Here is a 117,162-nt window from a genome sequence, read left to right on the forward strand (position 1 = left end):
CGGACAGATGTGGCGTGCTTCATGTGATCGGTGCGACTTTAATTCATAGCTTAGGCATCATGCGGTGGCTAACCATCCTGACTGATGCCAGTCTGGAAGAGGCTCCAAAAGGCCAAATCTCCCTGTTTCATGTGTATGAAAATTACATTCCGGGACACCCCTTGCTGAGCAAACTGGAGATCTAAAAAAATAAAATTATTGTGTTTGTCCATACGGCTCTTGTCTAATCCTAAAAGTGCTCCTTTCATTCACTCTTCAACCACTTTCATGCTATCACACGTTTGATGAGTGTCACACGATTGAGTGTGCATGCTTTCCACCCTGAGCGATATTTACTTATGTAATGATCGTGCTGATTCATGTACAGGGTGTGAGTGTGTGTGTGTGTGTGGGGGGGGGGGGGGGGGGGGGTGGAGTGAGGGGTGAGCTGGGCTGCTGAGGTCATCCTATAATTAGCACCTCCTGACAGGTCAAAGTGGAGGAAGACGGAAGTGTGCAGCCTTATAATCAGCCTGACGCTGGTCAGTAGGTGGATTGGACATATGGAAATGGAAGCTTAGTTACCATGTTAGTTACACATGTAACTAGCAACCTTCCCATTTGTTGCATTAAAGACAGAAAATGTTCATCTACACAGAACTGTGTTCAACTTATTCATTACATATTCAGCATGTATATGACATAGTAACCATATAATAACTTCTTTATGATGCAATCCTGATTTTCCTCTTATTTATTTGAACATTATATTGTCATATAAGAAAAAGCATGCATGTTTTTTATTAACAAATGCATGATTTGTTTAGAATGATTTCTGCCATTTGTGGAGCTCTGTCTATACTTTTTCTAACACTCTCTGTGAAACACCAGCACCCACTTCTCCCTGTTCAGTAGAGATGTTATCAGCGCATGTGCAGCTAAAGTGTGTGTGCTGTGACCGCGATTGCTCTCACTCTGTGTGCATGTCTTCGCCCCGGAGGTGCGTGGCAGGCGTTAAATCTACCATTGCATGATATAAATCAGGAGGATGTGTATACAAGGCTAATAGGATTACAAATATAAACTATACTCACATGCAGCTTTATGACCACATATTCAGCAGAAACGACTGTTCTGCATGTAGACAGAGAAGCACAGAGAGCAACATGTGTCAATATTGTGAAGATCAAATAAAGGTCACATGTCTGTTTTTCTACCCGACGTGAAACTTGGAAAACTATATTTCAGCCTTGAGGCACCAAAGTTAACCCATGACAATGTGTCCAGTTTGTGTCCCAAAATAAAGTTTCATTTAATGCAGCAAATCCAAATGATAGGATAATAAAATGTTTTTGTTTGTTTGTTTGTTTTCATTGAAAAGCTGTAAACACAGGATGGAGTCCCTCACCAACATCAATAGAGGTGAAACTGTGGCAGAATTTATTTTTAAAGCATCTGTAAGCATCTGGTCGTTTTATAGCCATACTCTCGCTCTGAACACACACACACACATGCACACGCATACACAAGCCTCAATACACACATACACTCACACTTATATGTGCATGCTCACACTTAATACTTCAAATTAAGTGGTAGGAAGTTATATTTTCTCCTATCAGGATGGCTGTATGACTAAGTGCTAACTTACACAAGTGGGACACACACACCCACACACACAAACACACAGAGTGAGAATGCTGACACATCCTCTCTCCCACTGTACCAGCTACTGACCGACACAGAAGCCATTTCCTCAACCCTCCCTACACACACCTGCAGAATGACTCCCATTTTCACACACACGCACACACACACACACACACACACACACACACACACACACACACACAAATATTCGCACACACGCCATTCTCAGCCAGCCAGCCCCACCTCTTCATCAGCAGAGCGACCTTTACCCTCGGGTGCTTGGATACAGACAGACAGAGCCATGTCTGGATGTCTGGATGCTGTGTGATTCACTTGTGAGGCAACAGAAGGAGGAAACAGTGAGCTGATTGTCCTCAGACTTCAGCCGTAGTTTGCTTGTGCAGGCTTTGGGCTGAGGGGGATTATAAAGCTGCAGGTGAATGAATTACAGACTTAAGACCAAGAGCACTTTCTGTGAAGTAGCTGATTGTTTGGGCTGAAGAACAGCAAATGTAGACTGGATGGCACACTGCATATATGTGAAATAAGAATATCTTGTTTTTGTCATTTTTGGGGGCTGAATATTTTAATTTGGGAAACTAAAAGAATTTAATCCACTAAATATTTACTCTTGTGCTTCATTTTAAAGTGATACTTTACATGTGCTGTCATGTTTGGGACACACTTACAAAACACACACACCCAACAAGTCTGACAGTCATCCTTTATTTTATTAACAGTTACAGATGCTTGACATTTTAATTTGAATGACTTAACAAATTAATGGACAAATGTCTTTTGCTAGTGCAGGATATTAACACAACACCTAAAATGAACAATGAGCTGTGGACACATTAGCATCAAATATAACCAAATGGCCAGACTATTTACATATCTAAGCATGTCAAAGGCTGCATTCAGCCCCCGTGCTGCACCGAAACATGTTCCGGCAGGCTGCTTCCCAGAGATGAGACAACCCTGCGTATTTGGCATCTGCAGAGGAGGAGGATTTTATATTCCCAGAAATCGGGGAGTAGTAAAAGTGTGCCGCACAAAGTGTATTAACTCTTTCATCTGGGAGGGAAGGAACAGAAGGGATTTGAGACACATACACCCCGAGTTATAACATATACTAATCTCAGTATAATGCACCATAATCTGGGATTTGATGATTTCTAAAGCCGTGGGAGAAAAGCAAACGCGAATCCACAAAACTCAAAGAAACACTTAAGACCGCGATCCTTGCAGAGATATGCAAAAATAATAGGATGGAATGGAACCTGTCATTTACAGGAGGCAAATAAAATCCTGACTCATTTTCCAAGAAAGTTTCTCCTTGGTATAAGAAACCAGCAGCTCCTTGGTTTCATTATCCTTCCAGCACTTTTCAAATGGTTCCTTTTCCAGAACAAGTGGTGCAGTCTACTGTGTGTCTATATACCTGCAGCATCAACACATCACAGGTTGAAGGCTGTGACTATTTTCCTGTGTTGTAGGCTGAACAATCTTTGCCCTACAGATTAGTACTACAGCCACTCTGATACCACCTGGTTCACATATGACTCCATTAAACTCTGCTAACTCTGATACCGGCCATGTGGAACACTAATCTTATTGTGTTTGAAGACAAGCAGTTATTTTGGGGGCATGTCAGATTTGTCTATTTTTCTTTCATGACCTCTGAACTTTTCTGAGAGGAGTGAGTCTAAGCTGTCCTGGCGATAAGGCTGGGCAGGACCGCAGCAGAGGGGGAGTGGCAATATAATCTTCTTGGGCTGAAATATCTGGGGATTTTATGGTAAAATATTTGCCTCAGTCTTTATCATTTTCATTTATTTTTTTTTTCAATAGGTGGGGGAGACCTTAGGGGACAGGAAGGAATGGTTAGGCACACACGGGAGTCTGCAGGAGCTACTGGTTTACTGAAAGCTACTCATTAGCCCAGTCTTAATCACTTGGCTGGGTTTTCTTGAGAATAAGGCCTTTATGTGTGTATGAATCGGCAAGCTATGGAACAGACTTATGGCTCGATGTCTACCCACCCGTGGTCACCTAAGTGCTGCTATTTAGGGGTCTCCTGTCTGCTTGGGGAGGTTATTACTGTTGGGTTGTGTTCAGAGCTCGGGGGTGCATTGCCGGATAATTGAGGTTCTTGTTGGGCTGGTCACGTTTTACTATGTAGGCTCTAAATTGCAGACCATGATATGTATTTTTTAAATCCAGGACAGGAGATTGTGATTGCATTTATTTGATAGTCCTGTAATTAAGCTGAATTACAGTCCTTAACGGAGTTATAAACCTCTGATCCAGCTGTGCTGGAGCACAGTGCCTCACTTGTTTCCACTGTTTTCTGGGGTCACGACATTATTAATGATCCCTGTCAGTCTCAAAGTGACAGAATTGTTTGATGGATTTACACCTTTTACTAGAAAAAACAGCTCTACTGTGCGTAGAAGCTGCATTTCAAATCTGTCACACATTAATTGTGCCACATTTTAAGTGAAGGGTGCAGTCAGAAGTGGCACCCCCTAAGTTATTGTTGCAGGACATAACAGCCCGAAATGAAAACGTTAACACAGGCTGCAACATTGGATTATTCCATCCAAGTTACTACTACCAGTACTCACTAAATAAACACTTTGGATCACACAAAAACTAGTACAGATAAGGCTTTATTCATTGATTTGACTTTTTTTCCAGTAAATTGCCTGAAATATATATTTATTAAGTCATATTTAATGAAGTATAAGCCTCATTGGCTGTTCTTTAAATATGGAGACTCTCATTTGGATAAATAAGGATCTGAATGCACCATTGAGGCCATGTTAAAAAGGCTCGGACGGTGGTTATTCCGGGCCTTCATGTGTTTATCGAGTGTCAATATGTGTTTGTGTATTCAATGTGTATCTCTGTACACATAGACTGCTTTGGCTCCTGTGTGTGTGTGTCTATTCATGCATCATCACAGAAAGCTTGTGCACTTTACTGGCTTTCTCAAAATAGTTCTGGCCCAGGTGTGATTGTGTGTTTATGCGTGACAGACACTTCTAGAAACAGAGAGAAAACTGGCCTGGCGGCACCGGCTGTCTCAGAGCCAAACCTCCCGCTCAGTGTGTGGTTAGCATCTATTCTTAGTGCATTGGCTTACCGTGTGTGCGTGTGCGTGCGCGGTCGGCTGATGTGTGAAGGGGGTTCTGCTTGTTGATACAAGGGGATGTCTGTCCACCCCAACGTATTAGTCCACTAGTTAAAGTGGGGGCTATAGCAGTGAAAGCTAACCACAGCTAAACTGAGATGTTTACAAATCCAGGCCTAGGGCACATTAGTAAAATATATTTATGGAAAACTGTAGTCATTGTTCAAAACTATGAACGCAACTTACAGAAAGTCTGTGTGTTTGCAGTGTGTGTATCCTCAACTCAAGCAGAAGAAGAGGAAGACAGTGAAGGAAAGCAGACAGCAACTCAGGGCAAATGGCACCAACCGTCACCGCCGCCTTCGTCAAGACGCTGCAATGGTTATGCTCGTCTGTGCTCTTTCTTTTTGCGCCAGTTTTGTCTCAAAATGGGCTTAAGTGGAGTGTTGAGATGCTGCTGTCTTGTAGCAGAGGAAAGAAAATGCACCACTGAAGGAATAAAAAGTCGCTCAAAGTCTCCATGACTATTTTGCAAATGTTGTGAAGTCCAACATTGATGCTTCGGCTCTATGTCAGGTACCGCACCGCACAAATTAGACAAATTAATCAGTTCAAGCTGGGCTCATGCGCCCTTTATGTACGTAAATAGAAGCATGTCTGATTGAGGTTGTTCTGGATGTTTGAGAAAGTGTTACAGGCCGCTCGACCCACCATTTCTCCTTTTATGGACCATGTTTGAACTAGAAATTGCACAAGTCTGTGTGTATTCATGTGGGAATAATGGCTGTTGCCTGCAGGGCTTCCCTCCGGTACAAAATGTTCTGGGTCAGGAGAGCTGACACGGCACCATGTCTCTGGACTGTAGTAACCTCAGAACCGCTCCTCTGTGACTCTTTCAGTTTAACTCACACTAGCAGAGGCCTAACCCCTGCAGAGTTAAATAAACACACACACACTCACACTCTCACACATGTAGCAAACTTTCAGCTTTGCCAGCAATTCTGTTATCTTCCTACAACTTTTGCTTACAGACTTTCTTTCCTGTGCAGTCTCTCGGGATATGGAGATACTCTGACCTTTCACCACATTATTATAGCTCCCTATAATGCCTCTGATGGAGGAAGGGAAACACAGTGCTAAGTCTCACTTATTGTACGCTTTGTTTTTAAGAAAAACAGCAGCGTCAATCTCCTTTATCATTATTATACAAAGGCTAAAAGGTTTTGTCGGGGTTGAGCTAAGGTCACCTTTTTGTCCTGAATTTCTTGATTTTTTTCAAATGTAATTTATAGGTTTTAAAATATTTGAAAATGAAATATTTATGAGTCCTATCTTAGCACCAACATTACCCTTTTGTGGTTTCAGGTTTCAGCACACATTATTTTTGTAGTCTATCCTGTCTCCAACTGGGCAAAGAGACAAATCCACCCTGATGAAGAAACTTTAGCTCCACTTTTATAGAATTTTAATGGCTAAACAGCCATGACGCAAACCCCTCCCAATGGCAGGCCATGCACACCTACAAAAAACTGTTGTCATCAAATCTTAATACTATACCAGAAGTTTTCATTTAGCAGAAACAGCGGATGCCTCGTGGGGCTGCAGGGGGGTACAGTAATGACATTATGACAGTAGGAGCTGTTGGAATGTTGAAGGTTGCTCTCATTTCACACATAAAATAATAACAGACTGATGCCAAAGGCCCCTGGGCCGAGCAATAACCTCGCCTCTTCCTCCACTGCCATTTCATTTCAGAATTAATAGCAACTCCTGCGCATTCTTTGGGCTGAGCAACTTTTGTCTAAAGGAAATCAGAAAGCCTCGTGTTCCTTCTTATTGTCTAAACCAGCAGGAAAGCGCTCACTTTCACCACTGGTATGTTTTCAATTCATCTGCAGCTTTCGCACTGGGTGAGAGTGAATGCTGCGTGTAGATGACTTGATAATCATCTGCATTTTTGTAGGGTTGTATGAGAAGGAAAAGAAAAGGGGTTGATTGTTGCGAGAGAGCTGCTGTAAACTTTAAAACTTTGACATATTCCAGACATTTCACATGTGACTTGTCAGCACATGTTGAATTTTGCTGTTTTCAAGACTCTAGAATGCTTCAAAGAGTAAATCCAATCTACTGAAACAATACATTTACATGATTTTTTTTGTTGTTGTTGTTAATCGGCATCACATATGCAGGTGCAGCTAACAGTCACATGCTTGTTCCATTTGAGTATCATTGGAACAATAGGAACTTAAGTCCCACAGGAATGTTAACATTTAATCAATTCTGTCACTCCTCAGTCAGAACCAAACAGGCTTTATAGCTTCGGGCAGGAGTGCATTGACCTGGCAGTTAATAAAGCAATACAAGCAAATCTGTTAAAGGATACATCATGGTAAATATAACATCCACACATTTATTTATGCTGTGTGAACCTTCCTTCACCACTTCAAATGCCCCCAGTTACCTGCCTAGCTGGCCTGTTTATCGACTTTGTAAAGTAATCCATCATCCGGAAAAAGTTCAATAACAGCAAGCCAGAAGGGGTATTGTGACACCTGCCTCAGCCAATAAATCAATACCCCTCATTTGCTCAAATGGAAAAGTGGTAATCTAGTCAAATAACCTGGTGGAGCTAATCAATAGTTGGGATGAACGGTCTGTGTTAATGTGCGGATTAGGATCTCTCTGTTTTTCGATGGAAAAAGAAACATTTTTTTTCCATAACACTAATTTCTGGGTCATGCTCTCAACATTGACGTTAGCAAACTGCAGCATCATCAGGCGGGGCGCAGGCGTGTACACGTGGTGCTGCCTCGGCCTGCTGTGCAACACCAAACTGCAGTGGAATTTTCATTATTTTTTAAAGACACTGCTCCTTCTTGGGTGGTCCGTGCCATGTGTTGGCCCACAGTATGCGTAAATATGTGTCTTTCTGAGCGAGCATGTGTTAGGGAGGCCGTGCCTTGTTGCTTGTGCGTTTTGTGAATACGCTTTGCCCATGTGGCAGGGCAGGAGCGGCTTTTCGCCCAAAACTGCACAAGTCATGGATTCCCTTTCCACGTAATTAACCATGACTGCAATTTACAAGGGTGATAATCTAAACTGGGCTACAGCCAAGTGGTTAGAGCAGAGCTAAATACAGCTGCTGTGCTGGATGAACAACAGTTGCATGGTCGCAGATATGGAGATTTTCAAGACATTGTCTCAAACATTCAGTTCATCCAGTTAGACTTACAATCATTCAGATTTATTAAGCCTCTTCAATACCTAAATGTGGAGGCTTGGGATTCTTTTGTTAAAAAATGAAAGAATCTGAACAGCAATCTGGCACTCACATGTATATTTTATGATCCATGGTGTGAAATAGCTGAGTGGAATTTCATGAATCCTGCATGTCAGGATATGGCAGGTGGTCAGTGGCTGCGGCACATCTGACAACATCAGGTGATGTTGATAGTTGAAGTGCCTGAAACAGTTCAAAGAAAAAAGTCAAACACAGAATTTACATTATGGAGCTTTATTCATTATATTTTAACAGCTTTGCAAGTTTCCGAAGATATAACCCTTGCAGTATTCTCCAGTTGTAATAGTCTTCTTACAAGGTCTGGTAACTGAATGACTGGAGCTATTGGATGTAAAAGATTCCTGTCCAATTGTTAATTATTATGGTATTAAAATACACCAGCTGACATAATACTGACATAAAGACAGGGCTGGTACTGCACCAGGCAAGAAATGTGAGTAAAGGGGTTAATTCTATAAAATTAAAATGTCTTCTTTCTAGGATTTTCTTTAATTGTACATGCACAACACATATATCAGCCTCGGGACTTTTCTTTTGCTTGAATGTGCCTTTTTTTCGGTCCCCCGCTGACATGGACAATAGACTGTACTGAACTCCTGAGCAGCAGCAAAAGCTGGAAACAATGCTCGAGGCGTCGCGTGCCTCAGAAGGAGATTCATGTCTGGACCCTTGCCGAGTGGGAGGTGTCTGGAGTTGCCAATGGAACCAGGTGAAATGCCGGGCATGCCACAGCCTCATCTGGCTTCCTGCAATTGAAAGCCAGCAGGACAATTCCACTTCAAACATCCCAGAATTGTAGAACATATTACAAAGTCAGAAGACAGAATGTACAATAAGATACAAACACATGGTCAATGCAATAAAATGAATAAAATGGGAAAAGGGGGAATCTGGGGGTTGGCATTCTCTGGCCAGTGAGGTGGAATGTTAGACTGGACAGAGAAAAGCCTGCAGTGCCGATTGGAACTGGGCCAGCAGCAGCAGCAGCAGGAGGTGGAGGCACAGACGGTCAAAGTCAAACTGTGTAGGACCTCCAAACAGCAGCAAACTGTGTCGACATCGACAAATAAATTATTCCAAACTGATCTTTTCCCTTGTGTTGCCACATACAATAAAGGGAAAATCAGTCTAACTGGTGTTCTAGTAATGATAATAACAACTCAAAAATGAGCCTCTCTCATTTAATTATTTCTTGTTAATGCAGCGATTATGTTGCCAAACAGATGCAGATGTGGACAGCTGCAGGTGTTGACACCACACATGCACAGTAAATTCCAGTCCCAGAAATTGGAGGTCTGTGTCTGTCTATGTCCAAATATGCTCTGATATCACAGGTGCTGCCTTGCTCACAGAAAGACCTGGAAAAATGGGCCCTGCAGCGAGTTTCTGACGCTCACATTTAATTGTAGTAATAAGGAGGCAATTGAAGACAAGTTGTAATTGTGTTTTAAGCGGTATACACATGTGCATGCACGTGCACACACACACAAATGTAATTTGGTATAACAAACCATTCTTCGTGTAAAATCAAGTGCTTGGTTTGTTTTACTCAGATGGATATTTGTTTATTTTCCAATCTGTTTATTGACTGAATCTAAACCCACGGGGAAGGCCAGTGGGGTCAGAGGTCAGCTAGCAGCTCTCAAGCTGATATCTGCAGAAAGGTGAAAAGAAAGAGAGAGAGACAGTATGAGAGAAAAAAAACAAGGCCATAGGAGAGGAGACGCAGTTAAAACTTTGTTATCTTTATTGGGATGAGGTGAAAACTGACCCAAAGGTTGTAAAACAGATGTGAGTTAGATAGATGTCCACAAGCACACCCATTAGCTTCAATGCTAAAGAAACTAAAATACAGAAGAAAAATAACACATACAGTAGCTAGAGCCCAGACATCAGCGTGTGTTGACTCCACTCCACCTGCCTAATGGTCTTATGTTTATTCTATTATGTAAATTACTAAAGAAAAAGAAAACAGAAGCCCCACATTTTTCTGACTCGTGGCAAAAACAAATCAATGCTGTCATTAAAACAGTCCAACTCATTTGCACGATGTCCCGAGTTTCATTTCCAGCCAGTGTCAACTTGAGCTCTGCCCACATCATAATAGGTGCTTTGGGACATGTTCAAACCTTCTGTCTCTGCGTCCAGGCGTCCTGTCCTTTGTGTCAAATCTCATTTAATCACTGCTATTGATTGTTCTTAATCACCGCTTTTCTGGTTTCATCTCAATCAGTGAACACTTTTGCAGTTAAAGTGATACGCCCGGCGCCATCTGTTCGCAGTATTAGGCAGATCTAGTTATCAGCCATGTGGCGTCTATTCCCTCAAGATGTGCCGGTACAATGCTGAGATAACGCTGCTTATCCAGTATGAAGATCCTCATCTGCTGCTCTCCTAATGACTTTCTTTCTGAACACTTTAATTACTTGTGTGCATCAGCCTTGCAAATTGGATTTTAAATCTAAATTAGAATTTGCAGATTTTTTTTAAAGAAATAATTTGAGATTTCTCTGCCATAGATAAAAATGCGTTTTGGTTTGGGTTTTTTTGTTTGTTTTGTTTTATTCCATTGAACTAGATTAGCCATTTGTGGCGTTTCGTAAGAATTGTTATTTAGATTTTGTTCTTTCGTAGTTGGTGCGTAGTGATAAAACACAAGCATAAGGCACTGGTCAGGAGAGGATCCAAACTTATCCCCCAGCATTTAACAACCAGGACAAAACAAACAAACAAATACAGGCTGTTCTGAATCGTCGTCGAGGTTTGGCGCTTAAAGCAAGGACACAGTGCTGATAATGGACGGCCTGTGTCGGACTCAGTGTCCCACCGTTTTACAGCCTTTTACTGTCTGGTAACTCAGTGCCAACAGATGTGTTTACACAACCTTTATTGCTTGTCATTAACGAGCTGTCAGCATGTGTGTGGAAACAATTGAAGGCTTAAGTTGAAGACATGTGCAGGGCTTTGGACCAAATTGTGTTCGTAATCTGATGATTGGACATGGAAAAAGAAAGAGATTGAAAGAATAACGTCAAGTTAAAAGTCTTAGTTTACTTTGAAAATGATGGCATTTGGAGCAATGGTATGAGTTATGGGACATGAGGGAACTTTTACCTGGATTTTATTGCAAACTAATTTTGATATGTAAAATTATATATGTAACAACTCCAAAACATAGTTTTCTGAGTATGTCATCTGAGGCTGTTGTTTTGTTCTTTTTAAAACTCAGACTTTCCCACTATCTCCTGTGTGTTGACCTTCAGGTCAATGACACCAAGGAGCTGTAAAGGTCCCCTCAGCAGTGATGGATATTAAAACTAACTGTATAATCAATTAAGGAAGGTGAAGAAAACACAAGAGATGGAAATAAAGAGTAGTGGAATAGGGCTGACCACACTCAGTTCTCCCTTGAGCTGAGAGTTTTATGGAGTTCCATTTTTCCTGAAAGCTTTTGACACAAAAAAAAGGAGAACTTGAGAAAAGTGGGTGGTGTAACATAAACTGACCATACAAAGTCACAAGGAACTAAATGTTGACTTAGAAGAAACAGAACCCCAAATGAAGGAAGTGAAAGTTCTTAAAGAAGGGACTTTATGGTGTTGCTGCGATGGCCATCATCTGCTCTTTGTGCATACGATGATTCATTGTGACTAAATCATTCCATCTCCTATAAGGAAGGGTTCCCATCTGACTAACGCTTTCTGTTGCATGACAACTTCATGGCACGCTGAGATGACTCAAGACACGAAAGAGACTCCAAATCTCTGTTTATTTTGTTTTCCCTGCCCAGAGTTTGTTGCTATTTCTGGTTGAGCACAGCCAAAGCTTTACAAAGCTCCACAGCTGCAGGCTGTATTGTGGCGCTGCATTATATTAGAGCATGTCAGTGTGTGTGTGTGTGTGCGTGTGTGTGTGTGTGTGTGTGTGTGTGTGTGTGTGTGTGTGTGTGTGTGTGTGCGCGTGTGTGTGTGTGTGTGTGTGTGTGTGTGTGTGTGTGTGGGTTATGGACAGCTGCCAGTGGATGGACAGAGAGGTGTAGTTGGATATGAATGTTTGCATTGGATCTGTTCCAAAAGTCTCCTTGTTTTTTTTTTCTCAAATGGTGATTAAAATGGAGCAATGTGAGGTAAAGAGAAATAAGTTCAATAAAATAGGCATAGTGTGTTGACGGAGCAAGGAGAATTACAATTACACAATACAAAGGTGGAGTGATATAAGGTGGTTAAGGGTGGTTTGTAGGTGCCTGCCTGCTTGTAAAGGCACAAAAACAGGGATGGTGTTAAAGTAAGCAAGGTGAAGGGGAGAGAGGACAATAGAGACAAAGTGTGGGACATGAAAGATGAAGAAACAGGAAGAGGGAAAGAAAGGAACAATGAAAGGAAGGAAAGAGAGGATGAGAAGGAGAAGAAAGAGGGCCCCCGCAGATAATCCTGGAAATCCATTCAAGTGTAAAGGGAAAAAAAAAACAATGTAAAATGTAAAGTCACCTGACTCTTGACTCCAAAGGGGACAGCGCTGAAGGTTGGCACACAAGTCAGGATGTGTGTGGTACACTGAGTCCATTCAGAACCCACTTGAACTGTTGTACACTTGGAATCAAATCAGCTAACGCATTTACGTCTTTATGTAAGTATTCAGATGTACATGTCTCGCCCCTGTAGCAAGGTGAGAATTCAGACAATGTTTCTTCACACACTCACAACACCTGGCTGACGTATGAACGACCTCCTACTCGGTTTACATCCCTCTGTCTCTAAGAACTCCAAAAATGCTGTTGAGTTTGTTGTCTCACTTTTTTTTTCTCACATTTCTTTTTTCGAAAATGCCCCTCCTCCAAAACCTTCAAATGAACTACAACTTACTGTCACCACAAGAACCTTCCTGTTATGATCGCAGGGGTTTCTTAATGACAGCGGTGAGAAGGAAGGACGTCTTCTGTCAAGTCAAATTAAAAGACAATCAGCATCCCAGCGAATTAAACAGATCAGAACCCCCTTGGGGGAGGGGTTTACAGTAATGAGAGACAGTTGATGTGGTCGTCTCCCTGAACGAGGAGAAAACTTTCAGTAGGGTCGATTGAATAATCTGTTGTAGGTCTTATAAAGGTTCTGAATTGGGTCTAAGTGTATAACAGTGATACATTTTTCCAGGGATAGATTTTAGTGTGTGTATCTGCTATAGGCTGTCAGATCTGTAAAAGAACAATTTTACACCCCTGGTAGGGGTGTAAAGTTGCATATAGCAGGCAGGGTAAATTGAATCAAAATGAATGTGCTTCCATGCTCCATGAAATCTTTTTGAATGTTTGCTGTTCTTTTTCCCAAGTCCTTTTTTTTGTTATAAATAAGCTAATTTAATCTTTCATCTGGAAATACAAGACCTCTCAGATAAGGAGAGAGTTTTTACAAAGGCATAGGTTTGTAGGTGGATTATCACTTCCTAGCTTTAGTCTCTACTATTGGACAGCTAACATATAAAAACGGACTCTGTGGAACTAAGAACCTGAACTGAACCGCCGTGTACTGGAATGTACACCCTGGTCTACTTCACTTATAGAACTGCTTACATCAAAATTGCCCTTCTTGACCATTCCATTTTATAAACACTTTCAAAAATCAATAGCTGACCCGAGTATCTTTCATTGGTGGTTCTTCATATTCTGCTTCATGTCAGCCCACCCTCAGTGCCAGCGGGCCGACTGTGGTTAAAAGACATCCCTTGTGGCGTCAGAGAGTGGCACATTAACTCCGCATTCACCCATCAAGCTGCACAACGCTGCAATCATAAAGAATTACGATGACAGATGCCGCACATAACCTTGTCTCATACACAAATACACACATGTAGTACCAGACCTGTCACCCCCACTGGAAGCTTTGATGGTGGTGACCACAAAGCAGTGTTTATAGTGTGTAGTTGTCGCCTCTGTGCAAGCAGCTTTAGAGCGGATGGGGTGGGTGTGGCGCCCAGCAACATGACTTCAAACTTTATAAAAGCCAGCCAAGAGCAATTAGTACTGTTTTTTTGCACACGGGCCCTGGTACCCAGCAGTTCCAGGCCTCTTCATGCAGGGTTCTCCTTCTGTCTCTGCTGAAAATGTGGGAAACAAAAAAAGTGTGGGAGGCAGGGAAGCAGCCTTGCTGGCTAATTGGAAGCCACATCTGACTGATGTCGTGCCGTCTGATGTCATCTCCATCCAGATGTTATGTTGTGGGCGGATGAAAGAACCTAATAGACATGATATTTTTTTCCCTCATTTTCAGACACAAGGAGTTTAATTTATGACAGATGGCTTGATGCGGCAACAGAGATATGACTCAGGGCATATCAGTGTCGATTCACAATCTCGGCTCCCTAAACTGTTTATTGTTGTTATTTTTGAAGTTTTCTGTCGGAGATAAACATATCCTCTCATCATGAGCCCCCTATTATTGAACCACTCTGAAGTTCAGGCAGCTCATTTAGCCCATCTGATAAAAAAAAATGGACAAACAAAACTCTGATTTGCTTCAGTCCCTTGCAGTGGCCTTGTTTGCTTACTTTGCCTCCCCCCACCCCACTGTCCCGCATTGCAAGTGTCTCTTGAGGGTGACAGGATCTCGTTTTGAAGGCCGTCCAATCTTAACACTACCCTTCTTTGTCAGAATCAAGGAGGTGAAAATCCTCTCGGGTGCATTAAGAGCAGGGATTTGACCAGTAACTGGGAGTGTCAAAAAAGCCATTCAGCCACCTAAGAGTCCCTCCACAGGACAGCATGTTATCCATTAGTTTACAGGGGCGAATACACAACTCAGCACTACATGTATAACAATGTAGCTGGGTGTGTGTATGTGTGTGTGAGAGAGTGAGTGTGTGTTGAATGGAATCTGAAATACAGACAGATGGATAGAGTTAAACTTTAAATCAAGCAAACAATTGTAATTGTGCATCATTGCACACTAAAGAAGAAGGTATGCCCTCCACGGAGGTTTTTTTTTTCTATGTGGTCGCACAAATACTCACAAATTGGTGGAAAACATCGAATCCATATGTCAAAAACAGCAAATGCAGATGTTTCCATTGGTGCCACTTGTGAGTAGCGTGACTCAGCGGGTCAGACCTTCACACAGCTCAGTGACCGTCTGTCCGCCATCCGGCCTCCATCCTCGAAACACCACAAGAGAGCAGATCTTCAGGGAGAACGCCGTTTGCCAGCGTGTCAGAGACCCTCTGGATCATGGGCTTTGCCCTTTAATTTGTCGCGCAGCTGAGTCTGACTGCGCAAAGATATTTTTGGAAGCGATGGACACAAAAAGGAAATTACAAAGAAGATGCGGTCCCAGAATTCTGTCATCCCCCGTCTCGACCTACTTCTCGCAGCGGTCACATGGGGGCATACTTGAACTGACAGACTGCTGTTTTGGGCTGCTGTGTTCAACGTGTCCGTCTGCTCTCTCTCACAGGCACATGCACACACACTCGCCTTTGAACGCTCAAAATTCATTCACTCTACAAAATCCACACAGCGCACACACACCGCGTCCTGTCTGTTTGGGTACACTTCATCACCACACACACTCACTCCTGCCCATGCACTCACTCAGACGCACACTTCAGAGAGGGCCCCCTTCGCCTTATTGCCCCTCCTTTTGGCTGGTGCCATTTGTTCCACACATTTTGTTAGGGTTAGGGTTAGGGTTAGGGCTGATGGAAAGCTGCTCCAGGCTGGGGGGTGCTGAGGAGGCTTGTCCTGACTTGCTGAAGACTTATAACATAACTTGAGACTCGACGTTTTAACTTTCGTTTCGAGGGATGCTCCTCCAACAAATGACACATTGATGATTCTTCTGTTAGCGGAGGGACATTAAACATATAAAAGTGCTGGCATTAGGACTGTGGGGAATTATGGGCTTAACTAACAGCAGCACAGGACTCAAATTAATGTTGACAACAGTTTTAAAATGTTTGAGTTCACTGTCCTTTTTAAGGCATGGGCATAGAAAACAGGAAAAGGAAGGTTCTTTTTTTATTGTTTGTGAATGCGTACGTGTCTGTCATCTCAACTATAACTCAAACCCAGGGTCCACAGGCTTTCTATTTGTCTTGAGGGATCCTTAGAATTTAAAGACTACATTGCAGAATTAGTGGGAGCGGAGGATTTTTGTTTTTGAAGTAAAATGAAAAAATAATTTGTATCAAACTCTTTGTGACAAACAAGACCATGCTTAGAAATTGTGGTCTTTGCAACCTCCTCACATGCCCTTAATAAACTGGGTCAATGTGCTTTTATTAATTACTTCCTTAAACTTAAACTCCCACCAAGTACTGTTTGCCTAAGAGGAAACTGTCAATGTTCTGAGAAGTGAGAAAAGCTCTGTGGCTTCTACTGAACTGAAGAAAACAACGAAACTAACGACAAAGGTTTCAGCCTTCCCTTGTCATCTTTCGTGCTTGTCGCTTAAATTAAAGTTTTGTAATTGTGCACGTGGAGGCGCACTCACGACCAAAAAAGCCAACTGATTATACTCACAGTCTGGGTGGACCACACACTATCATGAGCAGATTTGATCTCTTAAAGCTGCATTATAGCTGTCACCTTGCTTGTTTCACCACCCTCTCTGACGTGTTTTTAGATTTATTTGACACGTTAAGGTAATGTAGCTTATATTTATTTCCATGCTGAGGCTCTCTACTCCTGGAACGGCTGACAGTCACCTCAATAACAACTGTCAAACAGCGCTACAGAAGTAGCCAAAAACATACCTAACTTATTATTTATTTCTTCGTCCTATTAAGCGGGGATGAATGTAGCTTGAGAAAGAATATAGAAAGAAAATATTTTTTTTTAAAACTTTGTCTTTGTAAAGAATGAATTCTGTAATTTTAATTGTCAAAATGGCTTTTTTTTGCTTTCTAATATTTCAGAACAGAGCAACAAACTTTACATTATTTAATGCTGAGAAGAGTCACAAACAGAAAAGTCCCAATAGCTCAATTCCCAAACATTAACCAAATAATTTAAGACGTACTTCTTGCTCATCCTCAGTGACTTGGAGTGGGAATGACACAGCGACCATGAGAATGGCTAAAAAAATGGGGTGGGGGGGTTGAATTTGAGGACGGACAGGAAAGGGGATTGCCCCTGGTGCCTGGAGCAGATGGTGTGCCTCTGTCTCTGTGCATTTTGGTGACATCCACTGGGAATTGGAGAAGTCTTTGAGCATTCCTTTAGAGGTCCGAGACAGATAAGTGAGCTCCGCAGTTTGTCACCATCTGGGCCTGGCCTGCAGCTGACAAGTGTGTGCATGTATGTGTATACTATACAAATTGTCGTTGGGAGGAGCATGCGTGTGTTTCCGTAGCAATAGTTTCTAATTGTGGAGAGAGGTCTTCCCTCGTCCTGACGCTCAGGCCCAGGTGTTCATTCCTCATTGTGGCTTCAGATGCTGGTTTTGGGATTGTTTTTTTGTTTATTTTATTCTTTTTGTGCTACATTCACAACTATCATTGTCAACTAATTTGGGCCTTGCAGCTGATTGAACTTAATGATAAATAGCATTTATTGAGAAGGGTATGATGGTATGATGCAAGTTTTTATCTGCACTTGTGGCTGCTCCTTCTGACACGGCTGTGTTTCTTTTGTATGTATTTCATATGTCACTTGTTTTATTTCTTTGTCTTTATTTTTGATACAAGGTCTTTATTTTTGATACAACACATAATCAACAATTCCTTTTCTAAATTTAAACGCTTTTGAATATGCATCCTGTGATGAATATGGGCAGGAAATGTTTTACATTTGTTATTGTGATGCACAAAGGGAGTGTGGCCATTTCCCCCTGATCATAAGCTGCCGCCCGGCCACTCGATACACTGATTTCCATATGCACAATGTAGGATGAATGCCCACTGTGTAAGTACAAAACACCAAAACACACAGTGAGACACTTTCCCTTTTCCTTTAGTCCCTTTTACAAAGCCTAGCACCTCATCACCTGCTTCTCTCTCCAGCCCCAATGTACCATTCATGTTTTCATCTATCCATTAACGTCAACGTGTGTATGAGCTGTGTGTACACACACGTGTGTGTCTGTGCAGGACTTCCCTGCTGAGGAGGTTGCACACTGCATATCAGCCCATTGGTTTTGCCCTGTGTGAAGGCTAAAAGATGTTGCTAATCTGCCAACAGAATGCAGCAGGTCAAGCAGCCAGCAGCAGTTGAATTCAACCCCAGGATGACAGCCACAAATTAGAGAGGGCTGACAAGGCCCCACGGCATTTTGGGTATTGTTGTGTGCTGCCAGCAAGACCCCGTCTGAAGGGGCAGCCAAGTAAAGGTGAAGATTAATAGTGGCTCCGTGACCTGGGAGCACAGCTATGTATTTAGATCTGCAGCAGATGCAAAGTGCATTTCTGTCAGCTAAACATATACAAGCACATGCACACACACACACATAAACACACACAGACACTCATTCATGTGTCACCAGCATGTGAGTGTTTAACTTTAGGACAACCAGAGTTTTGGAAAAAGATGTGTTGTATTCTGATATTTCCCTTCTTCTCATCTTTGTTTAAATATCCAAGGATTTAAAAAATAAAAATAAAGCCAGTGTGTTAACGTGGCGCTAGTAAACAAGCACCTGAAAGCACCAAGGATGAGTCTCAAACTTTGACACTCCTCAGTGCTCTTGCTGTCTGATGAATGACGGCCCATTGTTGCATGTTCCATAAAAGATGCCATGGCCGTCCCTTTTCATAGGGCCTGGTGAGCAAATGTGGGGTGTGAATAGCATTAGTCCGAGTCAGTGCCCCCATAGCGGTGTAGCCAGCCCTGAAAACTCAGCCTGCTCGCCCTCCTCCCGAAGTTTTATGGGCCAAGATGATGGAAGGAGAAGAAAACGGCCCTGCCAGTGGAAATGATGGAAAGGAAGCTGTTGGTGTTAGAGATGGATGGATGGATGGATGGTCAGATAAAACACAGACAACAGCCGCTGAACAGAGGGCTCACATCCCCAGCAAGAAGGGACGTGATGGAGAACAGGCTTGGTTCAGAGGGGCTGAAAAGCGTTTAAACAATGGGGGACAGCAGAAGAATGGAGGTGGAGGACTCTGGCTGTCAGGACTGCTGCTGGGATGGAGTTAGATCTCATTTCTCAAGTGTCATCACGCTATCTCTCTCTCCTCCTCTCTCCTCTCTGTCCAATTACTGTCACAATGAGGCAGACCCGATCCTGCGGAGCTACATATGGCCGTCTGGTTGTAAAGTCATTCACTGACCAGTGAAGCTATGCAGTTATTGATAGATACAGCGCGTGAAAAACTCAACGGGCTCCAGAACCAGTCTGTTTTGGATGGAGCTTCTCTCAACATGATTTCCTGCAAATGCTGGCAGGACACCAACCCGATTCCCTCCTCATGCAAACAATTGATTTATCTACTGTCAGAGGATGGGTGTCGCTTTTATTTCACAGGTAATTTAGATGAATCCAAATAAAGATGCTGCACTCGGTCCAGCATCAGCACCAAGTGACTCGCGATGCGTTTTAGGGTCTGCTGAGCATGGTTGCACTAATTTTGAGGACAGCCAGTGCATCTGTGACTGGCTGTACACAATGAATCAACTGTGGGAATGCAACACATGTATGAGCTTACCAGTGGAGACGTATTGATCATGTACGCTTGGGACCAGCTGCAAGATCAATCAAACTGGAATCATGCAGGAACTGGCAGCTTTGACACTCTACGTGATTGATCAGGTGGATTGTTTGGTGCTGTTTAGCCCAAATGTCACCTGCTGTGTTCTGAAGTGCACTCACATGCAGAAGCTGTTGGCCTTTACTTTGAATGCAATAAACGTGAAAACTGTAAACATTTTAATTTGGAATAAGATATTATAATGATATACCTGTAATGTAGCATTTTTAAAGAAAACGTTTTATTTGATTTTCCTAATTTGGACCTTTCTGTGATGGAATCAGTTAGTTCAAGGGCAGGATCGTGCAAATCTATTGTATTCCTTTGCACTAAAAAGTCAACTTTGCAACATTTAATTGTAAAATGCTCTTCGTTTTGGCTACCTTCCATTTCCTGTGAAGTAAGTCCGTGTTTTCGGGGAGCAGAAGCAGCCGAGGCAGGCCATTAAGCCACTCGCTCCATCACGTTATGAAACATTGTAAAGGATCCGCTTTTCTTCGGGGCAGCGTTAAATCCGATCCCCTTGATGCGTGGGGAGAGGAAAGTGAATTAGAAATCGAGGGTGGGAGGCTGATTAACCCCCCCTCCTCTCTGTTTCAACCGAGACCAAAGTCGAGATGTAAAGAAAAGGAGGAGACAGAGAAAGAAGATATTTGAAAAGCTGCCACGAGTTCGCTGCCACACCGCCTCCTGCGTGGATTGAGCCGCGCTCTTTGTTATCCGCGGGCATGAATACTGAGTGGGTGTAAAAGGGAGGAAAAAACCCAGGGAAGAAAAAAGAAAATAGTGGCACATGTCTGCATCTAACAGAAATAAATAAACTGGACCTACAAACTGTCTATATGTAATGAACTTTAGGACAGTTTTGGGGGGAGGGGGTGTGTCAGAGCTATGATTTTTTTTTTTTTATAGCTGATTCTGTGTTTGAGCTCTATATGGTTTTTTTTCTTTAATATTTGGTAAATATTTGTTGTATCACTGACAGGCACAATGGCACAAATAAAACTACATAACATGGAGTGACAAACAAGACGCCCCCTCCCCCACTACAAGCGCCTTTCAAACACGCACGCCTCTGCCTGCGCAGTTGGAGTGTTGGGGGTGCGGTCGGGTGGCACAGGTGTCCAACCATCAACACACCCACACACACTGCAAACCCCTCTTTCAATGCGCACTCGGTTTCAATTATGACCACACTGAGGAGGCAAAGACGCACGGACACACGAAGAGAGTTTAAACAAAAAACAACCCAAAAAACAATCGAACTCCGTTTGGTATCATGTCAAATTTGCATGCATGCCTTATTATGTGGAAATCTGATTAAAAGTAACCGTAGAATCATTATTTCGTTGATTGATGACAGAATTGTAAATTTAAAAACGCTATCTTTCAATGATATCAATCATTTTGTTTGGAGCTCCTCTTGTCATACACAGACCTGAATTCGGGCCTTCTTTCGTCACACTATAGGTAAAAAGAAGTCTCCTTTAGGGAGGGGGTAAAGGGGGTCAGGGAACTTTAACTCGGTGACAAAGCTTCATTTGCAGGTCAATGCGATGGCACACTCGCCTCTCCTCTCCATCCAGCTCGCCTTTGTTCCCTGTCGCCTGCGCCGGTGCCAGATGGTCATGGAAAATGCTAATTCTTCTTGGCCGATTTTCCTCTTTTCTATATTTAATTGCAGTCTTGGAGAGGCGTCCCGTTAATTGTGTGTGTTGTGAGATGAAAATGTGATTTACGTTTTTTTTTCAACGCCAACATTTTATCTCAGTTGCTATTTGCCTGAAGTCTCAAAGCCAGACGCGTCAGACGGCTGCAGCCAAACTATTTGCCAGATCAGGCCCGGAAAGGAACAGCATTTAGAAGGATTAGTGACGCATTTTATCGAGGACAGACAGCATTTTATAGTTGATTCAAGAATTAAGAGACAGTAAAGCTACGCGCAGATGCCATCGTTTTAAGATGGATTTTAGATAGTCCTTTAAATCGATTAAACACTATTTTATTCGGTATGTGACACCTTAAACATTTTGGTTGTTTTTTTTAACGAATAGTCAGAAGATTTAGAAATATAAACGTTGTTTTGTTAAATGAAATTTCATTATCTGCCATTTTAAGAACTGAGTGATGTGTCTGAGTGGTCTGACAACAGCAAAAACAGATTACATGTTTCTGACTATACTGAGACAAATTAAACAGGAGTTAAAGGTCACATGGTGCACCAAAGGGCTCATGTGGCTGTTTCTGTCCATCCTCAGCAGCTGCATGCTTGGTTATATTCCTGGCCTGTTAATGAGGTCTGCATGTTAGCTGTCATCTCTTTCCTTTAAGTCCATCACACATGCAGCATGGCTAAATTAAGCAGTAACTGCAGGGATTTTAACCGCAAGGTCTTTGGACGGTGTGTTTAGCCGAAGATTTAATATTTCAAACAGCAGTGCACCAGTTAAATTTAAGGCCTCATCTATGAGCTTTCCAGCAATGGCTCACAGCCAAAACCATTTTGAGTGAACGAATGTAATTTGAAGTTCTATTTATTGGAACAAATTTTATATAGTTGCACAGCTGTGGAGACAAATAAAGGAAGATGACCCCTTTAACTCGAAAGGAAGACTTGAGCCCTTGAATGTGTCCAGTCTCCATCAGAGAAAGGACTTCATTAAAGTAACACATGAACAGCTGTTGTCTTTAACATGTAAACTATTGTGAATTTAAAACTACACTGAATGGCTCCACAGCTCCCCGTGGGCATATGGGCCTTAATTAGCTGGATATAGCCATAGATTAATTATAATATTTTTTTCGCCCATGCGTATCAATAGAGAAGCCAGACAAAGTGTCTTTTGTTCCACGATGCAGGGCATTCTGTGGCTGACTGAATGGGTCTTGGCTATGTCTACATGGATTTGCCATATGGCAACAAAAAGGAAAGAATAGAGCCGGAGAGCGCTTTGTGTTGGAAATCAGAACAAGCCCGTCAGAGATTATAGCTGTATAGAGCTGACAAAGTCACTCTGGCCATCAAAAGTCTCCATTTTCATCAAAACAGTAATGTCAGACAGTCAGAGGAGCTCGGAAGGGTTGGAAAAAAAGCCTGATAGAGACATTACGAAATGCGCATTTGTTTTTTGCGCACTGACGCACAGAGCAGCCGCTTTGACGCAGGCCGCTGCTGCATGTGGCTTCTTTCAATTAAGGGTAAACTTACAACTATGACCTCCTCAATGGTTTGTTTCAATGGACGACAATTACAAAGAGTAGTAGTTTTCTTTTTCCAGGTCTGGCAGGTGGCCTCCACGCCCGGTGTATCCACGGTGGAGTAAACAGTGTGTGAGTGGGTCTTTAGAGGGCTTGTTGAGTGCGTGTGAATGTGGGGGTGTCTTCGTGGCTCACAAAGCGGGGATCCAAAGGCAGCTGCTGCTTCTTTAGAGGAGCGAAAGGGCCTTTAAATCCAAGCCTATATCCCGCAGCTGCCATGCTATCCATAGCTGCGGCTGCGCGTCTACATGCGTCTTTCCCTCCCACCAGGTAAATAAACTGACAAAAAGCTTCAGGAAAATTGCCCTAATGGACATTACCTTCGTCTCCTGTTGAGAGCTTGTAAATACCAGTGGTTAACAAAGCACTTCTGTTAAATTTAATCTTGTCTTGTCGTATAAAAATAACGTCCATCTTTCGATTCCGCTGACCTCAGAATGCACAAAAGGCAAACACACACCAACAGACGAGTTTCACGTCTCAGTTTCAAGTTCAGTTTCAGTATCAACGGGGAAAAACGACATAAGGAAAACAAGCACAAAGGCAATTTGAAGGTAATAATTTTATTCCCATCTTTCGCAAGACATAATTATAGGGCACTTGTATAACACACAAAACGGCTCAGAAACACAAAGAAACCTATTTTATTTACGTGTGGGCTACTATGGGGAAGCTACATGATTGCAAAAATATCACAAAACAAAACGGAAACAATAAAATAAAATAAAAAAATATGCCGTCTGGCTAAATTAACAAATACGAAGCAACATAAATAAATTATAAGTTAAAATAGTCTTAAAAATATACATTAAGAGAAAAACAGAACAGAAATAAACATTTATAAGCTATTGTCTCTATAAAGCTGTACACTTTTGGCCAGTGTAGAATTTTCTTTTATAAAGTAATTTAGGATTGCACAGATGTTAAAACATTTAACACTGTCGAGTGGCTGGATGCAAAAGCAACAATGAATGCTACATTTGTACTGGTTAGAAGTCATTCGCCGATATTTTTTTCGTTTCTTTCACTCCCCCACCCCCAAACCGTTCAGTCCTGAGAGTCTGCTCCGGTGTTCAGGCTGCGCTCCGCCAAGGCGCACCGAGCCGGCCGGTCGGTCGGGAACCTTCCTCTCCTTTTTACCTCCTCTCCGACATTCAAATATCGGGAGAAACGTCCGCCACGTTGATCTTTAAAACAATGCGCGGGGAAATAGTGCAAATCCACCTAAGAGAGCGAAAAAAAAGAGCAGGGTGAGTCATCTGAGGCAGGTCCGAAGAAAGACGCGAGTCGGCGTTCTGAGGAAACAGGAGACGGAGCTCCAGCAGCAGGCGTCACCCTTGGCCAGCGCCTTTTCCCGCCACATCGTGACGCACATCCCCCTCCCCCAAACCACTGGAGTTACTACAGCTCGTACTATCACTACGACTACGATTTCACCACCACCATCTCTCCCCACCCCCTCCCAGATAAGGCTGTCTGCGCTCTTTGACTCAGCCTTAATCCTCACAACCGATGTCGTGAAAATAAAAACAGGCACACAAATGGCTATGAATAAACCCTCCTGGCCAAAGCAAAACGTGTAAGGTCTAAGAAGTCGCGATTTATACGAGCCATCAGTCATTAATCAAAGCGTTTTACGCGTTCAAAAATACATTTCAATACCTTCAACGAATCCTCTTCCGCGGTGTTTGTTCCACGGGGATTGAAGACTTGGTGTGATGGCAGGGGCTCATGTCACCGAATTTTCTATCAACGACCTTCTTTCGTTTCACGAAGAAGTCTGTGAAGGGGAAAAATAGTCAGGATACAGACATTCTGGTAAAGGAAGATTACGCACGGATGAGCGTGAGCGCAGGGGCCAGCCTCAGGGCCCCAAACGTCGACAGATTACGCTAAATATTGGACACATTGAAATGAGATTTTATTTACCGGTGATGTGCGCGTTGTCAGTAGATGCTGCCCGTTTGCGTCTGACACACGGAACCAGTTTGTGAGTCGATTTCCCTGAGTTGAGTTTGTCCGAGCGGTTCTCCTGATTGACCTGGGTCGGGGAGACAGGGTTGCTGCTCTCGGGCATTGCCAGCCGCTCCTGTACATCCATAAGAGGTGTCTCTGGAGTCTCAGAGTCCGGAGATGGCATTTGTTTGACTGGAGTCGCCGGCACTCTGGTCCTGTCGACCTGTACGGAGTCCATATAAAACACCGGGGTGTTATCCACGGGGACTTCTTCCCACTTGTAATCCCCATCCAGTGGTCTGTTGCTCTCGAAATCAAAGTTCCATCTCTGCTGGTCCCGCTCGGAAATCTCCCGCAGCTTTGACTTCACCTCCCGGCTCAGCTCGTCATGATCAACCGGTCCGAAGAGGTTGCGACAAACACTTGTGCGTTTATGGAGGGGAAAGGTCCTCCGGGCCACCAGCCTCTCCAGCGCGCTGTTGGATAACTGTACGTTGGACATCTCCAGATTCTTTCCAGTAACCCTCTGCAATGGCCAAATAAGATACTTTGTGGCTCCCTGATGAGCGACCTGATTGCCTTGTTGTTGTTTTGTTGCTGCCTCCGAAGTGTTGCTTCTCTTTCCCTCCTCTCGTCCGTCTCTCTCCTCCCCACTGCTCCGTTTAAATGTACCTTCGCATTGAGTTTTGGAGCATATAACCCACTAACGACTCATCAGTCAGAGAAGCCACTTCGGTCGTCCTTCTCATTGGTTGATCTAAGCCCGACCCTCTACAAAAACACGCACAACCCCCACCCTGATATCCCGCCGGCCCCTTGCGCCCATTTGGCTGTGCGCCGAGCAAAGCGCAGCGTTTTGATTTTTCTCCTGGTGTCAGCCCCTCTGGCAACACCGAACGGGTTTTCCTCACGTCAGAGTCAAACTATCGGATCGCTGTTTACGTTCATGAGCCGCTGGAGGCTCTGCAGCTTTGTTTTACCGGGTTCATAAGCGCCCTTTACGCAGTGTTGTGAGTTCTTCTTTCCGGGACTGTTTGCGTTCTGTTGCACTCACTGTGAGCAATTAAATCACCAAATCGAAACAGATTTTTTTCCAATTATGAAATTAAGATGGGTGATGTTGATTTAATCCAATCCTCTTGCTGGACCACCTTCCCTCTAAATACAGATCAGCAGCTCATATCTTGTTTTTCTCCTGGGTTTTACGCTCGCGGAGCACCTTGGATTTACGCACAACGTGTGATCAAACTAAGCATCGGTAAATTATCATTATCATTCGCCCATGAAAAAGGATATACAGTAACGCAATTTCTCTGAGGATAAGAGCAAAGCACTGTTTTGTCAAAAGATGATCCTGCTGTAATCCAGATTAGCCAATCACAACCTTTACTTTTCATACAAAGACTGCCGTGGAGGGGTTTATCTTCAATTCAGACCTCTAAAAAACAAAGTATCAGTGTTTCACTCCATTTACGAAGTGTTTGGTTTCAAGAGTACTAGGGTGATAAATCACAGCAACCATGACACAGATTTGCTCGTGGGGGTTGGAGGGACATCAAACGTGACTGGTGGTTCTGCGTGATCAGACACGCATGTTTATGTGTACATTTCTAAATTTGTGTCGTGAAAGAATAGTATATTTAATTTAAAAAAAAAAGATTGATATATTTAATTTAAGTGTGTCTGTAGTCTGTTGCGCTTCTATCAAAACGTATCTATTTTGGAATTATGCATACACAACGACACCCAGTGTTTAAATATTGATACTACAGCAATAACTTTTAAACGACCAGCCGTTGATACTTCATATACGATACTTTTAATAATTCCTATATATCTGTGTATATATTCTTGCTGCTTTTATAAATAGAATTTAGATCATTGCGAATTAAACAGTGAAGCAGTGGGTGGGTCTGGACCACAAGACGTCTCTATCAGCCAGATGCGGGCCAAGGTAGATGCTCTTGCCTTTACACGTTCATTTCACCCCCCGGTCATTTCAGTGTCAAATGTTATATCATATCGTACCATGCGTTTAATACTAAAATCCAATATAGCTGAGGCCAGCTGTCAACTTAATAGTTTTCTAATTTTAAAGTTAGTTGCTGTTAATTTTGACAAGTAAATACGCTGGCAAAATTAATGTGTGTCCAACGTAATGGTAATTGTATTTTTTTTACAATAAGCGTGTTGTACTGTGGTGGCCCCCTCTAGTGGACAACGATTATACAGTTTATTTTGAATATTAAATGTTAAATCAAAATAAGACAACAGAATTAATTACGTTTATTTAAGGTCACAATGACATTCACTTTAACATCATTACTTTCATTTGTAATCGATGAACATTACATTGGTGAATGGATTAGATTAGGATTAAATGATTCTGAACAGACAAATGTTCAGGGATAAAATGAAGCATTCAAATACCTCGAGGGCAAAATGCATGTTTAAAAAGGGGCTAAGCATAAACAGATCTGATGTTTGACATCTCCTTAGTATGCTAGGGTCAAAGATGTCATAACATATATAAATATATGGATAGATAGATCATTTAGCATGAAGCCTGATTTTTCCCATGTGTTTGGAGGGGGACACTCATCCAAACATGGCCACTCACCTGGAAAACAACAATAGAAGCTTTATGATGTTATAGACCTGCTGCAGGCATCACCACATGGTGCCTTAAAAAGCAGAATAATGGTGTCATTTGATGAAACACACAGGTTGTGACACCTATAAAACGGTTTTGCTTCCTTTGAGATTGAAGGTCTGTCTTTTGACACACCCAGAGCGATTTCCTACATCTGTTATTTGTCAATTCTTCGTCTTTTCCCAGGATTGTTCTTGTTTATCTGCAGGATCACCACACCTTTTGTAATGTTTTTTTTCTTTTTCAATGAGCTCAACAATCCAATTACATTTGCTTTTATTGGAAAACAATTATTTGCAGATAAACCTGAACTGAAAATTACATTTTTTTTCTTCATCTCTGATCTCACAATTGCCGTATGCTGTTGATTTTTAGGACAACCTCATATAAAACTCAGGAATCAAAAGAGTGATCTTTTTTTAACTGAAGTTTTATGCAGCAAAGCACTGTGTCAGAAACTTTTGCCATGGTTATAATCCTTCCCTTCATAAACAATTTGAGAACAAAGTAAACATGTAGTACATGAAGTGTGCCTATCAGGTTTGTAAAGGAAAGAGATCATGTGAATGCCATGTCAGATTTATGACATTAACGTTTACTTTGAGGGAATAACTTCTGAAAGATCAGTCCTTTAAGGGTTAATAGAGTTATATTGTGAGATATTGGATGCCATTTTTAAAAGATTAAAAGGAAGATATACGTTTCTCTGTTTCTTTAAAAAATATATTAGTTTGTACTGAACGGAAGTGACGACATATCAGCGCGTGTTGTTTTGTTTAATAGAAGAATGGGCAAGCTTTTGAAACTTTTAAATATAACGTTAAAGCATAAAGTGCATTTATGTTGTATGTGCGAGAATTTTAAATTTTGATCAGTTTATCACCTATGAAGGCACAAACAGGAGGTATTCACCAAAACTAGACGTTGCTGTACAAGATGGCCGCTGTATTACTTCCGATAAAAGATTCTTGTTTCAAAATAAAGGTTTCTAGTAGGAAAACCTTGTAAAAAAGAGTTTTATTATGAAAGGGTTTAGTAGGATACAGTGATGTTGCTACTGTCAAATGACACTGAACACATTCCGCCTCTACTATGTCTGACGCATGATTGTTCGCTCTGGAGCTGAAACAGAATTACATTATCAATGGCGTGGACTGTTTTTGTGTTGTAACTGTGTTTGTGTCAACCTGCTGATGTTATGTGACCCATGTTGGCGCTAAATTGATTATTGCTAGGACAAGCCTGCTTTTCAGTGGTTGCACTAGTGATGTAGCGTTAGCATGTGCTTGCCTCATCCTTCAGGCTTTAATCCCATCAAATTACCTGGTAAGTGTCGTTTTAAATGTAAGGAAACTTTCTCCTGTGCGCGTAAGGACTATTTCAAAGAGATTCCTCAGTGCGGAAAAAACGCTGCCTTGTGTCACGGAGCGATGGTTTGGATAAATGGGAACGTTTTATGTTAAATGTTAATGTTAAGACAAGGTCAAATTGTCAGAAGTAGCCTGCTGCAATTAGCTAACGCATTTAGTCAAAATGTTCGCTCCTCTTATAGATGAGCTAGCGTTAGCATCGCTTTAATTCCTTATTCCATAACCTCACAGTGGAATGGAAACAGTAAAAACACCCCTGTGACCACGCGTGTTGAGCAACAACCACGCTGTGTCGTTTTAGAAACCAGGTTTATACTCTTCTACATGTTTTTTTAATCGGACTCCACCAACATCAACAGTCCGTGTTTGTCGGGGTTTGTCTCCTTTCTATCGGGGCCACGTTAACGTAAGTTTCCTTCGACCACCGCAGGATGCTGACGGTCACTTGGGTGGGGCTGACGCGGATGACGGTAGACGGGAGCCGAGACAGATAAATCCAGCCGCACAGCACCGACTGACAGCACTCAGGGGTGGATGGCTGGGAAAGCCATGACCAAGCCCGAGTCGAAAAGAAGCAGCGTGGCCGCGATTAACGTCACCGGTAAATGCGCCACCGCCTTTTCCGCCGCCGAGCACGTCATCGACGGCCCAGTCGAGTCCGCGAGTAGCAACATGAGAGCCGGGGTGCTGAAGCAGAGCTCCAGGGAGAACCTGCACAGGAAAAACACGGAGTGCGAGGTCTACGACGACGGAACCAACACTTTCTTCTGGTGAGTGCCTCCCACTTGTGCAGGTACTGATATGTGAGGTGAGATCTACAGCTTTTATCAGAGTATAAAAAATCTAGTCTGTGTTTTGGATGAGAGACTGGTAATAGATTGCATAATGGGTTTCAAGGACGTCTGAACACAAGCTGATGTGATCTACAAATACTGTAAAATTGTTTGAAATATCCGATTAATTCTACTACATTGTGTAAGATGAATCAAAGTCTTTCTCAACAAAATGCCATTGAGACTAAACACGTGCTTTTCATTGCATAGTCTATTCATGTGCAGAGTTTGTGCAATGGCATGTTCAATGTAAAGATATCTAAACAGTGCAGGTGACCTTTGTATACCGGTGTGATAACATGCACATGTTGTAATGCAAGGGCATGAGGTCAGGCTTGAAAAGTGGCATTCTTCTGTGTGATCTGGCTCTGCCGTGACTCTTCAGGCCATTGCTCCAGGAATTGTGGCAGACCTGGCATCAATGGACACCTAAATATACTTGTTTCATTGTACCTCCCAAGTTTCCTGCAGTTTTTTGGGAGTTTCTACGGAACGTCTGCAACTAGTGTTAAAATTCCTTTAAGGTCAGATAAGAGACCAGTTTGTGCTGTGTCTCAAAAAGGGTTAATGGGTAGAAATGTAACTAGGTTGTTGACTGGTAGGGTGATGTGTTGCTAGTATAGCCTTTTGTTTCTGTGAGGATAGAAGAGGATCCACGTTATTAAATGTCATTGTCAAATGACTTGACAATGTTACTGTCGGGATTGTTTTTTTCCTAAATTGTCCTGGTCTGAGCTGCTTTAGCCTCACTGTCAACAGGTCAACAGTCTATTTCTGTTTGATCTAATTGTTCCTTGGATTGCCTTTAAGTGGGATCTGCCTTACCAGGCCGCTCAGCCCATCTGAGACTCAATGGCGTTCTAAGCTTTCCCTCAGGTGCGCCAGGCTGATATTTCCGGTGTGTCATTTCATTCCCACTGGTGTCTTGTTGTTGTCAAGACAGGGAGTTGTGAAACCCTCCTCTAGATCTCCTGCCAAACAGGTTAGAGGAGCTGGAACTGGAAATTCTGTGACTGAGCCGTCAGGTTGGTTCCCGGGCAAGCTGATGCTGATTCAGCTGAGAATGCAATTAGCATACAATGGAGATGACACCAATTATTCCCTAACTTTAATGTTTGAAATTTCCCTACCAGATCCTTAAAAGGCTGTTGTTTTAGCAAATGGAGTAGTGTCACATCTAAAACTTCATTAGAAAAGCTTTGATTTAATGTTGCTATCCCAGTCTCTCACACTAGTGGTGGATCTTCTGGGTCAGGTTTGCCTGTTTTCCTCATTACTTAAAAATGAGTTGTGTGTGTACTGATCCTGCTCTGTTGGGGGGAAGGTTTCAAATTAAATTCAGTAGCTGAATTAGTTATGTTGAAGTAATTCCTTGTGTTTTATATTCAATTCCAGGGACTTTAGAAGACACTCGGTATTATATGCTTGTGAAATTGAAGATTTTTACCACATCTTTGCCTTTTGAAGCAAGATAAAATTCTCTGATATGATCAAGGTTCGCTACAAACTTAGAGCGTGGGCATATCAAAAAGAAGATAACCAAACAGAATCTTTGAGTAATTGATTTTATCCTGCATTTCTGTTTTTGTAATAAAAGCCGCCTTTCAAATGTCTTCCTTCTGTGCGATTTTGTTCATGTGGGATGTCGTACCAACCCATCCTTGGATTAAATCATGGTGTGTTATTGCACTTTCAGATGTTCAAAACTCCAGTGGCTTTTACTACATTTTGGGGTTTTATTAGGTGAATGCTGCGATCTTTATGTTGTTCATTCTCTGCAGGCGGGCACACACGTTGACGGTGTTGTTCATTCTGACCTGTGCTCTGGTCTACGTCACGCTGTTGGAAGAGACCCCGCAGGACACAACATATAACACCAAAAGGTCAGTAAGCACTCGTAGGCTGCAGAACTGCAATTGCAAATTTGTTGAATCTCTTCAGGCTCCTAGCTCCATTTTCATTGATCTTATTACACGCAGAACACCAGCATGCCTTTATTTTTTTGAAATACCTGGGTTGTTCTTACTACTACTTATTACTTCACTTGTCTAGTAAAATGTTGTATAAATGAGGCCAGGGAGTGCTGTGTGCTCATGTTGGTGTTTGTGAGGTACAGTTGGGCAGGTCTTAGCAGGATTTGCTGAAGCTGGCAAAGTCCGACTCAGTCTTCGTCCTGGTGCCAAGTAGAAAGCTTTTAACCTAGCCAGAGGCTTTCTCCACATTACATAGTATCACTATCTGCATCCACAGTGTCTTTACATCACTTACACTGCTGTTCTGAACACTTTTGAATTAGGTCGGGGGGGGGGGGGTCTTACTAATTCCTAGTGTCTGAAAATATAGAAATGAAAGTAACGTAAATGTTATTGTCGCTGATGTGTTTCCATTGTTTTGATCCATGTTTACTTGCACAGAGATGACAGAAAACACATGGATTTGGACTTTTTTGATGGGTCAACTGAGCTAAAATGACTTCTGTTGGTATTTGTGGTTGTGTAGGGGGATTGTGGCAAGCATCCTAGTGTTCCTCTGTTTTGGAGTAACCCAGGCCAAAGATGGACCCTTCACAAGACCACATCCAGGTAAGATCATCAGATTAGGATTTTTAGGTTTCCAAAAGAAAACTTAAGAGTGCATTACAATACTAATCCTTTAATATGAATTGAAAAGGAAACCTGACAGCATTAATTCTTGTTGAATCGCAACATCAGTTAAACGTGACACGGATAGGAAGTGATTCAAACCTGCTATTGAGGTCACACTGAATGCTGTGGCTCTGTCAGGTGGGGAGGCAAGAATTTGGGCAGTTGTTGCTTTTTCTTCCGACAATTGTGGCTGGGAAACAAGGGGCATTTGTTAGCGTTTGTGTACTGAGTGTGTGTCAACCTCCCTGACCTGCTCAACCAGACAGGTCGGTTGAGTTGCCAGGCACCTTGATGCAGTTCTGTTGGACTGTTTTTTTTGTTTGAGCTGAAGACCCTGGACGGTGATTCAGCAGTATCATCCACGTATCACTTCACGATTGCGTTAACAAGAAGAAGTAAATATAGTTGTGAGCCACTGCGCTAAATAAATGCATGTGACTGAAGTTACACTCTGTTCTGAGCGCCAACACAGCCGTTACTGTGGCACAAGAAAGCGTTCATTTTCTTTGCTGATTGTAGAAATAAATGCTTAACGTGTTTATTTTAAGACATTTTATTTTGACAGTGTCACTAATGCTGACTTTTCTCTCTCGGTAGCTTACTGGAGGTTTTGGCTTTGTGTCAGCGTCGTGTACGAGCTGTTCCTCATCTTTATCCTGTTCCAGGTTAGTGTGCTGATAAAGTCCTTCAATGGCCTGAAGTGCACGATCATGCACGATCATGCACGATTCATAAAGACATTGTTTATGTTCTGTCAAAGTCTCAGTATGTGTGAAGAAGTAAACAAGTGTTGTACACTCTGATCCAATCCAGACGGTGCACGATGGACGACAGTTCATGAAATACATTGACCCCAAGCTCGGGGTCGCCCTCCCAGAGCGTGACTATGGAGGAAACTGCCTCATATACGACCCAGGAAATGCCACCGACCCCTTCCACAATATCTGGGTGGGACAGTTGATCTTTTCCTTTCAGCTGGTTTGATGCTTCTAAGTCAACATATCTGAACTTGCCTTTTTGTCCATTCTTCCCTCTTTCACCCTTCATGCTCTCAGTCTTTATCACTCTTTTCTTTGGATTCCTCACTGCTTCAATGCACACGCTCACATTTTGGAGATTAATTAGGTCTTTAATCAAGTTCTGACATTTTTATTGGACCATTTTTTAAAAAACCTCTGGAACATTTTCTCAAAGTAGTTCACGCGAGAGCACAAATTTAATAAGTTACGGAAACTGTAGAATCGAGGCGCAACAGTGAAGGGACAAGTAGGTCAAGGGTCAGAGCCAGTCATGAGACTGGACTGATTTATTTGAACACATGACTTTTGACTGCAGGAAAAGCAACTGTTGCGTTTTTCCTGGTGAATGTCCAAATCTTTGTAATGAGTTTTTTTGTTTGTTTTTTTGAGTGCAACTTTGTTTTTTCGTCTACAGGATAAGATGGATGGTTTTGTTCCAGCTCATTTCCTCGGGTGGTATATCAAGGTTGGTCTCATTTAAGTATCATTCAAATATGGTTCAACACATCAGTACATATTAACCTGTTTGTAGGTGATTTCTTCACATGTCTCTCTCTCACACACACACGCACGCACGCACACACACACACACACACACCGAACTGAAACATCTTGAATTGCCTTCACTGGTATTTCGCTGACCTCCACCCTCTGCACTCCCTCTCCACCCACTCACTGTATTTGTTCCATTTTTCTCCTTTTCCCCCTCTCAGACACTGATGATCCGGGATTGGTGGATGTGCATGATAATCAGTGTCATGTTTGAGTTCCTGGAATACAGCCTTGAACACCAGTTACCCAACTTCTCGGAGTGCTGGTGGGATCATGTACGTCCAAAAGTTACTCTTGTGAATAAAGTTATTATGTTCAAATAATCACGTTTCCTCAAAACCAGCAGACTTATTTTAGTGCCATTGCAGCATAGTTGATGTGACGACAGGAGGGTTGGTCAAGGGTGCCCAGTCATGGCCCAGAATAGTTGTGGAAATAGTGAACAATACTGCACAGCTACTGATAAAGAACAGTGTTGAGCAATGTCTTCCATTTGAGGAAGTCCTGCAATTTTGTCACATCCGGATACTGAGGGTCTATAAGTGCAGGAAGCTGTTTGATTTACGTTGGCAGTTTAGTTTGAGATGTTGGTAAACATGAAAAACCACTCCTCTCCCTCCAGTGGATCATGGATGTGTTGGTATGTAACGGCCTGGGCATCTACTGCGGTATGAAGACCCTGGCCTGGTTGTCAATGAAGCCCTACCAATGGCAGGGACTGTGGAACATTCCTACATACAAGTATGACTAAAACATCTACATAGATTCACCATATGCAGTAAAAACAACTATAAAATCTCATTTCTATTTAAAAAGTTAGGCCTGTGTGGTTTTTAATGACATACGTAGGAACCAACATTAGCGTGTAAGATAAACGTCTATTTTCAGTATGACCCGAATCTCTGACATCTTCCCTCAGGGGGAAGATTAAACGTATAGCATTCCAGTTCACTCCATACAGCTGGGTGAAGTTTGAGTGGAAGCCAGCATCAACTGTCCGCCGCTGGCTCGCCGTCTTAGGGATCATCTTTATGGTAAGAATGAGTGATCACGCTAACCATCCTAATGTGTTTAAAAGGATGCCCAAATAGGAATAGCATTTATTTATTTCCTCTCTTCGCAGTTCCTTCTGGCAGAGCTCAACACCTTCTACCTGAAGTTTGTGCTGTGGATGCCTCCAGAACACTACCTGGTGCTCCTACGGCTCGTCTTTTTCGTGAACGTCGGAGGCGTCGCCATGAGGGAAATCTACGACTTCATGGATGACCCGTGAGTTCTTGTTTGGGATATAAGTTGAACACATCTGCTGGTGGTGGTGGGGGGGGGGGGGGTCACAGAATCAGCATGAGCAGCAGCTGTAGCAAACACAATCACCATTTTTCATCTGTCGCGCAGGAAGTTTTACAAGAAGTTTGGACAACAGGCGTGGCTGGTGGCTGCAATCACAGTGACTGAATTCCTCATCGTGGTCAAGTATGACCCCCACACCATCACGCTGCCAATCCCCTTCTTCATCATGCAGTGCTGGTTTTTAGGACTCATCCTCATCGTCTTCTGGACTGTGTGGCGGTTCTTTTTTCGGTAAGTGTTGATTTGAGGGAGCAGGGTGGGTCAGGGATCAGGACAGCAGAGTTAAGCGTAGGCATGCTACAGCATGTCATTAAGCTTTCATATTTCCCTTCTTGGGGCCTCCACCATCATCCCTCCCTCACCGGAGCGCAACAGTCTTTTTCTTTCTGTGATGGGGTGTTTTAATGGAGGGTTTTTGGTTTTGATGAGCACGTATCATCATATTTTCTTTTGTCAGTAGCGTCTCTGTCTTGTTTTCAGGGACATTACACTACGCTACAAAGAAACCCGCCGGCGTAAACAGGAAGTCCCTGGAGACCGTCCTCTGGGCAACGGCAACACAGTCACCCCTTCTGGGCGGAGCAAGCTGAACGGCAGCTCGGAGACAGTACGTCAGAGGAAGTCCTGAGAGAAGACTGAGTCCTAACTGGTTTGTTGGCAGCAGAGTGTAAGGGTTAATGGGGAAAATAGAAAGACTGAAGAATAATTGTGAGGGTCAGGACACACGTGTACATGGATCTGTGCCTACATGAATGTAATGAGTCATGAAAGAGGATTTTCACATGTGTTGTCTTAGGACTGCTGCAGGGAGTTAACGGGAGTTATAAGACTGGTGTTTAAAAAAGAATAAGCTCAAACCATTGAGATGTATTCTGGTGGGGAAAATAAGTGGCCAGGGTTCAAAACATGACAATTGATTGACAGCTTGTGACAAAGCGAAATGAGAATCAGACGTTGTGGCTATCATAATGCTCGGGCCTTCATCCTTCAGTCACTCACACCGTTATGAAGCAGTGATACATTTTCAGCAGAATCTTGGGATTTTGGCCACATTATTGCCATGCAGCAGTTTAAAACGGATCTTAAGTTATTGGACACATCGGTGCTGGGTTAGTTGAAATGTCCACATCTTTGGCCATTCAGCGCTATGCATGTTTGAGGTTTTAGGGGCTACTGGTCAGGATGGTCTAAAGGTCCTCATCCATCCTTTTCATGCTGTATGAGAGATATTATCTGATTTTTGTGTGTACTTCAGGCTTCTTACAAGAACTTTGAGGATTCTTTGTCAGTCTGACAGATCCTTCTAGGTTTGTTCTTGAAAGAACTGAATCTATGTTCAACATATAAAAGATGTACTATATTCTAGGTATTGAACTACTGATAATGGAGATGAGATAATGAGAGCAGAGTATTGTTTTCAAGGGTGTATAAAAAGGTTCTTTTTGTAAAATGGGGAAAATTTGCAGCTTTGAGGTGAACACATCCATGACAATCACTGTTCCAGGAAGCTGTGCTCCCTGTATGAAGACATACATACTCACATACCACAGTGATCATGACCATGTTTCTGTCAGAGGAGTTCAATGTAAATACATCTGGGCTCAAGTGGCGTTTCATCAGGTAACAGCGACTACATCAAGTTAGGATTCCTTTCTTTGCCAAAAATTTTTTGTATTTAATTTCTTTTGCATTTAAACTGATTGGCTTAAAGTGGAAACACTGGCTCTTGAGGGGAAACTGTACTGGAAGTTGAGTGTTTCATTTGGGGGAAAAAAGCACCAAACTTCTTCTGCACATGCAACAAACCAAAGCTTGATTCTCATTAAAGCCAGAGACGCCACCTAAAGTCTTCTGAGCTTCAACCACAGCCTTTTTTGTCTCATGGAAATTCCATTTCATTTCAATTTAAGTATGTATCCAAAGCCATGGGGACTGTTGCTCCATTAAAACCAAATAAGTTTGGAAATTAAGGAAAACTGTTATTAAGGAGGAATTAAATGAGGGAAACCTGTCTTTGGTCATTGTTGGGTAGAAGGTTGTATTTTCATTGTTTTGTTGTCAACACAAACCACTAATTAGATAATCAAGTCATTATTTTGGCAGGAAAAAAAGGTTCTGGATGTCAAGTGTCCATTAGTATTAGGTTTTGATCTATTAGGTCGTCAGAGAAGCAAGTGTGAATCAATTTTTTAAATATTTTGGTGGTTAATGTTGCAGGTTAGAAGGTATCTGTGGCTCTGTCTCCAGAATTTTCTGTTGCAGTCTTGGCCGATGTGTCTGTCGTGAATCTCTTGTGAATGTATAATCTGCCGCTCAGGAGGACGGCTGCTCAGAAACTGAGCTCAGTTCATGTCTCTGCTAACACTAAATGTTACTCACTGATAGACCGATGCCTTCAAGGGCATCTTTGAAATTGAAATCCCCAAAAATTAAATGGAAATGTCAAAGTCGGCACACTGCTTAAGTAATTAAAGAAACAAACTGTTCCTTTAAATATTTTGAGCGTTGTGTACCTATGCAATTACTTAAATTAAAATTTAGTGGGTCTTGTATGTTTCTCCATGAATGTCTTAAGATGTGGGACGGGGATCCATTCAGGAACTAAACTATTTTTGGGGGGGAGGAGAGGATTAGTCTGTGAATCCCCTTTTTCGATGTAGTGTCAATTGTTGCCACATGAGGGCGACAATGTTCCCAGTGTCTTAAAACGATTTACATCTTGCTATAAAAGCCATTTTCCACCTGGATGGTGTAAATGTGAACGTGTGAAAAATCATTCAAAATGAAATGCTGCTGTACCATACAATTTTATAAATATTTCATTAAAATAAAGAGAAAGCCTGAATAAAATAAGATTTTCATATCCTAAAGAAAGAAGTAGCAAAAAGGGAATGCAGTCATGAAGCATCCCATCTTGCACCAACAAAAGGGTTTCATTGTGTTCATTACATAAGACCAATATAGAAATAAAGATTCCAGTGTTCAGGCCAACTGTATCCAATTTACTAAGTAAATTAAATTTTAGTGTAGCAGAAACACATTTCTGTCCTTTCATACTTTTGCTATTTAGTTTAAAAAAACAACTATAAGTTGTTATATTAAAACTAGGAAACATGTGAGGCAGATTGTTTGTTAGATGAACAGATTGATGATTAAAGTCTCCCTTTATTGCATAGTTTCACCAATCATCACAGAGCCCTCTGGACTGCCATCCAGTTCCAGGAGGACATGTTCAATTTGATTGTTGGGGTTTATTAAAAAGGTGAATATGACATTTATAAAAACCTCTGCCGGTGCATTTTCAGTTTAGGTTAATGACAAGGTTTCTGGACTTGGTGAAGCAGCAGGAGTGAATAAAATAATATAAAAAACAGGTTCAAGCGATATGTTCTGGAGTGTAAACATTTTAGAAAAGTGGTGGGTGGTTGTAGCTCAGTCTGTTGGGGACAGGGCTCAGAAGCAAAAGCTCCTGGTTCAAGCCCCAGTGTGGACAAACCATGGAATGTGCCCTGGCCCAACCAGAACATGCCCCATCCACAACCAAGCCCAGAGAAGGTGCCCCAGAGCACCACACCCAGCCCCCACCAACACAACCCCAAAAGGGACAGAACAGTCAGGAAAACAGTTGCATAAAGCTCCTGATGCCCAAGATCCTTGTGTGAATGTATCTTATAGTCTCTTTGGTCTAAAACCTTAGTAATTTGCAGTGAATAAAAGGCACAAGTTGATTATTCAACTCAATGTGATCATGTGCAAAACTTTCTGTGCTCATTTTTTATCAATATAGATGTCTGAAGAGGACACCAAAATCTTTAAATCAAAGCTTTTACAAATATTGAAAAATCCTCCATTCATATAAAACATTAGAAAACCAACTTTCAGTAACTCATTGATCACATTTCCCCCCCAGTAACTAACGATATCAATCTGAGGCCTTACAATCCAACAGCTGCCTATTTTCAGAGTCGAAAGATGAGTTTCTGAAATGAAAACAGCCCTTATCCCCGTTTCTACGATCTAACCAGTTTGAAGCCTTGGCCGGTGTCCAGTACTGCTGGTGGAAACCAGTTGAGTTTGACTCTTCTAAAGAATCGCAGGCACGCATCGCAGAGCCACAGCTCGTTCGAACTGCCGCACCCCAGCGCCAACCGTATCACCGGGTAGGTGATCCGAGGGAAGTACATCCTCCAGTGGTCAGTGAGATCACTTCCTGTTGGAAGGTGCAGCGTGTAGTCGCTCCAGTGCTCGGAGACGCCGTAGACTGCAGAAACCGCCCTGCCCCTCTCACACCACTGGATGGCACTGTTGGGGTTGCAGTTGTACTCCACCCACTGAGCAGTGAAGTCTCCGAGCTGTGGGGGGTCCTGATCCTCCACGTCCGTCACTTTGGCAAATGTCGCTCCCTGCACAGCTACATACAGGCCTTCTGCCTTCTTTACACCGTTCACCCACGGCAACGAGTTTTCACAGTCGAGCACCACGATCAGGCGCGAGCAGATGCTGCTGTTCTTTTCCTTCCACCACCCCAAGATTTGGTCAAGACGAAGAGTGTCGCCTCCTGATGATGAACAGCCAAACAGGTGTGATTTCTGTCATCACCATTAGTTACAATATTTAGGTTTTATCCAAGGTCGGATACTCGTCTTACCTGCGAGCGCCCATTCACCGGAACGGTGAGTGTGGCCACTGAAGAAGATCACGTAGGTGTCGTGGCGAGGCCCGTCTGTTGTCCGAAGCTCCAGGAATGATTTGATCTTGGCCTGCAGAGCCTCCAGGGTCACCCCACTGGTGGAGTAGTCGCAGCCAAAAGCCTCGATAATGTGGTAGGCGAAGAAGCGCTGCACGTTGTTCAGCATTCCCGTAGAGCGTCTGTTCAGCTCCTGCACCTGGTCCGGAGGCAGCAGCATGGGTTGTCCATCAGGGCTAAAAGTCAGAGAGGACAGGTTAATCTATGTAAGGTGTCCCTCGCGTCCTTTAGTTTAATATCAGATGTGGTGGACACTACCTGCAGTAGTTGGTGGGAATAACAACTGCATAACCCACACTGGTTCCTCCCAGAGTGCTCCCGAGCTCATAGAATAGTCCGTGGAATAAAGACTCCAGAGGCAGGATGAGTAGAAAGACACTCATAAAGACGCTGCTGGAGGACTGAAGAATACGCATGTGAGTGGTGACAATCACACGTGTACGTGGGAGTGATTCTCTAATGTGTTATTTGTTCAAACTTAAATATTTATTTAATTGAGCCCTATTTGGATTTCAGGCACATATGGTTGTCATCTTTAACTTCATTAAAATCTATCGTGGTGGCCTGTGACCTTCAGTGGATGTATTCAAGGTGAACGGTGTGTTCTTACCTGCCAACAGAGAGCAGCTACAGCAACGGTTGACAGCAGTGTGAATTTTACCAGGCGTTCAGAGATGAGGCAGAAATGCCGCATCCCCTTTGAGGCCATTATCTTGTCCAGTCTGCTGTGCATGGACAGCTGCAAGGAGCACACTCTCTGGCACTCGCTAAGTTTGGAGTGAAAGCCCCACACCGAGATGACAAACACCATATGCCAGATGGCCCAGAAGAGCATGCACACCACAAAGCTTGGAACCATTATGAGCAACTGCTGCTCCTTGTCCGTGAGCTTGTGGGCAGCTAGTACGACGAAGGTCACCTGCACCGCAAGCAGGGGCAGAAGGGACAGGCGGCGCCAGAGACCCCGCCACAGGAGAAATGGCTGCCAGCGCTCGGTTACAGAGAGTCCACTGAAGTAGACATCCAACAGGGGGTCGCAGATGAGCTGGCTGAAAAAGCAGGCCAGGGCAAACGGGTTGGTGCTGATGTTCAGGGATGGGAAGAACAGCCCCTCCGTGATGACAGCGAAGCAGACCAGGTTGTGGAGAGCCAGGAAAGCCTTCATCCGGAGGGCAACGATGAGGGTGGCCAGCGCCACCACCAACACCATCACGCTCAGGGATTTCTGGATCGGCAGGACTGTGCTGGCGGTGGCAAAACCCACCAGTTCCAGACGCTCGGCCGTGGTGAGGAAAGCCGGGCGGTACCTGGTGCATCCAAACAGGCGGTCGAGCAGAGCCCAGAGCGTCCTCAGGACCACACTGGACAACAGCAGACAGTTCGATGCACGCTCCTTTACGTCGCCCTCCAGCGCAGGACTGTTGAGGAAACACAGAAGCCCGAGCATAAATCCGAACCACGGGTGTAGAAGTCTGAGGCTGAGCCTCTCCATGTTGAAGTAGTAATACACCAGACATGCTACTCCAAAGAAAATCAGGGCCAGAACGAAAATGACCAGAAGGACCGTCTCCGCTGTCTTCTCCCAACGAACATAAAGCCCCAAACAGAGAGCGACCAGCAAGTTGAGACCGGACAGGTAGCCCAACCACCGGACAGAAGACCACCCGCTCACTTCGTCATTGACCTCCTCCAGTCGGGTCATTGCCGCATGCAGGCAGTGGCTGACACAGTAGCGTAGAAAACGACACATGTTGTATGGATGACTTGGTCGATACTCAAAATTTTAAAAAAACGGAAAACTTTAACCAGTTACAGTCTGCTTGTCCCCCGTTTAGATGATAAAAATTCTAATAACAAAACTTCTGAAAGTTTAGCTAGCTAACCTGTTGAAAGCGGTTAGCTTTAGCTACTAGCGATGCCTAACTGCTACGGATCACCGAGATTAACCTATACATCCTTACGACGATGGTGTTTAGTTCATTAGAAGTCCCGTTGGATTAAAAAAAAACAACGGCCGCGCCATGACGTTGTCAGTCCAATGTCGCACGGAGACATTTCCCCTTTATAAAACTTAAGAAATGTGTTTGCTGTCTGTTGACAGAAGCCATGTTTAGCGATTGAAACTACGGAAACCGCAGCAGGACAAACTTGATTTTACTGGCGTTCCATTGACTCAAAATAGCAAACATTTAGCAACTGAAACAAACCAACGTATTATCATTTTAATATAATAAACGTACGTGTCAGCAACTTTTTAATGTTGTACTTGATTTAAAAAGGTGCGACAAATGTCACCCATACGTCCTATAAGTGTTCTTTTATACTAACTGACTGTTATTCCTGTTAATGGCCATGAAAAGCTCTTTTACCAAACATCATTCGTGTAATCAAATCTGTGTTATGCATAACGTGTGGTGTATGTTTCAGATAAATTATGCCCATTCTGGTGGTTTTCAAGCACTCAAAAAAGAGACACAGACACCTTTGGCTTACATTCATTTATAAAAGAGAAATACAACCATACTAGAAGCACACATTGTTCTGCATTGTTGATAATGACAATGAACCGTCTCATGCAAATGAATCAAAAGAAACACTGGAAGACAGACAAATAAATCAGAAAACACTCTTCTTGTCAGTATGAATATGTAGAGCACTGTGAAAGGTTGTTTTACTTTGTTGAAATTTAGGGTAAAATCAGCAGAGGAACGTGTATTAGGTGGGACATGATATCAGAAGAGTAACACCACATTGCATTACGTTAACACTGGAGAAGCTCATCGATCAGCCATCACTGTGGCTCGAGGAGACCCGGACAGTTGGATGTGAAAATGTTTGGTATCTTTTTGTTAAATTGAGGATGAGAACTAAATTTATTCCAGGTGAATGATAGTACATTTGAAAAGAAAGGCACCTAAGACTCACTGGTACCTTAAACAGGCCCATCGTATCAGTTGTAAACCTGTCGTCATACTAAAATATTGTGTGACACCCTTTGGGTGCCACTGATTTTCAAAAAAATAAAAAATAAACACAAAAAAAACCAGCACTCATTCCTTCATGCACACAAACAGTCCCAAACACACATTTAGCCTATTCACAGACAGGCAAAAACAACACAAACACTTTATCTTTTAGTGTTTTAGGTTCAAATCTCCCCCTTAGAACGCATCTTCTGATCTGGTCTCTTCTGCTATTGCTAAACTATATGGTTTTTTCCCCCACCGTTTCAGAAGCTCATTATGACGAAACAGTAAATTAGTGCAAATTTCTTCTGTTAAGGTGCTTATTATTTTTTTGTTTTGTTGGAAATGTGAGAAACATGGATCTGAAGGCAGGTCACTTGTGTTGTTTTCCACATATCAAAGTTGAAAAAATGCCGTACCATTAATTTACTGTGGATTACTGATGAGCAGTGTTGTACTTTTTCTCAGGTTGAGGACGCAAGTGTAATCTCAGATAATCCTATTGTAATATGTAAGAACAGGAAAAAGAGGGGGGGATCAAACCTTGTTTACTTGTACCTTGTTAAAAAAAAAAAAATCAACAGTGAAAGTTTCACATTAGTAAACTGAGCAATCCTACTGTATGGTTCAGAAATAGTCTAAAATGCCACAAATACCACTTTCTCGTAAAAAGATACACATCATTCAGGGGTTGCCAAGCTAAAATGGCAGTGCCACAATGAATGCTGGACAACACCAATGTCTCGACTGTTGAGAATACATATCGCAAAACTTTTTTTTTTGTTTTTGTCTTGGAATACTTAATGCACATCAAGAATTTTCAGAAAAACCTAGCTGCATGACTGTTAGGAGCAAGCATATCCAGTCCGCTCCTTCCATCCAAGTCCCTCCAGTGCAATCAAATGCCTCCATCACACTGCTTGTTTTACTGTCTAAGTATTTTTTAAACTAAGCAGCCTGTAATACTAGCTTATTTAAACAGAGAGTGAGTACAGAATGTAAAGCTGGCTTTTGCTGTTAAGAGCTGATTGGAAGATTGGCAGGGAGGGGGGTCAAGGGAGTTCAGATTTCTTACAGGCATTCACTTTCCAACTCTTAAAAAACCCATATATTTATGAAAATATATCAATCTTTGTCTGTGCTGCATGTCTCCTCATTTGTATACATGTGTATGTGTATGTATGTGCGTGTGTGTGTGTGTGCGCACTCTCAGAGGGGCATGGTTGTATGGAGAAAATAATCTGTAAACTTCTCTTTCACACTGTGCAAACTGCATTTTGAGGACAGGGAGGACAAGAGAGAAGAATGCAGCAGGTTAAATTTGGCAGCACAGCAGTTGAGGGGGAGGTGACAGTTAGGCAGAGAGAAGCTCTAGCTCTGAAGCAGGATCGGGTCTTCCAGCTCATGGAAGCCAGGCACCGAGCTGCCCTGGCTCTCCCCAGAATCAGAATCATTGTCAGGCAGCTCCGTGAAGCCCCAAGCCAACTGGTCATCCTCAAACTCAGAACGAACCTGCAAGGGCACATCAGCGCACTCTTCCTCCTCATTGGAGTTGAAGTCCTGTGGGATATAGAGCATCTCAGGGTAGTTGCGTGACACCAGGTCACTGGTGGTGGCCAGACACACCTTGCGGAAGGCGATGAGATGCATGTGAGAATACTTGACGTATTTGTAGCGCTTAAAGCCCAGCGACTCCACTGCCACCCTCCAGCTACGCATCATTAAGGCGTGGCGGTTCTGGTGGGAAGAGTCGGGCGTGATGATGAGCAGCAGGCCGTGCAGCTCCAGCAGCTCATGGGCCTTCTTACAACAGATCCAGCGCTGGTATGGTGAGGGAAAGTAGGACAGGAGCAGGGAGAAGACCACCACATGGAAAAGCTGGGCGGGCAGGGAGTCGATGGGGTTGTGCAGCTGGCGCAGGAAGGCCTCCACTGCATCGCCTGCAAGCTGAAGCGGCTGCTGAAGCTGAAGGTTGAGGAAGTCACACTTGTAAACACTCTGAAAATTAAAAGAAAAGAAAAGAAAATAGCCAAACACTTAGCTGTTTTCACACATTGGGGCACTCTGTTCATTCCTAAGTCCAAGACTGCGGTGTTCTAGTTGCAGATCACAAAGTATGTTTCACTTTGCTTTCTGCTGAATTTGTTTAACCACAAAACAGACACTTCCGTGTGAGTCGTTTCGTTTCACGTTCTCTGCTCTGCTCTGTAACGGCAGCATCGAGCCGACAGACAGGAAAACCCTGTAAATTTTAATCACGTCAACAAGGACTTGAATCGCACTCATACCTCAACTGCAGGCACAATGTCAATGCCAACTGTAAGGAACTCGTCAAACTTCAGGAAAGGGTTGAAGCAGCTCCCCACATCGAGAAGGCGAATTTTGCCCAGCTGCGAGAGCGAGCTACAACACAAACATGAAGGAAGGACACATGTCAGTGGCTTACTCACCAAACTACATCTCTCTGTCTTACAACATCCACCATGTTTTAGTTAATACATCCACTGTCCTTGGCAATCGATAACAGCTGGAAACAGCTCAGGCTTACCTGCGGATGGCGCTGTATGGCAGTGGAGTCGCAGGTAGCGCTGTCACACCCATTGCCAGATTGGCACTTTTCTCATCCTTTTCTAACATTCTCTTCATCCCACCATCCAAAAAGTATTCCTGGCACACGCTGTATATAAAAACATGACTGTGAAACTGACATTCAAATGCTATAAAAGCAGTTTTAGGTGAGTCATATTATACCATCAGGTGAGAGCACTAAAAGACAGGACGATTTGTACCTGCGGCACCATTCGATCCGGCCTTCTCCTTCATATTTTTTTGTCCAATGGTTGTCAGCAAGGTTCTTCATGGCCAGGGCATATTCACTCAGTGTCTGTTCATCCTCGCAGTGCTCACGCCAGATCTTGTCAAAGTCACCCACTATATGGGGAGGAAACCAACATTAAAATGATCATTTTGAAGAGTTTAGTGCTTATTCCACTATAATCATGTTTTACTCTTGATTTTCACAGGTCTCTGTTGGCACAAAAGTAGAACTGTCTCTATAATTCCTCCTCTCACAGTTCATTTTGCCAGAAAAAAATCCTTTTGCCACATTTGTCAGACATTTACAGCCTGTAGCGTGGGCCAACACAGCAACGTTCGATCCCATGACCGCAAGAGGAAAACATCCGTTTTTTTCTTTAAAAAAACACAACAAATGGCAGCAGTACACAGTACACATGACCACATCTTAAATGCCAAACCTACAAGATCATACTTTACTTATTAGCTCCTCATGAGATGCTGCTCCAGCCACCACAAAGGGGTCGCTGTCCTTTTTGGCATGGTTTCTGACTTCAGCGTGATCCAACATTGTTTAAAATGTAACAAGATATTGTTTAAAGTAGAACATCTATAAATGTTTTACACTTTTACATGAAGCAGACCTAGATTTGAGTCCAGATATTATAAAACATCACAATATTAAATATTCTACTTCCAAAAATCACATTAATCTACAGGTTTTAACTCGAGCTTTTGCCTATTTGTTCAAGCCAATAAAGCAAATGTGAGAATGTTGCATATTTTTTAATTCCAGTTTTGTCAAAATTTCCCAGTCAGCAATTTTAACCTCACCCTTCCTGTTTTATATTTTCAGAACTTCAATCCCTCCATCACTGCTGTGAAATGAAATGGTTTTGTTTTTACTGTTCTGACAATTAAGATGTTGAAAGGCCTGAAAGTCTGACATTTAGACGTCAGATGTCAGTGAGTCTTGTGGAAGGGTTTTTCCAAACTTCCCATTTCATATAATGCAAATACCCACATTGACACAGCAGAGAGCATCTGAATAAGTCTTGTATGCATCAATAGTCTACCAAATAGTCTTCAGGGTTTTAAGTTTTATTAAGTGCTTTTGTTTGTGTTTGTTTAAACATGAAAAAATAAGTGGAGCATTGAGAGTATAAAATGTGGAGAGTTTAAATGCGGTCTTGATATTTTTGCTTGGAGCCACGCGCTGACCTTTAACTGAGGGAGAATAAACTTTTAACTTGTTTTAAACTTTTTTTTTTAAAACTTACTGTGTCCTTGAGCACCTCTCCATCCACCTCACATGTGTGGCATTTGAAGAAGCTGATTAAAGAGCACCATTATTGCACAAAGATGCAACAGACAACTTGCCTACAAATTGAATGTTCATCTCTCTGTCTAAGCCATCTCCAAAGGGGTTTCAGAGAATTTGCCAGTACATCCACCCAGCTTCAGAAGCCCAGACAACATGTAACCACATTCCAGGACCTCCGCATCCAGTGGCTTCACCTCCAAGACCATCTGAGACCAGCCACCCAGACAGCTGCTGCAACAATCGGTTTACATATCCACAGAATTTCTGCACAATCTGTCAAAAACCATCTCAGGGAATCTACTATGCTTGCTGGTGTCGGCTTGACGCACTTTCACATGACACATCACATTTGATGGCTTCTGGGACTATGCAGGTGTTCTCTTCATGGAGGAATCCCGGTCTTCACTTTACTAGGCGGATAGCAGTTGCGTGGGTGAGCAGTTTGCTGATGTCAGCATTGTGGATCAAGTGGCCCGTGGTGACCGTGGGGTTATGGTATGGGCAGGCACATGTTAAGGCCAATGAAAACAAGTGTATTTTATTGATGGCCTTTTGAACTCACAACGATACCATGGCGAGACGCTGAGACCCACTGTTGTGCTGTTCATCACCTCATGTTGCAGCATAATAATGCTGCAAGGGAGTTGAAAGTGTCCCAGTTCTTGCGTGGCCAGCATGCTCACCAGACATGTCACCCGCTGGGCATGTTTGAGATGCTCTCTTTCGACAGCGTGTTCCAGTTCTTCCCATTTGTACCAATACACAGCAAATTTGCACAGCCATCCAAAAGGAGTGGACCATGACTCAAAAGGCCACAACTGGATCAAGGAACTCTATAGGAAAGACCTGTGTTGCACTGTGTGAGGCAAATGGTGGCCAGACTTCCCCACCCCCACAGCATATAGGAAAACTGCACATTTTAAAGTGGCCGTTAATTGGGGGCAGCTTAAGGATCACCTGTGCAATAATCATGCTGTCTGATCAGCGTCTTGATATGCTATTCCACTTAGATGGATGAATCATCTCTGCAAAGGAGAAGTGCTCACTATCTGAATCTCGAAAGATTTCTGAACAATATTTAAGAGAAAGAGGCTTAATGTGCACATAGAACAGTCTTACATCTTCGAGTTCTGCTCGTGAAAAATGGAAGCAAAACAAAACAGAGTTGCGTTTATATTTTTGTTCATCGTAGCAACAAAGAGATGACTGCATTCCAAGAGATCCACTGTTGTCTTTGCTGTGAGGTCACGCTCGTTTTAGTAATCGATACTAAGTTTGTACACTAGCGTTTTATAAATACCCTTATTATTTTAAGTATGTTATGTGATTCATAGGTCGCTTTATGGCCCTGCTTGCCAAAACAAATTAGCGGATAACTGTTTCAGTCTACCTCAAAAGCTAGTTCGTCAACACGGACAACGTTATTGCCAACACGGATAATGTCATCTCCTCTGGAAACACTCGAAATGCAAAAACAGCAATTCTTGATTTGGAATTTTACAGCTATTAAGTGTTAGCCACAAGGCTGCAGGTTCAGCGGATCGCAGGGGCCCAATGAAGCCGCTTACCCTCTTTATATTTCCTGCGCAGTTTTCTGTGAAGGTTTTTGACGACTCCTGACAGTTTCTCCTGCTCCCTCTTACACGGTGCTTCATCCGGGATCGGGAGGTAAAAAAACTCCGGGTGGCTTTCCGCTTCTCCTGTCTCGACATTGTCCCTGAGGTCCATAGTACCACCGATGCTACCTTCGCCAGTAGCTTCCCTGAACCCAGCTGCAAACAGACCGGCGAACCGGTGCACCGGACAACAACGAGGAATCTGATTGGTTCACCTTTACACACGTGCTGTAGAACTGACAATCCCTTGTCCAATCACGAGTCTCAGATGCCTACCTTATGGTTGCGTACGTGCCGTGGTGCGTTTGGGGACACTTTGTAAATCCCAAACATCGGTAACGTAAACACACGTCGTTAAAAAAATAAAAAAGTACTTCCAGATATCCCAATACTGTTGTTTAACGAAATAAGCTTTCCTGGACAAAGTAATTATATTCAAAATCTTTAAAAGACTTAATAAATGTGTACCCAGATCACGTATTTGAGTTTATTATTTGCGATTTTATGGTGTGCCTGTACTTGTCTAGCTTGCAAACAATTGTTTACAAACTTTATACGTATCTTCATTGCTTATCAGTCATATCTTCCATGATGCAGTTTTTCAGTTTATTAAGACAGAAGTAATTTTTGATAAGTAAGTCAGTATTGAAATAACCCACAATCATCTACAAAAACCTATGTCCACAATTATTCTACAAGCATTAGGCACAGATACTTTATTATCTAGTCTGCAGGAAAGATAAAATAAGGAACACGGACCAAAACAAAACAGATTAGCTAGTTAAAGTATCCCTATCCCATTAACTTTTATTTTAGTATCATTTTCAACTTGGGTACTTGATGCAAAATAATTTCTTAATGGCCCACCTTGATGTATAAAACTGATCATGCAGTTATTCAACAAGCAAAGAAAAGTGCATACTAGTTTCCCATTCCACCATCATAGTATGACCTGTTTGTAAGCCCTGTGGCAGACGTACCTGTGATGGGCATGTCAGTGGATCCCTTGGGTCCAGTGTGGCAGAGGGATGGGCCTCCGTTCTGTTCATGTTTCCGTTGCATCCCATGTATGTACAGTTAGGAGTTTCAAGGCCACATCAGATCCGTTCATAGCATGCCATGTTCATCGAGACACTTCTGAACAGTGTTTGTGGTGTTGTGGATCACATTATACTGCTAGGGGAGGGGCAGTGACATTGGGAGTGGCTTTAGTACACAGGAGTAGACTCTTGTTTGGGAGGGTGCTGTGTCAAAGTAACATCCACGTGAATTCCAGGAGGCAAAGTTTCCCAGCATAACACCGTAGTTAACAAGCTGATCATTGTTATTTACTTCACATATCGGTAAACAATAAAGCTGCTGCTTATATAATCATCAAAGTTATTTTGGACAACACTGTCTTTTACCATGTTCCATTCAAATGAACTTTGCAGGTGTTTATGTTCAAAGTAGCAGATTAGTAAATTTCCTCAAACTGCCTTCTATGTATAAAGACTGCTGGGTTAAAAACATACAAATAGACGGCCTCTTTATATGGACTTAAAATAACTTAATCTTCACAGTTTTAGTAATATATTTATATTGAACTGCTGAATGTTATTAACTTCACAGTTGTAGTAATCAGAGGTGCTCTTGAACATTATAGTTTTCTACATGTGACTATTTGCACAAAATGTTTCTGTTCCACTGTAAATGTGGAATGTGTGTTTTAAGTTAGTGTTTATTAAATAAACCTGGAGACGTGTCTGTACTCTTTTCATGTAGAAAGCCATTACTGCTGTGAAATATGACCTTTTTTAAACCTTTGTTCATATGCCCTGATTATGTTGTAATAGAGAACATCTGATAGTGTAGAATAAAGAACAGATTACCAATGCAGTAGTTAATAAACACTGGTGATTATTAACATTCGCATTTCAAGAAGCAAAATGCTCTCAACAAAACTCTCTCCTCCTTGCAGCTTACATAAGGAAAGATTTTTAGCTATTTCCTGTCTTATTGTCTTTAATACTTGTGATTTAATGAAACTCAATGCATTGTTCAATGTTAAGAAACAGGGATGTGTGTAGCTTTAGATGGGTTGTCAAAATATTGTGTTCATGTGGTTGCAGAAATCCCCAGACACATACGCACGACTGCAGCTGCTTTCCTTCCAAACACTGCAGCTAAAAAGTCAAAGGTCAGAGGGAGGACTGCGCTGGATTACATGAAAGGCAGCATGCTGAAACGCACGTGAGCTTAACTCAAGATTTTCCCATCGGGCTAAACTCATTTTAGAAAGAAGTGTGAAGCTATAAAAGATTACTGTTGGAGATTTTGACTCTTACTTCTAAAAAGCTCTTCTCAGAGTGAAACAACTCTGCTCTAAAAGCTCTTGGTCACTTTAAACCCAAATGTTTTTTTAGACTGAAAATTTGTGATAACAAGATACTGGATTTGATCAGAATGCAGACTGAGGCTTAAAAAAAACATTTCAACACACCAGAAACCCAAATAAAAGCCTAAGATATCAGGTCAGATTCCATTTTGGTTTTTTTTTGCATTCTTGAGGAGTTTGAGGTTCCGACCACAAACGTGTAACTCCGATGGCATTCTTGTTCTCTTCTACACAATAGTGAATATTATTATCTATCAATCTATTTAACTCTATTAACACAGCCAGAGCATACCATTAAGATTTGAGCCAAGCCTCACATGACATGTTACTCAAAAATCCCGATCCAAATTAAAGGAGCATTTACACTGTGGCTTTATTCAATTATAAAAGCAATTATTTTTGGGGTAGCATTAATATATAAGAGCAAATTAGATGATATGATAAATCTAGTCTCACTCTAAATCATCTATTGTAAGTTAGAATAATAAGAACAAAACACTGCAATTTTTGGGGGGGAGGGGCATGCTCAAGTCATTAAGTATGATTTATTAATTCCAGAAAAATGTACCTTACAGGGACAGAATTATCTGTAGAGGATGTCCATATGCATAGCAAACTGGTTTCCATCTAAAGCACATATAAACTTTCTGTAGATGTGAATGGTGGTGGTCCACAACTGAAGGAATCTGTCCATACATTCAATCAACATCCTCCCAAGGGGATTATACAAAAGTATCTCAATATGCTGTTAGATATTTTGAATCGATACCCTTTCTCACTTTTTATTGTAATGTATATTAATAGTGAAGACCCTATTGAATTATCTTTGCATGAAGCAAACTGTCAGAATCGTATTTGCTCTATGTTAAAGACCACAATAATTTAATTCACCCTAATCTGTTGTTTTTCGCCGGCTGCCTGTCACTTTGACAACACAGCCATATTATAGATAGTATATAGAGGCCAAAACAGGCAAGAAAATCATAATAGAAGGCCAGAAATACAAATGAAACTAACATGGTGGCATATAGCAAAGTTTTTGAAAGATTTTCACAGTTTAAAGTGTCCCACCTTGCAACATTTGTGCTGACAAGGCTTTGTTCACTCGTTTCTGGCAGAGCAGCAGGTTTGGTCTGGATTTCTGCCGTCCCTTCACCACTGTCCTGATGCCAACCCAGCGGCGGTTCTTCATCCGCAGACTCACTGATGGACGGCATCGGCGTGGACAGCAGTTTCCCTCTGTTCGGGCTTTTGGCCACATTAGAACCTGCATCCCTGTTCTTGTCTTTCTGGACCTGTGCTCCACTGTGTACGGCCCTCAGACAGTGCATGTACAGCTCCACCTCATCGCCAGAGTCCGACTCAGACGAAGTGTCGTCCGGGCTGAGTCGGTCGCCCTCGGGCCATTGGCACGGCCATTCCTCTGCAGCAGCGTGCTCGGGCTCGTCTCCCTCGGCCTTTGATAGGTCATGCGTGATATTCGTGTTGTTATGAAAAGCTTCCTCTTTGTCGAGTAGCGTCTCATTTGCCATGTTTGCACTTTGCTCCTCTCCAGTATTTTCTTTGTCACATTCTTGCTTGTGCTGCACATCGCTCTCTGGAGCATAAGAACAATCCTCGCCCTTGTTGTCTGTTATGTTTAACCTTGCGTCTGAGCACCTCTCTCCATTTTCCTGTTCATTTACTGCCATGCTCTCTGGTTCTGATGTTAAATCCAGCAGAACTTCCCCCCTGCCACCTGGATTCGTCTCATGTACATTTTCATCCATTTCTTGGGCTTTATGGTCATCACTATTGTTCCACTGTATCATAAATTCCTCCACTATGACTGCATCTTCTTCTTGTTCCAAAACATTTTTTCTTTCAATATTGACCTGAAATGTTTCTGCAGTGTGATTTTCTTTCTCCGACCCCATCTCATCTTGTTCATCTTTTGTCTTTTTTGCAGATTCTATGGTTCTTTTTTCCTCCTGTGATGTGTTCGGGCTTTCGAGGGATCCTTCCTCAACTCCCTCCCCCTGTTTATTTGCCCATGCTTCTCCCAATTTCCCATCTCCCGTCTCTTGTATCTCCTGTAAAGTATCTTGTATAATCTTGTCTTTGCCTTCCTCCCCTGCAGCTGTGATCACCTCAATCAAATTATTGTCCATTGTCTCCATTTCCAACTCTGTTGAATCTTTATTTTCTGATAGCAACACGGTCTCTGAATCCTCTATCTGTTCCCTACGGTCTTCATCTGATACTTCAGTATCTCCTATTGTAAAACTCAGCTCCTCATCTGTTGATACAATGTTCTCATTAGTTTCTTCAGAGTTTACGATGTCATCATCCTGCTTAACTAATGCGTCACCAGGCATTGGCCTACATACCCACATCATCTCTGCCTTTTCTTCCTGAGCTTTTCCATGAAAGGTCAGACTTTTATGCCCACCTGAACCGCTATCTCGCTCTAAACACTCCGGCGCTCTCTCTGGAGTTTGCAGGGATATTTCTAAACTGTGTAAGAGCTGTTCTTCACTTTGTCCTTGTGTTTCACATGTGCTACTTTTCACTTGGCAGGGACGCTCTAGCCGTGGATCCTGCGCTGTCCCAGCTGTACTTTGCTCTTGAAGGTCATTGGTTACATCTCGTTCCTGGGTTTCTCCCCAGAGATTCAAACCCTCAGCGAATAATTCTGGAGCGGAGAAATTGGGGTTTAAACTGTTTGGAGTCGGTGGGTGGACTACTTTGTCTCCCAGAACTGTTTTTAGAACGTCAAATTTATTGCTGCCCTGGTCTGAAAGTATTTCTGGAACCTTAAGAGATTCAACATTTTGTACAACACGACTTTCTTCCACCATGGCGCGCTTTTCTCCCTCTTCATTCGTGGAACTCTTCAGTGATTTGTGTGAGCAGTCTTCAGTTTTTGTCACCATAATTTTGTCCTTGTTATCCCCATCATGTGCTGGCTTGGTGCTGCGAGTGTTTTTCCCATCAGCGAGAGGGAAGATTTGAATTAAATTAGTTGTAGTCGGGGAGGGATTTCCCCAATCGCGCACAGTCGGTCTTTCACTTCCCACTGTGCAAAAGACCTGCTGATACAGGGGAGCCACCACTGTCCCAAATCTGGAACCGTTTTCACTGCTCGATGCAGGAATAATACGGTCAGCTGGTTTGGTTCCAATGTCGTTCTGGCACTCTGCAGGAGTATAATCATTTGGCGGTGAGGGGTTGTCTCTGATATCTGCATCACCCTCACCTCCTCTGGCCACGTGGTCGAAGCTCTCAGACTTCTGTGGCTCAGTGTTGCATGTTTCATGTGGCTGTGAGACATCATTGATAACAAGAGCGGGCATTTTGCACGTTTTAAGAGAAGCTTGTGATTTACTGCTACCGGTAATCTCAGGCACCTCTGATGGTGTTTCCTCTCCGGGCATTTGGGTCTGTGGTGTTGGTTCATCCCTTTGCAGCTCATTTGCTCCACCGTCCCTTTGAGTAAAGATTCGTTTCACTCGGGCCATCCGTGCAGCCTGTCTTTGAGTTCTTTGGATGCGGTTGTGTTGATTTTCCCTCTGTTCATTGGAAGACATTAATTATTTTTTGTTGACAAAGAACTTTACTAACATTGTATCAAAGCACAGAACGGAATATTCCACTGAAAGTGCAAAGAAGGGGCCGAGTTTCCTTCAGCTGTCGTTATAATGTTATGGGGTTGCTGTAAGCATTGGTCATGTTATTCTGTAGTTATGGGCGCTGCGATTTGATCCTCTTGTCACACATGGGTACTTTGTGTTCCCTTTCAGTATATAAAATTCACAAATCTTAAAACCTAGTGGTAAACACTATAAAAAAAAAAAAAATTAAAAAAACCCTCACCAATAGTTCCTGTTCTTTTTCATGTGTTGTTCCTGGCTGATCATCGGAGCCTTTCTTTGTTTTGACAGCAGCTTTTCTCCCTTCGACTCTTAACACATCTGAAGAAAAGGGACATTTATAGGTAGTATTCACACTTACAGATGTTTGTGACCATCAGATGGATTTTGCAATAAGCAAAAAGAGAAAGAAATCACCCTGTGACATGTTTTCTTTACAAGAATCTTCCGCTGAAACGATTTCCGCAGCCGAAAAGGTTTGACTGTGAATGAAGTTGGATTTAATGAATATATTAGCAATTACAGACCGATTTTATTTATCATTAAAATTCTAACAATGGGTTGGGTTAACTTTTTGAAAACTTCTGATCATATTCAGCCTAACACCTTGACTGATATGATGTGACAACTTAAGACAACCTTAATCTTTAAAGTGCCTTTTATAAAAACTGTGGAACACTTTACTGTATAATCTCACCCAGCAGTCTTCAGGCAGCTCTTCTTGTTAGCATTTTCCCACTGTGGTTTGTCCAAACTCCTCACCCTCTTCTGACAGACCAGCACGTAGTTCTTGCTGTTATTGTTAGCCCAGAATGTCCCCGCAGGAGTTTCATAGCGCAGACAAAAGTCAACTCTGGCTCCTTGCTCTCCAAACGGAGGCACTAAAGTGAGCTTGAATGAGAAACAGTCTGTGAGGTTGTCGCTCGAACCTGGAATGTGCTCTGCTAGAAGGTCAAAGTGGCTAGACCAGGAGTCCAAAGTGGTTCGGATATAGACTGCTTTGCTGAAACAGATGTTGAGGACACGGATAACTCCTTTTAGTATTGTGGTTCCTGGGATTAATTCAATGGTCTCCAGGTCCACTTTCTGTGCCTGAACCTTATTAGACAACTCCTCTGCAGATAAGGGAAGACAGAAATTAAGAGGAAATAGGAAATAGTCATCTTCATCTGTCCCACTGCTCTCAGAACAATCGCACCCTGGTAATATAGGTACATCCCAAGAGTCAAACTCCTTCACCTGCACCAAACTCTGACCCTTGGCATCTGCAAAGGACACTCTCCTGGAGCCACATGGAGGTGGTTCGGGTTCCGAGTCTTCGTCGCACACCGAGCTTCTTCTTCGTGGCAGTGGAGATGATTTGGGCCTTATTCCGATCACAAACTCGCCGTCATCGTCGTCTACGTCCAGGTCCAGCGTGCTGAGTCCCGGCACTCCAAGGAGGCTGTAGGCCCCGGAGGATCCTGACTGTCCCACAAACTCCATCGGGTCCCTCTAGTCTGTGGGAAATGAGCTGCAGTGCTTGTGGAGACTGACATTCAATGTGCTCTGACTTAACAGACGGGGTCGAGTTACAGATGACTTTGTTGCTAGGGCCAACACTATAAATAGGCCAGATGGGACTCAAACTATGTACAGTAGTCTAAACTCAGGGGGAGAAAATATCACCAAGTCGTCACTTTGAGGCAGTTAATTATACCCATTTTATTCATGACGATATTTCAGTGCAAATCTCAGACTTGAGGATACTGATAGTATGGTGCCCACTTTTATATAGATTTGATTAATATCAATGAACATGATGCTTCTTTTGCCACTTCATCTTAAAAAACACCGGAAGTCTTATCAGTCTGTGACTGTGTTAACAAAGGAAATGCCATCCAAAATGACTTCCTTGGCAGCAAGTGAAAAACCCAAAAAGGCAAAACCCAGGACAGACATCTTATTTTATAACTTATCTTAATAAAATGACTGGCTAGTTTCCGGTGACCTTTGACCTCCAGCGGTGGCAGTGTGCTGTTAAAAATATGTATTTTATCTGTGTCATATTTATCCAGATTTATTTCCAGATATCAGTCTTATATAGTTTTAAGTCATGCTTTGTGTTTGTATGGTTTTGTTTGCTTTTTATCTGAGTGCTGTGACGGGGAGGCATGTCCGGCCTGAGCTGCAACCAAAGCAGGCTGTTATCTTAGCAAATAAAGTATTTTACCGGTGAGTAAAGGTGCTGTGTGTTAACTGAAGAATGATGCCCCCACCCCTCTGAAGTAGGATTGCTTTGCGATATATAAAAGCATGTCATGGTTGTCTGGATTTGTGGCACGTCCCGATCGAGGAGAGAATCCTGGATACATCTCAGTGTAATGCAAATGATTGGATGTTACGGTAACAAATAGATAGACAGCATATCTTTAGTATACTTACACCATAAAAGAAGAAAAAAAGGAAAACTGCAGAAAAAGGGAGCAGAGGTGCAACAATGGAAGGAGCTGTAGGTACCACCGACGGCGTCCTGGCTGACCCAGATAACAGGATGTTCTCCTCAGAGGACCCCCAGCTCCTATCAAGGCCCTCACTCACCTACATTGCCCTGATTGCCAAAGTCATCCTGTCCTCTCCCTCCAAGAAACTCAACCTGGCGTCCATCTACAGCGCGATGGAGGAGCGGTTCCCCTACCTCAGGGCCAGGGGTCCGGGCTGGAAGAACAGTGTTAGGCACAATCTGTCTGTCAATGACTGCTTCGTGAAGGTGGACCGCTGTGAGGACGGTCGAGGACACTACTGGGGCGTCCACCAGGCTCACCTGAAGGAGTTCCAGCAGGGCAACTTCAGGCATTACAGGAGGATCAGGGACAGGAGGGAAAGATATCCTGGGAATACTGGTCGGGATCTGGTGTGGATGAAGAGTCATTGTTTACATTTAAGACGGTTCTATGAGAGCAGATCCTTCCCGTGTGTGGGACCACATTGCCCTCTGCAGGAACCACAAGGACACCAGCTGAGTCCTTCTTGGACACAGCCGTGCTGTCAGCCTCAGTGGGTCAGCGTGTGCTGGATGCCGTCCCCCGGCTGGATGAACCAATCAGAGAATCTGCCGGCATCATATTGCAGCACTGCAGGTGGAAGTCAGCACTCAAGTCAACCCGTGACCTCCGGGCCGCACTGCTGGGATGTTAATGATGTCATACTCACAACTGGGAGAGAGTCATATGACAGCAGGGTCATAATACCAGAAATATATTCTGGACTTCCTGTCTGCTGGTGCCTGCCCCAGATTCAGAAGAACTGACATTTTCTGCCTCACTTTTAATCAGTTAAATTCTAATGATAAGGGTTCTATAAATTACTCCCCAATGTGTACAAAAGAAATATAAATTGATACCTGTCTTGCAATTTAATCTGAAGGGCAGGTAAATACTAATCCAGTAGGTGGCAGAAAGTTACCTCAGTATCAATCTCTACAATTCAGTTATGAATTTAATCTGTCTTGCTTCATATTTGTCTGAAGTGAATGTAATTGTGTCTTTTGTAAGCTTCATTCATGTTTCCTTCCTTTTAGCCCATATCCCTTTTTCCTATGTGTAATAAATCAATCACAAAAAATATCACACCGTCATTGCATTGAATTTTCTACATATATTACTGTTTTGTTATTATTTGTGTTGTCATGTCCCCCAAAATAAAAAATGATGACTGAGCAACCAGGCTTTTGGTCACATACAGCACTGAAAAACCAAGATTTGACTAAATAAATGATGACAAAAAGTCTGTGATAAGGTGTATGATAAAGGTTCTATAAGGTGAAGTAAAACAGCAAGAGAATAAAGATCCTAAAGCAGTGAAATAAAGTTTGGTGTCTCTTCACTGCTCTGTCAACCTTTAACACTCTCTCTTCACTTATCAGCCAAAATTAAAACACTTATTTGTTTTCAGCAGATGTGCTGATTTAGTGTTCAAATAAAAGCGCAGACATTACTGTAAATAGCTCTTTGATAACAGTTTGACAGTTGTGTGGCTGAAGAGTTCTTTTTGTTGTTGGAGCAGTTGCAAATCTAAATAAAGTCGAGGACATTTATCAAAGGCAGACCTTTATTTTAGTCATGAAAGTAAATAGATTATGCTTATTTTTGAATCACCATGTCTGGGCATGTTTTTATTTTCTTTTTTAAACATCTTTATCATAGAAAACACAGGACCTTGCTGTTTCAAAATGCTAAAAAACAAACAAACAACAATTGCGTGTTTACATCAATGTAAAAGGGAAATGTACTAAAATAAATGCTCGTTAAAAGGTGTAATTACAGAGCAGTTCCTGTTTTTGACATCAATCCATTGCTGTCACTGGCTAATTTATGGAGTGATGCTTTGACTCCTCCCTCTCAGGTAGACTCACAACTCTTCTCACTTCTCTCCCTTCACTACAAACTGCACAGGCTTGGTGACAACAACTGCCTGGCTGCTCTGAATCCAGCCATTCACCATCTTAAAGGTAGGTTGCTTTTAATCTGACCGCAAAAGAAATCAAAGTAAAACACTAAAAGTTAGATACTGGCTAGTTGTCTGGATCTGATATGCTCTCGGCACTATTTCCTCAGTATTTATGTTGTTATGCTACCAGGTGTGCTGATTTACAGCAAGTTAAATATTGACTTTGCAGCTTTGATAGCACCAGATGTGTGCTCGCTAACTTAAGGTTTATGTGTTGTAAAATAATCATGTTGAAATACTTTGCTGTTGTCACAGGTTTAGTTGGATTCCTTTGAAGGAAAATACATTTTATTTCTGCAAACATATTCATGAGAACTGACAATTTTTGCTACAGCCATGAGCAGTGTCTCCATTTTTAAAGCCTTACAGCTTTTTTACTGTATTTTAAGTCTTGATCTAGGATGCCAGAATCTCCTCTCAGTCCCACAACAGCCCGTCAAACCCCAGCCCGCAGCCTCCTCACTCACACAGACGGTGGTACCGGAGAGAAAGCAGCTAATGGGGACTCCTGCAGTGGAGTGACTGGCGAAACCTGGCAAAGTTGCCACCAAAAGCAGGTATTTTTATCCTCCTAACTTCATTTCGCACTGTTCAGCCTTCTCCACGTCATATGTGGGAAACAAACAGAACAGATCCAGTGAGCTCCACACTGGGCATCTGCCAGGGCACCAGACCCTAAAGCCTGCAGCTCTGTTGACAGTGGCAGGAATTTATTATGAGACACGTTGGGAGTTGACACGTAGAACTCTGTTTGTCCTTCATTATTAGTTTGCGAGTCAGAGCCAGGGAGGAATAATTGTCTACAGACCGAGGCCAAACACATGCAAGTGGAAGGCAAATAAGCATGGAACAACATAATTACATGCTTGTCTGTTCTGATTCCATCCTTGGGAATCTTAATCTGGGGGATCATTGAAAGAGCGGAGATAATGAACATCTCAGCCACGTTTCCTTCAGCACATTCCCTCATCTTGTCAGTTTGCCTTTCTTTAAATCCTCAACTACTTCTTCAAGGTGTTCAAATGTGATTGGGCAGAATTTTAACCATATTACAGCCAATAGTGAGACAATCACATGTAAAAGGGTTTGATAGCAATAGATAATATAGTTTTAAAAATGTGTATATGTGTCAAAGCCAAAAAAAGTCGATGTACCCTAGTAAAGATACAAAAAGTTATATGTGTGTTTTATTGTCCATTCTTTTAAAAAAGAAAATATGAGCATATAATCTCTTAAATTTGCTTTAGGCAAACAATTAACAGTTTTCTGTTGAAATACTGAGCACTGATCCACACCAAAAGAAATGAATATGCAGAAGTGCTCTTAGCAGTAAAAGTTAAACTGATGGATTTACACATAAAATTTTAATCCTAGCATATTTCCATGTTCTAACTGGTGGTTTTGACAGGGCAGTTGCAGCTCTAAAAGCAGGCATCTGCTCCACACAAGCATGAATGCAGATCAGTTATTATTCTGTGAGTGTTTGGCTTTATTAACATGCATACACTTCCATTCAGGATCACAACAAGCATGTAATTGTGTTGCTAATTAATTGCTCTGCCATCTCATTTAGGGTCAGTGACACGATCCAGCGTGCTGATGTTCACAAAGGGTTGACGCCGCTGTTTTGTAATTGGATTGGAAAGATTCTCCATTGGATGTTATTACTATTTCACCTCTGACACATTGCGGCACAGAGCCCGCTGGACTGGGCGGCGGCGCTTTCATATTTTATCTCTCACCTTTCCGAAGGTGTTCCAGGCGATGATGTCCACCCAGCAGATGCAGCACCTTCTCTTCCCCAACCAGCTGCAGGCGCTGATCCAGCAGAAGCAGCAAGCCCTCCTGCTGCAGCGGGTACGTAAACTATAACGAGTAATAAACCAAATAATTAGACAATTACGGCTGTGCCAAAAATGAAAAGGGAGAGGATCGCATCCAATATAGCAATCAGATTTTGTTTGATACTTTCTACATTAATTTTTGTAGTCAAATTCAATTTGATGGACAATTACAGACAAAAGGACATATTGATGTGAGTGAATGCAGCGAGAGCACTGTGGGACAGTCCGTGGCTTAATTTACTTACATTAAATATGTGGCATCAAGAGGGTGATTTATCCTTTTCCAGCAACATCTGAAGGAGTTTTACAAGAAGCAACAACAACAGATTCACAACAACATACGACTGCTTCAGCAACAGTCCAACAAGAGAACGGAGGAGGTAAGAACTTCTCTCTCTATGTTGTGTTTCATTTATTTAACATTTGGTCATTAGTGTTTAAAATCGATGATTTGCAACATGGTCACGTTGCCGTTGTAGCTTTTAATACCAGAAACTGGTTTCTGGTATCAGGATATTTGCTGATGTTGGCAAGGAGTCTGAGAATAGAGTCAAAAATAAAGGAAATATATTTACATTTAAATCCTGATCAAACAGGAATGTCTGAAGCAGAGAGAACAGGTTTATGTACATGTATCCGGCATCTGGGAACAACATTTTCAAGCACGTGTCAGAGATGTTTTTTGTTGAAAACATGCTGGGAGGATTACATTAATTTCAGCTCATTGATCAATTCCATTCAATTCATGGTTTATGTTTGACTTTTTTTGTATCTGTTAGTCATCTTCGCAGCAGCTGATTTTCCAGCAGCTCCTCCAGCTCCATCAGCAGCAACAGCAGCTCCTCCGGGTGCAGAGACCCGTCCTGCCGCCTCTGGCTCTCTCTCCAGGTCACTTCTCCTCACCTCTGACACCAAGTGGCACATTTCCAGACAGCATTTGAAAGCAGCACAACACACATGCGCGATCATCCTGATTTCACCTGAAATTAAATGATTTAGCTTTTTTTAAACAATAGGATTAATAACATCACAATGATACAATGCAGAGAAACAACGATAATGAATGGAAATAGTTGGGGTTTTGGTGAATTTAGGTTCCGATGCAGAATTTTGCTGGACTAAAAAAAAAAAGATGATGAAAGAAGCTAAGTAATAGAAGCACTTCTCTTTAATGTGAAGAAAACAGACTAACAATTATTTCATGTGAAATCAAACATTTACTCTTAGAAATGTATAATTAACTCTGCGTGTGCTTCTGTGTGTTTAACATCCAGGTGGCCTCAGCCCTTTAAAGGTGCAACAGCTTTGGAAAGAGCTCACAAGTGGGTCGACACAGGCGAAAACCTGCACGGACAACCAGGCCTCTGGCGCCAACGATGCAGAGTCAGCAGAGGTGACGGGGGGACAAAGCGGTGGGCAGCTGACACCTTCACACGGGGCAGAATGGTACGATCTGTCTGATCGGGCTGGAAACACGGCACTGTTGTGTGTGTGTGTGTAAACATCAAAGAGGTGTCATTTGTTCTTCCTCCTCTCAAGATGCTGTGAGAAACTGTTTGTTTTGCAGATGAGACTTCACTTTTAATTCCCCTCGGGTGTGTTATATTGTGTTTTGTTTGTCTGGAAAGGGAAAAAAAAAAGAAGTTTATACAGCTACATGTCCCAAATCAGAAGTAAACGGTTTGCCATTTATTTTCCAGCTCTCTTTCCCACCTTTCTGTCACATTCTGCCACTCGAGAAGATGCTCACGTTTCTGTGGCTGTTCTGTTCTCCCGTCATCCTCCTGCAGCTTCAAAATCTCCCCCGTCTCCCTCTTTTCCTGCTCATTTAGCGTCGTCAAACCAGAACATACCGCCGCTCACGCTCTCTACAGCCACGGCACGTGTAACTGGCCAGGATGTGAGATGATGTGTGAAACTTTCAACCACTTCATCAAGTAGGTTGTTTTTGTTTTTTCTAATTTATTATCTTTTGCTCTGGAATAAAGGACATTTTCTGTAGAATAATTGGCTAATCCGGACTGGAAAGATATGGAATGTTGCAGTATTTGGAAATATGAGTTAAAATTTATGCACTTAACTTGGTTAACTTGGTCAAATGGTTACTCAAACAGGACCAAATTACTGTTTATGATGCTGCATTGGTATTTAAGGAATTCATGTTTTCATTTTGTCTTTAAAAAACACTTGGGAATTAGAAGTGAGGAGACCAGAGATGTTCACACAAGGACTAAACCACCAGCTGAGCAAAATGTTTTAAATTTAAGAAACTCTTTAAGAAGAGTGTAATCTATTATATTAATGTGCACGTTCTGTAGGAGTTCGTTAAAATAGCTTCTGGGTGATTTAAAGCCTTTGTCAACGTTTTTGAGAATTTTTACTCTGATTCTTGGCTCTCGTGTAAATAAACTACTGCAAAGTTGAGTTGATGTGTTGTGTGTGTGTGTGTGTGTGTGTGTGTTTCAGGCACATCATCACTGATCACACTCTGGATGACAAAAGTACAGCTCAGTGCAGAGTACAGATGCAGGTGGTTCAGCAGCTTGAGCTTCAGGTGAAACTACATTTGACGTTTCTTCTTCTACACACTTGTGTTGTGGGCTAATCTAGCTATTATAGTTTTAATAATCACAGGAGAATCAAGTTGTAATGCAGCTTCAAATAAATCAAGAAATCAGCCATTGTGGTAGGATAATAAATGATAAAACGATACAAAGCTTCTAATGGAGGCACAGAAAGTATAATAATAGATTCGCTCTGCATGAGAATGCCTCAAAAACATAATATCTGTATCTGATTGGTGCGTCTTTAATTTAAATTGCAGCTCGAAAGTGTAAACTGCTGATTGGATTTTTTTGAGCGGCATCCTTCCAGATTTATTTGAAATCAATTCATATAAAAGACCAAAAAAAGAAACCCGGTGGCCGTTGTCAGTGGTTGCTTTGCTCTGTACAGGTGATCTTTTTTTGAGTCTTCTAACCAGAAACAGTTTCCAGTTTCAGCGATTTGACTCGGATCACCAGTGCTTCATCCTCTTTCCTGTTACAGCTCTGCAAAGAACGCGAGCGTCTGCAGGCGATGACAACTCACCTGCGTCTGCCGTCCTCGGAAGCTCAGTCACCCGGACCTGATCCGTCAGCCGACCCCGGAGCTCCTCAGGTAGAGCCTGCGGAGGAGCATCATTGATGAGAAATGAGCCGTAAACGCATGCTTGTGGTAGAGGATGAAGCTATCACGTCTGACTGCACTTTATCCGGATGAAATCACTGTATCCTAGTCAGAAAGCCGAAAAATATGTTTTGTGAGATGAAGGTGACGGCAGAAAAGTTGAGCACAGTTCTTAAATGTCTTTTCTTTGCCTCCTGCTGTAGCATCCAGCTACTATTGTCTCATACAGATGCGCTGATGCAGAGGGGAAGATAATCATTTGTTAATCTTCCAAATATCACAGCCTAATCACAACACTCACCCAACAATTTCACCCTATAATTAACAATAATTGGCTCCTTCTTCTTGAGATATTAGTGGAATCACCTCATAAGAGCCGAGTCAAATTGCTTTGTTCCACTCTGTTAAAAAACATCATCTCCATTTTCCTCCCAGTCCCACTTGTTTCTTTGTTCACTCCGTCAGCTTCATTTAGGCGCCGCCATCGATCTGTCCTCGATGAGCCCATCGGACCTGCCGACCCCTCAGAGTCCCGTGCGGGTCACATCTTGCTCTCAGAGTAGCGGTGAAAGCTCACCTTCCCAGACATCGTGCAGCGGCGCCATAAGACGTTGCCATAACCCTCTGATCTACTCGCTGTCATCAGGTACGAAGACACAGTGAACTGGTCTCCAGGACCAAACGTATCTAATGGATCATGTTTTGTTTCAGAGAATGAGTACGAGCTGTACAAGAACAATGACATCAGACCACCTTTCACATACGCAACCTTGATAAGACAGGTAGTTTTACTTTCTGAACAGCTACACTTTCCATTTTTACATGTTTTTGGTCTTTCTTGGTGTTGAAAAGCTCCGAGAATGCGTACAACACTTTATATGTCCAAAAAATAAGGCAAAAAAAGGCAAAAATTATTCAGATTTGACAGAATTATTGTCTCATGTAAAGAACATTTACTATTTTGAATCAGCAGGTCAAACATGTTAAATATATAGACAACTTGATCATTGAATCATCAATTATCAAACTGTGTGATGTCACAATGTCCAAAACCAAATTCTTATTGGACAAAAATCCAGTTAGAGAACTGAGATATCTATTATTTTTAAATGTCACCCTATCCAATCATCATCATCATCATAATAATAATAATAATAATAACAATAATAATAATAATAATAATAATAATAATAATAATAATAATTACTTTGATCCCTGCATTAAGGCCATTATGGAAACATCTGACAGGCAGCTGACGCTCAATGAGATCTACAACTGGTTCACGCGGACGTTTGCTTACTTCAGACGGAACGCTGCCACTTGGAAGGTATCAAACATCTGTATGATTAACTCTGTGATCCCAGTCTGTGTTGTGAGGGATCCATTCAGCCCCCACTCTGATTGTCTCTGCATCAGAACGCGGTCCGCCACAACCTGAGCCTGCACAAGTGTTTCGTGCGCGTGGAGAACGTGAAAGGCGCGGTGTGGACGGTGGACGAGGTGGAGTACCAGAGGAGGAGATCCCAGAGGATCACAGGGTACAGAGCGTGAGCTTTTACTGGGATCTGCATCGGTGTTTCTGGGTATTTCCGAAATAGTTCATGACTGATAATTAAGGGTCAAACTGACCAGAGACTAAAAAAGGATCAAATCCAAAGATTAATCCCAAACATCGTTTCCTGTCGCAGAAACACGGCAGTTTGTTGTTTTTAGGTCTCAGATCATGAAGTTCAGATATGATCCGATCAATAACGTGTGATCAGCTTCGGTTCTTTCCGTGTCTCTCAGTGAAATGAATTATTCGTGGTCATAACTGACCTTGCCTCAGACTATTGTTTCAACCTTGCTGTTCTGAAATTTAGCCTGAAATATTTAAGTTGATGGCTATGAAACCAGCTGCGCCTCTTTTGATATTCTTCGTTTTTGCTCCTGCAGGAGCGCAACTATCATGAAAACCGTGTCCTCCAGTCTGGATTTTGGAAGCATTCTGCACGCCAGCCTTCAGGTGAGGCCTGGAGCGTTGCGGTTTGAACTGGTGCACGCTCTGTGATTTTAGAGGATGATTCCCTGTGGTTTTTTGCTTTGATATTCGTGACTGTAACAGACGCGATATAAATAAAGCAGAATAGAATTTTACTGACCTGTTGTGAGGTTGGTCAGGCATCATCTGTTATTTGACCGGATTTTACGGAGGATGCAACCAGATTCCGATTATGGTCCGTTTTTCTTCCCGATGGTTCAGATGGATGCATCCGTGCCAGGATACAAGGACAACATCAGCAGGATGCCGATAAAAGAGACTAAAGAAGCAAGCAGATACATTCAGCAGTAAGTGGTTTCAACTCCTCAATTCAGTTTAAAAAAAAAATCCTGATGGATTGTGATTAAAAATCTGGCTTCTGTGTCACCTCTCGTAGGTCGTTGTTCCCTAAAGAAGCATCGCAGAATGACCAAGAAGCCCTGATGTCCGCCGTTAAACCAGCTGCTCTGCAGGGAGCCATGCTGGAAAATGAAGAACAGAATTTGTTTGATCTTGACTAAAAAGAAAAATAGATGCAGAACAAAAGTCTGCAGGACAAACAGTGTCTGCAGACCTTGGGATAAGGCTCCTCAGAGGTGGAACCACTGCTTTAATTTAGTTAGAGCCACATAAAGACTCCAGATTAGTGAAAATACATAAATGTTATGATGTGACGTAGCGTATAAAGAGACATAAACTTATAAAACACATTTGCGTAAATGGAAAAGCTGCTTTTTTGTATATCGGTAATAGTCAGGAGATGTATCATTTGTCCTCTTGTCTATCATATACATCAATATTCTAGTGTTTAACACTCATCAGTCTCATATTCTCACTTTTACAAGTACAGTTGTATCATCAGTGGGAGGATTTGTGGTTCCCAGAGTGGAATTGATGTATTTATACAGTCTTTGTGCTGCAGTAATGATTGTGGATGGTTCAACATTTCACTTTGCAAGTATTTACAGTGGTTGTTGTGTATATACAATAAAATTAAAATCTTCATTCTGAAGTTGCTTTCAATGATTGTCCAACATGTTTGATGGCGGTGAAATAAAAATCAAATATTTGTCAAACAGTACAGCTTTTTTTTTTATTGCCAATTCAAAAAACTAAAAAAAAAGTACTTTTGTATTAAATGTACATTAGATGCCAAAGAAGAGATCTGGAGTACAACACAACGAATCTACTGCGTTTTTTGTTGGTGACTTTGTTTCGATGGTGATGCACTTCAGGTCTCATCTGATCTTATTTATGAAGCATATTAAAGCAGCTGGGTTGAACAAAGGCCGCACAATTAAAACTGCATAAATTCTTCAGTGATTGAAAGGAAAAAGACACCCATGAGTCCAGTTTGACTCCGCCGTGATCCATTTTATTTATATGTGTGCTTAATTTAAAAGAAAGCCACTTCGTCATGGTGCCACCCGCCTGATGGAGACTTCACAGCCAAACCCACAACAAAGGCCTCTCATCTCTCAGCTCCCTGATTTGACTAATGTCAGTAATTGTCTCAGCTGATAACATGTTAGCTTGACGCATGCTGTTGCCTCTCAGGTCTTCCTTTGATTCGCTGTCAGCCAATTAGATGACACCTTCTTCTGATTGCCACGCCGCTCGGCACGTTTACTGACTGAAAGTTTGCGCGACGCCCCCGCAACTTCAACAATTTCATTTATACACCGCTTTGATGTGGCATACACTGCGCTGGCTGCGAGGCAGACGAGTCAACATGTTTTTCCACGCCACACTTTTGACAACACTTAGTCAACAGCCCCCCCAGTAGGGTCTGGGCTGCGTGCATCTCTAGATTAACACGTAATCATAAAGCTGTCACCTAGACGTCCCTCTCCATGACATCTTGGTCTCCAGCGTACAACAATGAAGTGTATTTTTTTATATATAGTTCTGTCAAACTCTAATGAACTTGGGAAAAAAAAATAAAATGGGTAACTGGTTTGGGGGTGAAAAAAAGATGAGTTGGGACTACACAAATGTACGTTACCCTGGTCATTACACATGATGGGCTTGGTGGGAGATTTGGACCCAAGGAAAAAGCCTTTTCCCCAACTTCCTCTAGCCCATTACTGAGACAGGAAGTAGGCGGGCTGTGGCGATATCTCGCAGTTCACTCAAGGCTGGTTGCAGCAGGGTGCTACGGAGGCTCAACCCCCTGTCCTCAATGAGTGAATTTGAGGATAGCGTCTGTGCAACGTTGATAAAAATCCCATTTTAACTCAGAAGCGAAGCTCGTCACCTTCAGACTCGGGCAGTGAAGGAATGTGTGGTAAAGGCTCGAGCTGAAGGCCCAGGTGGGAATTATTGTTAAGTGTAGAGAATGAAAACCAGAATAGAAGTCAGTATGCAGGTCCAGACTGAAGGAGAGGGAGAGAAGGGAGAGGGTTCACCTGACACTCTCGTGGGACATGTGTCTCTATTGTGTTAGGGGGCTAAAATCAGCACAGAAGGAAATCTAGAGCCAAATTCCGATGTGTTCCGAGGCGCTGCAGAGGGATCTGTTAGAGAAATTAGTGAACAACAACACCCACACGGAGCAGAGCTCACCTCCTCCTGTTTGGTGAGTCGGGGTAGACTGTTTGTCAGGCTCAGAGAGGACAGAAGCAGGAACAGAGGGTCATGGCTGATCATGGGGACTTCGGGAAGTCGTGAGCATCGGACATGTTACCTGAAGAAGATTTACCTCCTGAGAGGAGAGAGGAGCAAAGACAAGTGAGCACAGGCAAGTAATGGGGTTAACCTCTAGCTTTGGTCAAGGCTCTTTAACAAATGTGCTAAAATCACATTTAGGGTGGGCAATGTTAACCTGTTTGTTATAAATGAAATAGTTGCGGGCTGAACAGTTAAAAGTCAAACGCGCGCACATGGATTTGTATCTTTGAAAGGACTTGCATGCACCTAATTTATTCCCCGGCCTCTTACCCCAACACTAACTCTAACTCAGCCCATGAACACAATTTTAATCTAAACCCTAAAACAAACCTCTGTAGTTGTAAAAAGCAAGAAAATGTCCTCAATTTTTGAGTAAACTCTGTATATCGCTCCTAATTCAGCAGAACACAGGGGCACACCTGTGCACACATGAATGCACAATATGTATGCCTTTTTGGAAGGAATGTACATTACGATTTGATGGATATCAGCTAAGAGGACTATGTTTGGATGCCTCTCAAGGCGGTGCGCCTCTAAAATCAACACAGGAAGCCCCTCCATCACACGACCACGTTAGTGGAGGAAATGCCCTCCCTGATGACTCCATTAACAGTAAGTGGAAATTTTGAGACCTCTCGCAGTGAACAATACACCTCTGATGACTTGCTGAGCCCATAATTGTGTCGCAAACATTTCAGGCTTATGTAGAAAAAAAAAAGTATTGATGGGTTGGCTGAGCAGTCAAAACCCAAGAGTCCCTAATCTCAGACTTCCATCTAAACTGGAATCTTCACTGTGTTCGTTTCTTGGTCCAGCCCAGCCTCTGCCTGCTGCAGCTCCTGCAGGAGGGGAGGCTTCACCGGATGCCGTAACATTTAAGAAACCTCTACAGGAGCAGCAAAAGCCCACCTGCGGCCTCACAGCACCCGACAATGAAGTCCCTCCTCCGTATCCAGGCCTGGAACAACAGCAGGGGTCACGATCGGTGGTCCACAGCAGGAAGAGCAGGAGCAGCAGGAGCAAAGTGGCAGCATCACAGCAACCTGCTGCCTCAGCTGCCGGTGGGAACAGCAATGTCACTCCTGAAATATCATTTAAATCATTTATAAATGCATTTTTGCATTTTAGCTGTAAAATGCTGCATGGAGACAAAGTGCATCCACCTGAACAGATAAAGGTCCTGCTCATGGTTTCATCCTGTTAAAGGGGACGTTTTCCTGCCGCTCTAGCATTCAGAAAAGTGCATTTCGTCCAATTGTTGGCGAGAAAACAACCTGAACCGTAATGAACACATTTCAATTAACTTTTCCGGAAATGTGGCGAATGGAATGAAGAACAGAGGAAGAGATTTTGCCGATGTTCTAGATTCTAGAGGGACTTAGACCTTTGATCTTCCAAAGCCAAGAAGCGTTGATCAGAAAGCTACCTACATATACTCTGGGTGTCGAATCTGGGGGGAAATGACCTGTTTTGCAGAGATCTGCGCTCTCCTGGTGCTTTGGTTTCTACTCAACGAGGAAATTCAAATATTTAGAGGATAATTCTTACCATGAAAGACATTTTTTTTAATTAGGAACTGAGCTGTAAAGTTTTCCCCTGACAACTTTCAAACGGCTGCACTTTCTTCCACTTTTATCAAAGCAATGAGACCAGCTCCTTGTTTATCATTGTGTTCATGTGGTGATCTCTACGAGGGTCCACATTAAATCAATAGGGTTCCCCTTTTTCCATCTATGCAGACATATATATTTCTATAGATATTAGCATAAGTTGTGCGGGGGGTGTATAATTGGAACGACTAAGCAGGGAAATGCAGAACCTCTCTCCCCGGGGAATTCTGCCATCTTCTTTTCATTTACCTCCATGAGTAAACAGGATAAAAGCTCCATTTGCATGAGCTGGCACAGGATCCGGTCCTCGCCAGGATGAAAACCGTCGCGAGCCTGAACACAGCGGTTGGGATCACCAGAGATGCACGGGAACACACTGGCGGGGTTAACGTATGCAATTTTATCCTCACCTAATTTGAGCAGTGCAGCAATTATCGTGTGACAGCGTCTCCCTGGTTGTTGTTCATCACCGCCAGCCTCTGTCCTTCTTTATTTTCCCCGGAGGCCTGAGCGAATCTCTGTGATTAAGTAAACACAATCACACTTGATCACTGCAGCAGATTTGCTTCTCTTTCATGTGGCGCCTGGCATAACAAACAAACATGCAAGAGATTAATTTAGGGTTAATAGAGTCGTTAATCTCGGTGGCTGATGGAATGTGACAGGCTTGTTTGTTGCTAAATCTTTTTTTTTTTTTTTCCCTCCTCAGACTGTTGCTTACAGCTGCTGTTGGCGTGTCTCTCCTGTCAGGGCTCTGTGCTCCTCCTGGGGCTGGGGGAGGCCTGCTCCTCCTGTCTCCATGCTCTCTGCTCGCCCTGCTGTCACGCCTGCGCCGTGTGCTGCTCAGCCCTGCAGGAGGCGCCTGTGGAGGAGCTCAGCTGCCACGCCCACTGCCACAGGGTGCTGTTTGGGTCGTGCTGTGAGCCCATTGAATGCCTGGAGTTTTGTCTGGAGTGCTGCGAGATCTGCCATCGCGGTTAGGAGCAGTTTGAGAAACAGTGAGATTTGCCGCCCCCTGGTGGTCAAACCCAATGCCAGAAAACTCTGAAATCTAAGTCTTAAGTGGTGTATACTTGGGAGAAATCTGAACACAGCTGCCTCTGTCAAGTCTTTTTTTCTTTGTTTGACCACTTTAGCGTCAGAGGACAGCATTCCTTGGTTTGCTCCTCCTCGGGCTTTCATGCAGCGCTCCGTTAAACGTTCTCTCACAGCGTTCGGAGACATTTCTTTAAAATGTGTATTTGTTCAATTTGTGTTTTAAATAGGCAAAGGATACTTTACTTTATCAGTCAACCAATATCAAATCAGTTCCAACAGTCATATCGTCTGATAATAGTTAAATATAAATTATATATAAGCTAATGATGCATTTATCTCCTGCTTAAGAATTATGGAAAATATATTCAGGGCCTTTAGAAATATACAGAGACAAGCTGATTTCAATCTCTTTGGGTCCACTAACAGCCAAATCAGACTCTGCTGTGTAGATGTTGGTGTGTATTTAATGACAGCGGCCCAGACGACCCCGAACAAGAAGGTCCTGCTTCTTCACTCTGATTTCTATGGCTTCTCATGTTACCAGACTGGAGGTTTGACTTCTGCCTGTTCGGCTCTTTGCCGCTGAGAAACAGGTTGACAAAAACCTTGTCAACTCTCTCTTGAATCTTTTTTTTTTTTTTTTTTTTTTTTTTTTTTTTTTAACATTTGTTGTATAAAGCACTTAGAACATGAAAGGAGGCTGATTTTCTCCTGATCTTGAAAAGATGGAAGCGGGTCCTTTCAAAGCTGTCCTGTGAGATGACAGCGGTGAGGCAGAGTAAACAGCCAAAAATAAAACAAAGCGGCTGTAAAGACGACGCTGTCAATCTGTCCACGCAAGCCGAGAGGCTCATTTAAATCACGCCGCCGCCGGTACAATGAATTTAGGTTCCTTATTTGTCCGTGACGCTCACGTTCTGTCAGTGGCAAGAGATGTCGGTGTCTCGTTTAGACAAACACACACCAATAAATAAACACTCAAGGTTGTTCCACTTGTCCCCCTCAATTTGTTCTAGCCTTTAACCACAGCCAGTGTTTACCTGCACCAACGAACATCTGATAGAGTGCGAGAGAATTCAGATACATACAAACACACACACCCCCATTATTTATGGCCAATAAACACATGTAAAGAGAAGAAAAATGCAGATTTTCCTTTATTTGGCAAACAATTAAACACAAATGAATCTCTAAGCGCTACCAAAAAAGTAATTTCTCTTCAACCAGACAGGTTTTAATCCCTACACAAGAATTCTGTAAGCAATTTTGACTTTGGTCTTTAACTTCCACTTCCAGCACGTGACTGCTGATTTTGTTAAAACAATCTACAGATGTGATTCCAAACTGGTCTATTGATGGCGTTTTCAGAATGGAGCCGTCCTCGACAAGGATTGGGAAGGCAGACACAGATGGATTCAAAGACATTTAGGTTGTGACACAAATATGTCATAAAATGTGTAAATTGATATTTTTCTGACTGATAGGGCTGTGTTGTTGTTCGCGTCAACGCTTTTATTGAGGCAAAGGTCCAAGTTTTGGAGAAATGATTGAAGTTTGGAGACCTTGTTTTTTATTGTTATTATTTTACAGTTGTGGCGCCAGCAGCCTGAGATAAAAAAGACTGGCCAAGGAGAACGAACTGGTGTGGACTGGATTGTTTTACACCGAGCTGCTTTTCAAAAACAACCATTTCTACACTCTTTTCCCGCGACGTGTCTATTTGTATTCTTGCCCGCCTCCAATGCTTTATGACAATGCTGGTAACCTCCTCAATCAAACCCAGGTCTACTTGTAGCGTTATGAAGTGCCGTCAATTGAAGAAAAGGGGGAATAATAACACTTAATAGTCAGACTGTCAGATGTGCCCATCAGCTGTACAGGAAACAAAAATAAATGTAACCGGATTTGAATATCTAACATTTGAGGCTGACGCAGAGAGGACGGATCAAAGAGAAGAGAGACACACCAGAGGGGGGCAATCATAAACACATCGTCTCATTTTAATACGCGAGGGGAAGGCTTGGAAAGCAGCGCACGCCATCAAGTTTCACGGGTTTGGAAGTGTGTGTGTGTGTGTGTGTGTGTGTGTGTGTGTGTGGTGGGTTAAAGCGAACTACATCAAAACACAGTTAATGAGCATTGGGTTAAAAATGGCTGTGGATGAAACGTTTAATGAAAGGTGCAGTTTTATAGTTGGAAGTGAGATGCCAGGGAGATTTCTTCCAAGGCGTCCACCAATTCCACCATTTCAGCATGAAAACGGCTTAGTAATCTGAAAATTACCGTTACAGGTATAAAAAGATCCTTCATTAAATTGAAGTAACGTCATATTTCCAGGGGGATTCTCTGTGAATTGTAATTATCGCCACAGGTCAAAGGTCACCGGGTTTGAGAAGAATTACCGCAAACAATCTCGACAGCGGATTACGTCGCTGTTAAAATTTGAAAAAGACAAAACTTGTGTAAACTACAAAGGGATTTTATTTCAAAGGACACATCATATTTCACAAAAACAACACCTTCAGTCTCTAGACATCGCGTCAGTCCGCTCACTAAAAACTGGAACACGATTGCCATGCTGGATTTGATCGGAGTGTAAACATATATGTGTATATACACACACATACATATATATATATATTACCATTAATGTGTTTAGCTCCTGAAACTCAGGTTTCAGTGGTCAGATTACAGCTTGCTTCATTTTATGTTGCGTTAGTGTTTGATATTGTTTAACACTTTTTTAGACAGGCTATAGATTAAAAGCATGTATAAATAATTTACCATTTCATCTACGAAGCAGCTCATAAAACCTTGAATTTTGTTTCTCATGACACATAATTATTAAGTCATGTTGTTGCTTTTTTTTTTTTAAAAATTCATTATTGTCTCTTAAATTGTACTCATGGAATAAATTTTTCTTGCATTGATTGTCTTACAGTACTTAAATATATATAAAAAAACACCAGCCGACGCAAAGGTGAAAACGAAAACCGTAATCCCCATTATTTTTTAAATGGCCAGAGAAGAATCCAGCTCGTCTTATTCAAGTATATTCTGATGGTAGAAAATAGCAAAAATCCTCCACAAAGATGCCGGACGTAAAGAGACAAGTACAGCTATTGCACCACCTGACTGCAAGTACCTCAATGTAATACCTGCTTGGAATTAAAATTAAATACTTGTAGATTTAAATTCCTCAGCAATGAGGAGAAACATAATATCGTGTCTATCAAGAAATAAACCTTTAGCTCATCCCTTCTGCTCCTGAGTGCTTAAGTGTATCCTGTACACTTTGTTTCATAAGCAAGGCAGTTTAAAGTACAAATTTAAAATGTAATTTTTTTTTCCTGGTACAAACCTTTTACCCCTCTTTCTTGTGATTGTCATCATATTTTGATTAGATGACTTGTTTATGGCTGAAATACAATGTTTGACTTGAAGTTGCTGCGTCTTCAGATCATATTATTCTTCTTCAGTACCTCCAAATACTGCTGTGTTGCCATGCTGACGGGGTGGAGGTCTGTCCTCGAGACGGAGCCCACCGGGGACAGCCGGGTTGAGGCGCTCTCCAGCTCTGCTGTGGCTGAGGACCAAAGACCGACGACCACCGTCACCTCATACACATTCTGTAATCTTAAATATTACTACTGTGGCTTCAGTGCACTCACCATTTTTTATTTCATTTGATATACTCCTTTCCAGCTCATTCTGCATCTGAAAAAAAAAAACAGAACGGCTGAGACATTTTTCTGGGAATTAATTGGGAGCAGCTGGACAGGTCCTGTTGATGGTGGACCCCGTACGAACCTTAGAGATATAATCGCCAACCCTGCTGCTCTGGCGCTCCGTTACAGGGCTGAGGAGGGGAAGGCCCAGGGAAACGCCTCTGCCGAGTTGCCCCTTTGTGTCTCCGTAACGTAAAGATCCCAAAGAATCCAGGTCCAGGATACCAGAGGCGAAGCTCTTGTTGCGCTCATTCAGCAGTGTAGCATTGGATTCTTTGAGCTGATAAGTGGCTCTGCGGGGGAAAAGAGGCAGCTCTTATCATCGTTATGATATGTGGTAATGATCATAATCACCCTGACATCCTGACTATTGATCAGTCGACAGCAGAAAATTCTGATCTCACCTCTCTAGTTTGTCAGTCAGAGATTTGTGGAGCTGCAGCTCATCTGTGTACAGCTTTTGGTATCTCTCTAGCTCCGTGCGCGTGGAGCGATGGGAGTCACGGGCCCGCCTCAGCTCACCCTCCAACTCATCAATCCTCTGCTCCAGCTGGAAGCGCAGGTTGGCCTCTTTGTTGGCTTTCTTCTGTTCCAGGACTTCTTGTGATGCAGCCTGGGACTGACAACCAAGCAGGATTTCCTCCACATGTGCCTAACTCGCCATTTCATTCTGTTTTAAATGATCTTAAAAAACATGTACAGTTCTCTCCCCCCCCCCCCCCACCAAACAAACTCTAAGGTAATGCTCCTACCTGCAGGAAGAGGTTGACCTGATCTAGTTTCTCCTGTAACTCCTGGCGGGCCCTCTCCTCAGCATCATGGCGGAACAGCTCCACCTTCATTCATTAATGCAGCAGAACGTCAGTTAGTAAGTAAATAAGTTAAGTTGTTCTAAACATCGCAACTGTCAATTCAATTCAATTTGTTTAAAAATAAGTTCAGAAAACACTTAAATGTTCTGTACCTCCTCATCTAACTGCTTCTTTCTCATCTCCAGCTGGTCTTTTTTGGAGCTTGTGCTTTTCACAGATGCCAGTTGATCTTTAAGCTCCTCGTTAACTTTTTCCAACTGTCTGCGAAGGGACACTTCCTGTTCCAGCTGAAGCTGCATCCTGTCCACCTGGGAAGATCAGAATCATAGAGGAAACATCTTTGAAATGAATCTTTGCCCTGCTGTCCTCCTTCCAACCTGGAGGTCTGAAAGCGACTTAAGAGGCTGCTACATTCTAAAAACAAACATAAATTAAAAATAAATTGTAGAAAGTGCAGGTTTACTTCAAAGCAGAGATTCTAACGGATCTAACAGAAACCTTATTGCTGACTGGTCCAGAAGAGCCAAATCCAATCCCACTTCTGTCCTGATCCTTCAGTTTCTTCTTTGCAGTTTTTAATAAAGTACGCAATCTGGAACAAAATGCATGATTCAGGAAAATACATTGTTTAAATAAAAACAAAACAACAACACACTCAGCGCATCACACTCTTAAACAAATGTATTTTCAATTATACAAACACACAAAAAGATACCTTTACGCCAAATACAAACCAAGCAGCACTACAGGGCTGTGAGCTAGGAAGCGCTGGCCTCTACTGGAATCTACCCGTGTCTAAATGGAAGCACTGGCAGCTGTGAGGAAGCCTGAGGTGGAATTTACAAGTCACCTGTACATTTCTTTTTGAAGCTCTGTGTTCCTCTTCAGCTCGAGATCCAGCCGGATGTCAATGGCTTTTCTCTGCTCTTCTAACTGGATGGCTTTATTCTTTTCCGCTTCCATCTAAAACATGGAGGAATTTCAAAGAACAGTTCAGGAAAAATGGCTGGTTAAGTCCTCGAGACAAATGTCTGCTCATTCTGTAATAAATCACCTGGCTGCTCAACTCCCCTTTTTGCTTTTCCAGCTCTGCCAGTCGCAGTCCCAACTGAGTGCGGCTCTTCAGCTCCTGCTCCCACAACACCTGAGTGTCCTTGGCAGTGTGAGACTGTGTGCTTTGCTTCTGGACCTATGAAAGACAAACAAGCACATTAAAATGCCCGTGGCCGGCATCAGACTGGCAGAATACCAAATGAGAAGCATCAGTCAAGACACACGAATGATGATGAATTAAAGACTTTCATGAACAAAAAGACAAAAAAAAGAAGAGAATACCAGTTCAAATACTAGTACCTCTTTACTGAGCTGGTCTTCGAAAGTCAGCTTTGCAACCAGGTCCTCTAGATGATTTCTGACCTTCAAAAATAAATACACCGTGTCAATCAGCGAAATGTGTATTTGTTATCGTTGCATTTTGGCTAAAAGTGAATTTTATGCCAGAGGAAGTAGCATGCATCATGCAGCTTGAGCTGAAAGTAGGCAGAGTCCATTTCACCAAAAAACTATTTCACCCATTGAAAAAAAAGCCCAAACCAACACAAAGCTCTAGAATATTTCATATACTATTAGTAGAGGACCGGAAATTATCGATGGAGATCAAAGATTGGATTTATGTTCTGTTTAAAGAACTGAACAGAAAATAGACAAACAGCCAATACCAACCCCTTCTTCACTCGAGCCATCAGACAGCTGGGAAAATATTGGATAACTTAAGATATGACAGTGATTTCATGATGTAAAACGGATGTGATAACGCTTTCAAGTGTAATGCTGTGAAGACATGTTCCCCATATTCAGTGTGTAGATATTTGATGAGATCGTGTGACAAAACAATTTGAAACAACAAGAGGACTGCGAATAATAAAAAGAATATGCAAGCACTATAGAAAACTAGTGCCTAACACCACCACGAAGCACTACGCTTCATTGCACTCCAACTTCCACAGACACTTGTTTTTTCTTTGTTCTATATGTTGTAATGTGACACGTTGCTGCCCCACAGTGGCCGAAGTTACAAACTGCAGATGAAATTGAATTTGTGCCCAGTAATCAGCGAAATGTCTGTTTAGTTCATATGTTTAAATGAATTGTTTTTTGAGGGACTATGACATAGTGGGTTGAAAGGGTAATAAACTATAAAATACCATTATAATCCCATATTTCATTATAAAACACCTTGGTGTGTGCTTTAGAGATGAATGAATGAATGAATGAAAAAGTAGTGAATTTAATTTGGTGAATGGAGATAACTGCAACTACCATTAAATTAGTGCCCTACAAAAACTGAAAACCTTTGATATATTGTGACCCACCTCAGAATATAATACATACCAGAGCAGCTTCATGGGTTCCTTTCTGTAGTGTATTGATTTCTTTGGACTGTTTATTTGCAGTAGCTTCCAGCCTAGCGTTCTCTATTTCCAGCCTAATGATACATACATTTAAATTCATTATCACAGGGCATGGTCCAACATGTGACATCTTTGAATGTGTGTACAATGTGTGTTTGAGCAGACCGCTGCATATCTTGTTCCAGCTGTTTGATGGTTGTTTCATAAGCCGCTGAGGTGGACAGTGACGCTTGAAGTTTCTGAACAGCAGAACTCAGCTCCTTCTCTCTTTCATCCAGGCTGCAGGTCAGAGTCTGGATACGCCTTTCAGCCTGTGTGTACTGTTCTTCACTTTCCTCCAGCTGTGGGACAGATATGAAACAATTATCTCGACAGGAGTGTTAGGAGTCCAGTCAACCCAGAGTTGTGCTTTCTTTGATGAACTTGATGTAAAGGTTTCCAGGTCATTTACATGGCTGGACCTGACACATGGAATACCTTTCTTTTCAGCCTGTCCAAATCCTTAAATAGTCGAGCCTTCTCTTCTTCCAGGTCATTCCGATAGCGTGTGTTGACTTCCAGTGAAGCTTCACTCATTGAGAGCTTCTTGAGTGAATCAGCGAGCTCCTGCTGTGCCTCCCTTAAACAAGCCTGTATCCAGAGAGAGTACAGTTTGGTTGGATGGTAAGGAAATCCTGAACTGTAAAGGTATTCACTGGATCCTAATCTGACCTTCATTTCATTCTTTTCTTCCTGCATCTTGTGGATATGACCTTGAAGATCAGCAGCCTTGGAGTCAAGCTCCTTATTTCTCTCCTTTATTAGTTCGACCCTCTCCTCATAATCAGACTGCAGCTTGGACAAGATATCTTTTAAATGTCCCTGAGCATCAGTCACAGCACGTTCCTTAGCAAGGCCTTTGTTTTGAGCCTCCTCCAGCTGTTGCCGTAGTAACATAACCTCACTCTGGGCTTGGGTGAGTCGCTCCTGTGTGGCTTCGTGGCGTGCTCTGTCCCGGCTAAACTGCTCCCTTTCGGCATGCAGAGTCTTTTCGAGTTCCAGGCCACGTGTGAGGGCCTGGTCTTTCTCCCGCTGTAAGACCTCCTGCAGGAGACCTTTGTCTTTCAGCTGCTGTGACACTCGATGAACTTCATTCTCCAAGTTGTTTGCCTGAGCCTCTGCCTTGATCAGTTTCTGAGACAAGTTGTTGTTTTCCTCACGCAGAATGGAAACTTCACCTGTTAAAGTAATTCACCAGGAGTGACAGCTATGATCCAAAGAAATACTTTACAAATACATTAGCTAAATATCTGATACTTTCATCAAAGACATTGTCAAACAATCAGTGTATTTTAGTACCACATGGTGAAATGGTGATATTCATAAGATAAAATTATTTTTTAAAGTCAAAGAACTAGTTCCTTGATGTTTAACAATCCTCAATCCACAGTCCTAGTAAAACTTACCTGTGAGTTTGCCTTTGAGATGTTGGTGTTCCTCTTTCTCCCGAAGCAGAGTGCTCTCCCTTTCAGACTTGGCTACATGAGAACGTTCAGCCTCCTTCTCTGCTCCAGATAAACGGTTACGGATGGACTCCAGCTCGGTCTCCAGCTTTTCACGAGTGTGTCGCTCATTTTCTAGCCGTGTTCTTGTTTCAGTTAGCTCAGACCTCAAAGTGGTCACCTCGTTATTGCTGCTGGAGACGGTGTTTTTCAGGGACTCGCTGTTGAGTTTGAGATCTCGCCGAGCATCTTCCAGCTGGCCCTTCAGAGTCCTGTTCTCCTCCAACAAAGTGCCCTCTCTGAGACTGCTGTGAGCATGTGAGTGTTCAAGGTCTCTTTTTGAAGTGGTCAACTGCTCCTGTAAGGTAGCGATCTGCAGGAGCATTTCTCTCTCCCTGCTGCTGGCCTCAGTGAGCCGAGTCAAAGCCTGTGGAGACCATGGAAACAGTTCAGTTCTGTCTGCAGTGGACATGATGCAAGTGATGTTTCAAGTGCCAACCAAACTAGCATGTTCTGAAATGAGAGATAAGAATTACCTCATTGCTTTTGCTAATATTCTGCTTGTTCTCCTCTTCGGTCTCTTGCTGCTTACGGAGACAGTTGTTGAAGAGATTCTCCTGCTGAATGCGAGCACTGCGTTCCTGAGCCAGCAGTTTCTGTATGTCATTGTAGTCTTCTTCAAGCTAGTATATCACAGGAATTCATTAATACTCAAACACATATAAAATAATATAAGCTCTAAAGTACTGCAATATTCAAAAAAGACCAACAATCTAATGAAAACAGGATGTGCTTAATTACCAAGACCAACCTGTTTTAAGTTGTTGCCCAACTTTGAGTTTTCCAGCTCCAGATTTCTGAGGGTGAACTCTACTTTCTCTCTCTCCTGGACTTCAAACTGCTGTTGTTCCTCCATGACTCTCAGCTTTTCTCTGGTGGCATTGGAGTGATCTTCATGTTCCTGTTTCAGCTGCAATCTTTACCAAGTTTCAGACAAATTTCTTAATCATTCAGTAAATACAACATAGAAATCACTAATCACTAAGGAAGGGACATTCGAAAGTCTTTAAGAGATAAAAGTGGTTCTCACTTGAGGTTTCGGACTTCGGCTTGCAATTCCAGCTGGTTGAGTTCCAAACCAGTCCTATCACATTTGACTTCCTCCAGAGAGCTCTTCAACTCTGTCTTCTCCATTTCAAGGTAACTCGCCTTGTTGGCCAGATTAGCACTGCGATATTTTTCCTTCTGAATGGAATGGTTATATTTGTAGATAATATTTTGCAGCTCGATGATGATATTTGAATCTGTAAAGATGCAAACAAGATGATGGTATGTCCATGGTGATATGTGCAACATGGGCTCCATAGTGGATTACTTTTTCCCTAAATTTTATAAATAAATGTATCGAGATACAAAAGTTTTAAAAGCAACAATGAAATGAATCATTTTGAAAACCAGAAGAGCCAGTACCCAAAGTGGAGTTAAGCTTCTGAATGAAGAGGGCTGTTCGTTCTGACAGTGGCGACTCCATGTCATCTGTGGAGGAGTCTGACGAATGACTGAGATCAGCAAAGTCTTCTGCCATCTCAACATGCTCAGGGTTCTACAAATGACAAGAAAATGCAGCCCTCACATTCATCATAATGCTTCTCTACTGGAAGACGTCTAACAGAGCGATTATTGTACCTCATGTGTCTCCCCTCCATTAGCTGACAACCTGGGCACAAAAAAGAGGTCGGATGAATTCACCAACAGTGCTTATTAACTGTGCAGCATTTCCGGGAAAATTTGGGATGACTCAATGTTAAATTTGAGGAGCTATTGAGAGAAATGTGAAAATATTCGATATACCTTCCTTCCTCATCAGATGTGCCATCTAAACTGCCATCATCATACAGTGAAAGAGGATCTTCAATGTGGGTGTTTTGCTGAGGGGCTCTGTGATGAGGAGTCACTGGGGACAGCTGTGCTTGCTTCTCCTCTTTGGTGCCAGTTTTGGGCTGCTGCCCTGGTACCCTGGAGAGAAATAAACTGCTTGTTGTTCCCCTATGACATTCACAATAAATAAAACATTTTGGGGGTTCGATGCAGGCTTGCGGTCACTTACAGCTTATTAAAAAAAACACACACACACACAAAAGTGGGTCCTGCCATTTACCCCTAATGTATTCTTCCAAAATTGATATAGCACCATCTTACCTCTTGGTGGGAGTCGGCTGCTGTTTGGATTGACTTGACAAGCATTCTAACAAGGCCTCGGGTTTTGCTTGTTCCTCCTCAGCCAATGATGCAGAGTCCCAGGAATTACTGCAGTTTTGCTTCTCTACTGTTTTTTCTTTGCCAACCTGAAAACAAAAAGATAAAATAGTATAGAAGGTAAATATTTGTGGATCAGCCCTTTACTATTGAGGCCTACTACTTAAGTATAATGTTTATCTCTAGGGTGTTTCGTGATAATTTGGCCTCTCTGGAGGTACATTCTTAACTTTAACAGGTCAAAGTGCCATGAGATGTGACATAAAAACCAAGAGACTGATTTAAAATTTCTCCAATTAACTGAACAGATATTTTAATTTATCCAACTGAGATATTAGTATTTAAAATATTTGTGTGTGCATTGCATTGGTATAACATGCAGTAAAGATAAAGCAAGAGATAAAGAGAACTTTCAAAATTAAGGAGAAACCGAACAAACTTCACAACACACTACCAAGAACAAACGCGGCAGACATCAAACAGAGAAGGAGTCAAAATCAAAAACATGACATTTCTATAAGTTGGGTGAGCATTGACCATGAAGTTGGTTATACTTTTATAGCCAAACCAATCAATGTGCAGATTGGTGCTAATTTCAGCACAAGACCAAAAATAAAAAGGAAACAAACATTTAACAGAAATAGGATGAAGAGATGGAGGGAGTAAACCAGTAAAAAAAAATGCAGAGACAAGCTACACAACCATCTTCTACCTCTTTCTGGAGACGGGGCTTTTCTTTCTCCCGATCTCGGAAGGCAGCCTTCAGCTTCCCTACCTCGTGTTTAAACCTTTGCACATCCTCTTGCAGCTCTTCATCAGAAATCCTTGAGACTGATGTTGGATTTCTATTGAGCAAAGGTGGAAGGGACCTGGTGTATTCCTCAAGATCATCTTGTAATTTATTTTCTTGGCTCCTCATGGTTTTATCCGTGTTTGCAATGTTGTTATTCCAGTTACCATCAGTTCCAGTTAACAAGAAGGGTGTTTTCGTAGCCCCCGGTACTCCAGGTCTGCTCTCATCCTTCTGTTGTCTGGTGTAGTTTGATGAAGAGGACCTACGATCTTCCTCAGTTACTTGATCTGGGTCTTGATGCCAGGTGTTCATTCTTGCTGGCCGGTCAGGGCCAACAGGTTTTGACTCACTTTGCGTAGATGTGGAAACATGGTCTGTACTCCCAGCTTTGACTTCTACATCCTCATCACTAAATTCTTCTCCCGAAGAAGCTGATTCAGCTGCAGTCTTTTCTTCTACATTATGAGGTTGAAGCAACTCTTCAAACTTCTCATTTAAATGGTCTGCGACCATTCTCAGGCTGGGTTTTACTTCGCTGTTTTCTACTTCTACCCAGAGGTTCTCACAGTGTTTCTCTAATGGCATGTTGTCGTGTTCTTCAGCTTTACGCTCATCTTTAAAAACATTGCTGTTTTGACCTGTGTCAGATTCCACAGGGCCAGCTGGGAATGGCTGACTCAGACCTAATTCACATGTGTGTACTGCACTTTTATTGTCCTTTGATTCCATAAATGGGAAGAACAAAAAACAGACAAAACACAAATGCAAAAAATGATGTTTTAAAAAGTAGGAAAATGTAAATATTTAAGAATATAACCATTTCAAAACTACATTTACATATCTTTAATAAACTGTTCAAATGTCCCAAAAATTATTGGAGCAAACATGATAAAATCTTCAAATCCTGCAATGATTTACATGAGGAAACAATGAAGTTATAATTTCTTTGTACAGAAGGCATAAAACATCTCACCCTTTGTTGCTCTTTATCAGATGCTACATTTATTTGACCATGTATTGGTGATGATAATTGCTCGGGGGATCCTAAAAACACAAAACAACATAGCAGAATTAAGCACATCTGTGCTCTCAGATTAAGATTGGCTTTTACCAGCTAAAACAAAAGTCACATGCAGATGTCAAAAAGTATGTTAAAACAAAGATTGTGTCAAAACACATATTTAAAAAAATGCAGTTTAATAAAACGGCAAAAAGAACCTGACCTTTGACAGCTTCTTTCTTCTGAAGTACCATCTTCCTCGCTGAAGGTTGGGGACAGGGAATAGGTGGTGGTGATTTGCTTGACTCTCTGGCTACAATACTCCTCTGTGGCAGCACTGGAGCATCGGAGCAATCATCTTCAACTTGCTCTTTAACAGATGACCTAGAACAATTTTGCTCCTCAAGTCCAGGAGAAGCCATTCTTTGCCCAGGTGAGTTTCTCTGACTGGAGGCACTGTCCGAATCCCAGTCTGATTCATCTGTGTTATAATCACAAGACACGCAGTTTTGACACTAACAATAGTTGAATGTAAATTCTACCTCAATAAAAAACAATGCACGGGAAAGACAAAAAGGCTAATAAAGAAAATATACTGTGTATACTGTAGTTTTACAACTAAAAAATAAGCCATTCATGCATATGTAGCCCGTTAGTGTTACTAACCTGCTCCATGAGCTTCAAAAGGTTTGATGGCAGAAAAATAACAATAAATAATAAAGTTAATGTCATGCACAATCAAGACTAGAGCAATACCAGCTATAGCTACACCAGCTATTTTACTGTTGAATATTACAGTAAAACCATGGAGGTTAGGTGAGTGGGTAGGTGCAATATTTTGAGCTTACCATCAAAATCGTCGACCCCACTCAGACCGAGTTCTTCCATTAGGTCTGTCAAATTGAAAAAGTATTAAACTAAAACTATTCCCCTTTAAATAGATTCTGAAAATGTAAACAGAAACCTCACTAAAAGTTCATGTGTTTACCTAATTTTCGATCTTTGTCACCTTCAAGCTTGCCCAAAACACTTGTTAGGCCAAATTTTGGCTTCTCTCGCTGTACCTCCGGCAGGTCCTCATCAAGATCGACCTGTTGGCTTTCACCATCATTGTTCTTGTTTCCAACTGCGGAGGACAAGGCATTAGTGTCCTGCTTGAGGTATCTTTAACCAAATAATCTGATGAAGCTGGATGGAAATGGCATGGCAAAAAGCATCCCCATGCAAATGAGCTCATGACTTAACTAGCAAGAAATTACATGGTGAGGTATCAGACACTTTCTTCCCTGATGGAGGTTTTAGTGTGACATACGGCAATTCAGCATTAGCCAGGTGAACAGGTGCAAACTGAACTATTCAAGGCAAAATCAGAAACAATGCAACCATGTCGCAAACATTAGGGTTGAAGTGTAGCAGGCAGAATGTCACATGCATTATTCCGAGGTGAGCGTAAAGCGATGTTCGGGACTAAGGACTGGTGGTTAATATGATTAATTTGCAGCTCCATAGACCTATAAGTCAAGTCATACCCTCGCCCTGGCTGCCTCTGGGCATGCCTATTCTCCTCCAAGGCTCTAGCATTGCCATCCTATTGACTCCTTCCCCTCTTAAAAAGGAGGGAACATAAAACATGTCTACAGAAGAAATTGGACACACTGTTGAAAAGGCAGTTCTGATTGAAACACCAGGCCAAAACACCTAAAATAAAAACTGACAATATAAATCACCATTGCATTCCCAAAAAAACAGCAAAAGTAAATAAAAAATATTTTTCATTTCTGAAGAACTACATGAACAAATAAGTTCAGCTTTTGTCCCAAGGCAAAACTTGTAAATATCAATAGATATAAATGTGCATCCACCTTCTTTAATCTCTTCTTCATCCGAGGATATTTCATCTCCATCATGATTGTCTTCTTCTGACATTTCCAAGTGTTCTTTGCAGGACTAAAGAAGAAAAAGTGATCAGTCAAAAGGCTTGTGGAAAATATCTTCACCTTACAACTGCACTTTACAACTGTGTCTACAGGGTGTCTCTATAATTATTCACACGAGAAGGACCAGGAATCTGATGGAGGTGTTCTTACAAAAGCCACGCTAGACAGCTGAAATTCAACTACAACTAAAAGTACCTGACGTTCTTCTCTTTTACCTGTGTGAGAGGCCCTTCCGAGATTCTGACTTCTTCACTTCTCTCCACTACACTCTTTGCCTCATCAGGTGAGTCTAGATCAACATCATCAATGTCAGTCTGAAGTAACAACTCATCAGCGCAGTTCCTTCTGGAATCACAGTTCTCAACAGCAGTGACATCATCAGTGGTGGGTTGTCCCCTGAGGTCACCAGACGACATTTCTGTTCTGCTGAAAGCAGCATTTCCACTTTCTGGGTGAATACGTGAATTTAGTCTAGATTCAACATTGAGCTGATTCCCTGCACTCAGGCATCTATTGTGAGCATTATCAGAACCATCTCCTACATCAAACTCTTTAACTGTAGTCCTACTAAGACTGTCATGCAGTTTCTGGGGTGTGTGATCACAATCCCCACTTGAACCATCATCTACTTCGACAGCAGCTGCCTCCTCTAATCCCGTGGCTTTGGCATATGCAGAGGTATATGGGCTATTCAGAACATCCCCTTTCACTGCTGATGTGCAACTGTCAGCTTTATCAACCAAATGACCGTCATCAATTTGATCATTCCCCAATTCTGTTATTTGTTTTTTTGATAACCGACCATGTGAATCTACGTCAAGGTTATGTCGAATCTGTTTTTTAGTTTCATCCTCTTTATCAGGTACTGGTGACAGCGAAGGAGATGGGTCATCCGATACTCTGCCGATACCGATTAACGAGGCTTCTTCACAACAGTCCAGCAAATGCTGCTGCTCCCCAGGATTATTTGGAGAACATCCCAATAAAGAGTCTTGTGAGGATCTGTGTGTCCATTTGTGTGATCCAGCATCATCTTTGACATCGGGGGAGCCATTATTTTCCACACCTCGCTCCTTCGTCCGATCAGCAGGTTCTGCGTCAGGGCCAAATCCAACTTTTTGACCGTCTCCGTCATCACTGCTGTCCGTCCACACTGTATCACCCCTGATTTGGTTTTTGCTCCTTGGAATACCATTATCCATTTCAGTTACTTTGTTTATGTCATCTTCTTCAACCTCAGAAGATGCGGGAGATCTGGAAAGTTTTCCGATTAAATTCCTGTGTGAAACTTGGCTTTGCTCTGTGGACCATGGATTTTCCTTTCCGAGGCTTTCCTCTTCATCGGACAACTTAGATTCTACTCTGACCGCTGAAAAAACATAATCATGTTCCACATCAAATGTCACTGGTATGGCATAACTCGCCCCAGCTATTTGCTGCGTTCTGGTTTTCAGATCATCTACAGAATTTTCATCCCCACTAACACCAGATCTACTTTCTCCGTTGTCATAAACGTGAATGTCGGGTATTTTTTCACCAGTAACACAAGCTTTTTCAACATCTTCAAAAGAAGCAGCACGGGCCTGAATAGAGACCACACCTTTATCATCGTCCTCAGATTCACTCAATTCTTCATCTTCTTCATCATTCTCTTCCTCCTCTTCCTCGTCATTTTCATCGTCCTCCTCTTCGTCTTCATCGCCATCGTCTTCATCTTCGTCATCTTCATCCTGCTCCTCTCTTTCTTCATCTTCATCATCAGAGTCCTCACCTTCTGGGCTTTCTTCTTGAGATTCTGATCTGTCTTTACTATGCAGGGGCTTTTCTGTTGTACTTGTTGCTTTTATTTTTATTTTGGAAAGACAAAAAGATACGTGTCAGAGAAATGTGAATTTATTTACCTTTTTGCAGTTTGAAGGGGAGATAGGGGTCAACTGCGGCACTTTAGATGGGAGGAAGGATGGGGAGGGATCTACTGGGTGCTCCTTAGGGAGAAATATGGTGTTCTGGACATTATTTTCATGGTATGGGTCAGTTTTTGTATCCTTTACAGTTCTGTCGGGCAGTGCAGGAACTAGAGGCAGGCAAGGAAAAGTGTTAACTACAAAAACAACGGATTATGATGGGGCTCTAAACAGGTGAATGAAGGTAAAATATTTTCGATACCTTCTTTCATTTTGGATGCCAACATTTTCATCAAGTTTGCCTTTTGTGGTTTCTGAGAGACACAAAATAAAATGCAAGGTCAAAGGTCAAACTAGGGTGACAGTATGATTAACAACAGCAGCACAAACCGCTTCAGTTAAAAGGGAATCGTCTTCTGACGAAGGCCAGTCGTCACAAACACTTTCCATATCTCTGCAAAGAGAAGAAAATCATTTAACCTGCTATTTCCTATCTTTTTAAAACAGGCACACTGTCAAAGAAAATGACATAACTAAAGAAAGATATAAACACTTACCGACTTTGAGACTCAGACTGAGAATTGTCTTCACTATCTGAAACAAAGTAGAAAAACTTGCTCCAATTATCTAATTATGTAAATGTTAGTGAACAGAAAAGGTCCACATGTCCTATATGTCTCTGCATTACGAGGACGTTATCTAGCATGGATTCATTGCCTCCTGCTGAGGAAGCTGTCTGTGCCCAGACACACAGACCTTCTGCAACCTTCTTTCATGCTGTCTCTGCGGGTTGTTGCAAAGACTGTCAACACCAGCTGGGTAACTACAGCTGATAATCCACTGAACTGTCCTGTCCTGGAACTGTTAAACAGGCCAACTTAAATCTAAATACAGATCCAAGTTTGATTCATTTTTAAAATGCTGCTCAAGCACAAGTGTCAAAAACAAAATGTTTTTGTATTGCAAATAATTTGATTTTTTTCCCCCTTAGTTGCATATGAACTAACTTGACGCATGAATGAAGAAACTGACCACTACTGATATCTTATAGTATTTAACTGCATATACTACCTCCCCGAGCTTCATTTTCTCCGGGCTCTATGTCCAGGTAAGAAAATGTGAGAGGAATAAACAATCAAAATCACAATTTTAAACACTGTCACATCAAAAACATGGCATACATACCATATTTACTAGTGGCTGGTCCCCCCAAACAGACAGCTGCTCCAGCATTTTGGGAAGGGCTACCTAATGGCGAGGGTTTCTTCTCTTTGCTCAGACCTGGAAGTGATGGTGACTGTCCATTGTTCTTCTTGATACTGTGCTCATTGATCAAGAGGGAACACCTACAAAAAAGCCACTCTCATTATTCAACACAGAAAATGACAGTCATACAGAAAGAAAAAAGAAAAGCATAGAAGAAACAGTTCTGGATGGTTAAAAGAACAAATCAAAGAACAAATATCTGGGTTTGATTTTTAGAATTAATTCGTTAGGAACTGTGGTACATCTACATTTTACAAAGCCATAAATTACAGCTCCAGGAACACAATATTAAAACAAATGCAGCACAACTTACGGGTGATACCCATTCATCACTGCATAGTCATCAGCTGACCATCCTTTTGTATCTTTTAGAGTGACTTCTGCATTAAATTGCAGCAGCAGTCGCAGCATACCAACTAGTCCATTGCCAGCAGCTATCATTAAAGGAGATCTAAGGGTAAAAAAAACAACCAAAGAAAAAACTTACTAAGAGTGACAAACACAGAAATTGATGACAAATATGTCATTGTTCTGATCTGACCTCTGATCTTTGTCCACAATGTTCACGTCAGCACCCTCCCTGAGGAGAAACTCAGCCATCTCAATGTGATCCTCGCGGACAGCCAAGGTCAACGGTGTGAATCCATCCTAAAAGTTGAATTGCAATTTGTCCTGAGATAGACAGGATAGCACAATGCTACTTGTCTGGCTGAGTAAGGAAAGTCACCTTATTTTGTGCATCAATGTCAGCATCATGCTCAAGCAGCAAGACAGCAGTTGAAATGGAAGGGATGTTTGCTGCTAAATGGAGGGCTGTGTTGTCATCGACGTCCACTAGATTGGGGTCAGCATGATTTTCCAGCAGTATCCTTACACAGCGCTCATGCTGACACTGCACTGCCTGACATTGGACAGAAATACGGTGAGTGCTACTGAAACAACTACTGAGAAGCTTCAACAAATCACTGAGCAGAATTATTCTGTAATAGACTGACTCCATCCCTACAGTATATCTAGGATTACCTTCATTAAAGCGGATCTGTTTTGATTGTCACACAGGTTAAGCCTTGCTTTTCTCTCAAGGAGAAAATGCACCACCTCAACGTGTCCGCTGGCACAGGCAATATGAAGTGCAGTTCTGAAAGATTAAGAATTATTTGTTACAATATATCCATGTATTTAGGCAATATGACTACATTTTAAGGTGTTTGAGAGACATTAATAGTGTATTGGCTATGGGTGTTTCCTCACAAAACATCAGAAAGGGGTTATTAAACCATGCAAGGATTTATCTTCACTCACCTGTTCTCTTTGTCCAGTTGATTGATATCATGTTTTTCAGCAAGTTCCTTCAACTTTCCCACATCACCACCCGCAGCAGCTTTGTGAACTTTTCCAAGATCCTTGTCTTTTAGCTCGTATCCTCCAGAAAGGACACTGCCGCTGTCAGGGGTCCCAGAGAGCCGCTTTTTTTTCTTTGTGAGGCTGAAAAACTTCTTCATCGTGCACGATGGTGAAGCTTTGCGTTACTAATGTCACTATGCGTCAATCATCTGTTTCAGCGCGACTAGCGACGGCTGCTCCTTTCCTGCAAAATAAGTGGTGCAAAGCGGATTATAACACTATAAACTGCGGTGTAGGTAGACACCAAAAACTTCCATTAATGCTAGTCGCCATGACAACCTTATACCTTCTAAGTAAAATCTACTAGGCTGGGCTGGACTAGATTAAAATTAAAGGTAACTACAATACTAATCTGGGATCGACAAAGATTTTGATAAATAAGGTTCAACACTGTGATGAATACCCTAAAGTCCCAATACTCCCGAGCCCTAGCTAGCGTAGTCATAGCTTCTGTTACCATGGTAACTACCGGGACAGCTGGCATGCTAAATTAGCATCTGGTGCTGGATTTCATACGGCCCTAGCAAGCTTGTTAAAACTATGCTAAGAATGACGATTACCTGTTGCCCTGGCATTATCTTACAGCTGCCTCTGCACTGCAGTCAAAGTCTCCACTTAAGAGAAGCAAACAACCAGGTTTAAAATGTATTCTCTCGCAGCAGAGACAACTATTTAGACCGTCGCTGCCATAAAACGTGAATATCCGTCATTTAAGGAGCTACGCGTTACTGGGATTATCACAATTTGGATTAGGAAAGGCTAAAAATGAAAAGGAAACAAGGATGAACCAAAACCAGGTTACTAAGAGTAAGAAATGGCCAAATGCAGAGGATGCGCAAAAAATCTATATACTCACTTGTATCATAGTGCGCATTGATTGTATTAACTTAAACGTCAACGGAATCACATTATCAATGACTGAGACGTCGCCTCTTCTTCTTATATTGATTAATGGCGGATGGAAAACCTCGGCCTACCGCCACCTTCTGAAGTGGAGAGTGAAGCGTCTTCTTCTTGTTCTCGGCTGTTGACCTCGAAGATTTTGGGCTACTGCCACCTTCAGGTCCTCTTCCTCAACTATTTATCCTCAAAACCCTTTTACTACTCCAGTAGTGATCGGAAATTTACGAACTTCTTTCTTCCCACTTGAACTGTGCACATATCTGTACTCATCCGCATCCATCACCCCCAGTTTCTTCAATCTATCATCACTTTGGTCTGTATATTGCCTGCATAAAAGAACGTATTCTATTGATTCCCATCCTGACAAAACTCGCATATTCTAGTTGTATGTTACCCCACATTGTGCTATGGAATATTTAAGTTACTGTGACGGATTTTTAATCTTGTTATTAAAATTTAGTGTCCTTTTGCTTTGTTTTGATAAGGACTGTGCCAAATATGGTTTTGGAACATTACTGCCACCTACTGTCCTGGAGTTGGTACATTCCACGTTGGACTGCACAACTCAATTATTTCATATAAGTGTTATACACAGTAAAACCTCTCATACACACTCTACGTCTTCTTCTACATTTATTCTCCCCGTTTCCCCAATTGGTCTCATTATTGTATAGTTTTGTCCTTTATGAAATTTGAGATAATGTTGAGACGTTGAATCAATTATGTTTTGGGAGGGTTGATAGTTGTTTTGATGATCGGGGCTCTGATACGCAGCGCTCAGGGACCTGTGGCAAGACCCGAGAAGCTTCTGTAAGTGATTTCGGTATTCTATTCTAAATTATAATCACGTGTTTTATGCTATCATACATTTCATATTTGCACATTTAAAAAAAAAAAAAATAGTTACAATGCAACAATGAGCTGGGACTATTCAACCGTGTGAACACAGAAAACAAAATTGGTGTTTGGTTGTATTTTACTGTCTAGTTATATAGAAAATACATTTAACTCAAAAACCCTAGAATATTTGCATATGACTCTTACCCCGTAAGTTTCCTGTTAACTTATGTTTATATAAGTTTCCAATATATGCGACGAGCAAACATCTCTTTGCCACCAGGTGACACTGTTGACTGCAGGATAATTGGATTTATTTCAAGATCAAATTTCTTCAAATAATTCTGAAAGCATTTATTTAAGTGAAGCTTTATTCACTCCGGCTGCACTGTGCAACAGACTAGTCTGTGATCAGCCAGCTGGGTTTGGTTATATAACAAAGAACCTGAACTGGCACAATAAAAAAATACATCTCGGGGAGGAGAGGTCAAGATCTTACGCCATTCTTCTTTTCCTGGCAGTTTTTTTTATCTGCTGCTTTGTAACATAGTGCTTACTTTTCTGCCCCAGTTCATATGCAAGTTATAGATACATTGTATTTCTCAAAGAGCCTTATTCACATATAAAAAAACAAACAAACAAAAAAAAAACTCATATTACAAAATGAACCATAACAAACAAACAATCTATCACAGTTCACTTTTAATTGTTCAAAACGTCTCACCTTGCTGCACAAAGAGTTCAGGAAAATGGACTTAATGAGACTTAAAAAAAAAAAAAAAAAAAAAAAGCACCTGATTCATATTATTATCACCACATGTAGCAAAAATAATCATTTTTAGCATGCACATCTAAAGCTTAACCACGTCCTCATTAACACCTTAACACGCAGAACTAAACCTGAAGGTTCAGGACTTTCTAAAGACACAATCGTTGCAACGCCATTAAAGCAGTGACACATGTAACGAGGACAAGGGCTACTTGTGCAGGTCATGTGCGGTTGGTTCTTCATGCTTGCTTTCAGAGGCCAGATAAAACAATCTATGCAAGTTTTAGCTGTATAATATTGCTATGTTTGTACAAAAACAAACCACAAGGGTTTTCGTTTGGTTGGCGTCACGGCAACGGACACGTGCTTCCTGTCAAAACACTGCTGCACTGATGGAAATACTCAGGCGTTTCTTCACGTGAAGCCAGTCAAAACCAGGTTGATTGACAGGTCACAAATGGTGTCTGTTACAGAGGCTGTGAAAAGGTTTTCTGTGGCAGGTTGGTACAAACTCTGGTGCCAGAGGAACATCAAAATTCAGTTCAACATTTGAGCTCAATGGAAACAATGTAAGCTCTGAGCATCTTAACCAGAGCCTTAAGTGAAACTTTTTTTTTTTATACCTACCTGTAAATGGTAGATTATTTATCTGTCAAATGTGAAATACAATCCTTTATGTCTTCGCTTTTATGCATGTTGTACATCACTGTATTTGTTAATCTTTATGAGATCTTTCCTTTTATTCCTGCACATGAACATGCATTAAAATGATTATTTTTCTGGGGCTATAGAGTGGCCAAATAACAATCTCTTTTTAATTAAAATTGTTGCTTTGCAACCCATAGCTGTTCTATATTAACAAAAAAAATTCTTAATATACACATGAGTGAGGCAGTGTCATTAAATATACATGTTGGAATGCAGTATTCTGGTCATTAGTAACATCCATTGCAGGGGTGAGTGGCAACATTACATTAACCTTAAGTTATCTGAGGCAATAAAACAGGAAATCAATGGCCATCGTCTCCTCTTTGTAATCAGAGAGCTGATCATTTTAGAAAACGTCTGTGTGATGAATTGTAAACAGCAACTTTAGAGTACCCTCATTTTTAGCCACAAATGTTTCAGGAAGGGACTGCTGAAATATCCTCTTCCACATATTGTCCCTATTGGTCTCCTTTTGACCCCGAGAATGCATGGAAGGATGTATGCGTGCTTGTCTTATCAATGTGTGGCACAGCTACATCTGAAGGACACTTTGTCCACAGAAAAAGCAGGCATGAGTAAGGGAAAATGTTCAGCTATGTTTATGTCAAGGTGGGAAAGTTTACTAGGAGTTATTCAGTGAGGCTTGTCTAAATCAGGATTCTACAGATTCCCAAGAAGAAGCAAAACAGCCAAAGAAATAACTTTTTTCCAGAATTAAAATGAGTATGGCAGGCTGACTTCCTGAAAACACAACAAAACACTAAACTTTACTTAACAGTTCAGCAGTATCAACTGTTGAACCATCCGTGGATCCATTAAGCGAAGCCACAAACGTGTTTATGTTTTCCCTTCCGTAAAGGACATTGGGGACCCACCATGCTGCTGTAAATGCACAGGAAATCCCTCCAAAATCTGGGGACTTCACAAAATGAGAGACAGTGGGTGAAACATCTGGAAGGGATTTGCCTGTTTCTCATCATTAAGTTGGTTTCGAACTTTGGAAAACACTGAACCACCACTGAAGTCACCTCAGCTGGGACTCAAAAAGGAAAGAGCGAGTTGGTGCACACACAGTTACTCGGTACAATAGTCAGACCTGATGTGGAGTGATTTATCGGCATCCACGAGACCACAGTGTGAGGGCGGAGGAGAAGCGGGGTCTCCCAGCGATTTTAGAAAAAAAACACTCAAAACAAAACACTGTTTTCAGACTAAAGTCTAAAAAACAACTTAACAGCGCTTGTAAATCATACAAAAAGGATCCAGAATAAATTGTGAAATTGTGAAATAAGCCCTTTTGCAACAGATGAATTACTTCACAGTTCTTGGGAGTTGTTTTGATTTTTTTTTTTTTTTTTACCAGAAATACTTTCTTGGTGTGTTCATATGTCTGGAAGAAGTCTAAATTGATCTTGCTGGAACATTGCGTTGGATGACTGCCACACAGAGGTGGATTCTGCCCGAGACAATGGTCAGCAATTTGTACTGTAAATATGACACATCCTGCTTTTGCCATCACAATACAAGGTATCACTGTGTGATTGGCTTACATCGCCTCACTGCTGGTGCGAAAACAACCACAGTGACATTCTTGTAATCAGTGTAGGCTCCTACATCGTGCGCCCCAATGCACATGCTCTTTTAAGTTTCCCCAAGAGCGGGATGTCATTTTGCAAACGGCCTTCTTGGTTTTCAAAGCAATATCCGGGATGATGAATGGAAGCAAACAATGCTGGCAGCTAAAACTTTCCAGCTTTCTAACAGAAAAAAAAAGCAGCCAGATGTTTCCATATGTTAAGCAGTGTGTTGGAGAAGTAATTTGTCCAGTCAGTTTTTTCCTCACATTCTCTCACTGGAGGTTAGCTTCCCTGTTTGACGGGTTAAGAACATACAAGATTATAATAGTAGCACCTTTGGTATTATAGAAATATTGGAAACCTCTCAAGAAAGCTGTTACTTTTGGATACCTTAATGTCGAGATTCTGTTGTGACTGCATCAGCATATATAATATTATGAATATATTACAGTGCATAGGACTCTCAGGAGACTGGTAATGTTGAATAATGAGCTATGCTTCAGTAACAAGGCTTCAAACACTTCACACGCAACTGCATGCTTGCTTGATCATATATTGATAAAATGTCCCCCCATTAAGTGTGACTTCATAGTATAACAACGCAAACAATGTAGCCAAGCATTAGATCTGATGTTTCCCCTGATGAAACCTACCAGCAATTGGTACCTTAATGCATTGTAATCTAAATTCCATTATCATCATATCAGTGACATTTTAATGAAGGTGTTTGTTGTGGGAAAAGCCACAACAGATGCTTTCTATTGTCCTGTCATTTCCTGTCACATGTTTTAGTGATGGGTTGGTGTAATTTGTAGGGTTATCCCAGTCTTTTCAACAACCCTGGAAAAAGAAATAGTTTTACACCGGCATATTGAAAGGTCATCTGGTCATCTCAGTTTTCTTTTTCCAAATGTTACCTTGTCTTCAAATGCTTTTGTGAACTCCCACATTGTAACAAAGCTTTGTAAGATGTAACAAAAATGAAACCTCCCTCACCTTGCGAAATATTTCTGAAAGAAAAAAAGACAACAAAGACAAAATCTACAGAATCTGTCTGAAGATATACTGCTATCCATATCTTATCACATAATTTGCTTATCTGGGTTCATGTCATGGGTGCTGCAGTGTCAGCAAAGAAGCCCAGACCACATCCTTTCCCCAGACGCTTCCACCAGCCCCTCCATTCGGACGCTGAGGCTTTCCCAAGCCTGATGGTAAATGTAATCTCTCACGCATGCCCTCGGACTGTGATGGGGGTCTCCTTTCACCCAGACTTGACCAAAACACCCCCATAGCAGGATGTCCAGGAAGATATATCTAACTCAGCTTTTGCACAAGCTTTGGCCCGGCGACAGCAACGAGAAGGGAAAAATGTCTTTTTGTTTTTGAATCAACACAAACTGGCAGTTTAAACGATCTCAATCCAAGGATCTGTGGACATGGATGACCCTGCTGCAAAGATAAAATGCTTTCTGAAGCAACTGACAGAACGGCCGATTCACGGATGGTTAGAAAAACACTCCTAAGTCACTGGAGAGCTCCTGGAGTTCAGTTAACCTACATCCACACATAATTAAAGGGATACTGCATTTGTCTTCATCTGAGTGGTTAGGAATGGTCAAAAATGGACAAGAGGGTCAGAAGAGAGAATGCTGTCCCAGACATCCATGAGCATCTGGAAAAGATAAAAACTTCAGCAGTTGAGAAAGTGGAGACTCTGTGTGAAAGCATTGTTGATGAAGTTCTTCATTAGTCAGAGCTTTAGCAAAACAAAGGAAGTGAAAATCCACTAATTTTCACCCAAAGGTGACTCTAAGTCTAAGGTCATTAAAAAATCTTCTTTAGTTTGAAGAGACCTTAAAAGAGCCTTCAGCCTGCAGAATAAATGATAGCTTTTGGTGAATGTGGCAGCATTCTTCTCTGCAGCGGGTCTGAAAGGTAGAGAGAATGCAACAAATTAACCTGGGGATGATCTGATTCATGATTGTCTGTAAATAGATTTGGAAGCTTCAGACAAATGATTCAGTAAAGCGGTCGATAGGCCTTTCACCTCTTAAAATGCAGGCAGAAGGATGACATCACTCTGATCTTTATGGACTCAACAATGGGCCATCACCATTTCACTCATCCTTTAAGGTTTCAATGTGATAGATGCAAATTTCAGATGTGTGTAATCCATTAATGACATTAAGAAATCTGGGATGGTTGGTGTAAATGTAAACTTTTCCTGCTCAGCCATTAACTAATGGTTTTGACAGAGCTGTTTACATAGTGTAAACACTGAAATACTGTATCAGCCAAAGGGGTTGATTGTGACCATGTGTGATGAAAAACGTACAATTTTGATAGACACTAAATTATATAAGACCCAAAAGTTTCTGCACGCTTTATCTCACACTGTAAATTAGAGAGTTATATCATAATCTTGGCAGGATGTTTTCACCGCAGCTGTGAATGACAATGGGGCTTGTTATTTTGTGCCTGAAGGTCCTGCATTCCAAATACAGTAATGATCTTTGTCAACCCATGGGTTACCTTAGTTTTCTGAACCTTCTCAATGACATCCATGTGTTTTAGAGTTGTGCAACGCACGGACGAAGCCCAGGATTTGCACGAGTCGCACAAATTCATAAAAAATGTCTCATGGAGCTTCGCTATTCAGTGCAGAATCACAAAAGAGCCCAGTTGAAATCCCACTGTGACCATATTACAGAGATCCACTGCTCATTCCCTAATCCCTCAAAAGTAGTGACAGATATACTGCCTAGAGATTTATTGGGTGGTAGATGTTAAGAATGTTTCAGGTCACTTATCTATGAGGGTCATAAGGTACTTAGGTAAATTTCAACAAAGAGGATGACCCACATGCATTTCCTACCACGTGTGATCTGCCATCACTTTGTCTTTTTACCTTTCTCTGGCAAACAGTACTTATAAAACCACTTAATTTTGATTGACTGTGAAGAAAAGCCCTGAATGTAACCTTGGATGAGGACAAGGAGCCCAAATGTTTTCTTACTTTTAGTCCTGTTATCGTCCTTTTTTCTGACAGCACAGCTGCCGCCGCTTTGCCGCAGCTCATCCTGAATGATTCTTGACCTCAACAGAAAAGAATTAGGGATTAAGGGTGGAAAGGATGATTTGCCAAGCTGGTGTCCATTTTATCATCTTGAGCATGTTTCCACTTAGTTCCTTTTTGTGGCAGTCACATGCTTGAGCTGGATCGCAGATGTGTAAGCTTTCATTCAGCATTTCCACTTTTCAGTGAATAAAATAAGGGAAAAGTGCCGCGAACCTCACTCCTTTGTCATAAATACAGTCACATATCTTTAGTTTCTGAAAAGTTTTCATATTTTTTCAATTCCAGGGGGCACAGATTGTGTGCCGTAAGATCAAAGGCTACATTTCAATGTGGTTCAGGCTCAGGTCATTATGTGCACATTGTTACTGCCCCCCCCCCCCCCCCCCCCCCCCCCCCCTTCCGGTCTTTATCAAATGACTACTAAAGCCCAAAAATAATTCTTAAAAAGAGAGAATAGAATAAACAAATTAGTTTGGAACAAGCTAAAGTCCGCAGTATCCTCCAGGACTTCAGTTCTCCCTCTGCAAAATGCTCAAGATTGACATTTTCTACTCAAACAGCCAGAGATCCCCCACACTTGAAAATTATTACCTTTCTTGGTGCCCATCCTTGAGCAGACTCAGAAGACTCTTTGGAGGCCAGTGTTGCTCCTCTCCAATCCCCCACTGTCCTCTACTCGCGTTGGGCCAGTACAGAGTCAGAATGATGAAGATGATGGAGATGAATGCAGTTTGTGTAGTTCACTTGTGTATGAGTAAATGTGTGTGCTCTTGTACATCCTAGTGGGTCATTTTTGGGAACTGAAGACTTTTATTTATTTTCCTCACTACTTTAAAGGGATGTGTAAAGGTTTAGGGTTGGTTTGTTGGGTTAAGGTTGGGGTTAGGCATTTCATTTTGATGGTTAGTGTAAGGGGCAGTGCATGGAAGTCATCGCAAAGCCTAAACAACAAGGGTGTTTGTGCGTTATTGTGCCTTCTGTGTATCAAATTACTCAATACTAATAAAGTTAGGACATTTTTGGGTAGTGAAGACATTTTGTGTGCTCCTTGCAACTTGAAAGGACTGTTTGAGGTTAATGGGGATTTAAGGTGTGTCTGTATTTCTGTTTCTCAATGATCATTTGCTGATATTTTTTCTCATCTACGGTATATTGTTCGTTCTACATACATATAATTCTTTGATCTACAATGTTTCAAAAATATTAAAATAAAGTCTCATCAAACTGCCATGACTGATGAAACTATAGAGGATTGAGAAGGTGATATATATATATAAAATGTCGCTGCTGATCCAGATTACAGTATGCCTTGACTGTTTTAGTTATTAGCCAGTAAATGTAAACCCACCATGGAGACAATATATGGTTTTCTAAAAATGACACTTGCACAGAGAGGAAATGAGGACTTTGTGGGAGCCCCTATCCATACAAATGCTCTTTCACCAGACTGCAGGGGAGATTATTTTAATTTACACCAGGGGATACAGGAGCCATTGAGCTCCCAGGTACCGGTACATTCCACATGTGGCTTGGTTAGATTCTGCACGGTTCAACTGAGGGTGCAAGTTGGTCCTCACATCCCATTTTGCCTTAATGTTTAATGATTTCAGCTTCAGGCATGCCTTTGATAAGAGTACCTGTATGACATGATGAAATAATGAACAAGGAACTATATATTATTTGCATAATATTAGTTAGATGTCTCTTGAGGCAAGCTTTCTCATTGAGATTCAAGGTGAATTATTGGGGCTGCTATAGACCTTCCTGAAATGGATGTCACAGTTATTGGGTAATCAAGATTGGCATAGTGGCGCTGACAAGCTACTTAATAATAATAGCCGGAGGGGACATAAGAAGTCCAGAGCTAGTTTATGTTCAGGGTTAGTAGTTGTTTTTACTCTTCATTTAGTAATTGTGCTTCCCTAAAATCCAGATGTTAAAAAGCTTGAGAGGATTTTGCTGCCGTGACTAACTAAGGAAGTGGGTCTTAGTGAACATTTCATTGATATGTGTCTAACCTGAACGGCAAAAAGAAACAAAGTATGTCGCTAAATGCATCTCTAGTGATTTACTTCCTCTCGTTATGGGTTACAGGCCCTGTTAATGCAGAAAAATACAACCAAGAAAATTCTGTCATGTTGAAATGAGGACTTTCTTAAATACTTTGGGCTTATAATAGAGAGGACAACATGCCTGCTTTCGCCTTGAGCCAGCAAATCACTAAATCCACCGCTGGCATGTGGAGCACGTGCGAGAGACACACCAAAAGGTCTTGCTGCCATAACTCTTGTCCTTGAAGCATAGAGAACTCCTGACCCTGTCATTCACTGAAGAGATCGCTTATCCTTATTGACTGTGACCGACGTAAGGTACAGGACGTGGACACTGAGGTTGTGTGTTAATAATGTTTTTACAGTGTGTGTAATGTTTATGGCCTGACTGTATGCAACACCAGTACATTTCAGAGCTTCATAATGGATTTTCTCTGATCTTTAAGAAGATTAAAGCTCAGACTAGATCCTAATTTGTGAATAAAGGTTTTGGTAAAGAAAATAAATGGTGCAAGAAACAAACTGATACAATGCACGGTCATGTTGAAGATGATATTCAGCCACATCACCCTGTTAATCGGGCCCAGGAAACATTCAGATCAACACATCATCTTCCCTGCCAACAGATTGTTAAAAAAAGGCCTTTCACATTTACAGGCTGTCACTTTTTCTGTGTGGATGTGATCAGTGACAACGTTCACAGTGACATTTCATTAGTCTTTCATGTAACCAATTACCTGCTGTTGGTTTCCAGGAAACAACCCCGCTTTAAAGACATCACACGCTACGCATATTTTAGTAGCTGTGGTGTGTGTTTGTGCATTCCGCCTCGGCCTGTGGGTCGTACCTTATATAAGAATGTTTAAACATTTAAAACGTTTAGAATAACATGCCAATCGCAGTGAAAATAATTGCGGCAACAGCAACAGGTTTATAATTAGTCTTATGTTAATACATGAGGTGTAGTGTGTGTCTCTGTGAGGTCAGAGACACAAAAGAAGGGGTTCTAACATATCGAGAAGCCTTCCATCTCTATTGCTTGGATCTTTCTTTGATTTCCACCTGGTTTTGACATTTGCAGAGCAAACGTACAGTCTGCTTATAACCTTCATGAGATGCCATGCTATGATCCTGCACATCAAACACTGCTGGAGGAATAATGACTTTCAAATAACCTTTCTTTTTTGAGAAGAGACCAAAAAAAAATCTGCATAACATATGCTGTGAGCATAATACAAGAAAAGAAAATCAAAGTAAAAAAGTAGTAAAAAAAAAAAAAAAACCTTTCAAGAGAAATGAGTCTTATATGCTCTTTTGTGCAATTGTTGTTTTCTGTGTAAACCTGTCATAGCCAAAAATAGAAAGGTTAAGATAGCGCACGAGCTGTGGACGGCTGAGAGGAGAAGGTTATGAGGCCCATTCAGCACGAGGAGGACCATGAAGCCAGAGAGGGGATTGCGAGCATGAATCATGATGAATAATGAACATAAATCTCAGACTTTAGCTCTTAGTCACTGTTGAGAAATGATTCAGAATCAATAGAAAGCTGCAAAACAGATGCACAGCTTGGTTTGGGGATAGTCAGAGTAGCTGATCACATGTGATCAGTGACAGTTTAATGCCAAATTTGACTTAGCATTTTAATCAGTGGAGTACTTGCAAATTGTCTGATTACAACTGTTAGTGGTTTATACAATTGGAAAATGGAATTATTGCCAACTCACACAAAGCCAGTTTTTGTAATAATGCTTCTAATCCTCTCATAATCAAAAATTGAGGCAAGAACAGTTTGGAGTAAACAAAACGAGATCTCATATACAGCAGTCTTTTCTTTTTTTTTTTTTTTTTAAGTATTATTTACTATTTTCTCCACAAGGTCACATGTAAGGTAAGGGGTTTTGTAAAGTTGTTTACTTGAGATGAGTGACCTTTTGAGGGCCATTAAACTTTACAACAGTAAGGAAATGTCTGTCCTATATTGTTTTCTGACTGTAGACCAGAGTCTTTTAACACTTTCCTGCATTTGTGTGAAACCCTAATAATAACAACACTGGCTGGAGTTATGGCAAAACATTTTTGAAAAATTCAAACCTCATTTTTCAAACCCTGCCACAACGGTGACTTTGCAAACATTACTTTTATTGTTAATTTTTCGATATTTTGTTGGATCGTCGATGAAAGCTCAAGATATCAAGTGGAGGAAAGCCAGCTGTGGATACGGTATCCAGAGAGCAGGACTCATTTCCTGTCAGGGAAAAATGGTGGAAGTTGTTTAATCACCAAAAAAGGATATGGGACTCTTAGCATTAGTCTCACACAAGGCTTTATAAAACTCTTTTAATAGCAGTCCAACAATGGCGTGTCTTCTAATCTGCATCCTGGAAAACAGGGGCTAAGAAACAACAAAAGTGGCACTTGTTATGTTCATTGCACACCGACGTGTGTCTGAATGTTAATTAATGTGTGTTTAATTTTTATTTAATGTTCAAAGTACTTTCATTTAAAATATTTCTGTCTTTTTGCCATTTTACACACTTTCAGAGACAGATGGATCAAATTTGACAAGTGTTATTTATTTTTACTTTATGGTTTTCAATTTGATTGCATATTTGAATAAATTATATGTCTTTCATGCAAATATAAAATATTCCAATCATTCATTACTAAACCAGCACTCATATAAAGGAAAAGGTCATATGTAGTTTGTATAATACTGCATGTGTTACTACGTATAAACCTCTTATATGAGTGCTGGACCGCAGACAGTAATATTTGAGACACTAAAAGAACAAAGAACAGCCATTAACCCAAATCGACCCAGCTCTCAGTTTACACGCTAAACCAGTGTAATAAAGTTTTTATTTGTTTTTGGTTTTAGTGTTCCGACCAGTTTTAAGTAACTCCATCTGGAAGCACAGCTGAGGGAAAATAAAAGAAATATGAGGCATTTGCTTTTGATTTAATTCATTTTAGACACAGAAATGCTCTGGCTCGAAATAATGACTATGTTTAGATCGCAACAAAGTCTATGCTGATCATTTTGATTTCATAATCATTTAAATAATCTGCTTTGTAACTGTTGAGGCTGGACTGAGATCTCGTTTAGGTTCTTTGGGGAACCTCAGTCTCTCCTGGAGTATTTGTTTTGTCTACACACTGACTGACAGCTGTATCCAGACTGTGTTCCTGTGGCTGGCCTGAAAGGCTGGTGCTAATGGTTGGTATGTCTAATAAGATACATGGCTGGTGATTAACTAGGAATCTGAAATATGTGCCAGGGAGCTAAACTGGTGCTCCTTCCTGAGTTATTTCCTGCACAGATGCCGACGCTGATGGAAGTGAAGATTACCTGATTCTTAAAGTCGCCTTTTGAAACACTAGAATCACCATCTCATCTTTCATAATCGTCTCTGCCATTATCGACTTGAATCCACTCCCATGTACGTCGATGAGATAGAACCACGAAGCTCAAAATGGTGGAACGCTTAGAGCCACAGGATCAAATGCTTCTTCTTAAAATGACAGAGGTATTTACAATCATCCTGCTTTTGTTTTACTCTTTTCAAACCATTTATGAATCACAGAATAATGCAAATAGCAAATAATTTGCTAAACTGTAATTATTTATAAGTTGATTTTCATTAGTTTATATAAAAATTAGGGGAAAAAATGAATAATGACACAATTAAATGATATTTACATTAGATGTTATATTGCACTATTGAAAACATTCCAGAGGTCAGATCATGGTTTTTAAAAATGACTTTGTCACCATGAAATAATATAACTCCTTTCTACCAAAATATGTTTTAGCCATGATAACTCTTGTTAGAAGATACTGTTCTTGTTTTTCTGAACTAGGGTTCAGGGAAATAACAACAACAAGCAGGTGATCCGGTTTAAATATGAAAATCTGACAATTAATACGTTTGTAAATTACAATTTGCTTTGCCGCAAAAAAACCTATTTTGGCCATTTCTACCTGATATATTTTCCAGTTAGGTGGAATCTGTGACCTGGAGAATTTGGCATGTTGTAGCATAAGGGCTTACATTGGCATTGGAAAGTCAGCTGCCTCCAACAGTAACACAGGGTCCAGTGGCACAATAATAAAATTTAAACCTAATATCTAATATCTTTGCTGTGCTTGGGGAAAAACAGGAGACAAAGCCAGACTTGTATTCAGTGCAACACTCTGTATATTTCATAATGTGTTTATAGGACATTTAGGCTTTTTTTTTTGTTTTGTTTTAATTTTGCATAAGGCACAATGAACAAACAATTCACATTCAAATTATTTACATATATTACTCCCATAATTAAATGTCTTTTATGTACAAATATACGCCAGATAGTGTCTTGATATTATATAGCATGAACAACACAATATTTCACAGTGAGTATGCAGATAAATGTTTTTGTGTCTGGAGGCCCCCCCACCACCACACCACCACCAATACACACATTTACCCCCAGTAGAAAGGGGAAAGGAAAGAATTAGGAAGTGTGTTGTCGTATAGAGCGTGGAATGTGTGAGCCCTCCCCACCATTTTCCTCACGGGAGGGGAGTCGTCTCTGTTCATCAAATCACTGACGCCTGCTGACATTCACATCTTCGAATGTGTGAGTGTTAAACCCAAAGCGCTACAGGGGTTTTTTCTTGTTTTGTTTTTTTTGACAGCCCACACACTGACATATTCTTTGAAGGAAATCAATCACGATCAATAGCGGAGCGTTGAAGATGGTTGCACACCCAAAGGATGCTTAGTGGCACCACAGGGCAGCATTATACTAGCACAAGCGCCATTAACAAGAGATAAAAGTTCAAATGTGTCGAGGCAAATGGCTGTCAAACAGAGTCTTTGCTTTTCTCTTATACAAATGATGACAGTTTTTAAACCCTTCTGTATTTCCAGTATTTTTCAGTAAAACTCTTATAATTGCTACTAAAATGTGTACCTTGATAACATTCCAAGTGTTCTGTTAGGTTTTTTTTCCCTTCAAATTGCACTCTTGCTCTGGTTTCCACTTTACTCAACCTCATTGGAGGACTTTGGAGAATTGTCCAGTTCTCTCCAATTGCCAGAGCTGGCTGTCGGACTCCGATTGGTCATTTTGGACAGCAGCGTGGTTCTGCGGAGGCTGCTGTCAGAATCCTCCTTTTTGAAGTCAGTGTTCATTTTCACGCAGCAGGGCAGGCAGTGCACGAAATCCTGCAGGAGGTGACCGCTGAAGATCATGTATATCCAAGGGTTGCAGCAGCTGTTGAGACTGGCAAGCAGCGCAGAGAGAGTCACCGCTGTGTTCTCCGAATCTACAGAACCCAGAGGATATAGAAAATTTAGAAAACATCTGGTGCTGACATGGCAATTTAAGCCAGATCTTGTAATAATACAATGAGATATAAATACAAACACACCTGCAGGCACACAGCAAATTATACTGACCAAGCTACTCTTATTACATTAACATTTTTTTAAACCTCCTTCTATCCCACAAATGTTTGCCATTATAATCCTTGTCTCCCATACTTGTGCGTAAAAGCTGCGCGCACAAGGATCCTTCACGCACGTAGTTGGCACGACTGCGTTTCGTCTTTTTGAGTACTCACCAGCCCACTGGAAATTTTCATCCCACACAGACCACATCTGTACGGTGAAAAAAGGCGCCCAGCAAACGATGTACGCCAGAACTATCACAAAAGTCATTTTAACAGTCCTCAGCTTGGCTCTTGATATAGTTGTGATGCTGCTGACAGAATTCTTTCCTATGAGTCCGTTTTTGGTAGCGGCGCCGGTCGTCCCTTTCCGTTTCTTGAATTTGATGTTTTTCCATATGCTGTGACAAATGAACCCGTAACACATCATGAGCATAGTCACAGGCACCAGGAAGATGCCCACGGTGATCCAGGTGATATACGCCTTGGCCCCCCACGGTTCGATGAAGTGCGCCCAGCAGTCGTAAACCTCCGAGCCCTTCTCGATCTCGCTCAGGGAGAAGATGAAATATTGCGGGGTGCTGAGCGCCAGGCTGCACATCCAGGTGGAGATGATCATGATATAGGAGCGCTGGCTGGACTGCTGGAGAGTTTTCAGCGGGTGACAGATGGCGATGTAACGGTCGAGGGTCATCATTACCATCATGTAGGTGGACGCGAACATTCCCATCACTTGGAGGTGTTTAACTATTCTGCAGAGAAAGTCCGAACCGTAGAAACGGAACGTGATCTCCCAGCAGAGCTGCGGGAGCACCTGGAAGAAGGCGACCACCAGGTCAGCCAGGCTGAGGTGCTTGATGAAAAGGTGCATCCGTGATATCTTCTTCTTGGTGTTGTGCATGGCCAGCAAGACGCTCACGTTCCCAATCACAGCGACCACGAAGGTGATGCTCAGGACCATTATCTCGATTTGGGCAACCTCCTCGTTTCGCGCAAACGGATCCGATCCGTTGGAATTGAGGAGTTCGGTGCTGTTTCCCGACGTCCCCATGTTCAATTCAATGGGCCTGGAAACCAGAGAGCCGTTCACTCCGTTCAGGAGCAGAGCATAATCGGGAGTGTGCATGGCACTGCCCCTCTGTGCGCCCTCGCTGATATGTGCCAGAGGGGCTTCTCCGATCCCTATATGGAGCCGATGTTCACACTGAGCGCCACGCTTCTTTCTGACTGGTGCCTGCTGACGGGGCTTTTAAACTCGAATCAAGTTACAGACATGCTATATGGAAGGGCCATACACTGTAAAAAATTAAACAAAAAAATGTTTTCAGTGATTTGTCAGAAGTCACGCACAGACATTTTCTCTTTACGCGCACGCCAGGAAACGATTTCTTTTCTTGGTGATGTCCTACGGTTCTGTCTTGCTTTGATATGATGTATATATTGTTTTTATATTTTCTTGGCCTCTAACATTTTTTGCAGCACCATTCTCTGTTATCAACATCCCTTCCACATCCCAGCCTGAATGTGTTGACCAACACACTGGAATGTTGCTTGTAGCCCTCTAAGTAAATGCTTCTTGGCAGTAATGGACTGTTTACATTATTTTCTGAAGGTTGTTTTAACAGTCACCAGACTTCATGTACTCTGTGTCACATTTCCCATTTGATAAGTCACAATTCAGCTCCAAAAAACATGTGATTAATGATATAATAGCAGGAGCAATGAGGTTTTTGGAAGAATTTCCAGTTGACAAACAAAAGAAAGGACATATCCACAGTTCATTATACTTTTTTCCCTTTGGGCTCATTTCAAAACTCCCACATTTCTATTACTAATTATTCTCACTGGCAAGGTACCAGGTGACACAAAGAGCATGAAGGTTTAACAAAAAGCAATGCTGTCTCAGTGTACAATAAGTGCAAAAATTACTGGAGCCTAAGGTTACGAAAGCAGCAATGTAGGAAAAACTGAGTAAGCTGACAGCTCTGAGTCTGGCGATCTGCTTCCCCTGGGTAATAAAAGCTATAATTATCTCCCCTAAACCATTGTTAGCAAAACCGATGTCTTTTAAAAAGCTGACGTGACAACTACCTGCAATAATGACTGATTAAGATTATTTTTATAGTGGCATTTTGGCCCACAGAGGGTTTCTTTTGTCATATTTCCTTCGACAACAAGTTGTTCTAAAACCTCTTACAAGAAAGACTGTTTAAGATTTGTGTGTGTTTATATAGATTATTACTATGTTTTAGTAATTCTTCATAACTCTTTTGCAGAGGGTCACATAAATGACTTGAGGTCAGTGCTGAGACCACCAGTGATTTCCTAAATCTCAGGAGGTTAATCTTTAGGTGACGACAAGTTTATTACACTTTCCATTACAAAAGCACATGATTGAACTGGCTGTGAGGATCTGGCAGCTATTACACTCATTTGATCCATGTGCTGATAAAGAGGATAGTTATCTTTATTGCTTTCACATTGAACTCTCCGTCCAGATCTTCTTCTTCTTCTTTTTTTTTTGTCTCTCATTTCCAATGGCCATCTGAGCAGACTGAGCAGAAACCAGAGCTCAATTTTTAAAATTTCCTGCTCTTGCAGGTTTCTAATGCCGTGGGCTTCAGTTGACCAGCGACAATCCGTGAAAACTGTGTTACTTGGCTGATTTATACACCTTTAACTCAGAAGCAGTCCTATCTTGTCCTGGGGGGTTTTGTCAGGGGCAGCAGAATAGGTATCTCCGCATGCTAGAACGAACAACGTTAAGCCTAATCACTTCGTATGTCTCCTTGAAGATGCTCTCCTGACAGGTTTTCCCCATGCTGTCATCACAGCTTCAGGCTAGGATTGTCTGCTTAGCATCAGAACATGGAGTCTACTTGGATGGTGCGGATGTTGGATGTGGCCCCCAGGAATCACGGGAACACATGCTGTTCTACTAAATCTGTGAGGGTTCTCAAATGGAGCCAATTACGCGTCATCAACCCTTCTAATTAGAAAGATTTCAAAGGTGATTTTTGTTTTCTTTCTGGCTAGGGATGATTTATAGGCTATAAAAGTCATTATCACGACGTTATTTCAGTTAACGCCTTTGAAGACATTTAGCACTGACGTTTATTTTAAGACCAACATTTATTCCAGCCATATAATGCAATTTTCTGCTCACCACCACTCATTTCTAATCAGGTTTAAGGGTTGGCGCGGGGTGGAGTGCAGGAGTCTCCCCTAGCAATCACCAGATGAAAGCCAGCGACACTCTGGACACTTCACGAGTCCAATGGAAAAGGAAAAATGTTTAAGCTCCAAACCACCTGTTGTGCATGTTTCTGTCCTGTAGGAGGAGAACCCAGAGAAAAAACAAGTGAGAACATCTAATCTCCACAAGGCCCAGGCTGGACTCAAACCCAGAACCATATTACGGTGGGGCAATGGCACTCACCCCTGCATTCATCTCGTTACATCTTCAAATTTCAGCTCGGCAGTTGCATGCTTGCCATTCTCCATCTGCTTTGTGTTATGTCTTTCATGTCCATCTGCTTCTCTTTATGATATTTCTGTCAACAGTCAGAGTAAAAAAAGGTACATTCTTATGGAAAACGACTTTTGATATTTTACATTGAATTAATTCATACGATTATGATTTGGTAAGAGTCCTCCCCAAATATGGGAGCTCCATGGAGGCCACCTAAAATATATTTGTTATGTAAGGTCGATAGTTTACATGTTCTCCGTGACCGCTGGGACTGAATCCCATCCAGTGCTGTGGTACATCATTCATACATGTTTATAATCATAAAAATATGTTCCAAAGACACATTGGTTATGTAACTTTGACATATGAACAAACTATGAGTGCTGCATTTACCTTTAAAACAATGTGGTGCAATGGTAAATGTTAAAAAGATGACGTCCAGATGCAGCTCAACCAACCAACAAAGCTACTTTTTACACAGAACTCTGGGAAATTTACCAACTCAGCAGAAGACTGTATTAATAATTTGGCCTATTTTAACAAAGTAATATTTCAAATTAGCACTGCTGAAGGAGGAATGTTCCACCAAAAAAGCAAACCCTCCGCTAAAATGATCCCTTTGGCTCCATACAGTAGGAAGGGGAATTGCAGGTTTCTATACTGTTCCCTGTAGGTCACATTTATGCTGAATTCATAAGTGTCCAGCTGCAAGCTATGGTGATCTGGCAGAGTTTAGCTTTAGTCTCTTTGTTTCTACATACGTTCATGTTTCCTACCATAATATTGATTCTGGAAGAAACATATCTCGAAATGATGCAGTATTACACTCGCTAGAGCCTCATGAATATGCTGTGACGTTTATGTATCTAAGGACGTGAGTGTTTCAGATTAAAAGGCAGGTCATACACAAGAAGATCTGTCAATATAAGGATACCAAATCTACAAAACACAAGGGAATTCGAGCCAACACTAAGCACAGGTCATGGCCCGAGATGATTAAAGACAGGGACAAATGTAAGAGCACTACAGAAAACAGGATGAAAGGAAGTGAAAGGCAGCTTACCAACATGACAGGAGACAATTATGGAGGTGACATAGACATTGACGTAATTAGTTAAGGTAAAGGGACTGAGCAGCACAAAAGGAGGGATAATAGGAGTGAGGAGGCAAGAGACAAATAACCACTCAAAAGTGTATAGAAAAGTGAGTATAAATGCCACTGTGGGTCTCTCTTTCTGTGAAAACCACAACTGTTGCCAGAGAAACTGAACCTTAAACTGCATTTAATGATGCTGGTATTCTGAGAGGCATTGTGAAACACGGGATCAAACTTACAGAAGAGAAAGAATTATGATCTGCTAGTAGTTTGGGTCTGTTATTATTTCAAACACATTCTGGTACAAGGCTAATAAAGAAAAGAAAAAACAAGCCAAATCTCTGATTGGATTGTAACAAACGCAAAATGATCTTGTTCTGATTTCACAAGCAAGATAAGATTAGATGACACCTTTCACAACATCAAACCTGCTTAGATAAGATTCAACAAATTATAAATGATAACATTCTGTTTTAGAACATTCTATTACATATTTTTCATCATGAAAAAACAGTTTTCCTTTAAAAACATTTGAATAAATAGAAAGGACATGATTTCTTTTTTTTAAAAAACAACCCTGTGACGCCTATTGCTTCATAAATTCTATGAACCAATTGAAAATTCAAGAATTTTTTTTCAACTGGACACAGAGTTTAGCTGTGCACTTGTCCTCCATAATAGCTGTTCAGTTCTGACGGCCATGATCCGCTCCTATCCAAGATCTCCAGTCCATTAGTATCATATTAGCTAGTCTTTCTTAATGCATCATTTCATGCAGATATATTTTCTTTATAAGAAAATGGAGCAGAACTGGTGCAGTAGGCATGACACTGAAACTCAAATCTATGCCCATTATATTTATAGTCATACCCTGCCTCTGTTGATTTAATTCTATCATGAGAAAGAATCACAAAAGAGTAAATTGCCCCCCAAAAACGTTGCATTTAAAGACAAGAAAATTAGACCGAACATCTAAGAGAAAGCTGCCGGAAACAACAGGGTTTTCAGGCCTGATTTGAAAGAGCTGGCAGTCTTGGCAAACCTTCAGTGTTCAGGAAATTGGTTTCACAGGTGAGGAGCTCAATAAGCAAATGCTGCTGTCCTATTTTTGGTGCAGGAGAGGGAAAGGACAAAAAGGGGAGAAGAACATACACATACATCATACATGTACAGCAAATTCTAAGACAATTCCTCATGTGTCACACCAACCACGCTGCTTTAACCAATTAAATGTGATTCTTTATTTATTGATTGTGTGTATTTATTGATCTATTGTGGATGTGCTAGTATAGCCTTGATTGTTGTGGTCTGGTCATCATGGATGTAGTCACTGGTCCAAGAGCCGTGACAATGGTGATCAGTGAATTTACTTATTGATCTCCAATGCATCTTTTAAGAAGGAGATAGGCCGTGACATTTATGATGACCTCATCAGTATTTGCTGTGAACGGCAGTGAAGGTTAGAGAGACACCATCTGCTGTGGTTCTGCCCCCAGGGAGCTCAAATAAACACCTCAGTGCCATGGAGACACAGTCAAGTGCCCAGTGACACCAACACTTTAGATGAAAAAAGGAATTTACAAAGGGATTTATATAAAGGTTTGCATTTTATAATCAGGTCATAATGCACACAACACATAGTAATATCACACCCATCACCATTAGACGAGTGAGTCCTTTGGTGTCCATGGAAACGAGTCGCCCTTTTCACAGAATTAAGCAGAAAATACATGTTATTTGTTTCAAACAAGATAAGGATCCCAGCTCACTGCTTTTGGCATCTGTGCTTAGTCCTTGGGTGGCCGATCACAATAAAACTCTCCTCTTATTATTTGCGGTGACATCCGTGCCAAACTATAAAGACTAATCCCTGCATAAACCTTTGCAGTGATGCTTTCTGTCTGTGTCTACGTAGCTTTCATCGAGTCAGATACCATCGACAGATTTGATTTGAGGCCAAAAGGTTGAGAAAGGAAATGGAACTTCATCAATCACGCCTCATCAATCTTTTTATTGCACCACTGAATCTTCTCCTGAACTGTTTGGGTTGTTTCGGAAACAGGAAGTGTTTCGGCTGTAGGTAAGAGTACGCTGCGGATAAGATGTCACACTCGGTGACAGACGGCCGGTTACTGCAGGTGTGAGATAACAGAGTCTCATCAGTGATTGTCAGGTATTTATTTTCCTTTTAAATTCCATGAAAGAAGTATAAGCATGAGGAAATGAGCACTATCATTTCCAAGCCCGAGAGTGTGTTGAGACTACACCTACCGCCTCCCTGCAATGTTTGCACAATGTCAAAATCTGTTACAAGAGCACCCGCCGGTAAAAAGATTAAGTCATTAAACCTTATTTGTATTTAAAATAATGACACTTAAGCAATTTAGATGAACACTAAGTGTGATATGTGACACTTGGCCCTCTTTCAATACTAATAATTTTTATCTTCTTCACTTTATGATGCATTTCTGTTATAGATTCCTTCTGTTTCTTCCCTGGAAACTATTTGCCTTTAAAGGTTGAGACATTTTTGATGTACAAACACTTATGTCATGCAAAAATGAAGGAAAAGTAAAAGATCTTCATTCATTCAGCTTTGAATAGTATCACCTAATCCCTGTTCCCAACTGGGTCGATTTGCACGTCTCTGTGAGGCGTGTTAAAAAAAAACACATGCAAGAAATAGTGTGTGTGAGAGGCTGTGAGAGCTATCTGGAGCGGGACCAAATAGCATGATGATTCCAGCACAAACAGAAAAAATATATATTTATGTTGAGACGGATGGAGTGGAAAGACCAAAGGGTGCGTGTGTGAGTTTTTGGACAAGACATGATGGGTCTGTGTGCGTGTGCATCCTGCAGGCAGAGTTTATGGGAAACTCACATGACATGATTCATTATATATATGAGATTAGATAGCGATGTTCTCACCCCGTGATCTGTGACCCCCTGCAACATCCAGGAACGGGCGCTTTATGCAACTTGAGCGATGACTGTAGATTTAGTCACAGAAAAAGGTCTTCATGGGTGAAGTTTTTACACTTAAAAGTAGATTATATTAAAGGAGCACTTCTAACCCCCCCAGAATATTGGACTGAAATAAGTTAATGGTTTATTTGCATGCTTTACCCTGGAGTATTCTTTATTTGCTGGGTTAATGTCTGCAAGAGCATCAAAGGATTTTAAAAAATGAGAATCTAAAAGCAACGCTGTCTCAGTGAGAACCTGAGAACTCTATTGGACCACGCAGGCCATCTGATAAGCCTGCAAATGAATGCTGCCATGGAGGGAAGAAAAACAAGAAAGTGTAACAGCACCAAAACATCATGAATTGTCAGCTGTCACCATCAAATACAGCGTCATGATTATGTTGCACAGATGTTGGTGCTGTTTTCATTCTGCCTTCATGCATCATATCATTTACTGTGAATGAAAAAGGAAACGTGGCGTTCCAAAGGGAAACATGTATTTAAAAATAAAAGAAAATATTGACCAGTTTCTCGATCAATTTGAATGCAATGAAAAGTTGTTATCGAATCGTCTGGTCCCTGTTTCGAGAGGTACAGGGCGGACAAAAATAGCCTTATCTGCTCTCAGGGTCTAACTGATAACGAGCACTTCAATTTGCCCTTTTGCCCCATCTGTTCTGATTGAATATATATATTTGCTGCATCCTAAAGAGGCAAAGGGATAAGTCTTAACTTATGCGCTATAGATTTTATTTTGGCTCCTGTGCGACACATCCCTGACATTATTAAATTAAAAACCTGTGAAACTTCAGCCAGATACACATTTAGACTATTATTTTGAGCCATTCTAGTGTTCATCGCAGTGTCAAATCTAATCGTAGGACAATTTGGTAAATATTTTTAGTTAAAGAAAAATGACACGCATATCACATAAAAGATGTAAAAGACAAATAACGGTTGTAATTAGATATTATAAATGAAATAATGTGTACTCTTGATGTGTCTAGATGATAGTAAATCCATTTGTCTGAGGCTGTGTGTGGAAGATGTTAATTAGAAGGCAGGATGAGGATGTGGTTTGGTGGGTTAAGTCCGATTTATTTATGCTAGATATCAGTATGTCTGGCCAAGGTGCCCACAGGTCTGGACTGCCCCACAATGCCCCATGTTTTCCTCAGTCTGGAATGTAGATTTGTATTCTGACGTTTGTTTTCTCCCACTGACAGAAGTAGAAGATATAATTTTACACTTCAGACACTTTTTGGTATTGTTTTGTCCACATTCATTCAATGAAATTCAGTTTTGCCCTTTTCTTCTTGATACAATGCTCGGTAACGACCATAAAGCGGGTCCGGGATGTTAATTTTATATTCGTACTGCTGAAATTTAAGGAGAATGGAGATTTCATTTGGTAAAAAGAGGTTTCATTCTAGTATTGGGTCAATCATAATGGAAAAACACAAGGAACCGGCAATTTGCTATCGTGCTGGAACTGTTCTCAGTCAAGTCTTCCCTTTAGGGTTGTCTTTCCCAATTTTGGAATGTTGTTGTTGAGCTGAATGAAGATGTGGCAAAAAAAGAAGCAAAGCACGGACTGTTAGTCCTTTCCTCTATTTTTCCCAGTATTTGAGGAAGACAAAAACATGGTGAGTGTGGTTGTTCGTCTACCATTACCAGTAGGGATCAAGTGATGCTTTTAGAGGCTCAGCTGATAATCATAGTTTAAAAGACAAACTCTGACTACCTCCTTCTCTGCATCCTTTGATGATTTAATTGTGTCCTGGGCCATCCTCAGCCTTTAATGACACCTCATAATACCATGGCTCTCCTGCCTGTAAACAGAACAATAATAGACCTCTCCTTATGTAACAGCTCCTGATTTACATGCCCGCAGTGACTGTCCTTTCTGATGAGAATGACCTGAATGACCTGGGAAACTGCTCAGGATTCAGCCCTCACAGTGTCCTCCAACCACGGTGATCCTCTGGAAAGACATGATGACTGTTGAGTCCACATTATCTATCTATAGACATGTAGCAGACTAAAAATAAGGGCATTACTTTGCCACCATGACCACACGCGCTAATGTGGCAGAAACCTTGCATTGCATGAAAAGACGAAGGTGGCTTTTGGTCATTGAGCGTCCTTTATCTCCCTTTGGATTCAGGTATTTGCCATACAAAACCTCTACCAGCTTTAGCCTTGGTGCTGATTTAAGATGTCTCACACAGCCTTGGCTCAGCGTACTGTTACTGCTCCGTCTCACGCTACACGGCTCGACCACCAAGAAGCAGGCGAAGGATATATGGCACCAGCGTTCAAGCCGTCCCTTTGTAGTTTCCACAGATTAGATCTACAGCGGTGCCCGAGGTTTCCATGTGTCTCTCCCTCCGTCTCTTAACGCGGTCGCTGGATTATAATTCCTTCCAAAAATGAGTCCTGCCGGGAGAATATGATTTAACGTGAGCCGTTTAAGCCCCTTTAAACTGAATGCTGGTAAATTAATAAAAACATACATAATGAAAACTGATCAGAACCAAGTATAGTGCTGCAAGATTTTAAGGCCTTGATGTTTTATGGGTGCTTATTTTGAAAAAAGAGACATCAGAAATGGAAAATATTTTCATTTATGCATTTTTAAAATACGAAACAACTAATAATCTAGATCTTTAGTCTGGTGTCTAATCCAAGTTAATACTTGAGAAATTACATAGACTCATGCATTTTCTCACTGAGCATCTTATGATATATACAGTAGTTTGCATGTTTTTTTTTAGTTTTTGAAATATTATCTTGGATTATGATAATTTGTCAGGTGAATAAGTCTGCCGGGCTGTCTACCTTCTTCTGATTTATCTGTCAGCGGTTATAGAGTATCAGAATGATGAGCCATGTTCTATAAAATGACCTCCTAGGAGGGAGCAATAGATTTTCCACGGAAATGATTACAGAATAATTGGTCAGCAGAGAGCTATACGATGCACATCTGTTGTTGGAAGTCATCTATAACTGAACGCAATCATTACCAGTATGAAATGGACTGGATCAACTCCCCAAGTGTATTCACTGAAGAATCCCTGCTGCCCATCCCTATAGTGCTATCCTATATGCTTTTTCTTTCAATACTACTGGAAGAAATTTCTATTTTTTTGCAAGTATTTTTCCTGAATGTATAAGGGAATTAAGATAAATAAAGTGCAGATGATAAAATACATCTCCGCAAAGTCTATTTATACACAAGCAAAAGGTTATGATGTCACTTTAGAGGTAATAAACAGTGGAATGTAGCTTGGCAAACAATTTGGCAGGTCTATTCCAAGAATGCATTCCAACAGGTGAAACTAGTTCAGTGGTTTAATGGAAATATGAAGAGTATAACTGTATTTACTTCACAAAGTAAACAGAAATAATAAGCTCTGACCACTTGGGTGATTATTCTCATGTCAGCACAGGCAGCTTGGATGATGGGTTGCCTGTTGGGCGTGGGATGAAAGGATGGACTCCATTAGGAGGCCACAGTGAGCGTGACACACCAGGTCAGAACATGACAGACTTTTTTTATTTACATTCATGCTTTTATGCCTTGGATGGTATGT

General features: G+C 41.7%; 9 protein-coding genes and 5 long non-coding RNA genes across 17 annotated transcripts in view; 3 read left to right on the forward strand and 11 right to left on the reverse strand.

The window, feature by feature from the left end:
• The window catches only part of LOC115251032 (uncharacterized), a 4,224-nt gene extending 3,103 nt beyond the window's left edge, over positions 1 to 1,121 (reverse strand). The window contains exon 1 of the long non-coding RNA XR_003889578.1: positions 1,074 to 1,121. This is a non-coding gene — a long non-coding RNA (uncharacterized lncRNA). The remainder of the gene's footprint in view (positions 1 to 1,073) is intronic.
• A 7,144-nt stretch (positions 1,122 to 8,265) lies between these two features.
• LOC115251065 (uncharacterized) lies at positions 8,266 to 12,821 on the reverse strand. The gene is made up of 2 exons (XR_003889624.1): positions 12,554 to 12,821; positions 8,266 to 8,812 (listed from the first exon to the last, which is right to left on the reverse strand). It is a non-coding gene; the product is annotated as an uncharacterized lncRNA (long non-coding RNA).
• Positions 12,822 to 23,547: 10,726 nt separating this feature from the next.
• Positions 23,548 to 25,658, reverse strand: LOC101069671 (cyclin-dependent kinase inhibitor 1B-like). Its single transcript, XM_003967477.3, has 3 exons — positions 24,930 to 25,658; positions 24,663 to 24,780; positions 23,548 to 24,224 (listed from the first exon to the last, which is right to left on the reverse strand). Exons 1-2 carry the CDS (start codon positions 25,456 to 25,458, stop codon positions 24,665 to 24,667), a joined length of 645 nt encoding a protein of 214 aa, XP_003967526.1. The 5' UTR covers positions 25,459 to 25,658; the 3' UTR covers positions 23,548 to 24,224; positions 24,663 to 24,664.
• A 3,002-nt stretch (positions 25,659 to 28,660) lies between these two features.
• ptdss2 (phosphatidylserine synthase 2) lies at positions 28,661 to 38,220 on the forward strand. The gene is made up of 13 exons (XM_003967607.3): positions 28,661 to 28,935; positions 29,410 to 29,749; positions 31,594 to 31,695; positions 32,312 to 32,394; positions 33,055 to 33,122; positions 33,271 to 33,405; positions 33,892 to 33,942; positions 34,190 to 34,303; positions 34,651 to 34,769; positions 34,948 to 35,062; positions 35,152 to 35,297; positions 35,424 to 35,609; positions 35,859 to 38,220. The coding sequence occupies exons 2-13, from the start codon at positions 29,514 to 29,516 to the stop codon at positions 36,004 to 36,006; spliced, it is 1,503 nt and encodes a 500-aa protein (XP_003967656.1). The 5' UTR covers positions 28,661 to 28,935; positions 29,410 to 29,513; the 3' UTR covers positions 36,007 to 38,220.
• Positions 38,221 to 38,510: 290 nt separating this feature from the next.
• Positions 38,511 to 42,271, reverse strand: LOC101069901 (transmembrane protein 168-like). Its single transcript, XM_003967478.3, has 4 exons — positions 40,736 to 42,271; positions 40,384 to 40,526; positions 40,027 to 40,301; positions 38,511 to 39,936 (listed from the first exon to the last, which is right to left on the reverse strand). The coding sequence occupies exons 1-4, from the start codon at positions 41,873 to 41,875 to the stop codon at positions 39,389 to 39,391; spliced, it is 2,106 nt and encodes a 701-aa protein (XP_003967527.2). The 5' UTR covers positions 41,876 to 42,271; the 3' UTR covers positions 38,511 to 39,388.
• Positions 42,272 to 42,608: 337 nt separating this feature from the next.
• Positions 42,609 to 49,982, reverse strand: samtor (S-adenosylmethionine sensor upstream of mTORC1). Of its 2 annotated transcripts, XM_003967479.3 has the most exons (6): positions 49,808 to 49,982; positions 48,780 to 48,983; positions 45,881 to 46,022; positions 45,640 to 45,768; positions 45,380 to 45,494; positions 42,609 to 45,089 (listed from the first exon to the last, which is right to left on the reverse strand). In XM_003967479.3, the coding sequence occupies exons 1-6, from the start codon at positions 49,887 to 49,889 to the stop codon at positions 44,463 to 44,465; spliced, it is 1,299 nt and encodes a 432-aa protein (XP_003967528.1). In that variant the 5' UTR covers positions 49,890 to 49,982; the 3' UTR covers positions 42,609 to 44,462. The 2 variants fall into 2 exon arrangements, with proteins under 2 accessions (XP_003967528.1, XP_011605740.1); XM_011607438.2 differs by lacking the exon at positions 48,780 to 48,983.
• Positions 49,983 to 51,708: 1,726 nt separating this feature from the next.
• On the reverse strand, positions 51,709 to 57,349 carry ppp1r3ab (protein phosphatase 1, regulatory subunit 3Ab). Of its 2 annotated transcripts, none has more exons than XM_011607440.2 (5): positions 57,261 to 57,349; positions 55,534 to 56,335; positions 55,254 to 55,318; positions 55,060 to 55,157; positions 51,709 to 54,755 (listed from the first exon to the last, which is right to left on the reverse strand). In XM_011607440.2, the coding sequence occupies exons 2-5, from the start codon at positions 56,319 to 56,321 to the stop codon at positions 52,092 to 52,094; spliced, it is 3,615 nt and encodes a 1,204-aa protein (XP_011605742.1). In that variant the 5' UTR covers positions 56,322 to 56,335; positions 57,261 to 57,349; the 3' UTR covers positions 51,709 to 52,091. The 2 variants fall into 2 exon arrangements, with proteins under 2 accessions (XP_011605742.1, XP_029698062.1); XM_029842202.1 differs by lacking the exon at positions 57,261 to 57,349 and having other exon boundaries at positions 55,534 to 55,951; positions 56,076 to 56,267.
• Positions 57,350 to 59,238: 1,889 nt separating this feature from the next.
• Positions 59,239 to 66,880, forward strand: LOC101061045 (forkhead box protein P2-like). The gene is made up of 16 exons (XM_029842203.1): positions 59,239 to 59,325; positions 59,714 to 59,881; positions 61,077 to 61,181; positions 61,456 to 61,548; positions 61,948 to 62,056; positions 62,443 to 62,614; positions 63,001 to 63,105; positions 63,635 to 63,722; positions 64,217 to 64,327; positions 64,802 to 64,982; positions 65,048 to 65,118; positions 65,562 to 65,663; positions 65,753 to 65,874; positions 66,272 to 66,341; positions 66,579 to 66,664; positions 66,754 to 66,880. The coding sequence occupies exons 2-16, from the start codon at positions 59,726 to 59,728 to the stop codon at positions 66,875 to 66,877; spliced, it is 1,695 nt and encodes a 564-aa protein (XP_029698063.1). The 5' UTR covers positions 59,239 to 59,325; positions 59,714 to 59,725; the 3' UTR covers positions 66,878 to 66,880.
• LOC115251103 (uncharacterized) lies at positions 62,013 to 66,812 on the reverse strand. Its single transcript, XR_003889656.1, has 4 exons — positions 66,745 to 66,812; positions 66,478 to 66,636; positions 64,259 to 64,334; positions 62,013 to 62,148 (listed from the first exon to the last, which is right to left on the reverse strand). It is a non-coding gene; the product is annotated as an uncharacterized lncRNA (long non-coding RNA).
• Positions 66,881 to 68,484: 1,604 nt separating the features above from the next.
• On the forward strand, positions 68,485 to 73,854 carry LOC105416935 (uncharacterized). Of its 2 annotated transcripts, XM_011607447.2 has the most exons (4): positions 68,485 to 69,096; positions 69,549 to 69,638; positions 69,842 to 70,087; positions 71,346 to 73,854. In XM_011607447.2, the coding sequence occupies exons 1-4, from the start codon at positions 69,036 to 69,038 to the stop codon at positions 71,615 to 71,617; spliced, it is 669 nt and encodes a 222-aa protein (XP_011605749.1). In that variant the 5' UTR covers positions 68,485 to 69,035; the 3' UTR covers positions 71,618 to 73,854. The 2 variants fall into 2 exon arrangements, with proteins under 2 accessions (XP_011605749.1, XP_011605748.1); XM_011607446.2 differs by lacking the exon at positions 68,485 to 69,096 and having other exon boundaries at positions 69,103 to 69,638.
• On the reverse strand, positions 68,974 to 70,245 carry LOC115250990 (uncharacterized). The gene is made up of 3 exons (XR_003889526.1): positions 70,190 to 70,245; positions 69,936 to 70,108; positions 68,974 to 69,060 (listed from the first exon to the last, which is right to left on the reverse strand). It is a non-coding gene; the product is annotated as an uncharacterized lncRNA (long non-coding RNA).
• Positions 73,855 to 74,137: 283 nt separating the features above from the next.
• On the reverse strand, positions 74,138 to 92,051 carry ankrd26 (ankyrin repeat domain containing 26). The gene is made up of 43 exons (XM_029842078.1): positions 91,523 to 92,051; positions 90,565 to 90,850; positions 90,286 to 90,400; positions 89,990 to 90,163; positions 89,804 to 89,910; positions 89,576 to 89,713; positions 89,182 to 89,342; positions 89,068 to 89,094; positions 88,554 to 88,590; positions 88,387 to 88,450; positions 88,259 to 88,310; positions 87,994 to 88,166; positions 86,018 to 86,102; positions 85,685 to 85,789; positions 85,144 to 85,281; positions 85,004 to 85,048; positions 84,822 to 84,833; positions 84,379 to 84,636; positions 84,129 to 84,199; positions 83,075 to 83,872; positions 82,306 to 82,451; positions 81,958 to 82,122; positions 81,793 to 81,823; positions 81,577 to 81,709; positions 81,197 to 81,410; positions 80,918 to 81,083; positions 80,643 to 80,789; positions 80,071 to 80,533; positions 79,337 to 79,842; positions 79,103 to 79,255; positions 78,791 to 78,966; positions 78,606 to 78,699; positions 77,937 to 77,963; positions 77,568 to 77,630; positions 77,269 to 77,403; positions 77,065 to 77,177; positions 76,713 to 76,806; positions 76,367 to 76,522; positions 76,155 to 76,238; positions 75,807 to 76,021; positions 75,485 to 75,695; positions 75,346 to 75,391; positions 74,138 to 75,260 (listed from the first exon to the last, which is right to left on the reverse strand). The coding sequence occupies exons 2-43, from the start codon at positions 90,762 to 90,764 to the stop codon at positions 75,130 to 75,132; spliced, it is 6,429 nt and encodes a 2,142-aa protein (XP_029697938.1). The 5' UTR covers positions 90,765 to 90,850; positions 91,523 to 92,051; the 3' UTR covers positions 74,138 to 75,129.
• A 5,283-nt stretch (positions 92,052 to 97,334) lies between these two features.
• LOC115250989 (uncharacterized) lies at positions 97,335 to 99,354 on the reverse strand. The gene is made up of 3 exons (XR_003889525.1): positions 99,134 to 99,354; positions 98,480 to 98,559; positions 97,335 to 97,391 (listed from the first exon to the last, which is right to left on the reverse strand). It is a non-coding gene; the product is annotated as an uncharacterized lncRNA (long non-coding RNA).
• A 5,420-nt stretch (positions 99,355 to 104,774) lies between these two features.
• avpr1aa (arginine vasopressin receptor 1Aa) lies at positions 104,775 to 107,268 on the reverse strand. Its single transcript, XM_003967480.3, has 2 exons — positions 106,205 to 107,268; positions 104,775 to 105,907 (listed from the first exon to the last, which is right to left on the reverse strand). The coding sequence occupies exons 1-2, from the start codon at positions 107,154 to 107,156 to the stop codon at positions 105,624 to 105,626; spliced, it is 1,236 nt and encodes a 411-aa protein (XP_003967529.1). The 5' UTR covers positions 107,157 to 107,268; the 3' UTR covers positions 104,775 to 105,623.
• Positions 107,269 to 117,162: the final 9,894 nt, after the last annotated feature.

The sequence above is a fragment of the Takifugu rubripes genome, chromosome 9, assembly GCF_901000725.2.
Source record: "Takifugu rubripes chromosome 9, fTakRub1.2, whole genome shotgun sequence".
Lineage (NCBI taxonomy): Eukaryota > Metazoa > Chordata > Actinopteri > Tetraodontiformes > Tetraodontidae > Takifugu > Takifugu rubripes.

Excerpts from the sequence above, each read along its gene's own strand:
- LOC101069671 (XM_003967477.3), bottom strand. The coding sequence starts at position 25,458 with ATGTCCAACGTACAGTTATCCAACAGCGCGCTGGAGAGGCTGGTGGCC. Across the intron at positions 24,781-24,929 it reads TGACAACGCGCACATCACCG|ACTTCTTCGTGAAACGAAAG; the intron begins GTAAATAAAATC and ends TCCCCTTCACAG.
- ptdss2 (XM_003967607.3), top strand. The coding sequence starts at position 29,514 with ATGGCTGGGAAAGCCATGACCAAGCCCGAGTCGAAAAGAAGCAGCGTG. Across the intron at positions 31,696-32,311 it reads ACAACATATAACACCAAAAG|GGGGATTGTGGCAAGCATCC; the intron begins GTCAGTAAGCAC and ends GTGGTTGTGTAG. Across the intron at positions 34,304-34,650 it reads CGGAGTGCTGGTGGGATCAT|TGGATCATGGATGTGTTGGT; the intron begins GTACGTCCAAAA and ends CTCTCCCTCCAG.
- LOC101069901 (XM_003967478.3), bottom strand. The coding sequence starts at position 41,875 with ATGTGTCGTTTTCTACGCTACTGTGTCAGCCACTGCCTGCATGCGGCA. Across the intron at positions 40,527-40,735 it reads TAGCTGCTCTCTGTTGGCAG|TCCTCCAGCAGCGTCTTTAT; the intron begins GTAAGAACACAC and ends CGTATTCTTCAG. Across the intron at positions 39,937-40,026 it reads CGGTGAATGGGCGCTCGCAG|GAGGCGACACTCTTCGTCTT; the intron begins GTAAGACGAGTA and ends GTTCATCATCAG.
- samtor (XM_003967479.3), bottom strand. The coding sequence starts at position 49,889 with ATGCAACGGAAACATGAACAGAACGGAGGCCCATCCCTCTGCCACACT. Across the intron at positions 48,984-49,807 it reads CACTGACATGCCCATCACAG|CTGGGTTCAGGGAAGCTACT; the intron begins GTACGTCTGCCA and ends GTCTGTTTGCAG. Across the intron at positions 45,090-45,379 it reads ACATTGTGCCTGCAGTTGAG|AGTGTTTACAAGTGTGACTT; the intron begins GTATGAGTGCGA and ends TTTAATTTTCAG.
- ppp1r3ab (XM_011607440.2), bottom strand. The coding sequence starts at position 56,321 with ATGGAGTTTGTGGGACAGTCAGGATCCTCCGGGGCCTACAGCCTCCTT. Across the intron at positions 55,319-55,533 it reads AGCTGCCTGAAGACTGCTGG|TCAAACCTTTTCGGCTGCGG; the intron begins GTGAGATTATAC and ends CTTCATTCACAG. Across the intron at positions 55,158-55,253 it reads TAAAGAAAACATGTCACAGG|ATGTGTTAAGAGTCGAAGGG; the intron begins GTGATTTCTTTC and ends CCTTTTCTTCAG.
- LOC101061045 (XM_029842203.1), top strand. The coding sequence starts at position 59,726 with ATGCCAGAATCTCCTCTCAGTCCCACAACAGCCCGTCAAACCCCAGCC. Across the intron at positions 61,549-61,947 it reads CCAACAAGAGAACGGAGGAG|TCATCTTCGCAGCAGCTGAT; the intron begins GTAAGAACTTCT and ends TGTATCTGTTAG. Across the intron at positions 64,328-64,801 it reads CCGACCCCGGAGCTCCTCAG|CTTCATTTAGGCGCCGCCAT; the intron begins GTAGAGCCTGCG and ends TCACTCCGTCAG.
- LOC105416935 (XM_011607446.2), top strand. The coding sequence starts at position 69,473 with ATGCCTTTTTGGAAGGAATGTACATTACGATTTGATGGATATCAGCTA. Across the intron at positions 69,639-69,841 it reads CCCTGATGACTCCATTAACA|CCCAGCCTCTGCCTGCTGCA; the intron begins GTAAGTGGAAAT and ends TTCTTGGTCCAG. Across the intron at positions 70,088-71,345 it reads ACCTGCTGCCTCAGCTGCCG|ACTGTTGCTTACAGCTGCTG; the intron begins GTGGGAACAGCA and ends TTCCCTCCTCAG.
- ankrd26 (XM_029842078.1), bottom strand. The coding sequence starts at position 90,764 with ATGAAGAAGTTTTTCAGCCTCACAAAGAAAAAAAAGCGGCTCTCTGGG. Across the intron at positions 83,873-84,128 it reads CTGATAAAGAGCAACAAAGG|GACAATAAAAGTGCAGTACA; the intron begins GTGAGATGTTTT and ends ATGGAATCAAAG. Across the intron at positions 77,178-77,268 it reads AAGGGGAGTTGAGCAGCCAG|ATGGAAGCGGAAAAGAATAA; the intron begins GTGATTTATTAC and ends TCCATGTTTTAG.
- avpr1aa (XM_003967480.3), bottom strand. The coding sequence starts at position 107,156 with ATGCACACTCCCGATTATGCTCTGCTCCTGAACGGAGTGAACGGCTCT. Across the intron at positions 105,908-106,204 it reads TGAAAATTTCCAGTGGGCTG|ATTCGGAGAACACAGCGGTG; the intron begins GTGAGTACTCAA and ends TGGGTTCTGTAG.